This window comes from Erinaceus europaeus, chromosome 1 (genome assembly GCF_950295315.1).
Source record: "Erinaceus europaeus chromosome 1, mEriEur2.1, whole genome shotgun sequence".
Classification (NCBI taxonomy): domain Eukaryota; kingdom Metazoa; phylum Chordata; class Mammalia; order Eulipotyphla; family Erinaceidae; genus Erinaceus; species Erinaceus europaeus.
Window position 1 is genome coordinate 63009989 of NC_080162.1, and position 144179 is coordinate 63154167.

Below are 144179 nucleotides of genomic sequence, written 5' to 3' on the forward strand. Positions count from 1 at the left end.
AGGAAAATGATAACATTGTCTGTGTCTGTCTTATGAGATCCATTTAATGCGTTTGCTGAGTATGAAAGTATCAGTGCTACAAATGAACACCAGAATGAAGGAATAGTCAGTGGATGCTATTAGAAAAAAAAATGCGTCTATGAAAAAGACATTGATTAATTTACTTCAAATAGAAAATTTATTTTATCTGAGTGAGATTATCTTAAAAGTAGGAAGATAAACTCTAATAAATTTAGTAGAAAATGTGGTTCAGAAAATTTTATGAAATCAGAGTGGGAATTTCTCATTCAAGGCATAAACAACACAGCATTTGAATTAAAATATTGACAGATATATCATGTATACAACTTTCAAAAATATTGTATTTATTTTATTTTGATGAGATAGATAGATAGATAGATAGAGAGAGAGAGAGACCAGAGCACTACTCACCTTTGATTTATGATAGTGCCAGGGATTGAACCTGGAATCTCAGAACCTCAGACATGGAAGTCTTTTGCATAACTATTATACTGTCTACTCAGCTTTCACACAGGCTACTTAATGGTAGATTGCAAACTCATCCTGTTCTGGTGTGGCTCTTTTTTATAGTATGATGCTGACATTTAGTTCATCAAAAAAAGTCTCTTACTTTCTATTTGAAACATGGCTGCTCTATTGGGTTGTTTTGAACAATAAAAAGCAGTGTAACTGATGTTGATAACTTTTATCTGAAGCCTCAAAACAGAAAACTTATATCTCCCCACTCTTGGAACTATGTAAGGAAAGCTGAGTTAGCCAAGAGAAACTATGTTAAGGAAAAGTCATGGCTACCAAGTCAAAACTCTCATCAAACTCAACTAATGAGTGAAACAACTTGGAACTAGAGTCTCTCTCTTTCTTTTATTTTAAATTATTTTTATTATTACCTTTATTTATTTGATAGACACACATACACACACACACACACACACATATACATATATATATATATATATATACCGGGAGAGAGAGAGAGAACTGCAGCACTGTTTCACCAGTCATAAAGCTTCCCCCCTGCAGGTTGAGACAAGGATTTGAAATCAGTCCTTGTACACTATAATGTTGCACCCAACCAAGTTTGCCACCACCTGGCCCCAGGACAAGCTATTTTATCTAGTCCCTGCTAGATGGTCACAAACACCAAAGTGAAACCATCCAAAACCATAGGGAGCAGGGATAAGTCTTACTCAAATTGTCAGTCCACAGAACTTTGGCAGATAAATGTTTGTAACTTTATGTTACTGAGTTGTGTGGGTTATTTATATATAGTTAATGCAATAAATTTAAAAGATACATGTTTCTTAAAAAAATAATAGATAAGACACAGCCTGAGATAATATTGAATATAAATTTAAATACCACAGTATTTAAAATACCACAGTATTTAAAATACAGACAGCTAAATGATAAAGCTTAAACACACATCATTAGAAAAGTATATGAGTTAGAAAAATTACATCCTATAAATATATAAAAATATGTCCAATCTTAGCTATAATCTATGAAATTAAAAGACAATGCATGCTAATTTTACAGCAATTAGTTAAGTAAGATGAATTTTGCAAAGAAGAAGAATTAGTAAGAGTATCCTATATGATAGTACAATAAAGCAATCATTTTGGAAATATTCAGCAATAAAGTAAAGTTGACAACGCATGTTTCATGTAGTTTATTGCAGTGAAGCCAAGGACCAAGGACATGGATATAAGAATGGTACATTATTTATAAAAGCAAAAAATAGAAACCTTAATGTACTCGTGAAAGATGAATCTCATAATGAAGTATTATGTAGAATGAAAATGAGTGAACATCGACTAGGTCTAATTACATGGAAAAATATCACAAAATCATAATGTTCAAGGGAAAAGGTGAACTTCAAAACATCAAGATTGAATTTTAGACCTTAAGCATTAAGGTATGGTTTACTGAAATACTTAGCTTGAAATGTGGGTCTATGGCAAAGCCTTCTTACTCCTACCCGAGAGAAGGAAAATTAGAGTTTTACTCTGGCATGTGATGTCAGGGATTGAATTTGGTACTTTATGAGCTCAGTTCAGTGCTGTACGGACTGATTCATCTCTTGGGATGAACGACTGATGATTTGAGACAGCAACTATTCTCCTGACCAAGAAAGCTGTTTAACCTAGCCTTGTTTTCTCTCAGCCACCAGAAATTAGAATCGGTATTGTCCAGTTGAGCTATGACTTGCTATGGGAAAGCCTTCATTTGACAACCGTAATTAAAAGGCCTTAAAGCTTACAGGACTTAATGGGCCACCATTAAGTGAGGACTGAGAGTTTCAACTGTTTCCAAATTTCACTACAAACCACACCCTACTGAAAAAAAAATCCACTTCTTTCCAGCTCAACACTCCTAGCCCAATGGTGGTGGAAGCAACCCTGGTCTAATTCCAGGTCTAGATTACCTGGAAGGCTCTCTCACTATTGAATGTGGACAAAGCTTCTGTCACGACTGCATCCAGTAGAAACAGTCACTCTCACAGAACAGGTTCCCTTAACCCATGTACCAGCTCCTGTGATAAGAGAGGCAATAGAGGAGTAACCTCCACTTGGAGAGAATGGTGGGAACTACCCAGCTCCTGCAGACTATATGAAGCAAGAAGAAGAAACAGCAGAAGAGGCACCTGTGCAAGGAGCACAACTAGGTCCTAAGTCTCATTCGTGGGGAAGATTTCGAGCTGCTGTGTCCACTGTGCATTTGGATCCCTCCTACCTGGACAACTACACGAGGCCTGAGAAGGAGATTGCGTCTCACCACAGGCCAACACTCCACAGTTACATCATCAGTCAATCCCTTATAGCAGCAGGTAGCAGAAGACTAGAGTTTAATCACCATTAAAAGTTAAACAAACAAACAAACAAAACCAGACCTGAGGGATAAAGTGAAAACTGAAGAGACAGATGTTAGTGACCGAGTCTACACAGCTGAATCTCTGTATAAACCAGGAGCAGAAGACCACTCACCCCAAGATATATGAAGAAGAGAATGACATACAACAGAATCTCACTGAAAACATCTGGGTCTTTTCAGAATAGGTTCACATCCTAAGAGTTCTGCTGAGTAGGAGAAAATAGAGTAGAATGCTACCTGAAGTGGAATTGCTTTTAGAAGTTAAAATTTTCTATCATTTGAATATCAGATTATACCAACATTTTTTTTCAGCTTACTTAAGGACAAAGGATTGCGTTCTGCATCCCCAATGTTCTGCTTTGCAGAAAAATTGAGAAGCTAAAAGTAGATATAGTTTTATATTCAAAAACAACACATCTTAATTGGGTTGTCTCTGAAGAGAAATAAAATTGTGTGAGCTTTGCAAGACAGAAACAAAAAAAATCTATTAGCAATCCAGAAAGATTTACAGGTGATGTAGTTGTCCTGGCTTTTCTGTATTTTTGTATAAGCAGACATATCTGGAAACAAGAAATTAGAAAGAAATTGTCATGATCCATTGGAGTCTGCAAAGATTCTCTTTACAGAAAGGTGAAGAGACTCCCTTCAGTTTAGCAGAAATGCTGGAGCACCTAGTTCCAGAGAGTTACATTACTTCAGGAGTTGTTCCAACACATCTTCTGTTAGAAGAGTGCCATTGGTGTTTTCCTAGACCTTGAACTAGGCAAGCTCTCATTTTTACATCAGTGATAATCTTATATCTATACTTTCACTGACATTTTTATTAAACCCTTTAGACCTTAGTTTTACACTGGTCATGATTCTGAAAATCTCAATCTATTCAGGGAAAGACTGTGAATGAAAAACCCCACGATACATTGAAAACTAACCAGTAACATTTTGTGTAGCTTTCGGGATTAGTTAGTGTGAATTTTTTTAGGAGTTGGTATCCAGGGTTAGGGTTAGGGTTAGGCACCTATCTTGACATGCAAATGGTCTAGACACACATTCATTCACACATGTGTGCACATGCAAGAGTACTCTTTTTAAATTTTTTTAGTTATCTTTATTTGTTTGATAGAGACAGCCAGAAATCGAGAGGGTAGGGGAGATAGAGAGGGAGAGAGAAAGAGAGACACCTGCTGCACTGCTTCACTACTTGCAAAGCTTTCCCTCTGCGGGTGGGGACTGGGGGCTCAAACCCGGGTCCTTGAGCACTGTAACATGTGTGCTCAACCAGGTGAGCCACCAGCTGGTCCTTGCAAAAGTACTCTTATGTCTGTCTCTGTTGGTCTCTACTTGAATTAAAATGTTGACATGGAACAGTAGAATCATGCATTCATGAGTCCTTGACAATATAAAAATTAAATAGATGATCTATAATATATATTAACTTATATATAATATAATATTTATTAACTCATTTGACCTTGGTTCAGGTAACCATCTCCCTGAAATTTACTTGTTGTTCTGTAGATATGCATAAGCAGAATAGTTTATAGATGTTCAGAATGATGGACATGGTTAAGAGCAGCAAAAATTGACAGTGTGAAAAACATATCGTACTGGTTTTCCACACTGATTAAAAAAAAAGATAATCAGAAATTTCCACCTGAAAATGTGCAAGAGAGCTCATAAATAAGATGGAGCAGTTGATGTAAACACATGAGATTACCCTTCATGCATTTCAAGCAGTCAGAGAAATAGATTTTCATAAATTGGAGCAGCACTCTGATTAAAAGCAAACATTCTTATTCAGGGCAGCAAAGAGATGCTGAGAGAGAATAGCAGCACAACTGATGGGCAGATGCTGACTTAGCAACTCATGTAACTTGACTATTAATGGAAACAGGACACGGAGGGACTCAGGATTTCAGAATATAGAAGGTACATTTATGTTAGTACTAAATCCTCTTCAACCTACTTTCCCTCAAATCACCTAAGTAAGACAGTATGGGGAACTTTGGGTTGCAAGGGATATTGTTTATACTGTCTTATGTGAGAAAAAACAGTGAATTTATGTTCAAAGATGTGCACTGCAACATTAAGAGTAGCTTAAATGTTTTTTGTTTGAAAATGAATAAGTAAATAACATTCTATTTATACTTTTAGATGTCCCATTAACAAGGAAAGACCTCCTAAACATGTTAACACATAAAATAGGCTGCAGATATTATAATACCCTGAAGTTTCATAAATTCAATAAATTACTGTGTAATGAAACTTACCTTTAGACCACTCTATACTCTATATGTTATTTGAAGCAAATGAAATTTGCTCAAAGTAATTTCAGTTACAACTGCTTTAAATCTCTTTTAAAATGCTTGTCCTTTCTCTACTACTTTCTCACTTGTTCTGAGATTGGATGATATAGGTGGAGGTTAGATAAAAATTTGCTAACATGATGCCAACCAGACTTACCTGGGCAGACAACCCCAACAGTGTGTCCTGGAGCCTGGCTTCCCCAAAGCCCCACCCCACTAGGGAAAGAGAGAGACAGGCTGGGAGTATGGATTGACCTGCCAACACCTGTGTTGAGCAGGGAAGCAATTATAGAAAACAGACCTTCTATTTTCTGCAACCCATAATGACCCTGGATCCATACTCCCAGAGGGATGAAGAATAGGAAAGCTATTAGGGGAGGGGATGGGATACGGAGTTCTGGTGGTGGAAATTGTGTGGAGTTGTACCCCTCTTATCCTATGGTTTTTGTCAGTGTTTTCTTTTTATAAATAAAAATTAAAAAAATAATAAAAGACATTTCTCTTGGTATATAATTCTTTCTGTGGAGCCTTATGAGAAATAATGCTTCATTAAACATATCTGAATTCTTACTCAATAATTATGTAATGTTATCCACATGGACTCATGCAAGAAAATATACAATAGGAATTTTTATCTTAAATTCCCACAGTCTTTCAAACTAAGAAGGAGGGAAGTGGGTAAGAGGAGTAGGTTCCTATTAAAATGTAGACTTGAAGTGACTGTGCTTATTTTGTTTGAGCATGATTAAAGTTTCAGTTAGACATAAAGTGATGTGAGGGTGGACTACAATTGTAGAGACATAGGTTAGTTTTGTCAGTTTATGTAGTTTTGAGAAGTCATTGCAAAGAAGTGAGGAAACAAATTAGAGAAAGATTTTAAGGTTGGGTGGAGTTTTAGCAGAGGTTTGGGATTAATGTGGTTCCGCGAGTTGACTTGGAGAATAAATGACAAAGCACATTTCTTTTATTTTGAGGCAAGCGAGCTGCCATTTTGTATTGTACATAAATTAATCTCTGACTGGAGGCTGCTTCTTGTGGGAGTGATTGGGGGTAAGAAAATGCTCTATTCTAGACAATTCTCATCAAATATGGCTGTTCTCTGAGAAGGAGGCAGCTGTGAGTTTGAACAAACACTCAACATCTGTAGAATTGAGGTAGCCACCAATGAAGAATATTTGAATAAGCTGCCACCAGTGTTCTATATGCTCTGAGAAATCAAAGTTTTTTTCTCTTTACCCTTGAGAATTTCACTTAGGTGGAGAAAACTAAAGACCCACTTCAAAGATTACTAGTTAACTCTCTCTCTCTCTTTTTTTTTTCTCATCACCTGGCCCTACCACAGCAATTTCTATTGAATTTCACCCAGGAAATTACTTTTAAATTCCAGTGCATTTCCTCCTACTAAATAGATTGTAGTATATATGGAAGGTAGAGCTGTGTCTTTCAGGCTTCTTATCTCTTCATATTTAAGCTAAGCTTTTAACTAAAAAGATTTGTTCTACCTTAGAAATAATGGGCCTTAAAAAATGGCACTGAAGTTTTGTGCTTATGTCATTTACTGACCCATAAGACATTTTGAAAAAAAAGGGAATAAGAGAAAGAATGGAGAGGCACCATATTCTGATCCCATTGTTCATGAAGCTTCTCTAAGTGCCATGCATGAGGTTTTCGTATGCTACTGGGGGCTCAAATCTGGATTCTCATACATTAAGTCTTTGCTCTACTGAATGACTGACTTACCTCCTGGTGCATGGTTATAAAACATGTCTTCTGTAATCTGTTCAATAGTAAAACTTTTACTTTCCATTACACATTCTAGTAAAATATTTGATTGATTTTTCAAGAGATTCACATTCTTAACTACTCTCATTAGGCATCAAATTCTATTTTTTGAAAGAATAAAAACCACGAAAAGCTATTTAAAAGGATGATGCCAAGCTTTTTTTTTAATTCTTTAATATTTCTTTATTCCCTTTTGTTGCCCTTGTTGTTTTATTGTTGTAGTTATTATTGATGTCATTGTTGGATAGGAAAGAGAGAAATGGAGAGAGGAGGGGAAGACAGAGAGGGGGAGAGAAAGACAGACAGCTGCAGACCTGCTTCATTGCTTGTGAAGTGACTCCCCTGCAAGTGTGGAGCCGGGGGCTTGATGCACACTTAACCCACTGCATTACTGCCTGACTCCTGATGCCAAGCTTTACAGGGTGAATTTTCTAAAAGTATTTGAGCGATGAAAAATATTTTTTGTCATGTATATAATATTGTCTGAGTGAATTAATTTTTTTCTTTTAATTTTACTAGTGACAATATTGATTTATAAAATTATAAGATAAAGGGTATAATTCTGCACCATTCCCACCACCAGAGTTATATCCCAACCCCCTCAATAGGAAGCTACAGTAGCTGTCCCAAAGTCGCAGATATGGGTTGAGTATTATTTCTTTTTTTTTTCTTTTTTAATTTTTTATTTAAGAAAGGATTAATGAACAAAAACATAAGGTAGGAGGGGTACAACTCCACACAATTGCCACCACCCAATCCCCATAACCCACCCCCTCCCATGATAGCTTTCCCATTCTCTAGCCCTCTGGGAGCATGGACCCAGGGTCATTGTGGGTTGCAGAAGGTAGAAGGTCTGGCTTCTGTAATTGCTTCGCCGCTGAACATAGACGTAGACTGGTCGGTCCATACTCCCAGTCTGCCTCTCTCTTTCCCTAGTAAGGTGTGTCTCTGGGGAAGCTGAGTTCCAGGACACATTGGTGGGGTCTTCAATCCAGGGAAGCCTAGCCAGCATCCTGGTGGTATCTGGAACCTGGTGATTGAAAAGAGAGTTAACATATGAAGCCAAACAATTTGTTGAGCAATCATGGATCCCAAGCTTGGAATAGTGGAGAGGAAGTGTTAGGGAGGTACTCACTGCAAACTCTAGTGTACTTCTGCTTTCAGGTATATATTTTGCAGTAGTTTATGGATACGTGTGCACATAAGCTCTCTCTCACAGAAACTGGTGTATATCTAGGTTATGGGACTTTGTTAGAAAGTGAACTACCTGAGATGAAATTAGAGTGTACTATAAAAGGAAAGGTCTCACCCGAGTAATGAAGCTGAAGGGTTGTTATTCCACATGTGAAGTCTCTGGACACAGTCTGAGGTGAAGCATGTTGAGGTGGCAATCGTTGCGTTGGTTAGGTTGTGATCGGCGGATGCAATATTATTTGGTTTGGATTGGGAGATGCATACGGGAAAGTGGGCCCTATCCAAGGGTTCCAGGACTGGGGGAAGTAGGGGCTCTACAGTGGAGATGTGAGGTTCCTGCTGTCTTAGGGTTCAAAAAGACAATCGACAGTTAATGTTATCATCACATTATTTGTTAATTGGGTTAACTTTGAAAACTCCCTTTGTTATGGTTTGCTGTACAGTATCCAGTATCTTGTATATAGCTGTGCTATTGGATGCTTCTAATCTACTTGGTCTAGGCTTTTGAGAGTACATTGCCTATATATTAAAAAAATTCAGTTTGTGTTTTGAGAAACTTTGAGACATACAATTGATTTTCCCCCTCTCATATTAATTAACTACTGATTTATATGTCTACATTTTGCTAGGAGTGTACATAAACACCATTCCCACCACCAAAGGACTGTGACCCATCCCTCCTGCCCACTCCCACCCCCCACTGGCCCAGGAAGCTGCATGTCTACCCCTCACCACTGGGTTTTTACTTTGGTGCCCTACTTACAATTTGATCAGTTCCTGCTTTTAGTATTATTTCTATAACTATCCATGGTCTGATATGAGACTACAGAATGCACTACCCTGATTATGAGGCAAATGGCAGGACTTGTGGTAAGCAGTTTATAGGTGCTATGAAGTCATTCCTCAGAGCTAAATTGTTATCAGTTAGGAAAGCAATAATGAGGCTACTCATGGAAAAAGAAAATCACCTGAGAATGCAACAAGACAAGACTAGGATTACTTTGGGAACCCACCAAGTCACGGATGAGTGCAAAGCAATTCTGAGGCTACCAATAACATATAAATTCATAAAGTGTTTCTATGAAAAAGATGGCTCTTTAAATAATAAAACAGATTACTATTCAACGGTAAATCTCTGTATTATTGTTAGTTGAAAATATGGTTACAGAATAAATGGAATTAGTTTTATCAATTGACATTTCAGGGATATAGATTAAGTTGAATTTTTTTATTTTTAATCTGAAGTAAAAAAAAAGACTTCATTGTGATTCGATGAGATACTTGATATTGAAATTGCTAAAATTTGTTTTGTGACCTAATGTTATCTTCCTGGAGAAAATTCTGTTATTGAGAATAAAGTTGTCTTCTGTTGCTTTAAGGAGAAAGTTTCTGTATATGTCTTTTAGACTCCCTGATCTAAAGTATAGGTTAAATTTAATTGTTCTTTATTGATTTTGTGTCTGGATAATCTATCTATTGTTTCAAGTGGAATATTGAATCCATCTACTTTTTTGTATTTTCTATCTTTTATATCTATTTGTATTTGCTTAATATACTTGGTTTCTCTGATATTGGATGAATGTATATTCTATAATTACTATGTTATTTTGATAAATTGAACTCTTAATCATTATCAATGATTTTCTCTTGTTACAGTTTCTTTAGTCCATCTTGCTCTCTTTTGGTTTCCATTGTCATTAATATATTTAAATCCTTTCTCCATGAGCTTAAATCTTTAAAGTGAGTCTCCTACAGGTGGATATAGTTAGTTAGGTCTTATTTCTTCATGTATTCTTCTACTCTATGCATTTTTATTTGAGGATCTAATCCATCTGCATTTAAAAAAATGATCATTAGGCAATTACTTAATAATATTTTATTGATTGTTCTATGACAGTTTCGGTCAAATATCAGGCTTTGAACACTAGTTCTTCAGTTCAACTTTTTTTTTTTTATCATGTTCAGTTACAGTATGAGTTTGTTCTAGTTGGTCTCTTAGCTCAACTATTTAAGCTTTCAGTTCTCTAATTACCTCAAGATAGTTGATGTTTTCTTTCAGAATCTCATTTGTTATTTCCCTATTTCTGATAGTCTTGCTCTCAAAAGCTTTCCTTACTCCTATGATTAATGTATCAATTATTGTTTGGATACTTTCCTCATTCTCAGTTGTTTCTAGTTTTTTTTTTTTTTTTCCTGGACTCCTGCCCTGGGTCATTATTGTAGTGTTTTTTTTTTTTTTAATTTGACCATTATATTTGGTTTCTTTCATAATTTATGTCCTATTAATGTTCAGGTATGATGTAAAGTGATCTGGCCTGTTGGTTCCTAGACTCCTGAACCTTGTGACCTGTCTCAGGAGTGGCTGGAACTGTTGTTCGAATGTGACACCACTGCCACTTTGGCAGATAAAGGAAGTGTCTGTTGTGTTCAGAGTGAAGTGGGGAACAGATGACTTAGACAGCTACCAAACAAGCAGACAAACAAATAAAAGTCTTCCAAACCAAACTCCTCCCACAGAACAAAACACAAACACCAGCAAATACAACAACAAAAACTAATACTAAACAAAACAGAGAATAATAATAATAATAATAAGCCAACTGCAGTTAACAGAAGGTATATATACACTGAAGACCGGGGAAAAAATTAACAAACTAACAGAAAATATATACATGCTCACAGTGTGTTGGTTTGATGAAGTTCAGTCTGCTTGCTTCAGTGGTAAGACCTACAAGCCTTACAAATTTCTTGGGACTACCAGTAGTTCAGATGCAAATTGAAGTGGGGAATAGATGTCAGAAATAGCTAGGTAAAACAAAACTAGACAAAACAAAAAAATAAATAAAACAAAGAAAAACAAATGAACAAACAAAATAACCCTAACAAAAAGCCTTCAAATCAAACCAAAAACAAAAAAAAACTCCCCCAGAATAAAACAAAACAAATACAAACAACAAGAAGAAACAGCAACAATAACAAAGAAACAAAAACTAGCATTGGATTCTCAAGCATGAGGTCCCAAGTTCAATCCCCGGCAGCACATGTACCAGAATGATGTCTGGTCCTCTCTCTCCTATTTTTCTCATTAATAAATAAATTAAAATCTTTTAAAAATATAATAAAAAATGGGGGGGAGGCATCCAACCACAACCAGAAAAAAAATTAAAACAAAAGGAGTATACACAGAAAACCAGGGAAGGAATTAACAAATTAACAGAACACATATATGTTCATAATTAGCCTAATTTTTTTTTAAATATAACATCCTGAAAATTTTTTTGAGACACTCTGTAGTTCTGATTCAAAATGAAATGGGTAATAGATTGCTGAAGCAGTTACCAAAAGAAAAAAAAGAAAGAAAAACAACCAAACAAAAAAATATTTCCCAAAAGAAATAATTAAACAAAAACTAAACTAACTATAAAGAAAAAAGAAGGGAAAAGGAAAAAAAGAAAGAAAGAAAGAAAGAAAGAGAAAAAGGACAGCCAGCAGAAGGCATATACATAGAAATCTAGGGAAAGGAATTAGCATATTAACAGAACATATATATGCTCATATATATGACAGACTGTTTTAGGGGGCAAATTTATCAGCTTGTCAGCTTGCTTGGGACTGTCTGTAGCTCAGATCCAGTCAGGCATGGTTACATGGACCCCTCCTGCATTCCCACAAAATGCTCAGCCTTAGAATCTTCCTTGAGGCCTTTGACTCCATGGGGGTGGGGGGGGGGTGTTTCTTCTTCAGTGGCTACTCCTACTTCACAAATAAGCTGCCTCTGGCCTGAGGGATGGGTTTGGGGGATGCAATGGGAAACTCACTGGTCAGCTCTCCTTTGTCCTTTTCAGCACCTTTTTGCCATAGATAGGTTATAATTTTCTATCATGATTTCTCCTTGTCTCCTCCTTCATAGTTTCTTTCCTACTGGGCTGGAAATCTTTCCTCCATTTAGAATTGCCAAGATTTGAAGCAAATTTTTTTTTAAGGAGAGTCAACCTAAGAGCTATCATCACACAGCCATCTTGCCTATGCCTTCCAGGTAAATAACATTGTTATAGGCATGTCTGATCCACTGAGTCTATCAGGTTATAGATATAGCTCTGTAATGCAGACACCTATCATGGTGAGATGGGAAATTGTACCACATGTCTACAACTGTACTATAAAAGTTTAACTTCCCAATAAAAAAATTTTAAACTGTAGTTACTATAGGAAGGGGTTGTGTAAATTGTGTTAATAAGGATAAATTATATGATGGTGGATAGAGATTAAAAATATAATGGTAATTATAATGTAGACATATATCAAATGGTAACAATATACAGTTCAATCCTATATAGTGTTTTAAATCACATATTTATGTATATATGTGCATATATATGACATTAAACAATATTTCTATCTATCTGGCATTAAAAAATATTACACAATTAACAGTAGAATAGAATTTTGAGAATTCAGAAATAAGCCCCCACACCTATGGACACCTAATTTTTAACAAAGGAACCCAAAAAAATGGAGAAAGGAGAGTCTCATGAACAAATGTTATTGGGATAATTGGGCTGAAACATGTAGAAGATTAAAACTGGACCATTACATTTCACTGTGCAAAAAAGCAGACTCCAAATGCATCAAAGATTTGGATTTTAGACCTGAAACCATTAAATATTTAGAATAAAACATTAACAGAACTCTTTTCAATATAATTTGAAAGGCATCTTTGATTACTTAAGTCCAATCACAAGGGAAACAAAAACAAAAATAAATTAATGGGACTACACCAAACTGAAAAAAAAAAATTCTGTGTAACAAAAGGAACCACCATCAAAACAGAGAGAGACTCCTTAAAGAATGAAAGATTTTTTTACATACCATATAATAGACAAAGGACTAGTAATCAAAATAAAGAATTCACCAAATTCAATGACAGAAAAACAAATTACTCTGTCCAAAAATGGGGAGAGGATAAGGCTAGAATCTTCAAAAGAGATGTGATCCAAAAGGCCAACAGACATATAAAAATTTCTCTTAGTCACTGGTTATCAGTAAAAATACAAATAAAGATAATAATATGATTTCATTTCACTTCTGTTAGAATGTCATGTACTAGAAAAGTTGGAGAGGTTGTGGAGGCAAAGGAAACCTTCTACACTGCTGGTGAGAATAGAAATTGATCCAACCACTTTGGAGGAAAGTCTGAAGAATTTAAAGAATGCTAGAAATGGGGGAGTAGGGCGGTAGCACAGCAGGTTAAGCGCACGTGGTGCAAAGTGCAAGGACAGGCATAAGGATCCCGGTTCAAGCCCCCGGCTCCCCACCTGCAGGGGAGTCACTTCACAAGGGGTGAAGCAGGTCTGCAGGTGTCTATCTTTCTCTCCCCCTCTCTGTCTTCCCCTCCTCTCTTCATTCTCTCTGTCCTATTCAACAACAATGACATCAAGAACTACAACAATAAAACAACAAGGGCAACAAAAGGGAATAAATAAAAATAAATTAAAAAAAAAAGAATGCTAGGAATGGACCTACCTTATATCCCGGCAATTACTCTCCTAGGGATATATCCAGAGGAAGCAAATACATCTAATCCAAATAAATCTATGTACACTTTGTTTCAGAGTAGCACAATTTTAACAGCCTAAACAGCAATCCTGGTGTCTAATGACAGGTGATTGACCAAGAAAGTTGTGGTATATATAAACAATGGAATACTACTCAGCTATCAAAAATTTTGATGTTAACACCTTCATTTAATCTTGGATGGATCTTGAAGGAATTATGTTAAGTGAGATAAGGCAAACAGAGAAGGATGAATACTAGATGATTTCACTCATAGGCAGAAATTAAGAAAGGACAGAAAGAGTAAACACAAAGTAAAACCTGAACTTTAGGTTTGTTATGCTGCAAAGGATTCTGGGGAGTGATAGGCAGCCAGCAACATGATTCCATCTGGGCTTTGGAGTCTTGGTGTATGATGGCAGAGGGGTAACTAAACTGAAGGTGAGAGTGTTTTCCAGCCATCAGTTACAAAGAGATGAGAAATTTTACCTTCATGTTACATGTCAACACAGTTGTATTATAAACCATCAAACCCCAATGAAATGACACAAAAGCAGTCTGAGATATTGTTTTGTGTTCAAAACTCTCTCAGTGGGAAAGAATGATTGCCCAGTTATATATAGTTGTATAGTGTTCAATTAAAACGCTTTCCCGATGACTCATAAAGCTATAAATTTGAGTGGGGCCCAGACCATAGAAGACTGCACAGACCCCACTACACTGCAAGCTGTTCTGTTACATGTATTCCATGATACAGCAGATGTGATAGTGCTTCAAAGGTGGCTGCAGACAAGGACAATGTTGGAGATTTCAGCAGGTCTCTGCCAGTGAATTATAACACTGACTCCTGGGATTTAGAAGGAAGCTCTGACATTCACTAGATAATTAATCTCCTTTGTGGAATAACATTTGACAGCTACTGGACTTGAGAAGGGAATGATCTTTAGTGACATCCCTCCGGGGGACTATTTCATATGTGTTGCTCCCACATAGATAAATGCCAGTTGTTTTAAGTTTCTAAACTTTAACTAACTCACAAATACTGTGCACCTATCTGAAACATAGTAGCTGCAATGTCTTTGTGATAAATAGAAACACTAAACCCATTATAGCTTCTATCTCTTATTTTAATCAGACTACTGCTCAGCTCTTATTTGTGATAGTGCTGGGGATTGAACCTTGGACCTTGATGCCTCAGGCCTGAATGTATTTTACATAACTATTATGTTGTCTCTCCAGTACCCATTCCAACTTCTTAAATTTCCTTATCTGATTACTATCCTTCTCAAATGTAGTGACAAATTGGGATAGTTCCCAGGTAAGGTGTTCCTGTGATAAGTGCTTGCTATATATGGAGTGACTAGCAGGGTTTTTAGAATGACTCCAGAACAGCTTTCTGATAGCTCAAAATTTGTTTGCCTAAACATCTACTAAAAGGGCTACAGCCATATATTAACAGCAACACAGTAATAGTAGCGGATTTCAACACCACTTGATTGTTAAGCCAGAAATTATCAAATACTTAGAGGAAAATTTTGGTAGAACTCTTTACAATCTGAATTTCAAATAGTACCTTCAGTGAAAGGAATCCAATTACACACACACACATACACACACACACACACACACACACACACACACACAAGAACAATAAACACAAAATAGAATTTGGACTGGGTTTGGTGCATTGTTACAAAGTAAAGGACTATGTCAGGTCCTGGAACATGATGATAGAGAAGGACCTAGAGGGGGTTGAATTGTTATGTGGAAAACTGTGAAATGTGAACAGGGGTAGATGGCATAATGGTTACACAGAGACTCAGATTCCTGAGGCTTCAAAGTCTCAGGTTCATGGTGAATTCACCATTTTTACCCCTTCTTGGATGTAGTTCGAAGATATCATGTTAAGTGAGGTAATTCAGAAACAAATGGATGAACATGGGATGATCACATTCATAGACAGAAGTTGAAAAACAATACCAAAAGGAAAACTAAGCAGAACTTGGCCTGGAGTTGGTGTTTTGCACCAAAGTAAAAGACTCTGGGTTGGGGGTGGGGAGGTAGGGTTTAGGTCCTGAAACATGATGGCAGAGGAGGACCTAGTGGGGGGTATATTGCTATGTGGAAATGTTATGCATGTACAAACTATTGTATTTTACTGTTCACTATAAACCATCAATTCCCCAATAAATAAATTTAAAAACAAAACAAAAATCAATTGATAAATAAAATATTTTTTAAAAGAAAAAAAAATTTTGCCTATTCCTTATTAACATGTTCCAAGGAGTGCACAGAAATTTATCTTTACCTGTTTCCTATGGAATGCTCTCATTAGGAGCTGCTGAAACATTTCACAAATCTGGAAGCTATTCTGGAATCATTTATCTGTATTTCTTGTATTATTCATATTATATTACAGATACTCTTGTAAAATTTATTTTGAAGCTCATTATAAGTCACCTCAGGACTTGATTGGGCTAATCTCTCCATTTTATTTTATTTTATTTTATTTGTGGTAATTAACAACAAGATTATGGGATAAGAAGAGTACAATTCCACACAATTCCCACCACCAGAGTTGGTCTTCCAGTTCTTTATTGATTCACATGGGTGATAGATTGAGGATAGTTGTCTGAAGAACTCAGCTCCTCTCCATATGAAAATTTCTACAAATTGTTTAAATGTCTCACAATATTGGCACTCCCAAGGATGAAAGAGTTAGGGAAAAAGGCACAGCAGTGCTTTCTGTGTCTAACCTCAGCAGTCAAGCATTCTCATTTTCACCACATTACTTTTCTTAGGAGTTACTAATACTGAGATTTCAAAAAGAGAATCATTACATTAATGCTTCTGAAGGAATTTTGGTAATCAGTGAACATATCATAGAACTATCATGCCCTATAATCCAGTTGATTTCTTCTGTGAATGCCCCATTTTACTTCCATAAGTTTTTATTTTATTTTTATTTATTTATTTTCCCTTTTGTTGCCCTTGTTTTTTTGTTTTGTTTTTTTAATTTATTTTTTTTTATTTTTCTTTTTTTATTATTATTTTTTTTAAATATTTATTTTATTTATTTATTCCCTTTTGTTGCCCTTGTTGTTTTATTGTTGTTGTTGTTGGATAGGACAGAGAGAAATGGAGAGAGGAGGAGAGAAAGATAGACACCTGCAGACCTGCTTCACCACCTGTGAAGCGACTCCCCTGCAGGTGGGGAGCCGGGGTTCGAACCGGGATCCTTATTCTGGTCCTTGTGCTTTGCGCCACCTGCGCTTAACCCGCTGCGCTACAGCCCGACTCCCTTTTTTAATTTATTTTTGGGACTTTGTTAGGAAGTGAACTTCCTGGAATGGAATTAGAGACTACCATGAAAGGAAAAGTCTCACCCTAGTGATGAGGGTGAAGGGTTGACAATCCATGCCTGACGTCTCTGTACACAGTCTGAGGTGAAGCATGCTGACATGGTACTCATTGCACTGATTAGGTTGGAATCAGCAGATGCAATATCATTTGGCCTGACTTGAAAGAAGCATGGAGGGAAATGAGCCCCACCCCAGAGGTTCCAGGATTGGGAGAAACATAGGCTCTATAGAGAAAGCAGGAGAGTCCTGTTGTCTTAGGGTTTAAGAAGACAATAAATAGTTATTGCAATAATCACATTATTTGGCAATTGGGTTAACTTTGAAGAATCCCTTTGTTAGTATTTGCTGTATCATACACACCCTCACCATATTTCATGTCCTTTGACATTGTTTACATATAGCTATGCCACCAGTTGCTTTTGTTCTCCCTAGACTAAGCTTTTTTTAAAATTTTTTTTAAATTTTTTATTTAAGAAAGGATTAATGAACAAAAACATAAGGTAGGAGGGGTACAACTCCACACAATTCCCACCACCCAATCTCCATAACCCACCCCCTCCCATGATAGCTTTCCCATTCTCTAGCCCTCTGGGAGCATGGACCCAGGGTCGTTGAGGGTTGCAGAAGGTGGAAGGTCTGGCTTCTGTAATTGCTTCTGTAATTGAACATGGGCATTGACTGGTCAGTCCATACTCTCAGTCTGCCTCTCTCTTTCCCTAGTAGGGTGTGTCTCTGGGGAAGCTGAGCTCCAGGACACATTGGTGGGGTCTTCAATCCAGGGAAGCCTGGCCAGCATCCTGGTGGCATCTGGAACCTGGTGATTGAAAAGAGAGTTAACATACGAAGCCAAACAATTTGTTGAGCAATCATGGATCCCAAGCTTGGAATAGTGGAGAGGAAGTGTTAGGGAGGTACTCACTGCAAACTCTAGTGTACTTCTGCTTTCAGGTATATATTTTGCAGTAGTTTATGGATACGTGTGCACATAAGCTCTCTCTCACAGAAACTGGTGTATATCTAGGTTATGGGACTTTGTTAGAAAGTGAACTACCTGAGATGAAATCAGTGGTGAGGGGTAGACATGCAGCTTCCTGGGCCAGTGGGGGGTGGGAGTGGGCGGGAGGGATGGGTCACAGTCCTTTGGTGGTGGGAATGGTGTTTATGTACACTCCTAGCAAAATGTAGACATATAAATCAGTAGTTAATTAATATGAGAGGGGGAAAATCAATTGTATGTCTCAAAGTTTCTCAAAACACAAACTGAATCCTTTTAATATATAGGCTGTGTATTTGATATGCGGACTCTCTCAAAAGCCTAGACCAAGTAGATTAGAAGCATCCAATAGCACAGCTATATACAAGATACTGGATACTGTACAGCAAACCATAACAAAAGGACTTTTCAAAGTTAACCCAATTAACAAATAATGTGATGATAACATTAACTATCGATTGTTTTTTTTGAACCCTAAGACAGCAGGAACCTCACATCTCCACTATAGAGCCCCTACTTCCCCCAGTCCTGGAACCCTTGGATAGGTCCCACTTTCCCGTATGCATCTCCCAATCCAAACCAAATAATATTGCATCCGCCGATCACAACCTAACCAACGCAAAGATTGCCACCTCAACATGCTTCACCTCAGACTGTGTCCAGAAACTTCACGTGTGGAATGACAACCCTTCAGCTTCATTACTCGGGTGAGACCTTTCCTTTTATAGTAGACTAAGCTTTTAAGAGAGTTAACATATCAAAAGACTCAGCCTATGTATTAAAAAGACTCAGTCTGTGCTTTAAAAAGTTTTAGATATTCAATCAATCAATTTTCCCCTCTAATATTAATTAAATAGTGATTTATATGACTGCAAATTGATAGGAGTGTACATAAACTCCATTCCCACCACCAAAGACTGTGTCCTGTGTCTCCTCCCACCCCATGAAGCTGAACATTAACCCTCACCCTCCACCCAGGGTTTTTTCTTTGCTGCCCTACTCTAAATTCAGTCAACTCCTGCTTTGAATTTTATTGTTGTTGTAGTTATCATTGTTGTTGTTATTGATGTCATTGTTAGATAGGACAGAAAGAAATAGAAGGAGGAGGGGACGACCGAGAGGGGAAGAGTAAGATAAGACAACTGCAGACCTGCTTCACCAGAAGCTACTCCCCTGCAGGTAGGGAGTCAGGGGCTCCAACCGGGATCCTTACACCAGTCATTGCGCTTTGTACCGTGTGTGCTTAACCCGCTGCGCTACCGCTCGCTCGACTACTCATCCATAAGTTTTATCTCCTCAGACTTACCTTACAAGAAATTGTAGGGTATATACATTATATTAGTATGATTACATTGGGAGTCGGGTGGTAGTACAGCGGGTTAAGCGCAGGTGGCACAAAGCAAAGCGCCAGGACCAGCATAAGAATCCTAGTTGGAGCCCCCAGCTCCCCACCTGCGAGAGAGTTGCTCCACAAGCGGTGAAGCAGGTCTGCAGGAGTCTATCTTTCTGTCCCCCTCTCTGTCTTTCCCTCCTCTCTCCATTTCTCTCTGTTCTATCCGACAAAGACAACATCAATAAGAACAACAAAGAACAACAAGAGCAACAAAAGGGAATAAATAAATAAACATTTAAAAATTATAAAAATTACATCACTCAGTTCCTAAGGATTTTATCCATTACAGGTATTGAGAAAGAAAAGCTCAGTCAATTGCTTTTTTTTTTTTTAATTTTTTTTTTTTAGTCAATTGCTTTTCAGGAATTTATTGTTTGAAGTTTGCACTATGCTTCCTCTGGGTTATTTTAAAAAATAGGCTAGTAGGGGGTGGGGCAGTAGCGTAGCAGGTTAAGTGCACATGGCCCAAAGCACAAGAACCAGTATAAGGATCACGGTTTGAGCACCCCCCACCCCCCCACCCCCGCTACCCACCTGCAGGGGGGTCGCTTCACAAGCAGTGAAGCAGGTCTGCAGGAGTCTATCTTTCTCTCCCCTCTCTATCTTCCCCTCCCCTCTCTATTTCTTTCTGTCTTATCCAACAACAATTACATCAATGACAGCAATCATAATAACCACAACAACAATAAAACAACCAAGGCAACAAAAGGGTAAAAAATGGTCTCCAGGAGCAGTGGATTTGTGGTGCAGGTGCCAAGTTCCAGCAATAACCCTGGAGGCAAAGAAAAAACAAACAAAAAACTAATAATTCCACACCCATTGAGTTAAAAAAAAATTGGTGACTGTCAGAAACCACATTTAAGGGAGTCAGGCTGTAGCGCAGCAGGTTAAGCGCAGGTGGCACAAAGCACAAGGACCGGCGTAAGGATCCCAGTTCGAACCCCGGCTCCCCACCTGCAGGAGAGTCGCTTCACAGGTGGTGAAGCAGGTCTGCAGGTGTCTATCTTTCTCTCCTCCTCTCTGTCTTCCCCTCCTCTCTCCATTTCTCTCTGTCCTATCCAACAACGACGACAACAACAATAATAACTACAACAATAAAACAATAAGGGCAACAAAAGGGAATAAATAAATAAAATAAAATATTAAAAAAAAAAAGAAACCACATTTAATAATGTTGAGGACCACTGACCTTTTTTGGTACAATTTGATCATTGTTACCATGTTGCTACTTTTTTTGACTTATATTTTATAAGTCTAGAAATTTGCTAGGCTTTAGACTGTGGGGCACCAATCCTAGTTTTTAATTCATCAAATCAAAATAAGTAAATAATAAGTTAAATTTGTAAATAAATAATAAATTAAAACATTTATTGTTTTTATAAGTCCTTAGCTTAAATTATATGATATATAATTAAAAGTGGTTTCCTCTTTGTCATTAATCAAGTCAGAGAAAATGTAAAAAGATAATTGGGGGTTTGGGCGGTAGTGCAGCATGTTAAGCACACATGGCTCTAAGTGCATTGACTGGCTAATGATCCTGGTTCGAGCCTGGGGCTCCCCACTTGCTTCCTCTCTTGATTTCTCTCTGCCCTATCCAACAATAATAACAACAAGGACAAAGGGCCAGAGCTGTTTATTCATAATGCAGGCACTGAGCCCCAGCAATAACCCTGGAGTAAAAAAAAAAAAAATAGAATTTTGTATCTCCTAGTATGCTCTCCATAAGTCATTCCACTTAGACACACGTATATGGATTTCTGTAGCCAAATTGTCATTGAGTTATAAATGATAACCATTTCAGCTTAAAACAATAAAAGAAGACATGATGAAATAACAAATTTTTATGAAACTGAATACAAAACAAGAGATCATATGTTCCACAGTTAAGAGAAAATGTTGAGGTTCAGGTCCTGAAACATGATGGCAGAGTAGGACCTACTGGGAGTTGAAGTGCTATGTAGAAAAATGAGAAAAGTTAGGCATGTACAAGCTATTGTATTTTACTGTCGACTATAGACCATTAATTCCTCAATAAAGAAATTTAAATGAGTGAGAGAGAAAATGTGGAAGTATTGCTTTTGCTTTTTTTTCTGTATCTTAGTTATATCATGAAAGGAGAAATTTATTTTTATAAGAAATATTATATTAAGCATTGACATGTGAAGCTATTATAAACAGTGTGGAATTTCAGTTGCAGAGTTTGTGTCCAACTGCCAAGAAAAATATTAACATTGAAACAGATAGTCTGAGAGTATGTAAATAGTAAAATTTCAGATAAATATTCAGCACATAACTCCATGAGATATAAATTCAGGACATTATTTTAGATGTGTGTCTGCATGGACTCAACAACAATATGATGACTATGTCCAGCTTGTGGACAAAATAAAAAAGAAACTTGCTTTATAACAGATGAGCAATAAGTGTCTTCTTCACCAATTATTTTTTAACATAAGACCATCTGATGTTTTTGTGATTTCCAAATGAAAATGCACTCAATTTGAGAGAGCTTGCCAGCTTAGAAATAACATCTGGAAGGGTTTGACATTGAAAGGCTTAACAGTAACAATAATAACAACAACAAAAAGTAGAGTTGCTTACAGATGCCAAAGTTGAAGTGACAACATCTGTCCTAGATCCCTGAAGTAGGTTAGGTTCCTCAGAAGCAATCCCCCTGAGTCAAGAAAGCATAAACCAGCAAATTAAACAGATAGTGTCCCAGTGGGTAGCTTAAAAGGGAGTGGAGGAAGTTTAACTGTAACAAAAGGAAGTCAAGCAAGAATAAAACTCCAAGGAGTGAAGATTACCTAACCCCACAGGAAATCTAGGAGCTATAAATTCTGCCTCAAAATTCTGAATCTGAAGATGACCTGTCAGTCATTGATCAAAAGCTCTATGCATGTGCAAAATTCTCTAATATCCTATAGAAAGAAAGTAAAATAAAAATGGTTTATGAGTAAAAGTGAGATCAATGATAAAAGTTCATGCAGGAGACCCCAGACTTAACCTCTCTGCAATATAAAAAGTAAAAAATGAAGGAAACTCATGTGATTCATATATAGGAGAACTTTTTAAATTATTATTGTTGTTGTTGTTATTGATATCGTCATCGTTATTGGTTAGGACAGAGAGAAATGGAAAGAGGAAGGGGAAAGAGGAAGAGAGAAAGATAGACACCTGCAGACCTGCTTCATCGCTTATGAAGTGACTTCCCTGCAGGTGGGGTGCCGGGGCTCATTCCGGGATCTTACAGTTATCCTTCAGCTTTATGCCATCTGCACCAGACCTGCTATGCTACCGCCCAACTCCCATATTAGAGAACTTAAGGAAAGTTTATATTGATACAAAGATACGGGTATCACATAAAGCTCAAAATGTCAGTTCTGTCACCAATAAGACTGTTTTGAAAATAACTTTTAGTGTGAATTAACATATTTTCTAGTTATTCTATTGAACTCTATTCCACAGGGCAGTTCCAATACAAAAGGAGAATTTGGCCCTTGATGTGGATACATTGACCCCTTCTTCCCATTCTCCTTCCCTCCCCGCTCCTTCCCTCCCTTCTTCTCTCTTCTTCCTCTTTCATTCTTCCTTTTCCTCTCCCCACTTCTTTCTTATTGCTACCAGAGTTATAACTGAGGCTCAGTGCCTGTACTAGGAATTCACTACTCTTTTCTTTTTATGTGATAAGACAGATCAATTGAGAGGAGAGGGAGAGATAAAGAGAGACACCTGGAGTCCTGCTTCATTGCTTGTGAAGTACCCCTACCCCCTAAACTTTAAGTATGGAATAGGGGTTTTAGCCAAGGTCCCTGTGCATAGTAATGGGTGTGATAAACTGGATGCACCACTGCCTGACCCTAGTAAATGCACTTTTTAAATGTTCTGTGTTTTATTAGGAATTTAGTGTTGTAGAGCTCCAGTGGCGCAATCGGTTAGCGCGCGGTACTTATACAGGAATTTAGTGTTGATTTACAAGATTGTAAGATAATAGGGATATAATACCATACAGTTCCCACCACCATAGTTCTATGTGCCATTCCCTCCATTGAAAGCTTCACTACTTGGGAGTTGGGCAGTAGTGCAACAGGTTAAGCATAGGAGGCGCAAAGCACAAGGACTGCATAATGATCCTGGTTCGAGCCCCCAGCTCCCCACCTACAGGGAGTTGCTTCACAAGCGGTGAAGCAGGACTACAGGTGTCTGTCTTTCTCTCCCCCTCTCTGTCTTCTCCTCTCTCCATTTCTCTCTGTCCTATCCAACAACAACAACAATAATAAAACAACAAGGGCAACAAAAGGGAATATATACCAAAAAAAAAAGAGAAAACTTCACTACTGTTCACCCCTCTGGGATTATGAACCATACTTATTTTGGGGTGCAGAAGGTAGAAGGTCTGTCTTCTGTTGCTTCTCTGCTGGACATGAGCATTGACAGGTGGATCTATATCCCCCAGCCTGCTTCTATCTTTCCCTAGTGGAGTATGGTTCTGGAGAGGTGAGGTTCCAAGACACAATGATGAAGTCCTCTGCCCAAGAAGTCAGGATGGAATCAAAGTAGCATCTGCAAAAAGAAGCAACTGATGGTATTTATAAGATATAGCTATATGTAAATAGCATTAAAGGTGGTCCAGGAGGTTGCACAGTAGATAAAGCATTGAACTTTCCAGTGTGAGGTCCTGAGTTCAATCCCCAGATGCACATGTGCCAGAGTGATGTCTGGTATTCTTTCTCTCTCTCTCTCTCTCTCTCTCTCTCTCTCTCTCTCCCTCGCTCTCTCTTCCTATCATTCTTCATGAATAAATAAATGAAGTCTTTTAAAAGTAGCATTAAAGGACATAAATTGTGGTGAGGTTGTATATGCTACAGCAAATCCTAATAGGATTTTCAAAGTTATCCCAATTGTCAGATAATTTGGTTATAGCAATAACTGTCTCTTGCCTTCTTAAACCCTGAGACAACAGAAACCTTCTCATTTCTCTATAAAGCCTGTATTTTTCCCAGTCCTGGAACCTCTAGGGTAGGGCTCACTTTCCTTCATGCTTCTCTCAATACATACCAGCTGATACTACATCTGATGATCCCAAACTAGTCAATGCAACCACCTCGGTATATTTCACTTCAGACTGTGTCCAGAGACATCAGGTGAGGAATGTCAACCCTTCGGCTTCATTACTCTAGTGAGGCCTTTCCTAGCTCATAGGACTCCTTAATTTTGGGTGGTACATTTCTTAACAAAACCTCAGAATCTAAATATAGACCAGGGTCCATGAGGTAGGGCATATGTATATGTATCCATAAATTAGGGCAAACTAGATACCTTAAAGCAAAAGTGCAAAATAGTTTTCAGTGAGTCAATAAATGCAGCAAGCAAGTAGGAAGACCTAAAAAAGACACCATAAAGTACCTAAGCAAATAGTTTCTACTTAGACCTAGATATCCTCCTCACCTATTTCCTATTATACCTCCCTCAATTACTCGAAAACTAACCTGTCAGACAAAGAACTACAAAAGCTGAATAAGGGCAAGAGACCAGCAAACTTTAATGATGACTCTTTAGTCATTATCAGGACACCACATCACCTGTGGATCTAGTCAGGGAGTCCTGGGATTACCATACAGTGATGATGAGCCTAGAACTCTAGCAGATCCCTCATTACTGTCACTGGTCATCTTCATCAAGAACAACATAATGGTTCCCTTTTGGGGCCCCTATAGGATGTTGCCCTCAGTGTGGATCAACAATGGTAGAGACTATTCCATTCTTCAAAGGGAGCCTGGACAACATACTCTACATTTCACCGGAGGAAGATGGGTCCTGAAATTAGTGCAGCCTGGAATGTTCCAAGCCATGACCATAGAATATGAGCTCAAACCTACAGAGATGCTGAGTTACATAGGTTCCTTTGCTGAATATTGGCCCCAGATCAAATAGATGGGGCTTCCAGTCCACAATATTTACACACTTTTCCCATATTTGGGAGCTACTGCCTTCCATGATCCAGCTTTCTAGTCCTTTTTCCAACCACGGCACCATCTCCCCAGACAACAATGTGGGTCCATCTGCATAGCAGATATAAGGCTCAGGAAAAAACTAGTAAAGTCATGGGCCCTTTGGAATACATCTAAAATAGACCTACAAGCATTTTTCAAAATAGAGACCCCAAATCTTTATCTGAAATATTCCAGCCTTTACCTTCATTATTAGTAAACAATTTTTTCTGTTTTATATCTTAACTCTTTTTCAGCCACCAGGTTCCAGATGCTTCTATGATGCCAACCTGACTTCCCTGCACAGATGACCCCACCAATGTGTCCTGGAGCCCCACTTACCAAATCCCTGCCCCAATAAGGAAAGAGAGAAACAGGCTGGTCTAAAATATAGATCTTTGATCCATTTTCATTTGACTTCTGGTGTATGGTGGTGGTCTTATTTCACTTTTCTACATGTGGCTGTTCAGTTTTCTCAACACCATTTCCTGAAGAGACCTTTACTACACTGGGTCATTTTGGCCCCTTTGTCACAAATTCAGTGATTTTACATGTGTGTGGTCAGTTTTGGGTTCTTGATTATATTCCATTGATACAAATGCCCATTTTCATTCTGTCCCATACTGTTTTGATTACTATTGCTTTGTAGTATAAACTGAAGTTGGGGAGTGTGATATTTTTTTTCTCAGAAGTGTTTTAGTTATTTGTGTTTTTTTATGATACTTCACAAATCTTTGGACAAGTTGTTCAATATTTCTTGAAACATGACATCAGGATCTTGTTAGAGATTACACTGAAATTGTTTATTGTTTTTGGTATAAAGACATTTTAATAATGTTCATTTTTTCAATCCAAGAACAAGCAATATTCTTCCATTTCTTTTTGTCCTTAACTTTTTTAAAAAAATAATATCCTATACTTTTTGTTCTAAAGTTCTTTCATCTCTTTGAGATTCACCCCAGGTATTTTATTGGGGGGGGGGTTCAACTGTAAGTAGGATTGAATCTTTTATTTCCCTTTCCTCTGACACCACAGATTTATGTATATTGATTTTATATACTTCTACTTTAATGAACTTATTAAATTTTTCCAGCAGTTTTTTTTTTTCTCTTTTGGTGGAGTCTCTAGGGCTTTATAGGTACATTGTCATGTTGTCAGTAAATAGTGATGATCTGATTTCTTCCTTTTCAAAATGTCTGTATTTGATATCTCTTTCTTGTCTGATTGCAGTGGCGAGAACTTTGAGGACAATGCTGAATAATAGTGAAGGTAGTTTACATGCTAGTCTGGTTCCTGATTATGGACTGGGGTGGGAGGGGAGTTTTCAGCTTTTACTCATTGAGAATGATATTAGCATTGGGTTTATTCTAAATGGTCTGTATTATGTTGAAGACTTGTCCTCCTATTTCCAATTTCTGGAGGTTTTTTTTTTTTTTTTGCCACTACTGTTATTGCTGGGCTTCTATGCTTGCACAACAAATCCATTACTCCAGGTGGCCTTTTTTTTATTGACAGAGATAAATGGATAAGGGAAGGAAGATAGAGAGAGATAGAGAAAGAGATAGAGAGACACAAAGAATTCTACAGATCTTCATGAAGCATCCCCCTTTCAGGTAAGGAGTCATAAGGTCCTTTGCATGCGGTGATATATGCACTTAATCGTGTGTGTCACTGCCTGGCTCCTACTGGGAAACATTTAACTCATTTGTCAATATATTGGGTCACTGTAAATTTTCTGATTTCCTTTTCTTTCCTTTCCTTACCTTTCCTTTCCTTTCCTTTCCTTTCCTTTCCTTTCCTTTCCTTTCCTTTCCTTTCCTTTCCTTTTCTTTTCTTTTCTTTCCTTTTTTATTTTCCACCAAAAGACACATAGAAAGCAAAGAAAAGGTATGAGAGCCATCTTTTGGACATAGATGTTAACAACCATACTGGATCATATAACTCTTCTACTATATGCATTTTTCTTGTACTTCTGCCAAAAGAGCACACAAACATTTTTGCCAAGACTACTTTCCAATATACTTCTACTTCAATGAAGGAAGAACTGTCCATGCTGTTGTACATTTCAGAACCTTTGCAACCATTTCAAGTTCTTACAGTTCTAATTCATACATTTAATTTGTTTCTAGATTCTGTCAATTGCATTTTCAGTTATTCCCTTCTCTAAAGCCTCTAGACAATCTTTTTTTTAAATTTATTTTTATTTATTTAATTTATTTATGAGAAAGACAGGAGAGAAAGAACCAGACATCACTCTGGCACATGTGCTGCCGGGGATCAAACTCAAGACCTCATGCTTGAGAGCCCAAAGCTTTGTCACTGCACCACCTCCCGGACCACATCTAGACAATCTTTTATCATTAACTTTTGATAAATCTTCTCTTTTTCTTTTTTAATTTTACTTATTTATTCTGGATAGAAACAAATAATTTGAGAAGGGAGGGGAATAGAGAGGGAAGGACAGAGAAACACCTGCAGACCTGCTTCACTGCTTGTTAAGCAACTTCCCTGCAGGTGGGGAGCTGGGGGCTCGAACTGCGATCCTTACACCAGTTCTTGTGCTTTGTGCCACTTACACTTTGCGCCACCTGTGCTTAACCCGCTGCTCTACCACCTGACTCCCTTGATAAATCTTCTAATTAATTTAATCCCACCATAGTACTAACTATATGCAATCCAATGCTGTCAAGGACCTTTTTTTTTTCTTCCCCTCCTCTTTTTCCTCTTCCTCTTCTTCCTTCCTTTTCTTTTCCTCCTATTTTCCTTTGCTTACTTCCTTCTTCCATCTTCCCCTCCTCCTTTTTTGATAGATAGAGAGAAATTGAAAGGGAAGGAGAGAGACACTGGCAGTCTTCTCTTACCACTCATGAAGCTTTCTCACTACCTGCTCCCTTGTATTCTTTCAAGCATCAGTTTGATCATGCTTATTCTCTGTCTTAAATTTTCCCATGTAGCCCTATTGTGGAATAGTGATAATAATGCCAAATACATATGCCTACATTTAAATCTCTGTAATCTGTAAACCTTGTGGATGCTATTTTACCTGGAAAAGGGATCTTTGCAGATATAATTGAATTAAGATCATGAGATGAAATGCTGCTCCTGGATAGGTTTTTGGATGATCTCCAAATGATATCACAGTATTTATTAGAAAGAAGTGCAGGAAGGCAATCTCAGGAATAGGAATAGATAGTATAAATAGAGGTGCTTACACCAAAAGTAGGTGCTTACACCAAAAGATTACCAAAAACTACCAGAAGCTATACAAGTAAGAGATTGTTCCAAAAAGCTTCCAGTAGGCTTGTGGCCTTGCCAGTCTTGTTTTTTAGACTTCTATCCTCTATAAGTTAGAGATAACAAATTATTGCTGTTTTAAGCCATTGAGTTATGGTAGTTTGTTATACCAGCCTTAGGAACTGATAAACCTATTGTCCTTAAGATAACTGTTAAACTACTTTTATATCATTTAAGATATTTATGATCTAGGTTTTACTTTCTTTTCCTAACCTAATTTTTCATCATTTTCCCAAGTGAACTCTGCTCTGTAGTGATTTAGAATGTCTGGAAGGTTTTGAATTGGACCATTTCCTGTCTATACTTCCTTTAACTGCATGTACTCTTGCATTCTGTAGATTTCCTAAACTCTTCTCAATATAAAGCACATCATTAAGCATATTAAAATATTCCATGTGATATGTGAGAGGGCATATGTGGATGTGACAATCTGAACTTTTAGCATTGAAACTAATTATATAGAGCAATATGTATAAAATTCACTGACACCCATGTGATATATTGTTACTCATACAACTGGTGATTTATCCTAAATTTAGCTTGTACTTAGATTCATAATTATAGTGCTGAGTTACTCTGTGGGTGATGGTTGATGTTTCAGAAAGAGAACTTTCCTTATTTTAAAGCTATAGTCCTAATATACAAGGGCAATGTGATAAATTATACTGGTATCTATTGATGAACTTCCAGATAAAGAAGTTATACTCAGTGGAATATCAGTCTGCAATTTAAAAAAAAAAAAAGGTATTTTTACCCTTTGAGACAAAATGGATAGAACTGGAGGTGGGCATGTTTAGTGAAGTAATAAGGAGGTGAATGACAACTACCAGATTGTTTTACTCTAATGTGGAATATAGATAACTGAACAAAATAAACTTACTAAAATGTGTAAGTACATTGATAGAACTAGAAGGAATCATGTTGAGTGAGATAAGGCAGAAGGAAAATCATGGATACAAGATTATCTCACTCACCTAAGTCCTCAAAAAAGAAAAAAGAAAAAAAGATGAAAAATGAAGTAAAGGATAATATAGAGTGAATCATCAATGACCTATATATAGTCTGTTGCAGAAGATTCCAGGACTCAGAAGGGGGAAAGGTAAGGGGAGGTTGGTGGCCTAAGTCCTAATGGTGGAAAAACATGATGATTTGGTTGAGCATGGAATGTACTAACACTTATCTTGGAGAAATGTATAAAAATATCCTTGTGACAGCAAAGAATCCTATAAATCAGCACTTCCTTAATATAATGATGTTTGAATTTGAAAAAAAAATAGAGCTAACCAAAATTTCTTTAAGACTATATGAGATTATATAGTTATCAGTGCCAAGGGGGAGTGAGAGCACAGGACTTTAGTCATGGATTCAGTGTGGAACTATACTCCTAGTCTTATAATCTTGTAAACCAATATTAAGCAACTTACAAAAATATATTAATTTAAAAACATTTACACTGCACATAGTAAATGATTCTACAGATTTATTCTTATGTAAACACAGTTTATGATCAGATCTTTAATTCAATTGTGACAGCTATGATTAAAATTACTGTATAATGCAAAAGCATTAAACCTTGTAGACAGCTTGAATGATAGAAACTGGAGAAAATTAAGGTGAAAAGTATAGGAAAAACAGTAGTTTTGATAATATATCTCATAAAGTGAAAGTCAAAGGTCAAAATTGATAGCACAGGAGACAAAAGAATTAGGAAACCCACTCACTGTTACCAGCTAATGACAAGGAACTTTGAAAACAATGATATAATTCTGGGGAAGAGACAGGAAAGAAAGATAGCAATGGGGAACACCGAATGAGCTAAAACTTCATGTTGTTGAGAACAATGACCACTTGCATCAGCAACACTTTCTTATTAGAACAAAAAGTGGCGATAATCTGTGTCAATATAACTTAGCTGTCTATACTACAAAAACAGTATAGTACAGAATAAATAAGACTACTGATATCTCAATAATCTTGACTACAATGAAATTAAAAGCTTCTGGCACAGCAGAAGAAACCACCACTAAAACAGATTCCTTACAGAATTAGAAAATATCTTTGCATGCCATACATCAGACAAAAGGTTAAAAACCAAAATATATAAAGTGTTCACCAAACTCAGCAGCAAAAACTAAATGACTCCATCCAAAATTGGGAAGAAGATATGGACATATTATTCACCAAAGAAAGTATCCAAAACACCAACAGACATATGAAAAAATACTCCAGATCATTGTTAGGGAAATGCAATTAAGACAACAATGAGATGCCTTTTCACTCTTGTGAGAATGTCATACATCAGAAAGGTTAGTAACAACAACAACAACAACAATGACAAAAAGTGCTGGAGAGGTTGTGGGGACAAAGGAACCCTCCTGCATTGCCAGTGGGAATGTAATTTGGTCCAACCCTGTGAACAGCAGTCTGGAGAACCCTCAGAAGGCTAGAAATGGACCTGCCCTATGACCTGGTAATTCCTCTTCTGGGGATATATCCTAATGACCCAAAGGAACCCATTCAAGAAGATCTGTGTATATGTCTGTTCATAGCAGCATAACTTGTAATAGCAAAACCTGGAAACAACCTAAGTGTCCTACAATGTATTAGTGGGTTAGAAAATTGTGGAATATATACACAATGGAATACTACTCAGATATTAAGAATGGTGAATTCTCCTTCCTTACTTCATCTTGGGTAGGGCTTAAAGAAATCATGTTAAGTGAGATATTCCAGAAAAAGAAGGCTGAATGTGGGATGATCTCACTCATGGACATAAGTTGAGAAATAAGAACAGAAATAGGACACACACACACACACACACACACTCCTATTAGTGGCATATGGCATCATAACAAATGAAAGTTACTGGAAATCTCAGACAGCAGCATAGCTCTGTGGTGAAGACAGGGCTCTGGAAAGAGACTTGAGTCCAAACTATTTGGATTCTGCCACTAAACAATTCTGTCATCAACTTCCTGGTTTTTAGTGTTCTACCAAACATATCTAAAAATATTTTTCTGTTATTTTATTGTGAGAAACAATAATTTATAAAGCAGTCAGTATCACATGAATAAAGTCTTTATTTCCTCATTATATGTATCTGCTCATTCCCATCACTAACTGAAGTTGTTACTCCCACTCTCCTCCCTTTTTACAGTCCTTGACTCTGCTGTCATAGACCACAGATAATCTAACATTCACCCTATATTTTCTTTTTTCTTTTAAGTTCTACCTCTAAGTGATTATGAAAGGTGTGGTGTGTGTGTGGGGTTACTTACACACACACACACACACACACACACACTGAAATGCTATTCAATTGTAGTAAATGATGAAACTTTGGAACTTGAAGAAAGCATGTTAAGTGAGAGAAGCTTCAAACAGATTTTTAATCGATGCCTCTGATAGTTGTTGTGAGAGTTAAATATATGTACTTCTGTAAAATTGTTATCAAGGAATGTGACATCCACCCCTTCTGGACTGTTTAGATTCTTGCCAGTACCATAGAAATAATTACTGAACTCAGGAACTGCTAGAATATTATTATAAAATATTATTATGCAGAATATTTATTAAGAATCATAGAGGTAGTTTATTAGGAAAGCAAGTAGAATGAGATCTAGTACATTCTTTGAGAGGTTTTAAGAGTGGGAAGCTTTTCAAGAAGAGTTTGTAGACCTATAGTGGTAACAGTTTCTTGGTTTTTATGTTATTATTAGCTTTCAACCTACCATTTTATGTGACCCATTAACCCTTATCTATGTGGAGTAGTTGAACTACATAGATAAAGGTGACTGACACTTGTGGCTATGTATATTAATCTTTACTTTTCTCTTGAGTAATCTTGTTTTATAATCTTGCATGGGTTCCCAGATGATCTTATGTCAGTTGGGTGAGTAACATCTCAGGCTCTATTTCCTCATGTCTCCTCTTATTAACCTAAAAAAATCCAAATATATTTTCTGCCTTTATATTTGTGGAAGTTTTGGTCAGCCAGACAAGGAGTACTTTGAATAAAACCTCTGATTGGCTACAAAACTATCAGGGACACCTAAATACTTAGAAAAATGAACTCAAGGGAGATGGACACATTCATGAAACTTAGTAGTCTCTATTCCCATCAAGGAGAATTATAGAGAAGACTTAAAGAATCTCTCATTTTTCTATGAACTGCTGCTTGAACCAAATTCTTTCCATCAATTCTCATTTATTTATTAAGTTATTTAGCCAGCCTTGGTTTCATTTCTATGACAATGACTCCATATGTGTAAATCCTCTACGAGAATATATATTATGAAAGCGCAACTAAAAATAGGTGCTTAAAATATCTATGATTGGAAAAAGATAGACACCTGCAGACCTGAAGCTACTCCCCTGCAGGTGGGGAGCTGGGGACTCGAACCGGGATCCTTATGTCCTTGGGCTTTTTGCCAGATGTGCTCAGCCCACTGCTACCGGCTGCCTCCCAATTGGAAAAAGAAGATATGAGTCATATATTCAATATATAATTCTACAATGCATAAAGATGTGATTGTATCATTTGAACAAACTGGATGGAACTTGAGGTGATTCTGTTTAGTGAAGTAAATAAGAAAGTGAAAGACAACTACTGGATAGCTTCACTCATATGTGGAATATAAATAATTGAATTGCATGAACTTGAAAGACAAAAAGTTGTCAAACTTCAAACTGTCTCTAAACTTTTGTGAGAACTGTAATGATTATCCATTTAGAGAGGGGATGGGAATGAGGGAAGGGACACAGAACTGTGGTGATGGGTGTAGTATGAAACTATACCTTTGCAATTTATAACTGTGTAAGCATGATTAAATCACTAATAAAAATAAAAGTAGATAAACAATAAATACTAAATGAGAATGCTGACAAAATTAATGTCTGCCTTCCATAAAACAACATATGGGCCTTAGTGCTTCCTTTTGGGATAGCTCAAGAAAAGACCAGTAGATGGCGATAGTTGACCATAATTGAACTGGTAAACTAGGCTGTAAGAAAATTTTTCCAGGCATAATTTTCAACTACTTTTTGTGTTACTTTATTTTTCTTTTCATTAAGGTCATGTTTGCATCTCAGAGTAAAAATAAGGACAGCTGCAAACATACTTTTAAGAATATATACCATCTTGGTGCTTAAGATCTTTAAAAACATTATTTTTGTTTGTTTTAATTGTAAGCACTTTTTTTAGGACAAGTTTTGAGAGTAAAAAAGTATAATGCCAACTATTTTGGGCAGCTGTCCAGATGTATCCTGCTTGATTAAACTAATTTCATTTATAGAGTTCTTAGAAATTTCTTCCAAGACACATTTATTTTCTCCCTCCTCCTTCTCCTCTTCCTTCTCCTCCCCCTCCTCCTCCCCCTTTTTCTCTGTTCTCTCACATATAATCACTGACCAAAAACTGTGGGCCCAGCTTTTACTGGACCGATTTTATAAGCCAAAAATGTCTCATTCTTCAAAACTTCACAAAGCAGTATGAATTCCAGTGCTGAGTTTTGCTTCAGATTATCTATCTACCATCATCAACTTTGTTCCTGCCTTAGAGATGCCAAGGGGTCGCTCTGTGTCCAGACTTGGTAAGAAGCCTTTGGAATGTTTCATTTCAGCTTTGGACATAAAGCTTCTTTGTGCACAAAATGTAATGCTGTGACACAGTGTTGTCCAAGGGGCATAAAGAAGAACTAAGAGTAACAGACAGGAGGAGAAATACAAGTCAAACATAGAGTTATTTGTGAAGGTCATTGTCAGGATAGGGAAGGTTTGCAAAGTATGTCAATAATGGAAAATAAAAATTTTCCTCCTGCTGATTTGTTAATTCCTTACTTTTGAGATGTTGTTGAAGTAGAAAAATCCTTAGCTACCCTCTGTTCATTTTCAACATATACTGTTCTTCCAGAATCATAACACAATAAAAGAAAGAACATACTAGTATTTCCAAGTCAGCCAGAAAACTTTTCAGAATAGAGACAACAAGGAACAGAGGATATGTGTGTGTGTGTGTGTGTGTGTGTGTGTGTGTGTGTGTGTGTGTGTGTGTGTGTGTGTGTGTGTATTCTGGCACATGCCTGTGTGCTTGTGAAAGTATGTATGCACATGTGTAAAGAATATATTCCTTTCTTTGCCTTATGCTACAGATCCTAGCATGGCTTTTTTTTCTAAAGGGTAACTTCATTCTGAAGACTGTTAAATGAAGACTTTTTATGTTGACACAAAATATCTTGCCAGCTATTCACACCAGTACTCTGCACAGATATTGAAAAGCAAACCACATGGACAAAACACACAGAAACACTTTTTTTAAGTTTCAGAATTAATTTTATTTTGTGGTTGTTTTTCAACTGATGCTTTCATTGGCTCTACTGAACTAATATTTGAATAGTCAACAATGTACTTCTAACATGCGTGTATCTGGAAAAATATAGAGAGGCTGTAGATATAATTATTTTTAATTTATTTATAAAATGAAAAATAAAAAATATTGACAAGACCATAGGATAAGAGGAATACAATTCCACACAATTACCACTACCAGAGTTTCATATCCCATCTTCTTCCTTGAAAGCTTTCCTATTATTCTTTATCCCTCTGGGAGCATGGACCCAGGATTATTATGGGGTGCAGAAGGTGGAAGGTCTGGCATCTGTAGTTGCTTCTCAGCTGAACATGGGTATTGGCCTGTCAATCCACACTCCCAGCCTGTTCCTCTCCTTCCCTACTAGGGCAGGGCTCTGGAGTAGATATGATTATTTAAGCAACTAAAAAACACTAAATAATAAATGTAGGTTGGGGGTAGATAGCATAATGGATATGCAAAGAAACTATCATGCTTTCTTGCCTGAGGCTCTGAAATCCCAAGTTCAGTCCCTCAAACCACCATAAGCCAGAGTTGACCAGTGCTCTGGTAAAAAACAAAAACAAATCAACAAATGAAAACAAAAAACAACAACAACAGGAAAACAATGTAAAAATAGTACTAATGCAACAAATTAAAAAGTATATAAGGTGAATCAAGGGTCTCTTGCATGTGCACTTTTGCCTGCCTGACTTTTTCTCATCCTTTTTATTTGAGAGAGAGAGAGATACCACAGCAACAGAGTATCCACCTGTGCATAGTCGCACTCCCAAATGGTGTCAGAACTTGAAGATACACACACATGATAAGGTTAGCAACCTACTGAGTGATGTAACCCTTGATTCACAAATATTTTTAAAATGTATACATTTAAAATTATTCTTTAGAGCACTGATGCAAAGAGACTCCCATGCCTATGGCTCCAAGGTCCTGGGTTCAATTTTTTTAAAAGTTATTTATTTATTTAACTCTATTTTATTTTATAGAACAAAAAAATTGAAAGGGAGGAAGAGTTATCGAGGGAGAGGGAGGCAGAGAGAGACACCTGCAGTACTGCTTCATCACCTGTGAAGCTTTCCCCCTGCAGGTGGGGACCTAGGCACTGAACTTGATTTCTTGTGTATGGTATTACATGTACTTAACCAGGTTCATCACCACCCTTCTCTCTCCCCCACCCCCCGACTCAGTTCTTGACATGACCATATACCAAAGCTGAACTGGCTGGAAGTAAATTTACCAATATGTAAATTAACTATAGTAGATATACTTCGAATTCATACTTAGCCTCTAAATATTAATGACTGAACTTTTTATTAGACTCAAACATGTATGCACTGTGAAGTCAAATAGTAATTGTTTCCTGTCTCAAATTTATTCCTTTGCAAAATGATATTTCATTTTTATATTTCATTCTGATATTTCAAAGAAACTAACCCCAGACATTTCTTTCTGGCAAAAATTTGGTCTATGATTGCTGGTAGGGGGAACAATTAAAGTCATGCTCAAATCAAAGAGGGCAGGAAAAAACAGCTTAGTAGGAAGGAAACCTTATCTGGCCCTTGGATCCTCTGCTGAGTAACCCCACCATTCATGCAGATAAGAAAGAATGATTTTTTAAAAAATTTTTTATTTAAGAAAGGATTAGTGTACAAAAACATAAGGTAGGAGGGGTACAACTCCACACAATTCCCACCACCCAATCCCCATAACCCACCCCCTCCCATGGTAGCTTTCCCATTCTCTAGCCCTCTGGGAGCATGGACCCAGGGTCGTTGAAGGTAGAAGGTCTGGCTTCTGTAATTGCTTTTCCGCTGAACATGGGCGTTGACTGGTCGGTCCATACCCCCAGTCTGCCTCTCTCTTTCCCTAGTAAGGTGTGTCTCTGGGGAAGCTGAGCTCCAGGACACATTGGTGGGGTCTTCAATCCAGGGAAGCCTAGCCAGCATCCTGGTGGCATCTGGAACCTGGTGATTGAAAAGAGAGTTAACATATGAAGCCAAACAATTTGTTGAGCAATCATGGATCCCAAGCTTGGAATAGTGGAGAGGAAGTGTTAGGGAGGTACTCACTGCAAACTCTAGTGTACTTCTGCTTTCAGGTATATATTTTGCAGTAGTTTATGGATACGTGTGCACATAAGCTCTCTCTCACAGAAACTGGTGTATATCTAGGTTATGGGACTTTGTTAGAAAGTGAACTACCTGAGATGAAATTAGAGTGTACTATGAAAGGAAAGGTCTCACCCGAGTAATGAAGCTGAAGGGTTGTCATTCCACACATGAAGTCTCTGGACACAGTCTGAGGTGAAGCATGTTGAGGTGGCAATCGTTGCGTTGGTTAGGTTGTGATCGGCGGATGCAATATTATTTGGTTTCGATTGGGAGATGCATACGGGAAAGTGGGCCCTATCCAAGGGTTCCAGGACTGGGGGAAGTAGGGGCTCTATAGTGGAGATGTGAGATTCCTGCTGTGTTAGGGTTCAAAAAGACAATCGATAGTTAATGTTATCATCACATTATTTGTTAATTGGGTTAACTTTGAAAAGTCCTTTTGTTATGGTTTGCTGTACAGTATCCAGTATCTTGTATATAGCTGTGCTATTGGATGCTTCTAATCTACTTGGTCTAGGCTTTTGAGAGAGTCCGCATATCAAATACACAGCCTATATATTAAAAAAATTCAGTTTGTGTTTTGAGAAACTTTGAGACATACAATTGATTTTCCCCCTCATATTAATTAGCTACTGATTTATATGTCTACATTTTGCTAGGAGTGTACATAAACACCATTCCCACCACCAAAGGACTGTGACCCATCCCTTCCGCCCACTCCCACCCCCCACTGGCCCAGGAAGCTGCATGTCTACCCCTCACCACTGTGTTTTTCTTTGGTGCCCTACTTACAATTTGATCAGGTCCTGCTTTTAGTTTCCCTTTCAGATCTTCTTAGTCAACTTCTGTTGATGAGTGGGATCATCCCATACTCATCTTTATCTTACTGACTTAGTTCACTTAACAGAATTCCTTCTAGCTCTGTCCAAGATGGGTCAGAGAAGGTGGGTTCATTGTTCTTGACAGCTGCATAGTATTCCATTGTGTATATATACCACAGCTTTCTCAGCCACTCATCTGGTTTTGGACACCTGGGTTGCTTCCAGGTTTTAGCTATTATGAATTGTGCTGCTATGAACATAGGAGTACACACCTCTTTTTGCTTGGGTGTTATGGAGTCCTTGGGGTATAACCCCAGGAGAGGAATTACTGGATCATATGGAAGGTCCATATCTAGCCTTCTGAGAGTTTTCCAGACTGCTCTCCACAGAGGCTGGACCAATTTACATTCCCACCAGCAATGTAAAAGGGTTCCTCTGTCCCCACAACCTCTCCAGCATTTGTTGCTGCTGTCCTTTTGGATGTATGCCATTCTTACAGGAGTGAGGTGGTATCTTAGTGTTGTCTTAATTTGCATTTCTCTGACAATCAGTGACCTAGAGCAGTTTTTCATATGTTTGTTAGCCTTTTGGATCTCCTCTGAGGTGAATGTTTTGTTCATATCCTCTGCCCATTTTTGGATGGGGTCCCTCATTCGGTGCATAGATCTTAATGATTGTTAAGTCTTCTTGGCTGATTGATCCTCTAATCATTATGTAATGTCCTTGCCTATCTTTTATTACTTTATTTAATTTAAAATCTATCATGTCTGAGATGAGAATGGCTGTTCCTGCCCTTTTTTGTGGTCCGTTAGCCTGTATGATACTTTTCCATCCTTTCACTTTAAGTCTGTGTTTATCTTGTTGTGACAGATGGGATTCTTGCAAGCAGCATATGGTTGGGTTATGTTTTCTGATCCATCCCCCCACCCTGTGCCTTTTGATGGGTGAGTTTAAGCCATTGACATTTATTGATATCATGGATTTAATGTATTGTAGTGCCATTGTTCAAAAAAAATTTTTTTTGTTTGCTCTGATATATTGCAAGTATTATAGTGATGTTCTTGATTATAAGAGGTCTTTTAGAACCTCTTTCTGGGCCGGCTTGGTGATGGTTGCCTCCTTTAACTGTTGTTTATCTAAGAAGGTTTTGATCTCTCCATCTAGTTTGAATGAGAGTCTAGCAGGATATATTATCCTTGGTTGAAACCCTTTTTCATTCAGGGCTCGATAGATATCTTGCCACTCCCTTCTGGCTTTTAGAGTTTGAGTGGAGAAGTCTGCAGATAATCTTATGGGTTTTCCATTGTATGTGACTTTTTGTTTCTCTCTTGCAGCCTTTAGGATCCTTTCTTTATCCTTACTTCTTCTCATTGTGACTATGATGTGTCTTGGTGTCTTCAGGTCTGGGTTGATTCTGTTTGATACTCTCTGGGCCTCTTGAACCTTGATATCCTTTCTGTTATTCAGGTCTGGGAAATTTTCTTGTATTATTTCCTCTAGAATGTTTGCTTCCCCTTCCTCTCTTTCCTCCTCTGGCAGGCCAATTATACGAATGTTACTTCTTTTGAGATCATCCCATATGTCTCTGTTGTTGTTTTCAGTGTCTCTCAATCTCTTTTTAAGCTCTTTCACCTCTTTCTTAGTTTTCTCTAACTCATCCTCTGTCTGACTAATTCTGTTTTCTGCTTCTGTTAGTCTGCTTTCCCTTGCCTCAGCTTCTTTCTTCATTACAGCTATTTCAGCTTTCAGTTCTCTAATTGCCTCAAGATAATCAGTATTCTCCTTGGGGGTCTCAACTGTTGTTTCCCTAATACTGCCATTCCTTTCCTCCAATGTTGTTTTCATTTCTGTGATTAATAAGTTTATTATTGCTTGCATACTTTTCTTATCTATGGATCTATGGTTACTTCTGGCTGATTTTTAGTTTCTTCTGGGCTCTTGTCTTCATTTATTGGAGTAGCAATTTTATTTGTTTTTGATCTACCCATTTTTTTTATTTATGTGTTTCTTTTTTTTATGCTCTGTTGTTCCTCAGTTGTTGTGTCTTGAGTACAAGTAACACTGTACTAAATACCTCTTTGACAATTGCACTCACCAGCTTCCGGAATTACAGTAGCAACTGAAGTAAGTATTGAAGTAGTTTAATCGTTACCAATTAGCCAAACAATTTCTCCAGTCCGTGAAAAAATAGTAACCAAATCCCAGTGAAGAAAGAGAAAAGAAAGAGAGGATAGCAAGAATAGACAGTTATGCAAATCTACTATCTACTGTATATTCTAGGGGTAACAAGAGGGGAAAGGGAACTATAGCAGAGATACACACATAGAGAGTCCACTCTGAGTCAGATTTTTTCCCCAAAATAATTCACAAATTCAGAAAGGCAAAGAAGAAGGAAGAAGTGTATGACAAGTTTAAAAAAAAAAAAAGAGAGAGAAAAGGGAGAAGATAAGAAAAAGAGTTGTAATTAAAGAGCAGTGCAAGGAAATTCCCAAATGTGTATCAGTGAATTCAAAAAAGCACCCTGTTTGGTGGTGTGGGGTATCCTGCTAGGAGCTGATCCCCAGGGACTGCTTGGGGGGGGGGGGAAGGAGGCATGCTTGAAAATTAAAAGGAAGGAAAAAGAATTCTTTTCCCCTACTCTAATTCTTAACCCAAATTAAGTTATAGTCACCTCCTTGGTGTCACCGCTATGGCCCCTTATTGGCTGGCCTGCTAAAGGCAGAAAATCCTACTGTTTCCAGGAGATGTGTTCGGAGCTCAGCGGCTAGCAGCTTCTCAGTCCGACATCTTCCGGGAAACCCCCCCTCCAGACTTTTTAAAAGGATTTCTCGAAAATGAAAACTAGCTCCAAGTCCTTTGATCCAATGAGAGCTATACTTAAGAAGTCTTTGGATCCGCCCTCAGGGTCGCAGTGGTCCCTAGAGACTCCCAAGAGAAAGCCCCCGAGCTATAGTGCTCCCTCCAGGTCCTCTGCCAGCCGCCCGGCAGTGCTCTGCAACTGGCAGAGGAGCCGCCTTCCTGGGTGGAGGACAATGCCCGGCACACCTGCCTTGCCCGCCACCACCTGGGAAGTGTGGAGCAGCCCGCCCACTAGTCCGTGCCACCTTTACTCTAATTCTTAACCCAAATTAAATTATAGTCACCTCTTTGGTGTTACCACTAGGACCCCTTATTGACTGGCCTGCTAAAGGCAGAAAATCCTACCATTTCCAGAAGATGTGATCAGAGCACATGCTGCTAGAAGCTTCTCAGTCTGCCATCTTCCTGTGAGTCTCTTTATTTTTCTTTATCATATTTTTTCCAGAGCACTGTTCATTTCTGGCTTATAGTGGTGTTGGGGATTGAACCTGGGACCTCTGGTGCTTCAGTCGTGAAAGGCTTTTTGAATAACCATTATGTTAACTCCCCATCCTTTTTCTAATTTATATTTTATTTTATAAGATCTTAGAAAAAGACACACAAGTCTAATAACTTCTGAAACCTATGTAGCACTTGCCTGAGCCAGAAAAATAATGATGACATATAGCAAAACAATAACAAAACACATGTTAACTCTGTTTAGTTGAATCATACAGTCAGGCATGAGAGTTAATTCTTAAATTATCTGGAGGAAACAATCTTAATTGGAAATGACTGTTTGCATTTAAAGCATTTTATTTTTTTATTATTTTTTAAAAATTTTATTTATTTTCCCTTTTGTTGCCTTTGTTGTCTTTTTTTATTGTTGTTGTAGTTATTATTGTTGTTGTTACTGATGTGGTTATTATTGGATAAGACAGAGAGAAATGGAGAGAGGAGGGGAAGACAGAGGGGGGAGAGAAAGATAGACACCTGCAGACCTGCTTCACCACCTGTGAAGCGACTCCCCAGCAGGTGGGGAGCTGGGGACTGGAACCCGGATCCTTATGCCAGTCCTTGCGCTTTGCGCCACCTGCGCTTAACCCACTGCGCTACCGCCCAACTCCCATTTAAAGTGTTTTAAAGGATTACTTATTGCACTGAAATCTTTTGTTGTTTAAATGAAAATGACTATCTGAAAATGTATATATATATAACATTTATAAATATATTATGAAATATTTATACTTAATGACATTTTGATTTTGTAGATATGCAAATATTATTGCTAGTTAATTTTAGTGACTTATTAATCTATTTTCTTTTTTTAGTGTTTAGTCTTATTATTTATAATTTTATATTTATTTATTTTCCCTTTTGTTGCCTTTTTTTACTGTTGTTGTAGTTATTATTGTTGTTGCTATTGATGTTGTTGTTGTTGGATAGGACAAAGAGAAATGGAGAGAGGAGGGGAAGACAGAGGGGGAAAGAAAGACAGACACCTGTAGACCTGCTTTACGGCCTGCAGATGGGAAGTCAGGGGCTCAAAACCCTTGCACTTTGCCATGTGTCCTTAAACTGCTGCACTACCTCCTGGCCCCCCTTTATTATTTTTCATTGCCACCAGGTTATTTCTAGGGTTCAGTGGCAGAACTATGACTCTACTGCTCCTGGAAGCCATTTTTTTTTCTTTTCTTTCTTTTATACCTGACAGAACAGAGAGAAATTGAGAGGGGAGGGGAGATAGGGATAGAGAAAGATAGACACCTGCAGACCTGCTTCATCACTTGTGAAGTGTCCCCCCCTGCTGGTGGGGAGTGTGGGCTCAAACGGGATCCTTGAGAGGGCCTTTGCACATAGTACTATGTGTGCTTAATCTGGGTGTGCCACCTCCTGGCCTCTTAAATTAATAATTTTATATGGTCCAAAAATGATGTCATAAATATCCATATGCCTCTCGACAAAATAAAGGTGTCCCACCCTTGCGTTAAAGCTATAGGAGTAAGCATCACTCCATGGAGTGTGTTAAGGTGGGGGAGAGGTAATTATCAAAAAACCATGCTGTCTTTGACATTTTTAAATTGTATTTTGTTTTCTGTTATATAAAGTTGCCAAGTGCTGCTCTAAGGGGAAGTCTTCAAGTCAACATAGAGAATCTTTTTTAAATTTAATTTTATTGTAGGTATTCATTATTGGATAGAAATTGAGAAGGGCCATACAACTGGAGACATGACATATTCTGAAATCACTTTTTGTGAGGTAACACAAGTAGAGTGATAGCCTAACATTTGCATAGTTCATAGACTCTGAAAGTAAATCCACAAGCATGTGGTTCAGGGGTGGGGAACTATGAAGATTCAACCTGTCACAATAACTAGAATATTCCTTTATTTTATAGTTGAAACTGTATTTTTATGGAGACTACCTGGGACTGCAAAAAGACAGGACTAGAACGACTTCAAGAACCCACCAAATTACCAGTGAGTGCAAATATGTGTAGCTCCTGGACAGAGAGGAGTCTAGGGAAAGATTAAGTGGCTGGTAACAGTCCAGCAGTTTACCAGTTGACAAACCACCTCCAGTCTGTTTCACGAACAAAAAAATGGCTGAAGGGAGGAGAGGACTCCCCTAAGACTCACCAAATGCAACTGTGAGTCTCCATTGCTACTGCCCTCAGAATCTGGAGCAGATGGGGGGGGGGGGAGAGGCCCTGTTCTGACACCAGGGTACAGAGAACTAACTAGGAAACTCAGGAGAAGATATATACCTTGGTGGTATAGCAGTGGGGCTGTGAGAGCGTCTTTACATAATCAATGGATTATCTCTGTCCCACCCTGCTTTATCTCTTGGTCAGGAGTCAATGATTAAGCTAAGAAGCCTACTTGTAGTTTAAAAGCCCTCAGGCTCCCATAGCATACAGGGAAGAAAAAAAAAAAAAAACTAAAGAGGCTTTTAAGCCACTGTGCTCCAGTTCAGGGATTAAAATAATGTTGAAACAACTGTCAATTTCCACAACTGTGAACCCTTTAATTACCTTACTTAGACACAAGTCAATCCAGGCAAGAGTGATCAGTAATTTGAAAGTACTGAGAGAGGGACCTTTTAATATACTATATAAAATGGTTAAACCAACAAGAAGAAATATTGAAGAAATGAGCCAGGACAAGAGTCCAGCTAAAAGCCCCCAAAGGGTGAAGCACAAAATAATGAGGTCAACATCCAAATACTAGTTAAGGAAATAAGCACAGGAATGAGTAAAGGGTTTGAAAGAATTGTCATCAGAAATGCAGAAACAACAAATGAGACCCTTAAAGAAAACACTAATTATCTCAAGGTTATTAGAGAGCTGAAAGCTGAAATAGTTGATCTAAGAACACAACTAGCTGAACAAGCTAAAACAGTATCAGAATAGAGTAACAAAAGAGATGAACTCCAAAAAACAGTGGAGGGGAGATAGAATAGAATCAATGAGGCTGAAGACAGAATTAGCAAGATCGAGGACTAATTAGAGACAACTAAAAAAGAAGTAAGAGATCTCAAAAAGAGATTAAGAGACTCTGAAAACAACAACAGAGACCTATTGGATAACTTCAAAAGAAACAATATACGCATTATTGGCTTACCAGAGGAAGAAGAGAGGGAGGGGAAGAAAACATTCTTCAGGACATAATAGCTGAGAACTTCTCTGGTCTAGACAACATAAAAGACATAAAGGTTCAAGAAGCCCACAGGTTCCCAAACAGAATTAAGCCAGACTTAAAGACACCAAGGCACATAATATTTAGAATGGAAATGAATAATGATAAAGAAAGGATCCTGAAGGCTGCAAGAGAAAACAAAGGGTCACCTACAGAGGAAAACCCATAAGGTTAGCAGCAGACTTCACACAAACACTACAGGCCAGAAGAGAATGGCAAAGTATCTATCAAGTGCTCAATGAGAAAGTCTTTCAACCAAGACTACTGTATCCTGCTAGACTGTCATTCAGACTAGATGGAGGCATAAAAACCTCAGACAAGCAACAGTTGAAAGAATCACTATCACCAGCCTGCCCTGAAAGAAGTTCTGAAAGGTCTCCTATAAACAATCAGACCACTGTAAATATGCCATCTATCAGAACACTCTAAAAATCTACAAGAATGGTATTAAAAATTCTTCAGTCTTTGATATCAATAAATGTCAATGGCCTGAATTCACCTATTAAAAGGCACAGAGTAAGAAGATGGATCAGAAAACACAACCCAACAATATGCTGTCTACAGGAAACCCACCTAACTCAACAAGACAAACACAGACTCAAAGTGAAAGGATGGAAAACTATCATACAAGCCAATGAACCACAAAAATGGCAGGAACAGCTATTCTCACATCTGACATGATAGAATTTAAAATAAAGTTAAAAAAAGATAGGGATGGACAGTATTTAATGCTCAGAGGATCAGTCAATCAAGAGTACTTAACAATTATTAACATCTATGCACCCAATGAGAAGCCATCTAAATACATGAAACATCTACTGAAAGAGCTACAACAATATATTAACAGCAAAAACAGTCATAGTAAGGAACTTCAACACCCAGCTCTCTCAACTTGACAGATTATCCAGGCAGAAAATCAATAAAGACATGAAGGAGCTTAATGAGGAAATAGATAAACTAGGACTATTGGACATTTTCACAGTCATTCATCCCAAGTAACTGGATTACACATCATACTCAAGTCCACATGGGTCATTCTCAAGGATAGACTATATGTTAGGCCACAAATACAGTATCAGCAAATTCAAGAGCATTGAAATCATCTCAAGCTGTTAATGAAACTAACATTAACAATCAACAAAAGATTAGTAATAGTCCTAAAATATGGAAGCTCAACAGTATACTACTTAACAACTACTGGGTCAAAGAGGAAAGCAAGGAAGAAATCAAAATGTTTTGAGAGTTCAATGAAAATGAAGACACAAGCTATCAAAATATTTGAGACACAGCTAAGGCAGGACTGAGAGGGAAGTTCATAGCTATACAAGCACACATTAGGAAACAAGAAAAAGCACAAATAAACAGCCTGATTGCACATCTTAAAGACCTAGAAAAAGAAGAACAAAGGTACCCTAAAGCAACCAGAAGGACAGAAATCAGTAAAGTTAGGATATAAATCAATAACATTGAAAATAAGAAAACCATACAAAAGATCAATGAAAGTAAATGTTGGTTTTTGAAAAAGTGAAAAAAATTGACAAACCTTAGGCAGACTCACAAAACAAAAAAGGGAGAAGACCCACATAAATAGGATCATCAATGAAAGAGGAAATATCAGGACATCATGAAATTCAAGATATCATGACAGACTTCTATGAACAACTATATGCCACCAAGCTAGAGAACCTGAAAGAAATGGACAATTTCCTAGATATCTATGAACTTCCAAAATTAGATTAAAGAGGAACTAGATAACATGAACAGGACCATCACAGATAATGAATTTGAAAGAGTTATCAAAAATCTTACAAAAATAAAATTTCTAGACCAGATGGATTTACAAATGAATTCTACAAAACCTTCAAAGAAGAACTAATACCTCTGCTTTTACAAGTCTTCCAGAAGATTGAAGACACTGGAATACTCCCTTCCAGCTTCTATGAAGCCAACATAACTTTGCTACCAAAAGCAAACAGGGACACAACCAAAAAAGAAAACTACAAACCAGTATCTGTAATGAACATAGATGCCAAAATATTGAACAAAATTCTGGCTCACTGGATACAGCAGTATATTCAAAAGATTGTTCATCATGACCAATTAGTGTTTATCCCAGGGATGCAAAATTGGTTTAATATATATAAATTAGTCAACATGATCCACCACATCAATAAAAGCAAGGCCAAAAACTACATGTTCATATCAATAGATGCAGAGAGGGCCTTTGACAAAATACAACATCCCTTTATGATCAAAACACTACAAAAAATGGGAATAGATGGAAAATTCCTGAAGATAGTAGAGTTTATATATAGCAAACCTACAGCCAATAAGATACTCAATGGTGAAAAACTGGAAGCATTTCCCCTCAGATCAGGTACTAGACAGGGCTGCCCACTATCACCATTACTATTCATAGTGTTGGAAGTTCTTGCCATAGCAATCCAGCAAGGAATCACAGAGATACAGATTGGAAGAGAAGAAGTCAAACTCTCCCTATTTGCAGATGACATGATAGTATACATAGAAAAACCTAAGGAATCCAGCAAGAAGCTTTTGGAAATCATCAGGCAATACAGTAAGGTGTCAGGCTACAAAATTAACATTTAGAAGTCAGTGTCATTCCTCTATGCAAACACTAAGTTAGAAGAAGTTGAAATCCAGAAATCAATTCCTCTTACTATTTCAACAAAAACAATAAAATATCTAGGAATAAACCTAACTAAGAAGTGAAAGTCTTATATACTAAAAATTATGAGTCTCTACTCAAGGAAATTGAAAAAGACACAAAGAAGTGGAAAGATATTCCATGTTCATGGGTTGGAAAAATTAACATCATCAAAATGAATATACTACTCAGAGCCATCTACAAATTTAATGCTATCCCCATCAAGATCCCAACCACATTTATTAGGAGAATAGAACAAATGCTACAAATGTTTATCTGGAACCAGAAAAGATCTAGAATTGCCCGATCTTGAGAAGAAAGAAGAGAACTGGAGGCATCACACTCCCAGATCTCAAATTGTATTATAGGGTCGTTGTCATCAAAACTGCTTGGTACTGGAACATGAATAGACACACTGACCAGTGGAATAGAATTGAGAGCCTCGAAGTAAGCCCCCAAACCTATGGACATCTAATCTTTGACAAAGGTGCCCAGACTATTTAATGAGGAAAGCAGACAGAGTCTCTTCAACAAGTAGTGTTGGAAAAAAATGGGTTGAGACATGCAGAAAAATGAAACTGAACCACTATATTTCACCAAGTGCAAAAGTAAATTCCAGGGGATCAAGAACTTGGATGTTAGACCAGAAACTATCAGATACTTAGAGGAAAATATTGGCAGAACTCTCTTCCACATAAATTTTAAAGACATCTTCAACGATACAAATCCAATCCAAATAAGACGAAGGCAAGCATAAACCTATGGGACTACATAAAATTAAAAAGCTCTGTACAGCAAAAGAAACCACTACTGAAACCAAGAGACCCCCTCATAGAATGGGAGAAGATCTTTACTTGCCATACATCAGACAAGAGTTTACCAAACTCAACAACAAGAAATCAAATAACCCCATCCACAATGGGGAGAGGACATGGGCAGAATATTCACCACAAAAGAGATCCAAAAGATCAAGAGACACATGAAAAGTGTCTTTGACTGTCAGAGAAATGCAAATAAAGACAACAATGAGATACCACTTTGTGGGATTGTGTGAATGTATGGTAGAGCATAGGGGAACTCCCCCATCCTTGAGATGGGTGTCTGAAAAGAAACCCCACCTGTCAGTTTCTCCCTTTCAGGGATAGAGATTGGCTGGAAAAGCTTTCCTGACTTAATTCCCCTTTGTCAGTCTTCCAGGCTTCACAGAGGCCTGCAACTTCTAACACTTAACTCATTCCTCTGCTGCAAACCAAATGGTTGCCTGCTTGAATACTCCATCACACTGCCTTGCCAGCAACATAACAATGAGACTCCCACACACCTCACTTCCCTGTTCTTTGATCATTATGTCTTACATAAATACTCTGCCATTCTCTGCTTTATCTCACTCAGCTGGTTTAACAACCATGTTTTTCTTAACACCTTTAGATAATTAACATTTCTTGCCTCACTGAAACCGATTGTTTTGACCTTTTTGTATCTCATCAATTCCAGTCACTTCTTAGCCCTCCCCACCACAGGGGTACTGACCTTTTGATTACAGACATATGTGAAAAATGTTCTTTGTTCCAGTTTGCTAAATAAGCTCTCTCCTCTCTGAATAAAATTGGAAGTTCATACCTGAATTTCTCCTGGTGTTTCCATCATGTGCATCCCTTGAACCAGTGATGGGAAAGCCAGCAGCTACCTCAGTTTCAAGGCCACCCACATGAGCACCAGCACCACTTCACTCCTGTGAGAATGTCATACATCAGAAAAGGTAACAAGCAATAAATGCTGGAGAGGTTGTGGGGTCAAAGGAACCGTCTTGCACTGCTGGTGGGAATGTAAATTGGACCATCCTCTGTGGAGAACAGTCTGGAGAACTCTCAGAAGGCTATAAATAGATCTACCCTATGATCCTGCAATTCCTCTCCTTGGAATATATCCTTAGGAACCCAACACACCCATCCAAAAAGATTTGTGTATACATATGTTCTTAGCAGCACAATTTGTCATAGACAAAACCTGCAAGCAACCCAGGTGTCCAATAACAGATGAGTGGCCTAGCAAGTTGTAATATATATATTGGAATACTACTCAGCTATTAAAAGTGGTGGCTTCAGTGTTTTCAGCCGATCTTGGATGGAGCTTGAAAAATTCATATGAAGTGAAATAATTCAGAAACAGAAGGATGAATATGGGATGATCTCACTCTCAGGTAGAAGTTGAAAAATAAGATCAGAAGAGAAAACACAAGTAGAACCTGCACCTAAGTAGAAGACTGTGGGGTGGAGCACCTGGGGTATGTGTGCATGTGTGTGAAAATACAGGTCCAAAAATGATGACAGTGGACTTAGTGGGAGTTATATTGTTATATGGAAAACTGGGAAATGCTATGCATGTACTAACTATTGTATTTACTGTCGAATGTAAAACACTAATTCCTCAATAAAGAAAAAAAATATTTAGCTTTTGGATAGAGACAGAAAGTGATAGTGAAGGGGGAAGTGGAGATGGAGTGAGAGATACCTGCAGCACTGCTTCACCACTGAAAAAGCTTTCTTCCCTGCAGGTGGGGACCAGGAGATAAAACCCTGGTCCTTGCAAGTTGTAACCTCTATGCAGTACTAGGTGCACCACCACTAGGCACACCACCTTAAAATTGTTTTGTTTAATCAAGATGTTGATTATTTCTTTGGTTTGGATATCCTAACTATACTATAAACATGTATTTGTCTGTTAATGAAGGAATTTCAAATTAGAAACTTCTGACTAGCATAATGCTACATTTCTTGGCAATACTCTATTCAGAGAAGGCTTAAAGCTAAAGGACACTCCTTGCCTGGTTGTATTTTAGAAACTACACTCTTCTCTGCATGGTAGATGGAAGCAGAGCACAACTGGACAGACAAGATGTTAGAAGAATATAGAAGAATAAATCCTGTTAGCATATTCTTTTTGGTGTGGGAGGATACAGAGCCCCCATGTGGACACATACAATTTCACTGCTCCCAGACCCCTTTTCTTGCTCAGGTAGAGAGAAAAGCATGTCCAATAGGCTATATCTCTAAACTCCACCATCTTCCTCTTAAATGAGGCTTTCTTTTCATTGTAATTTTGTTAAAAGGGAATTATCTGTATTTGTAGCAAATTCATATTCATTTATAAAAAGAAATATATGCTTTAAAATGTTTCTAGTGATTTACAAGATTGTAAGATAAAAGATATAGTTCCACATCGTAACACTAAACTTCTGTGTCTCCTCCCTGACACAATCATTTCTCAAATTTTTAAAAATGGATTGACTAGGTGTTTTTTCTTTGCAAGTTCATGTATTTCAATTTTTCAGTTCTCTGTATTCCATATATAAGCAAAACCACCTAGTAGTTGTTTTTTTTTACCTACTTAAAGCAAATATCCTAACATATTTCTTTGAATAGAAAGAGTTAAGAATTTTATTGTATTCTGAAATTAAAATGGAAATGGAAACCTCAACTTCAACTATTAAAACATTTTAAGTGTATTATTAAAATATAATTTAAGCCATAAAAAAATGGTGCCCCAGAGGTGGCACTTTAACAACGTTGCCAGACTTGAAAACCTGAGGCCTCAATTTTGATTCCTGGCATCATGCTGTTTCTACTTCTTTCTTAATAAATAAATAACTTTCTTAAAAGAAAAAAAATCACCTGTATTAAGATTTGTAGTAAATTAACTGAGTTTTTCAATACATATCATAACCCACTTAAATTATTGATAATTTTATTTATTTATTTATTTAAATTATTATTAATTTTTATTGCCACCAGGGTTATCACTGGGGCTTGGTGTTGGCACTGAGAATCCACTGCTCCTTGTGGTGATTTGTCCTTTTTTCTTTTTAAAAATTTTATTTATTTATTAATGAGAAAGATAGGAGGAGAGAAAGAACCAGACATCACTCTGGTACATGTTCTGCGGGGGACTGAAGTCAGGACCTCATGCTTAAGAGTCTGATGCCCCATCCACTGTGCCACCTCCCAGACCACTGTCCTTTTTTCTTTATTTCTATTTTAATGGATAGGACAGAGAGAAATTGAGAGAGAGGAGGGGTAGATAGATACAGAGAAAGAGAGAGAGAAATATGGAAACTTTACAAACCTGCTTATCTGCTTGTGAAGCGTCCCCACTGCAGGTGGGGAGCAGGAACTTAACCTGGGCCCTTGTGCAAGATAATATTTTCACTTAACTGGGTGTGCCACTGCCCAGCTCCCCACTTTTAATAATTTTATTGGGATTTAATGGTTTACAGTATAATTGTTGACATATAGCTATAAGTTCTCTTTTATCTCTGTAATAGGTGTCTGCAGGACACTCTCATCTCCAGTTTAATTCTTTTCCTTCCATCATGTACCAGAAACCCAAGCCCTTATCTATTCCCTTACTTCTCCTTCTCCAGAGTTCTCTGCTTCAGTGAAACCTGTCACATGCAGTCCAAATTTCATTTTGTGCTTCCCCTTTCTGTCCTTATTTCTTAAGTTCCACCTATGAGTGAGATCACCTAGTATTTGTCTTTTTTTTTTTTTTGGTTTATGTAACTTAATGTGATTCCTTTACATTTCATACAAAATGATGCAAAGGACATTGGTTCATTCATTTTTGACACTGGATAGTATACCATTGGGTATACGTACCACAGTTTCCTTAGTCATTCACCTGTCACTAGACACATGGGTTGCTTTTTAAGTTTGTACTATTACAAATTGTGCTACTGTGATCATAGGTGTGCACAGATATCTTTGTATAGGTATTTTTTAAATTTCTTTTGGATAAATTCCCAGGGGAGAAATTGCAAACACCCCATTTTGATTCACTCCAATAATATTCATTTTGTCTATTGAGAGTTCATTCCAATCCCATTTGTATTTTCAAATGTATATTATACTGTATTTAAGTTGAATTAATTTGCATTAGCAATATTATATAGCCTTAAGACATAATGTTGGCTGGGTGGTGGGGCACCTGGTTGAGCGCACGTTACAATGCGCAGAACCCGGCTTCCAGCCCCCTGTCCCCACCTATAGGGGAAAGCTTCACAAGTGGTAAAGCATTGGTGCAGGTGTCTCTCTGTCTCTCCCCTTGCCTGTCTCCATTAAAATATAAATAAATAAATAAATAAATAGGACAAATGAGGTTTAGTCTTCAAATAAGTCTTTGTTGTTCAGGCCCTGTAGTATTTCACCTATATTTTCTTATAAGTAAGATCTAGTTCCATGTTGAATATCCTAGTCATTAATCCATTTAGAGTAGGATGATCATTTAAACAATATTTATTCTTTTGATCCATGAGCAAGATTCACTCTTACATTATGCAAAATTTCACCAGTATGGGATGCTTTTATATTCAGAGAGAGTGGAGGAGAGGGAGAAAGAGAGAGAAGAGAGAGAAGACTGAGACACTATAGCCCTGGAGCTTCCTTTGTGTGGTAGCCTCTCAATGTGGTAGCGGGGCTCAAACCTATGCAATTCATGGCAAAGCACATGCCTAATCCTGTGACTTGACTCTAGCTTCTCTGGGATGTACAAGTAGAACAAAGACCTACCATACTTTATGGATAACTTTTGGGGGAAGAATGGCTGATAGCCAATGGGTTTTGTTACAATATATTGTATGATCAGGACCTATCAATTGACCATTTCACCTGAGCTACCCCCAGGATCTAAGCATGTTTACAACTCACTATATCATGAGGTTGAGTATGCACAGGAATACACCATCCTACACAGATTCTGTATCAGTAGTCGTAAAATTTTCTTAAAAATTCATTGACTATAGGGGCTGTGTGGTAGTATGTATGGTAAAGCACAAATGTTGCCATGTGTAAAGACCTGGGTTCAAGTCTCCAGATCCCCACCTGCAAGCACACCAGTGGTGAAACAGTATTGTAGGATTCTCTCACCCCTCCCTACCTCTTCTGTCACCACCAGAGCATCACTGTCCCCCGAATTACTCTTTTCTTTTTCGCAGAAAGAAACAGAAAGGGTCAGATGGTGGCAATGCACCTGGTTGAGTACACATGTTACATGCACAAGGACCCAAGTTCAAGCCCCGGTCCCACCTGCAGGGAGAAAGCTTCGCAAGTGATGAAGCAGTGTTGCCGGTGTCTCTAGGCCCCCCGCCTCAATTTCTAGCTGTCTCTATCCAATATATAAATAAAAATAATTTTAAAAAAATTTAAAAAGAGATGAAGAGTGGAGGGAAGGAAGTGGGGGTGTGAGAAAGATCAGAGCATTGAAGCTTCCTCCAGTGCAGTAGAAAAGCTAGCTGGGTTCAAACCTGGGTTAGACACATGGCAGAATCGCACATTTTTCACATGAACTATTTTTCCCAGGCTCTTTTGATAGTAAGTCTTTGTATTCATTATTTTATGCTTATTTTTTACATATTTATGAATGAGACAGGGAAAGGATTGAGGGAGAGAGAACCAGAGCATCACTCTGGCACACATAATGCCAGGGATCAACTTGGGAATCCCCACATGAGATTCAATACTTTTTCTTATTTTTAATTTTTATTTATAAAAAGGAAATATTCGAGCACGGATAGACAGCATAATGGTTATGCAAACAGACTCTCAAGCCTGAGGCTCCAAAGTCCCAGATTCAATCCTCTGCACCACCATAAGCTAAAGCTGAGCAGTGCTCTGGTTAAAAAAAAAAATAATAATAATAATAAAAGGAAACGCTGACTAAACCATATGATAAGAGGGGTACAACTTCACACAATTCCCACCATCAGAACTCTGTATCCTATCCCATCCCCTGATAGCTTTTCTATTCTTTAACCCTCTGGGAGTATGGACCCCAGGTCATTGTGGGATGCAGAAAGTTGAAGGTCTGGCTTCTGTAACTGCTTCTCCACTGAACATGGGCATTGACTGGTCGATCCATATTCCCAGCCTGTCTCTCTCTTTCCCTAGTGGGAAAGGGGTCTTGGGAAGCTGAGCTCCAGGACACATTGGTGGGGTTGTCTGTCCAGGGTAGTCTGGTTGGCATCGTCCTAACATCTGGAATCTGGGGGTTGAAAAGAGAGTTAACATACAAAGCCAAACAAATTGTTGACCAATCATAGACCTAAAGGCTGGAATAGTGCAGATGAATGGGGAGTCCTCCATTTTGTAGATAGCTAGTAGACATATTTTAGTTAAGTTCCAAAGGGCCTGTGGCAGTACTAGTTTTTTTTTTTCTTCTATTAACCAGTGGCACAGCTATATACAATGTCAAAGGACATAAATAATGTCAAAGGACATAAATCATGGTGATAGTATGTACGATACAGCAAATCCTAACAAAGGGATATTTCAAAGTTAACCCAATTGCCAAATAATGTGATTATAGCAATAACTATCTATTGTCTTCTTAAACCCTAACATAGCAGGAACCTCCCATTTCCTCTACAGAGCCTATATTTCCCCCAGTCCTGGAACTGCTAGGGTGGGCTCACTTTCTTGCAAGTTTCTCTCAATTCATACGAAATGATATTGCATCCGCAGATACCAATCTAATCAATGCAAGGAGTACCACCTCAGCATGCTTCACTTCAGACTGTGTCCAGAGACGTCAGGCGTGGAATGTCAACCCTCATTACTCGGGTGAGACCTTTCCTTTCATAGTATTCTCTAATTCCATTCCAGAAGCTTCACTTCCTAACAAAGTCCCCAAACCTAGATATAGACCAGGTCCCGTAAGATATAGCATATGTTCAGTACTTTTTCTAATGCATCACTTCCAGGGTCACACTCCTTTTTTCTCTTTCTCTGCCTTTATTTCTCTCTGCTTCCCAGTTTTATTAAATGGATAAGTAAATAAATAAATATTGTCCTTAGAAATACATAGACATGCACCAGTAATAACCTTGGTGACAATTTTTTTTTAATTGACCAGAAGTACAGGGATCAAACCCATTTTTTTTAACTTTTAAAAATTATTTATTTATTTATTTATTTTTTATTGTTGTAGTTATTATTGTTGTTGTCGTTGTTGGATAGGACAGAGAGAAATGGAGAGAGGAGGGGAAGACAGAGAGGAGGAGAGAAAGATAGACACCTGCAGACCTGATTCACAGCCTGTGAAGCGACTCCCCTGCAGTTGGGGAGCCGGGGTTCGAACCGGGATCTTTATGCTAGTCCTTGTGCTTTGCGCCACCTGCGCTAACCCGCTGCGCTACAGCCCAACTCCCAAAACCCATTTTTCATTGTGATTTTGATATTCCCATTGAACAGAGAGTTGTTCTAGTTCCTGAGGTGAACCTCAGGTAGAATGATATAAGGAACTGGAGACTGGTGAACTTCTGTGTACTTACTCCCTTTCTCTTCCCAATTTGATGTTAGGACAGTTATTTGTACCACCCAAACCTGTGCAAAAACCAAAGTGACCTTGTATAAGTCTTGTTTTATGTTAGTTCCTCATCAGTATCTAAAATGTTAACATATAGCTTCCCAACAAAATATTTGATGCCAAGAGGTTATTATTTCAAAGACTTCCCTTCCAACAGTGGATTAGTTGAAAACTACATCACACTTGTTTTTGTATATGAAAATAAATGCTAAGGATTACCATTGTTGCATGCAGGGAATTAGAGTAAATAGAAGTAACAGTAATACTTTCAGGGGCTTAAATAAGAATGACAGTGTCAACATGAGAACATAAAAACTGATAATCCACCTGTGAATTGTTGAAAGTTGACTATCTGCATTACCTAAAATGTTAAGCAACTGGATTTTGATCAAAGAGGTTTCTCTTGCTTGATTGAATATGTGGGATAAAATTGTCTGAATAATAGATTTTTTTTTGAAGTGAGGTAGAAACTTTGCCCTGAGATATTCATTTCTCTTGTTAATGAGAGAATCAGCAGAATTAGTAACCACCTTTATATTGCCACAGTCTGATGAGAACCTAAAAACACTTTCTTTACACTGTGAAATACTTTCCTTGAAATTTCTAGGATTAATTAACATTGAAGGGCAATTTTTGAATGCTTGTGTCTTTATTGATTGGAAATAATGTGGTTTAGTGTTGACAAAACACTTTGCCTAGGACTTCATTTATCCCTTTGCTGTTCTACAATCATTCAGAAGACAGCTCGGCCCTGGAGGTTTGTGTGTAAGCCACATCATATTTAGAAAGGGGTAAAGGAAAAGTAATAGAACATTGTGCACATAGCCTGTGGACTGGGTACTCTAAGGGAAAAGAAGTCTAGATATTTAATAGGAATGCAAAGAATATTGCTGTCTTGAGAGTAAGGAAAGAGGGAAGGCAGGTAGATTGTGATACTAGGTGTCTATAGCAGCATTTTATCTCTAAGAAAACCTGATTGATGATGCATGTATATTAATATTTTCAGATCAAAAACTACTTTGAGTTTTCAGTTTTTCCATCATTTTTAGTATGTATCTCAGGCACCCCAACCTACATATAACTTCTGTCTACTTCAAGGTACTATTTATTAACTTTTGTGACCATAGAACTTCAAGGGTACTAATTTTTGTACTCCCTATTTTATTAATTTTGCCTATACTCTTAAAAGGGGATCATCCGTTAAATGTTCTGCTCTGATGTGGGGCATTAGTGGTAGATCCATGATTATAACTGAAGGATTCTTAAACTAAACTATTCAGCTTCAGGCAATACTGCCTACAAAATGATTGGTTATCAGGGTTATAAGGAAACTGAAACCGCTGGAATTTTACAATGGCCCCAAATTTAGTCTCTGAAATAGCTGTTTTTCTTTTTTTCTCTGAATACTTAGGCCAATGATGTCTAAAGCCTGTGGTTTCAGGAATATTGTAAGAATGTAGCGACATATTTTTTAGTCAGTTTCAAGACTCCCTGAAGATTTGCTAATAAATGATAGTACATGATGCAGAGGAGATTTAAGCTCAGAGACAAAAAAATAAAATAAAACAAAATAAAATTTAAAAATTAACAGAAAGCCCTCTTTTACTCACAAGGAAATTAGGATCAGAAGACAGACATGGAACTAATAAATAAGAGGAGTCTCCATGCTGCCCTGGTGGGGACACACAAGATGGACTGAAGTCATTTATTATGTGAAGGCCAGGCCAGATCGTAGATAGCATAATGGTTATGCAAGCATTCTCTTATGCCTGAGGGTCCAAAGTTGCAGTTTCAGTCCCAACCTATTGCAAAGACTCCCTTGCTGAGTCTTTAGGCACGTGCCTATTGGCACTAAATATGTGAACATGTACATCTTTATGGCTGACTTAAATTCCATCCTATTACACCACTGTGAGTGTTTTTATCATGATAGTTTTCTTTGGCAACAATTCTTAATCTCACTCAGCTTCTTGTGTTAATGGTACTGGATTCTTGTTTGGCCAGCCAAGTAACCACATTCAGCAAAGTAAAGAGATAAACGGGTATTTAGAAATGTTTGGAAAGGCATCAGTATCTCCTATTACTTATAGATTCTTATGTTTCTAATTTTAGATATCCTCCCTTCTCTGTGGTCCCTCCCATATATTGAAACTATTTCATCACTCTTGAAGCTTCTGTAACTGGTTCTTTCTTTCTACCATGATACTTCTGATTTTCCATTATCTATAAGGAGAGACTGTTGTTTTCTTATGTTATCAGTAATCTCTACATCATATCTGAGTCTCTTCTATTAGTGAAAGACTAATATAACATAGTCACAGGATTCAGGTTGAACAGTATTAAACTCTAGCATATCAGTTTCTAACTAGAATTATATCTCAATTTTCCCATTTTCTGCCATATATAGGTTTGTTTTTTTTTCTGTATGCTCCAAGACTTCTAAGGGTTCAACTACATTTCTTTTCTTTTTTACAGTCTTTCTGCAGCCCACCTCTCCCCAATTAAACATGTTGGCTTCATTTGCTTTTTTTTTTTTTTTGCTTTCTTTTGTTTTAATTTATTTTTTATTTAAGAAAGGAGACATTAACAAAACCATAGGATAGGAGGGGTACAACTTCACACAATCCCTGACACCCAATCTCCATATCCCACCCCCTCCCCTGATAGCTTTCCCATTCTCTATCCCTCTGGGAGCATGGACCCAGGGTCGTTGTGAGTTGCAGAAGGTGGAAGTTCTGGCTTCTGTAATTGCTTCCCCGCTGAACATGGATGTTGACTGGTCTGTCCATACTACCAGTCTGCGTCTCTCTTTCCCTAGTAGGGTGGGTTTCTGGGGAAACAGAGCTCCAGGACACGTTGGTGGGGTCTTCAGTCCAGGGAAACCTGGCCAGCATCCTGATGGCATCTGGAACCTGGTGGCTAAAAAGAGAGTTAACATACAAAGCCAAACAAATTGTTGAGAAATCATGGACCCAAAGGTTGGAATAGTGGGGAGGAAGTGTTGGGGGGGGGTACTCACTGCAAACTCTAGTGTACTTCTGCTTTCAGGTATATATTTTGCACTAGTTTATGGATACGTGTGAACATATGCTCTCTCTCACAGAACCTGGTCTATCTTACAATTGACATCAACCCAGTAATCTATTTAATTTTCCTTAAAAGTAATTTCATTCAACTCGGTCATCTCCTGTTATGACAAATTATGTTTGACAATCTCTAGTAAGTTTTCATTTTAATTAATTAATTTTTTACACAACTCCAGTTTACATGCTTCCTCAATTATCCACAGACTCTAAGCTGTGAACAATTTCCTCATTGTCCTGTACCTTTTGTTCTTCAGTGATGCCACTTGCTATAAATTAGCTTGTTTCTCCCATACTGATAAAACAAAATATATTAGTTCATTAGTCCATTAGTCCATTAGTTTATTCTTTCAGTTTAATGGAAAGAGCAACTCAAACCATCATCAGTCTCTCTTTTTTTTTCCCTTTCCTTTTTTCTTCTCTTCTTCTTCTTTTTTTTTCTTTCTTTGCTCCCAGGGTTATCACTGGTGCTTGGTGTCTATATGACAAATCCACTACTCACCTGCTCCACCATTTATGAGGTGTGCACATGGCAAACAAGGGTTAGAACCTCGGTCTTTGGGCATCATGATATGTGTGCTTAACCAGGTGCATGTAGCCTGGCCTCCATCAGCCTCTAATTTGTATTGTGGATGCAGTTATCTCCCCATACTACTTCCATTTCCTTGCTTTGGCCCTTGTATCTTAATCTTTTTATCTCCTTATTCTTTCTCAATCTACAAATCTATTAATTTTCTCAGTTTCTCCATAATCTACATTTTCTCATAATCTACATAATTTATATTTGTTCTTTTTAAAATAATAAACTAGATAATCTTCCCATCTTTTTCACTTTTCTACTATTCTATCTTTCTTGTCCTTTAAAGAAAATATTCTTTATTATTATTATTATATTTTATTTAAGAAAGGAGACATTAACAAAACCATAGAATAAGAGGGGTACAGTTCCACACAATTCCCATAACCCAATCTCTATATCCCATCCCCTCCCCTGATAGCCTTCACATTCTCTATCTCTCTGGGAGCATGGACCCAGGGTCACTGTGGGTTGCAGAGGGTGGAAGGTCTGGCTTCTGTAATTGCTTCCCCGCTGAACATGGGTGTTGACTGGTCGATCCGTAATTCCAGTCTGCCTCTCTCTGGGGAAGCAGAACTCCAGTACACATTGGTGGGGTCATCTGTCCAAGGAAGTCTGGTTGGCATCGTGCTGGCATCCGGAGCCTGGTGGCTGAAAAGAGAGTTAACATACAAAGCCAAACAAATTGTTGAACAATCATGGACCTAAAGATTGGAATAGTGCAGATGAGGTGTTGGGGGGTATTCCCTGCATGTTCTTGTGTACTTTTGCTTTCAGGTATATATTTTGCCTTGGTTTATGGGCACGTGTGAACCTATGCTCTATCTCAAAGGACCTGGACTATATCTAGGTTTTGGGACTTTATTGGGGAGTGGACCACCTGGAATGGAATTAGAGAATACTATGAAAGGAAAGGTCTCACCCGAGTGATGAAGCTGAAGGGTTGTCATGCCACACCTGAAGTCTGAAATGAAGCATGTTGTGGTGGCACTTGTTGCATTGGTTAGGTTGCGATCCGTGGATGCATAAAGAAAATATTCTATAAAATTGACCTGTGAGCAAGTCAATCACACCCAAAGAAATTAAAACAGTTATTAAAAACCTTTCCAACAATATTCTATTTTAAAAAATTATTATTGTTATTTATTGGATAAAAACATCCAGAAATCAAAAGGGGAGGGGTGGTAGAGAGGGAGAGAGACAGAGAGACACCTACAGCACTGTTTCACCACTGCAAAGCTTTCACCCTGAAGGTGGGGACGGGGAGCTCTAACCCAGTTCCTCGCACACTGTAATACATGTGCTCAACCAGGTGCGCCACCACCTGGCCCCCATCCCAACAGTATTCTATGTTTCATATTCAAATATAAGTGTGTAGTGGTGCACCAGGTTAAGTGCACATAGTATGAAGTGCAAGGACTTGTGCAAGGATATTGGTTTAAGCCCCAGGCTCCCCACTTGCAAGGGCGTTATTTCATAGGTGGTGAAGCACGTATCTATCTTACTATCCCTTTTCAATTTCTCTCTGTCCTATACAATAAAATAGAAAAAGAGAATGGGGGAAGTTGGGCAGTAGTGCAGTGGGTTAAGTGCAGGTGGCGCAAAGCACATGGACCGGTGTAAGGATCCCGGTTTGAGACCCCGGCTCCTCACCTGCAGGGAAGTCCCTTCACAAGCAGTGAAGCAGGTCTGCAGTTGTCTACCTTTCTCTCCTCCTCTCTGTCTTCCCCTTCCCTCTCCATTTCTCTCTGTCCTATCCAACAACGATGACGACAACAAGAATAACTACAACAAGGTAAACAAAAGCGAATAAACAAACAAATAAATAAATAAAAAGGAGAATGGCCATCGGGGACAGTGGATTCGTAGTGCAGGTACCAAGCCTCAGCAATAACCCTAGAGGCAAAACAAAACAAAACAAAGCAAACAGACAAACAATAAGCATTTCCTTCCCTCCTCCAAAAAGGCTAGAGTCAAGTGAGTATCATTACAACTTTAGGCTATACATTTTATAACCTAATTTATATTTCTGCCCATTCCTGCTTCCATCTATTTTGTTTTGTTATCGGTACTTATGTTCTCACCTAAACCCAATTTATTGCCTTCCTAAATCTCTTCTCTTTTCAATATCTTATCATTTTCCAAACTATTCACTTGCTATCTCTTCTCTTTTAATTTTCAGTCTTCTTCATGGGTCGTCACATAAGCTTGGTTAAAACTTTCCTGATTTAACAGCAAAACAATGTGAAACTAAACCTAAGAATTTTTCTCTGTTTTGTTTCCATTTCCTCACCACAACTCACATTTCATCATGCAGTCTCAATTTCAGTTTCACTGCTACAAGCAAGTAGATCTCACAAAAGTCACGATGACTTACTAGACTCACCGGACCCAGTAGATAACGTTTTGTTCCTATCGTAGCTAAGTTGTTAATGACACTTGGCTCTCTTGAGTTTCTTACCTCAGCTTCATGAAAAATCTTTTCTGGATTTTCTTTCTGTCCCCAGAACCAATTCTCTACTGTCTTGTATCTGATCTCCTTCTCTACATAATCATTAAATGTTAGCGTTCATATTTCTCCATTCTAGCCCCTCTTCCTTTCTCAGTATTACCTCTCTAAATGTTGATTTTATTTCCTACCACCATGGCTAATGATATGATACTTATCCTTATTTTCACATTTCAGGCAAGAAAATGCATTTCAGACCTGAGACTCTGAGGTCCCTGGTTCAATACCCAGCACTACCATCAGCCAAAGCTGAACAGTTTTCTATCTTGGTCTACCTCTATCTCTGTCTCTCTCTTTGTATCTCCCTCATTAAAAATAAATGAATTTTAAATGATAAAATACAAACATTTTTTACTAATCTAAGTAAAGGCAGATTATGATTTTTAGCTTCTTCAGTTAAAGTAGATTTAATTTGCAGAAGTATATATTACAGAAAATGGGTTGACATCAGCTATAGAAGTGTGGTTTATTGGGTAAGACTTGTCACTTGTTTGACTTACAAGTATGTTCAGTTGAGCTCTTGCCAACTGGCTGTCTTTCAAAAGAGGGGCAGTGTTGCTCACTGGATGGACTTCAAAAACCTGTTCTCTGAGCATATTATCATCAGTTGATTAAACTGATTTAGAAGTTGTTGAAGTGGGAATTTGTAACCATGGCCACAAAACAGTAAGTCTTCCATAGAGTATGGGAAATTACTAAATTCATCATTAAGCCATTAAAAAAAATAACTGAAGTTGAGCTATGTCTTATTTGTTGTTCCAACCAAGATAGCTCAGAAACACTTAAATTCAACATTAAATTAAATGTATGTGTTTTTATTTCAAAGGTGATGATTCTCTTGAAATATTAATTCATGCCAATCCATCTATATTGAGTTGGAATTGTTAAAATACTTTTTATTGAATAGGGCGGAGAAACATTAAGGAGGAGAAGATAGAGAGTGAGAATCAAAGACACCTGTAGACATGCTTTGCCACTTGTGAAGTGTTCCCTCCTGCAGGCAAGGAACAGGGCTTGAACCTGGATCCTTGCCTGGATCTTTACACTTGCTACTATGTGCTCTTACCTGGTGTACCACTACCCAGCTCCCTTGGCTAACTTTTTCTATGAAGCATCAGATAATAAATATTTTAGGTTTTGCAAATCATACAGTCTTTGTTAGGAATGTCCTACTGTCCTGTCATCAAAGGAATCATAGACATTATGTAAACAAATAAGCATGGTTGTGCTTCTATAAAACAGTATTTACAAAATCAAACATTTGACAATATTTAGCACATACATGATAATTTGGTCATTAGTGATGCAGATGATCAAACTGATAGCATAGAAATTATTTTGGGATTTGGACAATAGTGCAGTGGGTTAAACGCATGTGGCACAAAGCACAGGGACCAGTGTAAGGATCCTGGTTTGAGCCCCTGGCTCCCCACCACAAGCAGTGAAGCAGGTCTGCCGGTGTCTATCTTTCTATTTCCTCTCTGTCTTTCCCTCCTATCTCCATTTCTTTCTATCCTATTCAACAACAACAACAACAACAATAATAGTAACTACAACAATAAAAAGAAAAACAAGGGCAACAAAAGTGAATAAATAAATAATTATTAACAAAAAAAGAAATTATTTTAACTAGTTCCTTCTCTGTCATGTACCATATTTTATAGAACATATATATATATATATATATATATAATTTTTGCTCCTATTATTGACATCTAATTGATTTGTTTTCTGAGAAGAGCATGACCTCTATTCTGAAAAATATGCCTAGAAGAGTAAAGCCTCCAAACATTAGAACTCTATCCCAAATGTAATGTTCTAGTGATAAAAGTTCGACTTATTAAGGAGTTTTGTTCTGAATTAACTGAATTTAAAAGAAAAAAATTGCTTCCTTGGTTATAAAGGTAGAAATCTTAGATAAGTATACTGGCAAGCTGTTCTTCTTTACACTACTGTTTTAGTCCACATTCTTGGTTTATCTGCTATATTTCAGGCAAGGGGCCCATTATACTGAATAAGGGAGAGAAGTTTCTGGGTATATGTCTCTGGGTTCAGTCAGTGCTATCCTAAGTTTTCCTGAGTTAGAGAGCTAACCTCTTCCCTCTCTCTCTCTCATCACTTCAGAGTTCATTTTATGTAAAACCTAGGAATTATGACTTTCCAAATGTTTTAAATTCAATAATTTTCCTCTCTCTTCACTATATTCCTGTAATAATCTAATTGGTCATATTCTAGAACCACAACTAAATTCCTAATATTCTCTCTTGGTCCTACATACAATTGTTTTATTTATCATTTATTTCTTGCTCCTCCTCCTCCATTCTTCTCCTCCTCCTCCTCCTCCTCCTCCTCCTCCTCCTCCTCCTCTTCCTCCTCCTCCTCCTCCTCCTGCTTCTCCTTCCCCCCACTCCTCCTCCTTCTACTGCTTCTTCTTCTTTTTTTTTTTTTTTCCGTCAGAGCACTGCTAGCTCTAGTTTATGGTGGTATGGGGGACTGGACTGAATGTGTGTCTTCAAGGACTTATTTATGAAAGTCTTTTACATAACCATTATGCTCTCTCTCACCTGGTACTAATAGTTTCTAAAATTGGTGTCACAGTAGCCATATAAAAATTAGAAATAGTAACAGAACGCTTCGGATTTGAAGACCTTGCACTGAGTTCCTGTTGTTCCTTGAGTAAGATCCCTAACTCTCCACATTTTCTTTTTTTTTTTTTAAAGATTTTATTTATTTATTCATGAGAAAGATAGGAGAAAGAACCAGACATCACTCTGGTACATGTGCTGCTGGGGATTGAATTCAGGACCTCATGATTGAGAAGCTAATGCCTTATCCCCTATGCCATCTCCCAGACCACTCTCTCCATATTTTCTATACCAATTTCTCATTCCCTCTGTGCTAACCACTTCTCCCCCTTTTGGTTCTTTTTAAGACATTCGTCTGATAGCATTTGTACATGTTGTTTCTTCCAAAATACTCTTTCTTCAGCCATCTTCATTTTATAGCCATCATACCCATCACTTCAAATCACAATACATTGCCATGTTGTTGAAGAAACACTACTACTATTTATAGATGGGATCCAGCAACACTTTCCTTCACTTTGCCTTTTATACTTTGGCATTCCTTCAGTAATTTTAACGAGTTAGTAATTATATCATTCTTCAATTAATCATTTAGGCTATATTTACTCACCAAGTACTGAAATTCACATATCTCCATACTACTCCATATTGAATGCTCACTCAGAATTTTCTCCCTAAACAATTCCTTCTCCTTCCATGGGTACACTAAATACGCACTAATTATAATAGCATTTTCAGAAGTCTTATTTAAACTTTTTTCTACTCTATGCACTCACTGAAAGCAAGAATTTACCAGTTTTATTAAATGAAAAATACTTCTCCATGATTGAAAGACCGTCACAGATACCTACTTCTTAATCCCTGGATGTATGATTGTTACCTTGTGTAGCAAAGAGGCTTTGCAGACTAAATTAAGGTTATGGCCCAATCTAAGCAATGACTCCTTAAAAGGAGAGAAATTTCTCTTGAGAGATACCTTAGAAGAGGAAGACAGTGGAGTATGAACTAAGTCACAGATCTGAACTTTCCACACAACACCTTGCTAAAGTGTGTTGCATGGAAAGCTTGTGGAAGTGTGTGGGCAGTTTATAAGTGGAGATAAAAGTTTGGCTAGCCTTCAACAAGGAATTGGGGCCCTTCATTCACAATGAACTGGATGCTGCCAACAGCCTGAATGAACTTGGAAGCAGATTTATCCCCAGGGGTCCAGAAAGAAACATAATCTCCCAAGTAACTTAACTTCAGTCTTGTGAAATTTGGAGCAGAGAAACCAGCCCTACAAACCTGAACTTCTGACCAAAAGAACAATGATATAGAAAATGTTATTTTGGGAGTCAGGTTAAGCGCACATGGCGAGAAAATGTTATTTTGAACTGTTAAATTTGTGATAATTTATTATCTTAGAAAGCCTATATACCCTTACATATTCATATACCCTTACATATTCATAGTGTCCAGTAATTATTTAAAAAATAAGTAGTAGGCAATCCCATTTACTTCTAGGAATTCAACTACGGATAAATCAAAACTGACTACTTTTGCACCAAATCTGTCTTCTAGGCTCCAGGCCTGATATGCCCAGTAGTGGAACATAGAGATAAGTTTTCATGCCCTACAGATACCTCAGATTTGACATACTCCAAAATAAATTTACTCCATTCCCTTCTATTCTGACTTTCTAACACCTGCTATCTTTTTTCATTCCCTTAATTTAATCCTTTACTAAGTCTTGTAATTCTGTCTCATTAACCCTCTTGTATTCTTTCTAGTCTCTCTACCATTGCATTTTCTATATTCTAATCAAGTTTTACATATCTAAACACTAAGCAGAACGTGAACTGGAGTTAGTATATTGCACCAAAGTAAAAGACTCTGGGATGGGTGTTGGTTCAGGTGCTGGAACATGATGGCAGAGGAGAACCTAGGGGAGGGTTTTATCATTATATGGAAAACTGGGAAATGCTATGCATGTACAAACTATTATATTTTATTGTCGACTGTAAATAATTAATCCCCAATAAAGTAATTAAAAATATTTGAGATAGTTCAACTATCATGTCTTTTTTTCTCTCTGTTTCTCAGAACATATGTCTTATAAGCCTATCTGAAATATATTGTACTACAATCTCATGCTTCTGCCCTGCCCAGAATTCAAGATTCCCTTTCAAATTACAGCGCAAATGTAATTTTTTTAAAAGATTTTTTAAAATTTATTTATTCATGAAGAGAGAAGGAGAGAGAGAGAGAGAGAGAAAGAACCAGACATTACTCTGGTACATGTGCTGCCAGGGATTGAACTCAGGACCTCATGCTTCAGAGTCTGATGCTTTATCCACTGCGCCACCTCCTGGACCACGCAAATGTAATTTTAACTTTGAACTTTTCATGTCGGCTTCTAACACTATCTGCACATTATTCAGATTAATTTGAGTCTTGTTTCTGATGTACCCCATTCATTTCTGTAAATATTTCTATTTGCACTACTGATAATATGTTATTAAGCTTTTGTGCCTCCCTTACTTCTATGGATTTTAGGTAAGTGGGCATCACAGAGTCTGGCAATGGCTTAGGATATGACTACCTGTAACTAATGCAACAAGTAAGTTCTCTTATTGCCCGGCTCTGTGTCTTAGTCTTGATCAACTCTAGTAGGTGCTAATCAAAAGCTCTGCCAAAAGCAACAACAGCAATAGTATCTGAGAACTGATTGGGAATAAAACTGTTTGGTCTTTTCAGTCTCAATCTTTTGTTAACCAGAATCTTTGAGTGGAGAACCCACAAACTGTGTTTTAATAAACCCAACAAGTGATTTTGAGTTCCTCTAGCTTGAAAGAAAAAAAAAAAAGCTCTAGTATGATTCTCAGATTTCTTTTTATAAAATTCACTAGAATGCTTCAGTTCAGCAAAGAATTTAATTCTACTTATCCAGAAACAGTTGTTAGAGCAAAAAAAAAAGGGGTAGGGGGAGTCAGAGACATGCCAGCTATGAACAAGAGTTGAAGTTGCTGGCCATAACCAAGAATCAAATAGGCCAAAGTTCATATTCAACAAAGGCTTGACAGCAAATTGAGAATCATTTTAATGTTTCAGAAATCATGTTGAGGCAATACATTTTTGTGGCATTGCTTTTATATTTAAACAGTACCACTGGAATTTTGTCCTGCCACAAAGCATAGTAGAATAAAGGAGAAGAGGGTGGAGATCTGTATTAAGAACTCCAGAGAATACACTGAAGTATCTGCATGAGTTTTCGTCTAATGTTAGGTTCTGGCCAGAGAGAAAAATTGGAAAATCCAGAACTAATTTCTCTTTTTCTCAAAATCTAAAATTCCAAGCCAAAAATAGCCTTCCAGACAGACCCTGAACCTGACTTGTGTGGTCCTGCTCTTTTTACAAGAGCAATTTTTCATGAGTCGGTATGATTATCACTGACACACACAAGGATTTCTTCTCCACAGCAGAGGAGAGAGAGAGAGAGAGACAGAGACAGAGAGAGAGAAAGGGAGAGAGAGAAGAGAGAGAGAGACTCTCAACCAACTTCTTCCTAAACTTTGCGTATGACAAAACATCTCTTTTCGCTGTGTATTGGTTCCAGCCAAAAGAATAGCCAGGTATATCTCAGTTACCCTCCCCATACGTCTCTTTTTTAATGAGTTAACACTAAATAAGAAGCGGTTTTTTTTCCTTAAAATGTGCTCCTATATTAAGGTATGGGGTCACCCCAGACATCAGTAAATAACATCATTTAATACTTCACAAATTTAGGTGCCATTCTTACAAAGGAAATTGCTGAACTTTTCTGCGTTGTTCCATGTTTAGTATATATGCTGGTGAAGCTGGTACTACGCTTACCTTTTACTTACAGGTAATGGTACTATGTATGTTTGAGTGTGTATGCAAGCACATGGAAGAGGATTCTTTCTCTAGGACCCTTATGTTAGCATTTGGTTTTTCCTAGACAGTAGTAACAAAGGTTTATACTTTTTTTCCTACCTGTAATTTCATAATCAAGTAACCACAAATAATGAAAATGAATTGTTTCCCAACTATTGATATGTCCTTTCACCTTCCTTATTTGTTTCAAGCAGCATTTATATGATGCTCTTTGAAAATCAGTGCTTGTCACCATACCCAAGAGGATCATTGTAGTTTTCAGCAATTCCAGGAGGCAATGGAAAAGTATCCAACTCTGAATAAGACTGGCTCCATAGAAGTAATTACACTAACTTGGCTCAAGTAAGGCTGCTGTGGAAAGAACACTAGCATTCCTCAGAACAAGGCATGCTATTTTCCATTCTTCGGGATTTAAACATATTCTTCCTTGTCAAAATATGAAATATTAAGAAAAGTCTATTGAGTATTTTTCTCAGTTGCATTTTAAAGCATTTGACTTAGGTCTATGAATCCAAGCATTTGCATATAAAACTAGAAAAAAAGAAGGTAGGTCTAAGAAAATAATTATTTTCCAGTTACTTAAAATAATTCTATAATATTGTTTGTCACTTGAACTTAAAATTTCACCAGTTAACTTCATGGTATTTGTTGATAACTGACCATTGCTTTTAGTTTTCTCTATAAATTAGAAACATCAGTGATTTGCCGAGTCATTAACAATTATGTACATTGCTAATCTTCAGATTTAGAATTATGTTTTGAGTACATACTCCTTTTTCTTTTCCCTGTTATAATTTTAGAGGAGAATATTCAAGGGGAGCAACCAGGGACAGGAAATTCAGATACTGTGGGAAGCAGCTGAGGAAAGAGCTACTGGCAGTTTTCAGGAAGACAAAAATGGAGTTTCTTATTTGTCCAGTCAGTCCCACATATACCTGAATTTTCAGATAAGTTGAAAAATGTAATTTAGAGAGATATTTTCCTTGCGGTATTCCTCACCCATCTAGAGTAGCATAGAGACTCTTTTTATCTTTCTATTTTTTATTATTAGAGATTTAAAGAGATTTAATAATGATCAACAAGATTTTGGGATATGGGGGGGTTCCAGTTCCATAGATTCCCACCACCACATCTCATCCCCTCCATTGAAAGCTTCCCTATTCTTTATCCCTCTGGGAGTATGGACCAAAGATCTTTATGGGGTGCAGAAGGTGGGAGTTCTGGCTTCTGTAATTGCTTATCCGCTGGGTGTGGGCATTGATATTTTGATCAATACTCCCAGCCTGTTTCTATCTTTCCCTAATAGGGAAGGGCTCTGAAGAGGTGGGGATCCAGGACACACTGGTGAGGTATTCTGCACAGGGAAGTCAGGTTGGCATCATGGTAGTATCTGCAACTTGGTGGCTGAAAAGCATTAAGATATAAAGCAGAAGATATTGTGTAATAATCAAGAACTTAAAGGTAAGAACATAGCAGATGAGATTTGTGGTTTTCATGTTGGAAAAAGCTAGGAAGTCTGTGTTAGATATATCCCAGGGGGTCCATGACTTTATTAATTTCACCTGGGCAGGACAACTAACATGCAGGTGAGCTGAAAATATTTTCTGGGAAGATGGTGTTAGAATTGAGAATTATCTTTCTAGCATGCATGCTCTCCTAAAAATGTCATTAAGATATTCCAGGGTTGAAAATACTGGACTTTCATCAAATACTTATAATATTATCACATAACTCACAATAATATCATAAGCTCATAATAAAACCCTTTTGTATTTTTCTTTAAATTATGAAAAGTGGAAGAGTTAATTTAATTTTTCTATTTGTGAATAAACCAGATATATGTGTTACATTTACTCTTTTCTAAAATAAGTGAAAACTTTATGTGGCATGTACTGCTGACAGTCTGTCTTACCATGGAAGAATACCTTTAACAGGGTACATTGGCAAATAAATTTATGTCCAGAAACCTCATTTTTGAGCTATTACAATTCCAGTCATCTTCTTGAACTAATCAGTTGGATTATTATCCTGAAATTACAGCTCTCCTCCCTTGATGTTGGAAAGTTGGAAACATCTTTGCTGGCTTCAGACTCTGTAAAGAAAGAGATACAGTTCTGTCTGACCAAGAATAAACAAGTGACTCCTTAGGAATTTAAAGTGATTGTTTTTTAAAATTTTCTCTTTCTCTAAAGAACTATCAAGAAACAAATATCTTGATAAGGGCAAAAGTTGAAGTTGAGCTGTATCTTTAATTGTTGAGCACTAATTAAAATATTGTGTGTGTAATATAACTGAATCTGTAATTGACAACATAAGATAGCTGTGCTTCTAATAATGTGAGGTTTTTGTTAACTCTTTTGAGATTTTTGAAATAAAAAATGTTTCTTTCATCACCGTGAAATGACTGCTATGTAATAAGATTTATTGATGTGATTTGTATGAAAGTCTGTGAAGTTGGGCACAAAGAATTCATTTGCAGAGATCTTGAGCCAGATATTGAAATAAAGTTTGCTTTTTTTTTTCTAAATTCAAAGTATCCTTCATATTTTCTGTTGTCCACTTTGCAGCCCCTGCTTTTGTAGCATGAAGAGACCAGTGAAATGGCCTGGAAAGACTGTCCAATAGTCTACAGCCCTGTAAAGACTTTTAGTTAGTCAATACATGTCATCAACTAACTTATTTTACCTATCCTGAGTAACTAGTAGTCTCTGGCTTTCAGGCAGTTATCACTTGGACAGGAAAAAAAAAAAAAGATATGTCAACCACAAACTAAAACACAGAGTTACATGTTGTATAAGACTAACACAAATGTAGTAGTAAGGCATAGAGTAGCTTCTAAAGATTAGACTTCTTTAGGGGTCATAGGAGGCTTCACCAACGTTTTCTTCACTATATTTGATGGTTTCTGGTCTAATGTTCACATATTTTATCCATTTGCAGTTGACTTGCAGTTTAATTCTTTTACATGCCTTAACTCAATATTACCAGCACCAATTATTGAAAAAACACTGTTTTCTCTATTTGATGTTTTCGACCACATTGCCAAATGTTAGTTGTCCATAGGTGTGGGAATTGACACATTATTTTTATTTTTTTAGTTCAAATTATGTAGCTTTTACTTTAATAATCAACTTAGAAGTCCTGTTGTAAATGCATATAAGTAGTAAAATAATTTGTGTGCCTTTAAAATTTTCAATGAATTATTCATATGCATTCTTTTTTAATGGCTTTGCTAATGCAGAAGACTTTTGCAAGAAAAAAGAGAAGGTGAGTTTGGTTACCAGAAAAAAAAAGTCATAGGTAAAGCAGAAACATGTATACTGAGTTCTGCCTTCTCTAAAGACCTCTCTAAGATGACAGGCTCATGCAAAAACTAGAAAGTCACGGGCCCGTGAAATATAGCCAAGATAGACCTACTAGCTTTTTCCAAAATGGAGACACCAAATCTTCATCTGCAATATTCCAGTCTTTAGGTTCATGATTAGTCAACAGTTTGTTCTGTTTTATATCTTTTTTTCTTTTCATAGGATTTTAAAAAATATTTATTTATTCCCTTTTCTTGCCCTTGCTGTTTTATTGTTGTAGTTATTGTTATCGTCGTTGTTGGATAGGACAGAGAGAAATGGAGAGAAGAGCGGAACACATAGGGGGAGAGAAAGACACCTGCAGATCTGCTTCACCACTTGTGAAGCGACTCCCCTGCAGGTAGGGAGCGGGGGTGGGGGGGGGAGCTCGAACCAGATCCTTATGCTGGTCTGTTCCTTGTGCTTTGCACCATGTGCGCTTAACCCACTGCACTAAGACCCGATGCCCTGCTTTATATCTTAAGTCTTTTTCAGCCACCAGATTCCAGATGCTAGCATGATGCCAACCTGACTTCCCTGGGCAGACAACCTCACAATGTGTGCTGGAGCTCTGCTTCCCCAGAGCCCTGCCCCACTAGGAAAAGAGAGAGACAGGCTGGGAGTATGGATCAACCTGTCAATGCCCATGTTCAGTGGGGAACTATTACAGAAGCCAGACCTTCTACCTTTTGCAACCCATAAAGACCCTGGGTCCATACTCCCAGAGAGTTAAATAATGGGAAAGCTATCAGAGGAGGGGATGTGATAAGGCGTTCTGGTGATGGGAATTGTATGGAATTGCACCCCTCTTACCCTATGGTATTATTGGTGTTTCTATTTTATAAATAGAAATTATAAAAAGAGAGATAGAGAGAGAAAAACCTTTATCTCAAAGATTTTTTTTCTAATTCCAGGACATATTTTTGAAAAATTTAAAAGGCCCATATCAGGGGTAGTAGATCTCTATTTTCCTAAAATAAAAAGAGTGTGACTAAAGAAAAAATCCACAAGATTTAAAGCTGCCAGAAATGCCATTTCATCTTCTCCTAACGTAAACTTCAAAAATTCAGTTGACCAAGGGAAAAAAGATATAAGAGACAAGATAGACACCGATTTATATAGTCATTTGAGAAGCAAATTTCAGTCAAGAGCTAAAGAGTGGGTAAACATATGAAAAGCATATGGTAGGTGCACAGTCAAGTAAAACAATAGAAAATAAGATTTTACTGGAGCAAGGCAGTCTCCCAAAGGAGCTGTAATTCAGTACTCAAATGCAGTATAGGGAGTTTTCTCTTCATTTCCTTCCCCCTTACAAAAATTTTAAAAATGGTCTAAAAATTCCTGTAATTGCATGGCTAACTGCCTTGACAACCAGTCCTCATCCTTAAAGAGCTAAAGGTCATCTCATTAACATAACAAAAGATGCCACTTGGTTCTCATAGCAGAATTCTAAAGGTTCTAATAACTCTGTGCCAATTATTAAACTGAGTAAGTCAACCTAGAAGATCTCTTACTTCTTTGTCATTGTAGTCTTAACAATGCTGTCTAAATCCTTCCTGCTATACGAAAAACTTGGAGGCTTGAGAAGGGGAGAGTGGTGATTGCAAGATGGCTCATCTGGTGGGGTAATTGCCTTACTATGCATATAACCTGGGTTCAAAGACATCATATGTATTTCTTTTTAAAAAAATATTTATAAAAAGGAAACATTGACAAAACCATAGGAAAAGAGGGGTGCAACTTCGTACAGTTCTCACCACCAGAACTCCATATCATATCCCCTCTCCTGATAGCTTTCTTATTCTTTTTTTTTATATTTATGTATTCCCTTTTTGTTGCTCTTGTTTCATTGCTGTAGTTATTCTTGTTGTCGTCATTGTTGGATAGGACAGAGAGAAATGGAGAGAGGAGGGGAAAACAGAGAGGTGGAGAGAAAGATAGACATTTGCAGACCTGCTTCACCGCTTGTGAAGCGACTCCCCTACAGGTGGGGAACTGGGGGCTCGAACCGGGATCTTTATGCCGACTTTCCTATTCTTTAACTCTCTGGGAGTATGGATCCAAGATCATTGTGGGATGCAGAAGGTTGAAGGTCTGGCTTCTGTAATTGATTTCCTCCTGAACATGGGCATTGACAGGTCGATCCATACTCCCAGCCTGAAAGACATAATATATATTTCTTTTTTTTTTAAATTTTTTATTTAAGAAAGGATTAGTGAACAAAAGCATAAGGTAGGAGGGGTACAACTCCACACAATTCCCAACACCCAATCCCCATAACCCACCCCCTCCCATGGTAGCTTTCCCATTCTCTATCCCTCTGGGAGCATGGACCCAGGGTCGTTGAGGGTTGCAGAAGGTAGAAGGTCTGGCTTCTGGAATTGCTTCCCTGCTGAACATGGGCGTTGACTGGTCGGTCCATACCCCCAGTCTGCCTCTCTCTTTCCCTAGTAGGGTGTGACTCTGGGGAAGCTGAGCTCCAGGACACATTGGTGGGGTCTTCAATCCAGGGAAGCCTAGCCAGCATCCTGGTGGCATCTGGAACCTGGTGATTGAAAAGAGAGTTAACATATGAAGCCAAACAATTTGTTGAGCAATCATGGATCCCAAGCTTGGAATAGTGGAGAGGAAGTGTTAGGGAGGTACTCACTGCAAACTCTAGTGTAGTCCTGCTTTCAGGTATATATTTTGCAGTAGTTTATGGATACGTGTGCACATAAGCTCTCTCTCATAGAAACTGGTGTATATCTAGGTTATGGGACTTTGTTAGAAAGTGAACTACCTGAGATGAAATTAGAGTGTACTATTAAAGGAAAGGTCTCACCTGAGTAATGAAGCTGAAGGGTTGTCATTCCACACGTGAAGTCTCTGGATACATTCTGAGGTGAAGCATGTTGAGGTAGCAATCGTTGCTTATAATATATATTTCTTAGGATTCATAATATCACAGGAACCTTTCAAAGAAGCCACAGGCCCCAGTTCTAACCCCTATAATATTCCTATGATATCTACTGATATGTAAACATAACATCTGTTGAATTAGGAATATTGGCACTGGGAAGGGTAGATAGCATAATGGTTATGCAAACTGTCATGCCTGAGGCTCCGAAGCCCAGGTTCAATCCCCTGCACCACCATAAGCCAGTACTCTGTTTAATTAAAATTGATTGTATGTCTCAAACTTTTTAAAGCAGAGTCTTTTTAATACATAGGCTGAGTCTTTGATATGTTGACTCTCAAAAGCCTAGACCAGGGAGAACAGATTTATTATACAAATATATTATTTTATATTATATTATAATAAATATATTATATTTTATTGTATAATAAATATATTATAAAAATATTATTTTATTATACAAATAATGTCAAAGGACATAAATTATGGTGATGTTGTATAGGATACAGCAAATCCTAACAAAATATTTTTCAAAGTTAACCCAATTACCAAATAATGTGATTATAACAATAACTATCTATTGTCTTCTTAACCCTAAGACAGCAGGAACCTCACATTTCCTCTATAGAGCCTGCATTTCCCCAGTCCTGGAACCTCTAGGGTGGGGTTCACTTTCCTGCATGCTTCTCTCAATTCATACCAAATGATATTGTATCCGCTGATCCCAACCTAAACAATGCAATGAGTATCACCCCAGCATGCTTCACTTCAGACTGTGTCCAGAGACTTCAGGCATGGAATGTCAACCCTTCAGCTTCATTACTCAGGTGAGACCGTTCCTTTCATAGTATTCTCTAATTCCATTCCAGGAGTTTCACTTCCTAACAAAGTCCCAAAACCTAGATACAGACCAGGTCCTATGAAATAGAGCATATGTTCACATGTATCCATAAACTAGGGCAAAATATATACCTGAAAGCAAAAGTACACAATAGTCTGTAGTGAGTCAGTATAAACTTACTAATGAAATAGTATCTAGGGGGTCGGACGGTGGCACAGTGGGTTAAGCGCATGTGGCGCAAAGCGCAGGGACCGGCATAAGGATCCCGGTTTGAGCCCCCAGCTCCCCACCTGCAGGGGAGTCGCTTCACAGGCGGTGAAGCAGGTCTGCAGGTATCTATCTTTCTCTCCCCTCTCTGTCTTCCCCTCCTCTCTCCATTTCTCTCTGTCCTATCCAACAATGAACAACATCAACAATGTCAATAATAATAACCACAACGAGGCTACAACAACAAGGACAGCAAAAAGGGGGAAAAATGGCCTCCAGGAGCAGTGGATTCATGGTACAGGCACCGAGCCCAGCAATAACCCTGGAGGGGAAAAAAAAAAAGAAATATTATCTAATTAGACTTAGGTACCCTACTCACTTACTTCTTATTACAGTTCTCTCACTATAAAGCTAACCTTAGCAAAGCAAGGACTGCAAAAGCTGAATAAGGGCAAGAGACTGGCATACTTTAATGATGACTCTTTAGTCACTGTCAGGCCACCCCATCAGCTGGGGACCTATTCAGGGAGTCCTGAGATTCCCAAACAGACATAATGGAACTAAACCTCAAATAAATCCCTTTCTCCATTGTCACCAGTCATCTCTATCAGGAACAACAAAATAGGCCCTTTTGTGGACCCCCGCATAGGACCTTACCCTCAACTTGGATCAACAATGGTAGAGAATGTTCCATCCTCTGAAGGGAGGATGGACAACATACTCTATGCTATACTTGAGGAAGATGGATTGATATTGGGGCAGCTTTGAATGTTCATACGCATGACCACAGAATGTGAACTCAGATCTACAGGGAGGCAGAGGTCACATAGTCTCCTAAGCTGAATATGGGCCCCAGACTAAATCAAATATATGGGGTTTAAAGTCAACAATATTTATATCCCTTTACCATATTAGGGAGCTACTCTTTTCCCTGATCCAGCTTTCTGTTCCTTTTCCAGCCATGACATCATTTCCCCAGACAATAACTTGGATCCACCTGCATATCAGATTTCAGGCTCATGGGAAAGAAACAAAACAAAACAAAACAAAAAACTAATATAGCCACAGGCCCTTTGGAATATAACTAAAATATGCCTACTAGCTATCTACAAAATGGAGGACCCCAACTCTTCATCTGCACTATTTCAGCCTTTAGGTCCATGATTGAGCAACAATTTATTTGGCTTTATATGTTAACTCTCTTTTCAGCCACCAGGTTCCTGATGCTAGCATGATGCCAACCAGACTTACCTGGGCAAATGATCCCACCAATGTGTTCTGGAGCTCCAACTCCCCAGAGTCTCACCCTACTAGGGAAAGAGAGAGACAGTCTGGGAGTATGAATCAACCTGTCAACACCCATGTCCAGCGGGGAAGCAATTACTGAAGCCAGACCTTCCACCTTCTGCATCCCACAATGACCTTGGGCTCATACTCCCAGAGGGGTAAAGAATAGGAAAGCTATCAGGGGAGAGGATGGGATACAGAGAGCTGGTGGTGGAAATTGTGTGCACCTCTTATCCTATGGTTTTATAAATGTTTCCTTGTTATAAATAAAAAAATTAAATAAAAATGAAATATTACCACTATGTAGAGGACTGAGAAAAATTTATTTTTCATAACGAAGGCTGAGGGATGCCCAGATAAAGCATGGTTAACTGGATAGAGTTCTGACTAGCCACTTGGGGAGTGTATGAGTGTGTGTGTGTGTGTGTGTGTGTGTGTGTGTGTGTGTGTGTGTAGTGGGAGAAAAGAAGAAAGAAATTCAAGTTTTATTCTGTTGGAATGAGCCTATTATTCTCATTAAAGAAAAAAATTACACTTTGCATCTTTTGCATTTTTAGTATAGTCAGACGCAAACACACTTAGAGTTTCAGGAAAGTTTATGTCATGTTGTCACAAAATAATTCAAAGGAAATGAGAAAATTAAATATGAAATATTTAAATAATTTACTCCCCCCCCAAAAAAAACTAGATTTCCTTAGTGTAGAACAATGTGACTCTAGTACTCTTAGTATATATAAATATTAAACCTGGATATATATGAACATCAATCTTAATTGATGAACTGGTAGTAACACACAGTGACTGGATGAGGGTATCTGTTAGAAAAAGTGGAAGTGAGATGCAGAAACAGAGAAGATCTACCTATAGATTCTTAAGATGCTCTTGCAAAAATACTGATGAAAGTCTAAGACAGCTGTGTGCTGAAGTCTACACTCCTGCCTACTTGTTCTGAACCCTTTTTTTCCTCTGACCAGATTATACCCCAGAGCTTTTCATTGCTGGGATATAAAGCTCTCTGTAAGTAGTCTATAAAATGCAATCTTCAGCTTCCAAGTCCCATGATACAGAGAAGAGCACTGAAGAGAAGTAGCAAGATTCTTAGATGACAGCTATCCCACCAAATGTGTGTGTGTGTGTGGGGGGGGTCTAGTTATCCCCCAGCAACATCTATATTCTGCTTTTTTCATTCCCAGTAGAGACTTGACAATGGTGTGTATCTTCTCCATGTTATAAGAATAACTGCAGGGAGGGATCAGGGTTTGGCTGTAAGATTGCTCACCTGATAGGGTTCCTGCCTTCCCATGTCTAGAGAACAGATTCAAGTCCTCTGTATACCACATGAGAGTACCATGGCCCAGGGATAACTGCAATATTATAGGACCTCTCCTTCTATACTTGCCTGAGGGACTTCAAACAAATTAAGAAAATTAGCATATTGATTTCCTAAAGAATCATGCTGTGACTATGAGTTATAAAGGTTGTTGCCCTGATCAACTATAAACCATTAATCCCCTCAATAAAGGAATATATATATATATATATATACACACACACACATATATATGTGTGTGTGTGTGTGTGTGTGTGTGTGTGTGTGTATTATTGCCAAATGACCACTGTATTTATGCTGCAACTTTACTATTGGGTTTCTGTGTGATCCTTATATATACTGTGTTTTTCTCTGCTTCAAGTAAGATCGCCAAGTTCTAAGATGTCAAGAATTATTGACAGGTATCTCTGATTTCTTAATCTCCTCGGGTTGCTCCAGAAACAACTTCAGTGAAACAAATCCATGCAACAACATAAAGAAAAACAAAGTTAAATGTAGTAGAAACTTCTATGCAGAATTTGAGTTAAAGTGTGTGTGTGTGTGCTGTTGATGAATCACAAAGAAACATAAGACAATTTCCTGAAATAGTTTTTTTCTCTTTTTTCACGAATCCCTTACAGTTATAGGCCAAGAGTCAATCTCTCTCTCTCTCTCTCTCTCTCTCTCTCTTTTTCTCTCTCTCTCCTTCTATTTCCTCTAGCAGATCCAACCTTTTTCATTTTATCTGGGTCTTTATTTGGGAATAATGATATCTTGTACTTTTATGAAACCTCTCATCTATAATTTGAAGATTCCAAGTATAAACATGTTAAATGCAGAACGTAAATGCTAGACACAAAGATGCTCTTTTGGCAAATAAATCTCTGGCTCTTAGTGAAGACTAGAGCTAAGACTGACAAAGCACAGTCTTAAATGGGGAGACTATATTAGGACTTAATGGGTAGTACTGACTGTGAACTTGTATAGGCATTGAAAAATAACCTTTGCTTTCATATTCTTAAGCAATTCACTTTCTCTGTGTGTCCTCGGTCCTGTTTGCCAACATGCTTCCTAAAATACTCTCAGTTTTTCACTACCCTAAGGCACAATCTTGGTTCTTAATTGCCTAGTTACAGTGATTCCCAAACATTGTGTGTGTGTGTGTGTGTGTGTGTGTGTGTGTGTGTGTGTGTAGCCAGAGTCTATGTGCATGAACCATTTTATCACTTCTGGACTGTTTTTTAAATTCTGCTAAAGAGAGAGACGTCACTAGAACTTCCTTCTATGCCATGACAACTCCCATGTGTTGCAGAGGCTTGAACTGAGGCATGCTTGTTGCAAAGCACATTTCTTACCTAGTTAACCATCATTCTGGCCCAGTGCTTTCTTTAATTGACTGACTGATTGATTTATTGATTGATTGACTGATGGATTTCATGTCACTTGGGTTTTATAGCCCTGGGATAACTTTTCACAGTAGAGACAGAGGTAGAGAGCCAGAGGGAGAAAGAGAAAGATACTGCAGCACCTAATATTCCACCATGGGAATTTCAGCACAAACCTGATGGAAGATGAGCTCAAACATGTATCATGTGCACAGCAGCAAAACAGATACTTTCACAGGTGAACTATCTTACTGGCTCTCAGGCCTTCTTAAACTTTACTGTGCATTAGAATCACCTGGGGAGTTCTTAAAACACTGGTATAAAGTTTCAGGTTCTGAAAACTCTCTGAATCAGCAGGTAAATGGGCATTTATACTAATAAACTACCCATTTGATTTAAAGTCAGTGGTGGGCCCAGGCAAAGGCACACCTGGATGAACACACACATTACTGTACAATAAGAGACAGGTTCAAGCACCTGATGCCCACCTGCCAGGAGAGAGCTTCAGGAGAGGTGAAACAGTGCTGAAAATCTCTCTCTCTCTCTTTGTGTATATGTGTGTGTGTGTGTGTGTGTGTGTGTGTGTGTGTGTGTGTCTTTTTTTCCCTTTCAACTTTTCTGTCTGTATCCAAAACAAATAAATAAAAAAGTAAATAGATAAAGTGAGTGTTTTAGAGGTAGGTGAAAGAGCTATGGCTCAAAATGCCTATCTTAGTATTTTTTTCAGGATGCATTTTATGTTTTAACTAGGTATGTTCCTAGTTCTAAAAACTACTAAATAGTTTATTTACACACTGCTTTATTTATTTGTTTTCTTTTTTATTACCTGATCACTGCTAAACTTTGATTTCTAGTATTGCTGGGCATTGACTCTGGAATCTTTGAAAACTCAGGCAAGAAGGACATTCTGCATAACCACTATGCTATCTTCCCAGAATCTTTTACCTATTGTTTCTTAACATAAACCCCAGACTAGCAGTATCTATAAGACATTGAAATTAGTGAAAAATGGTGGATTTTTTGACATATCTTCGTACCTAGCAAGAACCAGAATCTGTTTTACTATGATCTCAGTGTATCTGTATACTAAAGTTAGAGAAACATTGCCTTAGAACAAAGCTGCAAGAACTCTCTGCAATCATTGTGCCCATTTTCTTTCTTTTTTTGGGGGGGGGACTTTTTAAAAATATATTTATTTATTCCCTTTTGTTGTGCTGGGCTGGTTTTTCAGGCAGGAGAGAGATGACCCAGGAACCAAGCTCATGGCAGTAGCAATTCAAATCTTTATTCATGTGAGAGCCCCAGAGTCCGGCTGGAGTACAGTGGGTTAAGCCACGTGCAGCCAAAACCTCAATGGCCAGTGTCTGCATCCGGTCTGCATGCATGACCTCTTCTAGGTTGGGAAGTGAAGAAAGAGAGACCAGAAATGGAAGGCTTTTATAATACCATAAGTGGGAGGGGCTTCCTTAGCAACCTTGCCAGGGATTCAGTTGGTGGGAATTAGCAATAGCCTGCTGGGACTTAGGAGGAAGACCTTTAGTCATATGTAAGACAAAGCAGAAGATTGGTTTGTAGATAAAGGGGCGGGCCATACTAGCATGAAAATAGGGTGGTTTGTGGGCTCTGCCAAGCTCGACCACATCTGCACAATTTCCCAACATTGTTGCCCTTGTTGCTTTATTGTTGTAGTTGTTGTTATTGATGTCATTGTTGTTTTGATGTCATTGTTGGATAGGACAGAGAGAAATGGAGAGAGGATGGGAATATAGAGAAGGAGAGAGAAAGACAGACACCTGCAACCTGTTTCACCACCTGTGAAGGGAACCCCCTGCAGGTGGGGAGCCAGGGGCTCGAACTGGGATCCTTATATCGGTCCTTGTGCTTAACCTACTGTGCTACTGCCCGACTCCCAATTGTGCCCATTTTCAACCCTGACTTTTAAAATTGACTACTATTCTTGTTTGGAATAGCCCCCCCACACACATACACACCATTTTTTCTTTACCAAAGTTAGCTTACTATCCCCTCAACTCTGGGAATTTTTCCATAAACAACTCCATCTCATATTGCTCTTTCAGATTTCTAGAAAATTTATAATAGGTAATATCTACTACATATATTTCACAGTGTTTTCACATAATGTGCAAGAGTTCAGCTAAAGCTGAAAAAGTATCAATTGGAATATATATATATATATATGAAAATACAAATAATGCACTAAAGTTATAAAAAGAACCATTGAAAAAGAGTAAACAGTGACATGTCCTTAATAATAACCAGAGAGACTGACAAAGAACTAAAGTATTTATAACTATAAATAAATAATTATTGATTTAAAAAAATGATTGACCCAGCAAAATAACCCACTTGAATAGTGTAGCTACTTTGCCATATGGTTGACCCAGGTTCACTTCTGTCCTCCACAACATTGGAAAAAGCATCAGTGCTGGGATAGCTCCATATCTATCTATCTATCTATCTATCTATCTATCTATCTATCTATCTATCTATCCATTATCATCAATCTATTTATCTTTCTTTCATCTATCATCTATGTATCTCTCTCTCAAAAAAAAAAAAACAGGAGTGGCAAAGTATGAACAACTATCTGAAGTAAAACGGATTGTGGGGTTTTACATTTTTTTAAGTGTATTTCATGAGATAAAATTTATTGTGAGAGAAACAAAGGAGCCAGACCACCATTTTTGGTACATTTTGTATCAAACTGGGTTCTTAATGAATGCTGGTTGTGTACTCTACCAGCTGTGATATTTTTCCCCAGTCTCATAATGTGGGTCTTAAACATTAATCAGTACTGAACAGAGAATAATTAGTCTTAGGAAAGACAAGATGTGATGGAACAGACTGTAATACAGGAAACAAATCAGAGTATAATGGAATAAAAATAAATGGTCAGTCTAGTCTTAGAAGCACAAGTTGAAGAGGATAAACTTTGAAAAGATAATTCTGATCTTATACAAAATGTTAAACCCAATGAAAATGCTTATGTACAAAGGACCCGCATAAGGATCCTGGTTTGAGCCCCCAGCTTTCCACCTGCAGGGGAGTCACTTCACAAGCGGTGAGGCAGGTCTGCAGGTGTCTCTCATTCTCTCTCCCTCTCTGTCTTCCCCTCTCTCTCCATTTCTCTCTGTCCTATCCAACAACAATGGCATCAACAATATGGGAGTCCGGTGATAGCGCAGCAGGTTAAGCGCACGTGGCACAAAGCGCAAGGAACAACAATAATAACTACAACAATGAAATGACCAGGGATCCAAAAGGGAAAAAAAAATTAAGTAACTCTAAAAAAAAGAACTTGTCCACACAAGTTTTTGATATCCACAAAACTTATCCACTATGATTCGGGATATCCACACAATCATTGAAAGCTTGAAAAAAATAACTATTTAAAAAAACCTTAAAAGACAAAGAAGATATGTATCATATATATACATATATATATATATATATATATATATGTATATATAACTTCAATTTCACAAAAAGATCATTCAAGACAAATATAAAGTATCAGGAAAATATCAAGTATTAGGTATTAAGTATATTAAATATTAAGTATTAAATTTAGGAGAGAATAGGAAAGAGAAGGGGATGTACCAAATAGATGTATGCTAATTCAGCAAACAATTAAAAGACCTGAGACATAAAAGATCAAACATTAAGATCTGAACAACAAAATTAGTAATAAAGTCAGTCTTGAGGTTTTATATCTCCATTTATCTGTGTTTACATATCTCTAAAAATTTTGCTAGAAGTGACTTGGGAGGTTCACAACAAATGGAGTGATGGAGTTGGGTTTGTGACATCCCAAGTTCTACCCTAGGCATAGCATATACCACAGTTCATGCTTTTTGCTTTCTCATATATAATTTTTTTAATATATAAATTAGGAAATACAAGGGCCAGCATAATAGCTTACTAGACAGTACACCTACTTTGCAGTGCACACAGTGTAAGTTCCAGCCTAAGCAGAAATGGACTTCTTTAAAAGAATTCCATCAAAATTGTAGCTATTTTTTTTATTATGTACCAAAAAACATTCTTTTAGAAATTATCTCCAGGAGGAAAAAATTCCCATTGCACACTTACAATTATCTGTAAAAATCATCCCCTGAAGGTGAATGTTTGATTTTGTTTTTACTAGATATTAAGTTGAATTTGAGGAATAAAAACTGAAAAATGGGGGAGTCGGGCAGTAGGGCAGCGAGTTAAGCACACGTGGCCCAAAGCGCAAGGGTCAAAGGATCCCAGCTAGAGCCCACGGCTCCCCACCTGCAGTGGAGTCACTTTACAGGTTGTGAAGTAGGTCTGCAGGTGTTTTTCTCTCCCCCTTTCTGTCTTACCCTCCTCTCTCTATCTCTCTCTGTCCTATCCAACAATGGTGACAACAAGAATAACTTCAACAATAAAAAAATAAAACAAGGGCAACAAAAGGGAATAAATAAATAAATATTTAAAAAACTGAAAAATGTTATAGAAAAAAGGTATTGGGTGGGATATTATAGGTCTGTCAGAAAAGTCATGCCCTATTCTGCCTCCCAGGTTATTTCTGGGGCTCAGTGACTGCACTACAAATCCATTGCTCCTGTGGCCATTTTTTTTGATAGGACAGAGAGAAACTGAAAGGGGAAGGAAAGATAGAGAGATTAAAGACACCTGCAAACCTGCTTCATTGCTTATGAGGTGACCCCTTCCCCCAATTGGGATCCTTGAGCAGGTCTTTGTGCTACATATTATGTGCACTTAGCCTGGTGGGACACCCACCACCCAGCCTCCTTTTTCTATGTAAAAATGCATCATGACTTTTCAAACAATCCAGTATAATGTTGCTTGGGCACTAATGGAAGTTACAGACTCTTCATGTATTTTTGTTGTTTATATATTTATTTTTTGTCATTTCCAAAGCTATACCACTATGTTCTTTCTCAGATAGAGTAAGACCCTGCTGGACAGTAGCGTACCAGAAACCTATGTAATTCTGTATCCCTGTCTGAGCTTGCATTCTGTGGTCAGGGCTAGGAACATTCCAGGATGCACTAATTTCTGGACTCATCTTCCTCGGGTGGAAGGTAGAGTATGTTATCCAACCTCCCTTTGGAGAATGGAACATTCCCTACCATTGTTGATCCACATTGAAGGCAATGTCCTATAGGAGCCCACAAAGGAGCCCATTATGTTATTCCTGATAGAGATGACCAGTGACTGTGGAGAGAGGGATCTGTTAGAAGACTAGGCCCATCATGTCTGTGTGGGAATCTCAGAACTCCAAAGTGATGAAATGGCTTGGTAGTGACTATAGAGTCAACATTAAAGTATGCCAGTCTCATGGACTAAATCAGCTTTTGTAGTCCATATTTTATCTGACAAGGTTTGCTTTTGAGTAATTGAGGGAAGTGTAATAGGAGGTAGGTGAGGAGGGTGTCTAGGTCTAAGTACAAACTATTTGATTATTTACTTGATGGTGTCTTTTTAGGTCTTTCTACTTGCTTGCTGAATTTATTGACTCAGTGTAAACTATTGTGCACTTTTGCTTTAAGGTATATGTTTCTCCATAACTTAAGGATACATGTACATATGCCCTACCTATCCTGGTCTATATGTAGGTTTTGAGGTTTCTTAAGATGTACGCCACCTGAAATGGAATTAAGAAGTCCTATGAGCTAGGAAAGGTCTAACCAGAGTAATGAAGCTGAAGGGTTGACATTCTATGCCTGATGTCTCTGGACAGTCTGAAGTGAGATATGCCAAGGTGGTACTGGTTGTATTGATTGAGTTGAGATCAGTAGATGCAGTATCAGTTGGTAGGAACTTAGAGAAGCATGCAGGGATGTGAGTACCATCATGGAGGTTCCAGGACTGGGAGGAATATGGGCTTTACAGAGAAAAGGGAAGGTTCCTGCTGTCTTATGGTTTAAGAAGGCAGTAGATTGTTATTGCTATAACCAAATTATTTGGCAATTGGGTTAATTCTGAAAATTTCATTATTAGCATTTGCTGTAGCATATGAGATCTTACTATAATTTATGTACTTTTATGTTATTTACATATAGCTCTATCTTATAAAGTAACACCACCAGTTGCTTCTGTTCTCCATGGTCTAAGATTTTAGGAAATTTAATATTTCAAAGAACAAGTCAAACAGAGGATCCAGTGGGGATTGTATTGTTATGTCAAAAGCTGGGTAATGTTATGCATGTGCAAACCATTGTATTTACTGTCAACTGTAAATACAATAAAAAATAAAAAAGAGGGAGTTGGGCTGTAGCATAGCGGGTTAAGCGCAGGTGGCGCAAAGCACAAGGACTGGCATAAGGATCCCGGTTCGAACCCGGCTCCCCACCTGCAGGGGGGTCGCTTCACAGGCAGTGAAGCAGGTCTGCAGGTGTCTATCTTTCTCTCCTCCTCTCTGTCTTCCCCTCCTCTCTCCATTTCTCTCTGTCCTATCCAACAACGAAAACAACAATAATAACTACAACAGTAAAACAACAAGGGCAACAAAAGGGAATAAATAAATTAAATAAATAAAATTAAAAAGAACAAGTCATTATTAGAAATGTATTAACAATTTGAGCCCACTGTTAAAATTCAATCTGATTACCAGTTTGCTGTCTTTTTTTTCAATTTTTTATTTATAAAAAGGAAACACTGATAAAATCATAGAAAGAGGGGTACAACTTCGCACAATTCCCACCACCAGACCTCCGTATCCCATCCCCTACCCTGATAGCTTTCCTATTCTTTAACTCTCTGGGAGTATGGACCCAAGGTCGTTGTGGGATATAGAAGGTTGAAGGTCTGGTTTCTTTAATTGCTTCCCTGGTGAACATGGGCATTGACAGGTCAATCCATACTCCCAGCTTGTTTCTCTCTTTCCCTAGTAGGGGAGAGCTCTGGGGAAGTGGAGCTCCAAGGCACACAGGTGGGGTTGTCTGTCCAGGGAAGTCTGGCCGCATCCTGCTAGCATCTGGAACCTGGTGGATGAAAAGAGAGTTAACATACAAAGCCAAATATATTGTTGAACAATCATGAACCTAAAGGCTGGAACAGTGCAGATGAAGTGTTGGGGGGGGTCCTCCATTTTGTCGATAGCTAGTAGGCATATTTTAGTTATATTTCAAAGGGCCTGCCTGTAGCTATACTAGTTTTTTGTTTGTTTGTTTTTGTTTTGTTTTTACCTAAGCCTGAAATCGGATATGCAGGTGGATCCTAATTATTTTCTGGGGAGATGATGTCATGTCTGGGAAAAGGACCAGAAAGTTGGATCAGGGAAGAGAGTAGCTCCCTAATATGGGAAAGAAGTATAAATATTGTTGACTGTAAACCCATCAATTTGATGTGATCTGAGGCCCATAATTAGCTTAGGAGCTTGTGTGACCTCTGCATCCCTTTAGATCTGAACTCACATTCTGTGGTCATGAGTAGGAAGGTTCCAAGCTGCCCTAGTATCGACCCATCTTCCTCAGGTGTAGCATAGAGTATGTTGTCCATTCTCCCTTTGGAGGATGGAACATTCTCTACTGTTGTTGAACCACGTTGAGGGCAAGGTCCTATGGGGGCCCACAAAGGGGTATATTTTATTGTTCCTGATAGAAATGACTGGTAACAATGGAGAGAGGGATTTATTCAAGTTCTAGGCCCATCAGGTCTGTTTGGGAATCTCAGGATTCCCCAATTAGGGCCCCAGCTGGTAGGATGGCCTGATAGTGACTAAAGAGTCATCGTTAAAGTACCATTTTACAGTCTTAAGTGCTTAGATTGAAGGAGCTATGGTCTATGCATCAAAAAGTTTGAGGCCATATATACCCTAAAGGAAACCTGAATACTGATGTTTCTCAGAATTGTTATATTTTCAGTAATTTGATCTGGGAAGAGGTTTTTTTACCCTCAAGTTTGGCAACAGAACAGAAGCTTTCTCTCCACTTCTTAGAAAGAGAGATGTACAGAGAATTAAGGTTCTAGAGTTAAAGGAAGCACCATTAGAACTGTAGTTCTGGAAAGAACAAGTGTTGTTTTCGCCGGGCTATGTTGTTTTCGCCGGGCTGGCTTCAAGGGCGGGTAACAGATGACCAGGAACTCATGGTTGAGCTGTAGGCAGTATCTCTTTATTCATGCAGGATGCAGCACAATCTAAGCCGAGCTAAGCTAAACTAAAGGTACCGTAAAACTCACAATGCTGTCTTTATATATACTTGCCAAGTAGGGTGGAAACAGGATGTGACATTGAGAGGGTGGAGAGAAAAGTGAATGGTGAAAATCAGTGTGAGACAAGGAGAGGGGGCAGAGCAAAAACATATCATGAACCAGTGGGGATTGAACCAATGCCCTGTAGTGGTTATGTAAATAGAATACAGTGGTTATGTAAATAGAATACAGTGGTTATGTAAATAGAATACAGTGGTTATGTAAATAGAATACAGTGGTTATGTAAATAGAATACAGTGGTTATGTAAATAGAATACAGTGTTAATTAAGCAGGGGGTATTAAACCAATGAAACAGAAGGGGTCTCATACATACCAACAATTCCCCCTTTCTTTTCAACTAATGGCCATAGTATTAGGAGTGTGGGGTGAACAGAAACCTATATCATACAGGCATTTTCAAAAGAACTGGCATAAGACATGGAAAACAAAATAGGTGAGCAGCAATAACCAGTGTGATTCGAAGGGGAACGTTTCTTACCTCAAAGGGCAAGGCCTAGCAGGCGAAAGGGCATTTCTTGCCTCTGGGAGCGCTTCATGCCTCTGGGGGCATCTCTTGCCTCAAAGGGCATTTCCTGCCTCTGTGGCATCTCTTGCCTTTTGGGGCACTTCATGCCTCTGTGGGCATAACCTAATAAGGAGGGGGAGTTTTCTGCATCTGGGGTAGAGCCTGCAGGCGAGGGGACATGGTCTATAAAGTTGGTATGCATGAGACCCCTTCTGTTTCATTGGTTTAATACCCCCTGTTTAACACTGTATTCTATTTACATAACCACTGTATTCTATTTACATAACCACTGTATTCTATTTACATAACCACTACAGGGCATTGATTCAATCCCCACTGGTTCATGATATGTTTTTGCTCCGCCCCCTCTCCTTGTGTCACACTGATTTTTACCAGTCACTTTTCTCTCTACCCTCTCTATGTCACATCCTGTTTCCACCCTACTTGGCAAGTATATATAAAGACAGCATTGTGAGTTTTACGGTACCTTTAGTTTAGCTTAGCTCGGCTTAGATTGTGCTGCGTCCTGCATGAATAAAGAGATACTGCCTACAGCTCAACCATGAGTCCCTGGTCATCTGTTACCCGCCCTTGAAGCCAGCCCGGCGAAAACAACATAGCCCAGCGAAAACAACATATGGCGCTACAACGTGGGACTGGACCTGCGCAACTCCCAGATAAGTGAAGACTTTGCCTACCTATGCACTATGGTCTTCTCTTCTACTTATGAAGAGGTTTGCCAAAGCCTCCACTGTTTCATCTTGAGACAGTTTCTCTGTCTCTGGAACATTTTACTCTGGGCTCTCAGCTCCCCCTCTCTCAGATCTCGCCCCCTTCTCTCCCCCCGTGGTCAGGTAGTGGGGACGGCCATTGCCGGCTGGCTTCACGTGGTCTGAACCAACCCCCCCATCCTATAATAAAGATTTGTGTACCCCTTTGCTCTGGACGTCCACTCTCTTCTCTGCGGTGCAGCCTGATAGCAGACCACCACAACAACAAACAAGAAGATATTTAAAGTTTTAGGATTGCAGGACAGGTCCTTACACGGTGATTATTAAAAAATCTAATTGCAGCAGAGAGCAAAGATAGTTTGAACACTTCCCATACCTGGAAGGCACTAGAAGAAAATAATTGACCCACTGACCTATTAAATAAAGATAAGCCACATCAGAACAGAATTTTAACTGAATATACAATGAGTACAATGCCTTTCCCAATGATGGACAATGCCCCTGCTTAAATAATGGAAGGACATTTAGTCCAAAACTTGGATCATCTTCCCACTGGGAAAGCTCTCTAGTCTCATTAATTTAGTCTCCAATAGGGATGGTCTAGGCTAAAGGGACTTAGTGTCAGGATATTTTCTAGGTTTTCTCACTTCCAGTTGGAAAACAGACTGGAACTGTTTTCTCAATATTTTCATGAACCAAGACTATTCCTATTATACAAGACATAACTAAAGTATTGTCTGCTGAAACCCAAGAACCTGCTAGTGAATGGTTATTGACAGGACCTAAAACTTGCCTCATATGTCTTTCAGTAAATTTTATTTTATTTTATGGCTATATGATTCTTCAGCAAACTGACAAAATTTTCTTCTAGATGACTGCATGCACATGCATTATAGCTTGTGAAAGGCCGGTTAGAAGCTTACAGTTTAGAGGACCAGGCAGTGGCACATGGAATTGAGTGCACATATTTCTGTGTTCAAGGACTCAATTTCAAGTCCCCTTTCACCACAGGCAGGTGGAAAACTTAATAAGCGATGTAACTACAGCTATTTTTATCTCCTCCTCCCTTCTCTATATATCTCTCTGTCCATCAAATAAAAGGGAAAGAATGATGGGGGTTAGGGAATGTGCATCAAAAATAGTGGATTCATCAGCTAGGCACTGAGTGACATCAATAACTCTGGTGACAGCACTTAGAAATAAAAAAAGAGAAAAAAAAGAAAGAAAAAAGAGAGGAAGGAAGGAAAGAAGAGAGGAAGAAAGGGAAGGAGGAAGGAAGGAAGGAAAGAAGAAAAAAATTACATTCTGAAGTAGTTCCTTTTGGAGACTATACCTTATATTTTGATGGGACCAGGGATAATTATGCACATAAATTTCACCTCCCAGGAACATTTCACCAACACAGAAAGAGTGAAAATGGTAGAGAGTGTAAGGAGAGAACACTGGAGCACCATTTTTTCTTTTTTCTTTTTGCCATAGTACATTTCATGTGGTACCAGGGCTCAAGCCTAGGTCACATACATGGCACCTTACCTAGTTAGCTATATGGAAAGGATGTTTTTTAACAGTTGGGCAGTAGTAACAGACCCTTACTCCATTTGTCCAGCATTAAGATACCCTAGAGAAAATACCGGTTCATACCCTCTATCAGAGGAAAAGCAAGTAACACAGAAAGGAAATAGAAAAACAAAAACAATTTCCAAACTGTTTCATTCATACGTGTAATAAAGAAAATTGAAAAATAGGAACTTGCAAAACAAACGAACAAAAAAAGTCAGCAAACTTTCTGTAAGACTATTGAGATTATGGTGTGAGGGTAGGGAGTGTCACTGAACTGTGGTGTTGGGTGCGGTATGGAGATATACCCCTGTAATCTTACAATCTTGGAAACAGTTATAATCTTGGAAACACAAGTAGAACCCGAACTGGAATTCCTGTATTGCACCAAAGTAAAAGATTCTAGGGTGTGTGTGTGTGTGTGTGTGTGTGTGTGTGTGAATATAGGTCCAAAAAGGATGACAGAGGACCTAGGGGAGGTTGTATATGGAAAACTGAGAAATGTTATGCATGTACAAACTATTGCATTTACTGTTGAATGTAAAGTATTAATTCCCCAATAAAGAAATAAAAAAAATCACGGAAACTTGTTGGTCTGCTTCTAAATTTTGCTTCTAAGACCCCTTCTGTTGCATTGCTTGATGCTGTGGTCTATTTACATAATCATTGTTTTGAGACCCGCAGTGGTTTAATCCACACTGGTTTTCTCTTTCCTTCTCCCCACACCATATCCTACGTACATCCTCTTCTGACCTGACACTTCCGCCTCAGGAGATATATAGGACAGAATTGTGATTAGAGATTAGATTGTTGAACTGCATCCCTGCTCGTCAATAAAGATTGAACTGCGTTCCCAGCTCAGCCATGAATCCATGGTCATCTCTCTCCTGCCTGCAAACCATCTTGCGCCTGAACTGGCACAGGCAGAAACTGTTATTAAATCAGTAATATTTTTTTTCTTTAAAGAAGACAAGCTGGAAAGGGTGATTTTGATTAGCACTTTGATCATATTATAGGTGAGGCTGCAACACTCTCATCATTGCCATCTCTCATTTTAACTTTAAAATATGAGAAAAATCTGCTTTTTGATGGGATTGGGGTGATGTGAAAATAATTTCTTGAGTGAGGAATCACTGGATGACTTTGGTTCTTTCTAATACTTTGATGTCAAAATGAAATGTGAAAGAAACAAACATGAAGAGAGAAACATGACTAAAGAATTATTTAGCCTATATGGCGCTAGCTATTGAAGATTAGGGTGATATTGGGCAAGAAGATGTCACCACCACCACCCCATAACTAAATCTTGAATATTATCTCTTCATGGGAATATAATGTACTCTGCAAAGGAGAAATGCTGAGCACTAAAATATTTTAGCAATTATCAAACAATTAACGACATAGCGGAGGTTCTAAAAGATGAACATTTAAAATGTGGATAGAGACTAACTTTGACCAAGTTAGGAAGCTTTTATTATGATTTAATGTATGAGTTAAAAAGTCTTCACTTAGCAATTTCTTATATGGCTGTTAAAAGACACACCTAGCTTAAAAGCTTTCTCTAGAACTAATTCATTTTCTTATTCTTGATTTAATAATGGTTGACAAGATTAGAGGATAAGAGGGATACAATTCCATACAATTCTCACTACCAGAGTTCCACATCCCATCCCCTCCATTGGAAAGTTCCTTATTCTTTATTCCCCTATGAGGATGGAACCAGGATCGTTATGGAGTGCAGGTGATGGGAAGTCTGACTTCTGTAATTGCTTCTCTGCTGGGCATGGGCATTAGCAGATCGATCCATACTGCCAGTCCATTTTTATTTTTCCTGGTAATGGCTTCCATGATACAGTAAATCCTAATCATGGAATTTTCAAAGTAAACTAAATTCCCAAATAGCTTGTTTATAACAATAAATATCTATTGCCTTCTTCCTTCCTTCCTTCTTTCTTTTTTTCTTCCTTCCTTCCTTCCTTTCTTTCTTTCTTTCTTTCTTTCTTTCTTTCTTTCTTTCTTTCTAAAAAGGAAACATTGACAAAACCATAGGATAAGAGGGGTACAACTCCACACAATTCCCACTACCAGAACTCTGTATCCCATCCCCTCCCCTGATAGCTTTCCTATTCTTTAACCTTTGGGAGTATGGACCCAAGGTCATTGTGGGATACAGAAGGTTGAAGGTCTGGCTTCTGTAATTACTTCCCCTCTGAACATGGACATTGACAGCTTGATCCATACTCCTAGCCTGCCTCACTCTTTGCCTAGTAGGGTGGGACTCTGGGGAAGCAGAGCTCTAGGACACATTGGTGGGGATGTCTGTCCAGGGAAGTCTGGTCAGCATCATGCTAGCATCTGGAACCTGGTGGCTGAAAAGAGAGTTAACATACAAAACCAAACAAATTGCACAGTTGAAGAGCTGGAGGGGGGGTGTCCATTTTGTAGGTAGCTAGTAGGCATATTTTAGTCATATTCCAATGGGCCTGTGGCTATACTAGTTTGGTTGTTTTTTCCCCTGATCCTGAAATCTGATATGCAGGTGTATCCAAGTTATTGTCTGGGGAGATGATGTCATAGCTGGAAAAAGGACCAGAAAGCTGTATCAGGGAAAAGAGTAGCTCCCTAATATGGGAGAGGGGTATAAATATTGTTGACTGTAAACCCCCTCTTAAACTCTAAGACAGCAAGGAAACTTGTAATACCCATATTTTTCCCAGTTCTGTAACCTCTCAGGCTTGGCTCATGCTTCTCTAGACCTAATTCGAACTGAACAGTGTCTTTTATTTATTCATTTATTCATTCACTCACTCATTCATTCATTCATTCAATAGAGGAAAATCCAGGGTGCAATAGGTAAAGAGACAGAGACACCTTCAGCTCTGCTTCACCTCTTGCAAAGCTTTCTGCCCTGCAGTTAGGAGTTATGAATTTGAATCCAGATTGTTGGACATTTTAACATATACACTCAACCAGGTGCACCATCACTTGACACACAGTAGCTCTTTCTAAGCCCTGGAGTTTTGACCAGAAGTAGAAGTTGAGGCCATAGTAGAACATCAGACACTTCATGTGTCTTTCATTTTCCATATAGTGTCTCAAGGTCTTCTCATATGACCCAGATTATATTAAGGAATGACACTCAATTTAGTGCATTTTTGCCTGAGATGCTGAACTTCCCCACTCCTTTCTTCTCTTTTTATTTTTTTTTATTGTGGGAGTTAATGGTTTATAGAGTATTCATTTGTAGCCCCAACAGCCCTTTGGGACTATTAGCATACAAATGGTATCAGCATGAGTTGGGGACACACAAAGGAATGTATTAAAGCAAGGACTTGGAACAGCTCTCTTTCTTGACTGGATCACCTTTACCACAGCATGCTCCTGTTGGTCTTGGCTCTGGATTTATCTCTATACATGGTGGTCTTGGGTGGCTTGGTTGCAGACTTTGGACTTCTACACACTTTCTTAACTGGATTTCTTCCCTTACAATTACTGTGATTTATAAATAAATCACTCTTTTGATTTAACCTTAAACAGAGCTGCGTGTTGTTTGCTATATTCATTGACACGTGGATACAATTTCTTTATACACCAGGATCCCCAAATTCTCTCCTACTCCTTCTTGCTCCACCTTCCCCAAAGTCTTTTGCTCTCATGCAATATATTTTGTTCAGGACACACTTAATTTTGTTCCCTCCTGCCCTTTCCCCATATATTATATCTCACTTATAAGTGAGATCCTTTCTGTATTTGTCCTCTTTTTCTTAGGTCACCATAGGAAAACTTTACTAAGTTCATGACATGTATTTTTCTTGAGAGTGGAATTCTCCTTTGTTTATCGATTCTCACTTGAATATGTCTTTATACAATGACATCTGGTAGCAGTCATATGTATCCTTGGTTAAAAAGTACTCTTCGTACCAATACTCTCAAGTGACCCTTGACTCCCACATTCTTATCAAATGGTGTATTGAAAAAGCAAATGGCAACATGATTCTGTGACACTTTTAATCCCACAGTTAGGTTAGTTTAAACCCACTCATAAAGATAGAAGAGTATTCTCTGCATGGTTACATGCATTAAAGCCTTTGTGAAAAATAGCATCATATCATTGTGGCTGGCAAACTTGAGCTAAGATATCCAGATTCTCTGTTACAAAGTGAGTTAATTGAGTTAATTGAAGCAAGTGACTTGTCTCAGTGAAACCAGGTCTTCCTACCTGAATGCAGCTGAGGAGAATCCATGGGTTAAGAGAGGCTTTCAAGAGAAAAATCTAAAGAAAATTTGCCTCTTGGTAATGACTAGAAAGTGAAAAGATACAATTTCTGGCAGCAACTAAGGAACTTACAAAGTATTTCTGCCCACTCAAGAAAACTAGCAGTTGGAATAGAATGAAGTTTATTGTCTGGGCAGTGAATGTAAGAAAGCAAGTGAATTGACTTTAAAAAAAAAAAAATCTGGAATTCTCTTTTCCTCCTTCTCTTCCTTCCTCCTCTGCATCACCCTCTTTCTTCCTTTTTCCCTTCTTTTCTTGTCCTTCTATTCCTGTTTTATGCCCCGCAACCCCCCCACACACACTCCTTTTACTTCTCTTCCTCTTTATTCTTTATATGTTTTGATCAGGAAAAATATCCAAGAGTAGAAGACCACTTTTCAGAAATGACAATAGGATTTATAGAATCTGGACATTGCTTTACTCCTAATACCCCTTAAGAAATCTACATAAATAAGGTCCTTTAGGGATATATTCCCATAAGGAACACCCTTTATACATGGAATCGCCTATGGACTGAATTTTCTGTTAAGATTAAATACAGATTTATACTGAAAACGTATACGTGGGGAATGCTGAATATGTTTCCTATTAAGGCATTTTGAACAGAGCTGAGGAAGAAATCCTATTGTTTTTGTTCATCAGAGCAGCCACCAAATGTTGAGGGAATCACAATGGCAACCTAATTCAATCCAAGGAGAACAGACTCATTACAAGTTTCTTTATTTTTCCAACAATAGTAATAACAACAAGATGATCAGGAAGATGGACCAAAGTGTCAGAGTTAAGTTGGAAAGCTGGAACTTGTCTTCTAATATCATCAGAAAGTGGGTCTTTGCCACAGGATCAAAACTAAACATTAAAATAGTATTTGAATCTTCAAGTAGGTCAGAAATAAAAGGAAACTAGGATAGCTTGGATGTTACTCATGTGTAAATCCTCATGAATTTGAAGAACTACCAAAATGCCATCCTTGTGACTTATATTTTCCTTAGCAGAGACAAATACATGCAAACATTCTATTTTCCCCAAAATCCATCAAAATTCATCTTGATACATTTTTTACTGAATATCTTTAGATTATATCTTCGGTGACTACTGAAATCAAATTAAGAAAGAGAGGACTTTATCTTCCTTTACTCCTTGACATTCTTCTTTACTGTTCCATTTTCTTTTGCTCTATTTTCATCCTCTTTCCTTATTCTCCTTGTCTCCATATTTGTAGGATTAAAATTAAGTGTGTTGTCTCCAAAACAAGCATCCCTCTTACAGGGAATTGTAGCCTCAAGCAGAATGACCCTAAAGTTTCAGGTTTCACAACAAACTGTTATCTGTGTTTTCCTCTGGCTCATAAAAGTAGCTTTTGTTTTAAATGGTCCTCAAGCAACTCGGCTTTTTTACTTGTTTGTTGTCATAAAATGGCCAGCTTTTATTTATTTTCTGTAAAATTACCTAGTAATTAGGCAATTACTCTGCACAATTGCCAAGAGACCTATAAAAAGTCAAAAGGAGGAGAAGAATCTTAAGTAGAAGTCATTTAGTTTTAGAAAAGAGAGAAAGAGATTCTTCTTTCCAGAGATCTGAGAGCCTAACCAGTTTTTCTACTCTTACAAACAAAGCTGTCTATCTTTGTGATAAGAAGGAGATGAACCATTTTGAGGACATGTGTCTTTTGGGGACATATGTTGAAATAATTTCTGTGACATGAGAAAGTGACAGGGGATGACAAAATAGAGAAAAGCCATAGAATGACAGCCTTCAGTAAACACAATAGGCTTGAAATCATCCCCAAAATTCAGTGGTAGCATCCACTTAAGAATAAGCCTGAAGTTACTAACAGGCTGATCTCCTGTCAATTGGGAGAAGGTGGGAATCACAATTTCTGGATATGAAGATTCACTTCTAGCCAAGAAGGGATCTGTATTTCCAGGAATTAGGCTGTGATGTATATGGCATAGGGCCACGTTAGTGGTTAAGGTTATGTATGTGTCAAGTGACTGAAGACCAAAAAAGAAGTGAAATCCTGAGACCACAAAACAGACATATGAGAGGACATTTGTGCTCTAGGCCAATGCATTATTCCAGTGTTTACAACTAATTAAAACAACACTTTGATAGAAAATTGTAGCTCAAAGCAATTCTCATCATTGTTGAACCAGTGGTCTTGCTATCTTTTCCAACTTTCATTACAGACTATTGCAGATCATCTAATGTTTCCAAGGGAAGAAAGACTTTAGAAAGTCACGTTACAGGGTTGTTAAGAAAAGTTGGTGGGGAATGGGGTAGACAGGGCCGGAGGGGAGGGAAGAGAATTTTATACTGTTAGGTTGCCAAGTCTTCAAATTCAAAGATTTTTAGTATTCCATTAATCCTGATAACCAGCTCATGAAGTTTTTACACAATATCTCAAAGAATTTTTTTTTTTTTGTAGAAATTTTGCTGTTCTTAACTTGTTGGTACATGGGTCTTGGTTCTAGTACCAGATTATCATCACAGTAGACTTAACTTGGATTTAAAAAATATGTATTTGTTACTAGAGACAGAGAGACATTGAAAGGAATGGGTGGTATAGAGGGAAAGAGACAAAGAGACACCTGCAACCCTGCTTCACCACTTATGGAGCTTTCCCCCTGCAGGTGGGGACTAGGGGTTTGAATCTGGGTTCTTGCACACTGTAGTGTGTGCGCTCAAACAGGTGCACCACTGCCTGGCCCCTCAATTGGACTTTTAAAAACATTTTTTAAAAATATTTATTTATTTATTTTCCCTTTTGTTGCCCTTGTTGTTTTATTGTTGTTGTTGTTATTGATGTCATTGTTGTTGGATAGGACAGAGAGAAGTGGGGAGAGGAGAGGAAGACAAATAGGGAGAGAGAAAGACACCCGCAGACCTGCTTCACCGCTTGTGTAGCGAACCCCTTGCAGGTGGGGATCCAGGGCCTCAGATCGGGATCCTTAACCCGTTCTTGCACCTTGCACCACCTGCACTTAACCCACTAGGCTACTGTCTGACTCCATCAATTGGACTTTTATAGAGAGTGAATTCTACATCTATGGACCTTGACTGGAAATCAATTTAATTTAATTCTTAAAATATATGGTGATAAAATATTAGAAGAATCTCCTATGTCCTATGTCTTGGGGTTAGTAGACTCGGAAAAAAAACTATAGTATTTTGAGTCAAAGCCATGTAAAATATGACTATTTTGATCACTCAATCTAAAGATGTTTGTGCCCTGAATATCCCTTTTTTGAATGAAGGGGATTTATGTTTGCTTTAAATGAAACTCTTCCAAATGTACCATATTTATCATTTTGAGGTGGTGTCTAGACAATGAAAGATAAAGTGGGGGGGGGTGGATGGCTCACCCGGTTAAGTGCACATAATACTAAGTGCAAGGACTCACACAAGGATCTGGGCTCGAGCCCCTGGCTCCCTACCTGCAAGATGAATGCTTCACAAGTTGTGAAGCAGGTCTGCAGGTGTCTCTCTTTCTCTCTCCCTCTCTAGCTTCCCCTCCTTTCTCAATTTCTCCCTGTTCTATCCAATAAAATGGAACAAATGTCCTCCAGGAGCAGTGGATTTGTAGTGCCAGAACTGAGGCCCCCTAGTACCCTGCAGGCAAAAAAAAAAAAAAAGATAAAGTGAAAAAATGTCATTCTGCAATCTTTTGGCAGTTTCAGATAAAAAAAAAAAAATCCTATCCAACACAAGCTGTTAGCACCAGTGAAGTTAATGAACTGGCTGTTGGGTCTAAATGTGGGAGAGATAAATTAAAACGTGCTTTTCCTCATTTACCAAATGAATAGAGTTTTGGATCACTGATAAAAGTTTTTTTTTCTTACTGTATTTTAAGAGACAATTACTTTTTTCCTCTATCCTACCCTGTATCGCCTAACCTTCTTTCTGTCATTTAGATAACATAACATGTCTATTTACATGTGCATTTACATACACACTCAATATTTTACACATATATTTTATCTATGCATGCAGAAATGCTTATTTTGTTATTACACATTTGTATATTACCATATTCTAAGAAAACCTTCAGAATACTTTCAGGTTCCTACCACTGAAGAAGCTTTAGTGCTGTGGTCTCTTTTACTCTCTTTGCTTCTTGCCTTATCTGTTTCTACCTTAGAGAGAGGGAGGATTTTCAGAAGTACTTATAAATAACAAGTGAATCAAAAGCCCTTCTGAAAGAAAATCAAGGGTCTTTATACCTGTAAATTTGCTTTTTTTTTCTGTAGCAAACCTATTTTTTTCTTATATATATTTATTTATTCCCTTTTGTTGCCCTTGTTGTTTTATTGTTGTAGTTATTATTGTTGTTGTTATTGATGTCGTTGTTGGATAGGACAGAGAGAAATGGAGAGAGGAGGGGAGAGAAAGACACTTGCAGACCTGTTTCACCACTTGTGAAGTGACTCCCCTGAAGGTGGGGAGCCAGGGGTTTGAACCAGGATCCTTATGCCGGTCCTTGTGCTTCATGCCAAGTGCACTTAACCTGCTGCACTACCAACCGACTTCCATTTTTTCTTTTTCTAAACTATCTCATTTCAAAGCTTATTCTGTGTAAATGCAATCATATGAATAGTCTTTACATCTGCTCTTTCATTTAGTATATTATCTTTAAGGTTTATCCATACTATAATATATATATTACAGACACACACACATACACACACACATATATATTTGATTTTCAATGTTGAAAAATGTTTCATTTTTGATATACTACATTTCCACCCATTGATAAACATTTATTGGAACTTAGAATGTTAAGAAGTGTTTCATATTTGGGACAGGCAGTGGTACACCTGGTTGAGCACACATATTACACTGCCCAGGGACCTGGGTTCAAACTCCAGTCTCTATCTGCAGAGGAGAAGATTCACTTCACTACCTGTAAAGCAGTGCTGCAGTGCTATTTCTCTCTATCCCCTCTATCTTCACAAGTGGCAAAGCAAATCTGCAAGTGTCTATCTTTCTCTCCCGTCTCTGTCTCTGTCCTCCTTCCTCTCTTGATTTCTCTGTCCTATCCAACAACAACAGCAGCAATAACAACAACAACAAGGGCAACAAAATGTGAAAAATGGCCTCCAGAAGTAGTAGATTTGTTGTGCAGGCACTGAGCCCCAGTGATAACCCTGGAGGCAAAAAAAAAAAAAAAGAAAAAAAGAAAGAAAAAGAAAATGTTCACAAAATATAAATGTTAATATTTCTTTACTCAATTTGAACAAATTTGGCTCTTTTCTGTGTAGTGTCATTGATTAGTTTTTTTTTTTTAATGAAAAGAAAATCCCTCTAATCCTTTAGTGCGACATTACAACTCCATGTATTAAGAAATACATGTCTTGGAGTCGGTTGGTAAGCGCAAGGAGCGACATAAGAATCAACCCCCCCCCACCCCCCCGGCTTCCCACTTGCAGGGGCATCACTTCACAAGTGGTGAAGCAGGTCCGCAGGTGTCTGTTTTTCTCTCCCCTTCTCTGTCTTTCACTCCTCTCTCCATTTCTCTCTGTCATATCTAACGATGACATCAATAACAACAATCATAACTACAACAATAAAACAACAAGGGCAACAAAAGGATAATCAATTATATATAAAGAATTACATGTCCTTTGTCAATTTTGAATCTAGATTGTACTCATAACTTACTTGCTTTGACCAATGGAGTAAAAGTAAGGGAGTATACTTGTTCCAGGTTTTGGCCTTACTAGTCTTTATTGTTTTCTTAGAACTCTGCCACCACAATATTAATAAACAGAGACTAACCAGAGAATAACAGCTCAGATGGAGGAAGTACAACGTGTTCTAGCCAACATTTAATTGACTGAAACATAGGAAAAAATCAGTCTAGGTCAGTAGAACTGTACTCAGCCCACGCTTGACCACAGATAAGTCAATTCAGCCAACACTAGAAGATGTGTTGTGAGAAACCCTGAGAGCTTATCACTTTTAAGTTATTGACTTTGGGGTGTTTTGCTATATGGTAATGACTAACCCATACACATAGAACATTCACTTATGGGAAAGTAGTTCATCACAAATTGCTCACATCTCTTTTTTTGTTCACTAGTGCATGTCTTTATTTTCTTTCCTTTACAATGAGTGACTTTACTTTCTCAAATGAAATCTGATTTACCATATTAATACTCTAGAGCTAGAAAAATAACACACGAATGTTCTCTGTAAGCCAGTTTTAATTTAGATGCCCAATTATATCCAGATTTGAGGTTTTTCTAGTTATTGTTTAGGGAAAAAAAAGTCATTTATGCTACCTAACCCTTCTTTTCTTCTCAGGGAAATAAAGGTTATGGCAATATTAATCCTATAGACCCATTTAATTAGATCAGCTCTATTACTGTGTTCAAATCTTTCAGTACCTGCTTTTCTCATTTATTAAACACTCGTAACAATTGGTCCAAGCCCACAGCATTAATCTGAAGTTAAATGAGAAAAAGCGTGTGAAAAGCAAAGCCTCTTCTGGCAAACAGTAACTTTCAGTTTATTGCTGATAATGGTATATTCTTTCTTTTAACTTCTATATTAAATAAGTGTCCTTGATTTCATTCTACCCTACCCCAGAACATGCTTCTAATTATACTTTTACTCACTTGCTTTGCTTTATTCAACCTGAGGCCTCAAACAATTCTGTCTACACAAAACATTTGTTGTTGCCTTTTCACCATGTCTCTCTTGTTTTTTCTTAAAGTTTTAGTCTTGGTGTGTGAGCTCTCTTATGTACCTTTCCAAAAGACAGGAATTATTCCTAGATTCATTTTTAAGTCAAAGCAATTAAATAAAACAATAGTTGTTAATCAAGCTATATTTTTTACTTATTATGTCATGATTAACACAATAATGCTGGGGAAGACTAATCAAATCGAGTGTAAACATCTGGGTTTAATTTTTAGATTTTTTTCAAAGATAAAATATGAGTAACACACCATACACACAAATTTTGATTATGATAGAAGGCATAAAGAATGAAAAATATAAAATTTTATCTTAATAAGTAGAACAGAGACTTTTATATTAGAAGCAGTTTCAAGAAATTTATCTACAAAAAAACCTACATAGATAAGTGCACATAGGAATTGAAATGCAGTGCACGTTTTTCTATTTTTTTAATATTTTATTTTATTTATTTATTCCCTTTTGTTGCCCTTGTTGTTTTATTGTTGTAGTTATTATTTTTGTTGTCGTCGTTGTTGGATAGGACAGAGAGAAATGGAGAGAGGAGGGGAAGACAGAGAGGAGGAGAGAAAGATAGACACCTGCAGACCTGCTTCACCGCCTGTGAAGCGACTCCCCTGTAGGTGGGGAGCCGGGGTTCGAACTGGGATCCTTATGCCGGTCCTTGTGCTTTGCGCCACCTGTGCTGAACCCGCTGCGCTATAGCCCGACTCCCACGTTTTTCTATTTTAATCTTTATTTATTTATTCCCTTTTGTTGCCCTTGTTGTTTATTGTTGTAGTTATTCTTATTGTTGTTGTTGGATAGGACAGAGAGAAATGGAGAGAGGAGGGGAAGACAGAGAGGGGGTGAGAAAGACACCTGCAGACCTGCTTCATTGCTTTGAAGAGACCACCCCCCCCCCGCACATGCTGTTTTTTAATAAACAATGAGCATAACTATTTTTTAATATAGGGAGCAAACGTGTGACACCCAATATATATATATATCTTTAGAAAAAGCTTGATTTCATGGAAAAGGGCCCCAAGGCAGAATAGAGATTACTTTTGAAAGAGATGTTTCCTTACAAACATCTTCTTTAAAGGATACTCCTGGAGAAGAGCTAATCAACAGAGAAGATAAAACTTTTTTTTTGTGTGTGGCAGATTTGCCCCAGTGGCCTTTCATTTGTATTGCAGAGATCTTCTGCATTAGCTAATTATTTAAAGATGACATCTAAGACCACCAAGTGAGTTCTTTAGCTCTCCTGGATCTCTCACATGTATACAGAGTGTATATATGTTATTAATAAATTTGTATTTTTTCCTGTTCATCTCTCTGACTCTGGTTTGATTATTTTTCTAGCCTATGAAGTAACCAGAAAGTTACAGGATGATTTATCTTGCACCCCTGGTAGTAATAGTTTGTATAGTTTTCTCAGACCCCTTTCTGTTCATTTGACTCACTTTATCTTTTGGAGACTTCACCACATGCTATGTAGTAGAAAAATTAATTTCCACTTTATAGATGAAGGAACTGAAGCAGCGACCAGTGGTATAACTTGCCAAAGACTAGATGATGAGTGGCAAATTCAAGATTCAAAATACAGCATTGATCTTTGATAGATCTGTATTCACAGTATCAAATATACGTGTACGTATAAATATGTGATTTATGTGATGTTCTCTCTAACAAATATATTATGGTTATGCTGTCTACAACCATGTGCCCCATACTTAACCCATATAATGAAAACTAAGGCAATTAAAATTAAATTTGGGGCTATGATATGAGACATAGATAACAGAGAAGAATTTTATGAAGTGGGTAATAACTTCACTTTCCAACAGGAAAATAAGACTTAAAAGTCTTGATTAATTGGCTCTAGGTTGCAAAGCTAATAAGAGGCAGAGCTGAAATTTGGATACTACAATAATTTCAAAAATTGTATACTCTTTGGCCCGAGCCTCCTTAGCCATTAACACAATTCTTTCCAATGTTATGGCACTAGTTCTTGCACTTAAATCCCCTTGCTTTTTGCAGAAGGGTCTGTTCTGACTTTGCTTTTTCTTAGGAAGTTATTTTCACCTTGGCTTTCCTAGTCTGTAAATCCTTTCTAAGTACTTTTTTTCTTGCTGGTTTCAACTTGATTTGTTGGTATTTCTCTCCTTTAGCTAGAGGATGAGTCAGTGGTTTACAAAGAAGTTTTAAAGTACATGCTTTTGCTTTTTCAAGTTTCTGAATGCCTCCAAAATTCACGTCTGAAGATCTGAAGCCCAGAGGGGCAGAGGCCATAAATATTTAGAATGGGAGTATATTGCTTTACTTAAAATTTATGAAGTGATTCATGACTCTAACTCAATTTTCACGGATCGACATCATAAGCTCTGAGTGGGAAATATGCCTTAAAATTACCATGGGGTTCACTGGATGATGTGTTTTTTAGAAATGCCTATGTTTCACTTGTTAGCAAGTTCGTGACTTTAGGTTGAAGCAGATCCAGAAATTAGACAGTCCCTTTCTTGTTTTCATTATCTTTCTGATCTTCCAGTAAGCAGTGCTGATGAAGCTTCATGTATCACCATCTCCACCCTCTAAAGTAAGTACTCAAACTATCCAGGCAAATAAAATTTCATTTTTTTCCTAAGTAAAAAAATTTCATTTCTGCTTTAAAAAATTTCACTTTGTTTTCACAAATCTTTCAAGAAATCTAGGTCTAGGAAAGTATCAGAACTAAATTTAAGGCACAAGCTATTTTATTTCCTTTGTGAACTTGAATGCCTTCTAGGGAGCAATGTCACTAAAGTAATTCATTGGTTGCCATTATTTTGGCTTCACTCAATTTTCTGAATTTGTCCTTAAACTTGGAGGTTTGAGAATTTCATTAAAATATTAAACACTAAAATATCTGACATAACCTCACCAATGTGTCGTGAAAGCCCACCTTTCCAGAGCCCTACCCCATTAAGGAAATATAGAAACAGGCTTGGGCTATGGATCTACCTGCCAATACCCATATCCAGCAGAGAAGTGATTACAGAAGCCATAACTCCTATCTTCTGCCCCCCTAAAAGAATTACGGTCCATACTCCCAGGAGAAATGATAGAGGAAAACTAACAGAGGGCTCTGAACTCCAACTCCATCAGGACCCAGAGAGAGAACAGGAAAAGAGAAAGGACATTAAAAAAGTAGTAATTGTGGACACTTTGATGATTCACAGTGGGGACCCCATCAACTATTATGTTGACACTGCTGTGCGCCACGTGCTTCTCAAAGTGTGCTGGGCATCAAAGTGAAGATCGTGTTGCCTTGGGACCCAAATGGTAAGACTGGTCCTAAGAAGCCCCTGCCTGACCAAGTGAGCATTGTGGAACCCAAAGATGAGATATTGCCTACCACTCTAATCTCAGAGCAGAAGGGTGGAAAGCCAGAGCTGCCTGCCATGCCCCAGCCAGTACCCACAGCATAATCAGGTCTGCCCTGGAGTCTGGATGTTGCCCTAAAGGAGGACCTTTAATAAAATTGCTTTCAAAGATTAAAAAAAAAAAAGTAGTAATAGGTGTGAGTATGACTTGAAAAAGGAAGAGAGGGTAGGACCACAGGGAAAAAAGGGAAGGATGTGTATATATATATATATATATATATATATATATATATATATATATATATGGAGAGAGAGAGAGAGAGAGAGAGAGAGAGAGAGAGAAATAATAGAATAATAGTCAACCCATATCTTAACCTTAGGAGAACTATTGTAGCTTCCAGTAGAAGGAATGGGGATACAGAAATCTGGTGGTGGGAATGGGGCAGAATTATACTTCTGTTATCTTATAATTTTGTAAATCAATATTTGCTAATAAAATATCTAACCCAATGATATTTTTAGTGACAACACAACCACTAAGTAGATAAAAGTCTGTAAAGGCAGGGATTATGTATTTTGGGCCATTTTGGCTAATGTATCTGGGTCATAACAGTTACCATATAACTATTTGATTGGCTTGAATTATAAGTTTCTGAGAAGCTCTCAGCATCCAGACTAAAAGAAAAGTATAGATAGAAACAGACTGGGAGTATATATTAATCTGCTGATGTCCATGTTCAGCGAAGAAGAATTACAGAAGACAGACCTTCCACCTTCTGCATCCCATAATGATCCTGGGTCCATATTCCCAGACAGAGAAAGAATAGAAAAGCTTCCAGTGGAGGAGATGGGATATGGAAGTCTGGTGGTGTTAAATGTGTGGAATTTTGCTCCTCATATCCTATGGTTTTGTCTATATTTTCTATTTTTTATTTTATAATTAAATTAAATTAAAATTTTTTAAAAAGTATACTTTTAATTTTTCTGCGGGGGGTCGGTCTTTCTGCAAAGAATCTTTTTATTTTTTTTTATTTTTTTTTCCATGGTGTCTATGATTTTATTTTTTTATTTTATTTTATTTTTTTAAATTTTTTATTTAAGAAAGGATTAGTGAACAAAAGCATAAGGTAGGAGGGGTACAACTCCACACAATTCCCACCACCCAATCCCCATAACCCACCCTCTCCCATGATAGCCTTCCCATTCTCTAGCCCTCTGGGAGCATGGACCCAGAGTCGTTGAGGGTTGCAGAAGGTAGAGGGTCTGGCTTCTGTAATTGCTTCCCCGCTGAACATGGGCGTTGACGAATCTTTTTATTTTTTGTAAATCATCCAACATCTAATTTATATTGTATTATCTTGATAACGATATTATTTACTTTTTAATTAATTTTACTGAGGGAGTTAGTTGTTTACAGTATAGTCTTTAACACTTAGGCAAAACCTCTCATAGCCTCTTGATTGGGACCTCAATATCCCTTCATCCTGTCCCTCTCCTTCTTCCCCAGAGTCCTTTTCTTTGGTGCAATATATCAAACCCAGTCCAAGTGTCACCTTCTATTTTCCTTTATTGTTCTTAAGTTCCACCTATAAGTGAGATCATTTGGCATTGGTCTTTCTCTTCCTGGCTTGTCTCACTCAATATAATGTCATCAAATTCTTACCACAATATTGTAAAGCAGTGGACCTGGTCATTTTTAACAGTTGCATGGTACTAAATTGTATATAAGTGCTACAACTTCCCTAATTATTTATCTGCTGTTGAGCATCTGGGTTTCTACAAGTTTGGTCTATTATAAACTGTACTTCTATGGACATTAATATGCAGAGTAGAACCATTTCTTAAGACAGTCATTATCAATCTTGTAAGCTTTTTTTTTGCCCCCTTAGAGACATTTGATAGTGTTTACAGAAGTGTTGGTAAAAGGGTGCTACTGGCATCGATTGCAATTTAGACAGAAAACAAAAATGCTATTATCCCTTCCTACAATGCACAAAAGCCCCATCCCCATTGCTAGATTTATATGACCCCAAATATTACAGTTTGAATTTGAGAAACTGTTCTAATCTGTCATCTTGAGCTAGACCTAAAATCCATCTGTAATTTCAGAGGTAAGAATATAAGGCATGAATCTTGAGGGCTGAAATGTTACTATTTTAAGAGTTCCAGGGAAAGCAGGCAGAATTTGGCTTATTTAGGAACCCTTAGAGGAAATGTGAATTTTTAAGGCCCTTTACTGAACCCATTAGGAAGAAGTAAAACTTATGTTTATCTCATTCTCTTGGCATATTGCCTCTTCAGACTTGTCCCCCACTCCAAACCACAGGCCCCTCCCCAAACATTCTTTACACACATCACTTGTAAAAGCTAAAAACTACTGGGAGCTCCTTGGGTGATATGAAGATCACATTCCAGAAGTTAAGTGGTTTTGTAACTCACTCATGAAGTGTACAATTAGTCCATACACCCTGTAAATCATCTTAAAACATTTATATTGTGCTTTACCCTTCATTTTCAATTGAAAAGTTATAAGAAAAAAAAAACCTTCTTCCCCAGATCTCCAGCTTGTGCTTAAAGTGGAATTAAGTAGCTGTATGTACATTTCTATTTGCATTTATTGTGAATGCTGTAAACAAATTAAAGGAGGAGGTATAGCATGATCTTGTCAGTCAAAAATCAAATAGAGTGACTGGATTAACTTGCAAGCTATCAAATAGTTCAAACTCTTACTATGGGGGAATATTGGTATGAAATTTAGAATACTTGGACTCGATTTCTGGCTCTTACATTGATTATGTGGCTGTGGGAATATTGTATAATCTCATGGACTTCAGTTTATTCATCTGTAAATAACTCTATTGTATTATAGGGCCAGATAATCTTTGATTCTAATTTTACTCCATGGAGTAATTTCAAGTTGATGGTATGACTAATGGAACAAAATGGCTTATGCTGGTATTCTTAAATCTCTGTAGGGATTGAAATGTGAGCAATTACAATGGATACATGCTATAGACTATAAAAAATAAAAAGGTGGAGGGGGGGACCTTGAATCTAATCTCATCATCATCAGAGTGTAGAGTGTGTTATTGAAGGTTCCTAGAATTTGGGAACACCAATAATATTGAAAATTTTATTATCACCATAGTTAAAGCTAAATGTTGTGAACATAAAATATGATAACAATAGATGTTGTCCAGTGGGTTACTGCCAATTTCTTGGGTCCATAGAAGTTAAATTTATCTGTCTCTTAAAATTGTTCTTAAGGAAATAAGATATCAGCCTGTACTTTCTGAATTGGACTTCTATGCTATAAGACTCAAATTACCACACTTGGTCATCAGGCTATAAGATGTCCATTTACAATTGATATTATCAAGTGAAGGGGAATGTTCTTTTGTCCTATGAATCCTTCTAAGGATGGACACACAAACAAATTAACAGTTTACAAATTAGAAGGCACCAAAGACCGAATTTAATAACACAATGTTATTTAATAGAACATTGCATAGTGGGGCCAGGTGGTGGCGTACGTGGTTGAGTGCACATGTTACAATGCACAAGAACCCAGGTTCAAGCCCTCAGTCCTCACCTGCAGGGGGAAAGCTTCACAAGTGGTAAAGCAGCACTGCAGTTGTCTCTCTGTCTCTCACTCTCTCTATCCCTTCCCTTCTTTCTCAATATCTGTCTCTATCCAATACATGAATAAAGATAATAAAATTTTTTTAAAAAAGAAAATTGCACAGTGTTAAATTCTAAAGTAAGTGGGGGGAAATGGAACAGTCAGGGCAACAACTCAACAGGTGGAACTCTGGACTTGCATGCCTAAGATTTCTGATTTGATCCCCAGTGTGATGTGTGGCAGAGTGGTGTCCACCTCTCTTTCTTTCTCCTCCCACCTCAATAAATAAACCTTAAGGAGAGTGACTTTCAATGTCAAAGCAAGTGGAGGGAATCCTATATAATGAGGAGGAAATTATTTCATATGCCAAAGCATTGTCTCTTGATATTTGCCCTGCCGTAGGATAGTTTTAGATGATTGAAAATATAGTTTATATCTTGAACTATTCTTATATGTAGGTAATATGCATACTTTGATGTTCTTAAAATTTAATTTTAAAAATTATTTTGATAGAAACAAACAGGTAGGGAAGAGAGAAGAGTGCTAAAAGCCACAGATCCAAAGCTCCCTTCAATGTGTTAGGGCCAGACCTGAAACTGGGTCACAAACTCGGGAAAGCAAAACACTATCTAAGTGAGCTTTTGTGCTATCGCTAAGTAATACTTCTTAAAGTCAGTTTCCACTGTAAATTATTAATCTCCCACTTAAAAAAAAAGTCACACTTCAACAGTGGTACACTGGACTTCTGTTGACATCAGTTCCACATTCCTAACTACACATAATTAGAAAAGGCCTGTTCCGAATATCTTGGGAAAAACGTATCTGAACACTTTGGGGAAGACCAATTCAAACCTACAACACAATGAACAGCCTTTATTTGTGTTTATTTGGCATTTGTAAGGGTCTTCTAATAAAGTGGTAAAAACTTTTGTCTATTTTAAATGAGTTGTACATTTATGCATAATTGAACTATGAGAGTATTTTGTGTAATTTTTATTAGTAATAGTCAAAATATGGAAGAAACCTAAATGCCCACTCATATATGACTGGATAAAGAAGTCATAGGATATGTACTCTATAAAATACTTTCCTGCAATTAAAAAAAATGTCCTTTGAACAAAGTAGATGAAACTAGAGGTTATTAGATTTAATGAAGTGAATGAGGAGGTAAAAGGCAACTACTGGATAGTTTCACTCCTATATGGCATACAGAGAATTGAAACACATAAACACGTAAAAAAAATAACAATCTGTGGCTCTTAATAGTTTCTTTCGGGAGTCGGGCTGTAGCGCAGCGGGTTAAGCGCAGGTGGCGCAAAGCACAAGGACCGGCATAAGGATCCCGGTTCAAACCCCGGCTCCCCACCTGCAGGGGAGTCGCTTCACAGGTGGTGAAGCAGGTCTGCAGGTGTCTGTCTTTCTCTCCTCCTCTCTGTCTTCCCCTCCTCTCTCCATTTCTCTCTGTCCTATCCAACAACAACAACAATAATAACTACAACAATAAAACAACAAGGGCAACAAAAGGGAATAAATAAATAAAAAATAAAAAAATATATAATATAAAAAAAAAGTTTCTTTCAATCTAGTTTAAAACAGTGTGAGCAGTATAGTATGCTTTTGTATCTCTTGTTAGACAGTAAAAATATTTCAACTTCCACCATAGTTATAAAAACACGAGGAGTAAAATGGAGAGCAGCTGCCAACTAGTGAGCCATTAGAATTAGTTACTCTATGTGGATACACAATCTTGTGTCAATTTTTTAGATGACTGGATGTTTAACTAACATCTCACTATAACTTTGTGGAAGAAGTCCTGTCTAGAGTTAATAGGATATTTGACTAATCCATCCTTGAATCTCTCATCCAGGCAAGCTACATGAGATAATAAATATTCTACGGTCTTGTTGGCCATTATTAAATCAATGAAAGAGAGAAAGAAGGAAAGAAAGAGAGAAAAAAAGAAGGAAAGAAAGAAAGAAGGAAAGGAAGAAATAAAGAAAGAAGGAAAGAAAGAAAAGAAGGAATGAAGGTAGGAAGAAAACGAGAGACAGAAAAAGTGGCATATCTGGTTGACTCCAGATATGAAATGATTTGATTCATTAATTTTACAACTGCAGGTTGGCATAAGACCTCTGAATTTACATTTATTTTAGTTCTTAGGATCTACAGAGGCATCTTGGCTCAAGAAATAGAATTGGCTCAAGATTGTATAAGCAGAGTCTACTTAAATCCAAGTATGGCACACACTGAGATCTAGAGGAAAGCATTTCAGGACAAAGCATGGCTTTGGGGACAGGGGGTACCAAGTTCTGTAAAAGTCATATGATTCCTTAATCAAATAATATCACTAAAGACAGTCTTCTATGTAAAAATGAAACTTTTAGGTTGAAGTTTATGCTTTGTTGTATATAAAAATGAAACTTTTAGGTTGAAGTTTATGCTTTGTTGTATATAAAAATGAAACTTTTAGGTTGAAGTTTATGCTTTGTTGTATGTCTCTAGGGATGAGTGGAATGGGAACCCTTTGGATCTTTAGAGACAAGACCATTAGATACTGCTTCCCCATGCATGTTTCATCATTTACCACTTGAAATAACTGCATGGGACTTTTTTCCCTTTTTTTACATTACTAGTATATATAAAAGAACAAAGTGAGTAAGCAGTTCTTGACGATATAAATTACTTATGGGTGTGTGACATTGCAGCTGGAAGTCATACAAATAGATTGAGTATGGCAAGCAATATATCTGAAATAATTTTAAAGAATGATTAAAATGTATTAAAATGATTTAATTGAAATCTATTAAAATTATTTAATTTAATTAAATGATTAAAATGTATTTCTGAATTAAACTCACAATCCTGGAAATACAATCATATTTTTATTTATTATTATTTTATTATGATTATTATTTTTTTTACCAGAGAACTCAGCTCTGGCATATGGTGATGCTGAGGATTGAACCTGGGACATCAGGCCCTCAGGCATGAAAGTTATTTGCATAACCATTATGCTGTCTCTCTCAACCCTGACAAGTTATTTTTTTTTACATTCAATTTCAAATTTCCTGGAGCTGGGTGGTAGGTAGTGCACTTGATTGAGCACACATGTTATAATGCACAAGGACCCTGGTTCGAGCCCCTCATCCCTACCTGCAGGGGGAGAGCTTCATCAATGATGAAGCAAGGCTGCAAGTGTCTTTCAGTCTCTCTCCCTCTCTGTGTTCCCCTCCCTTCTCAATTTTGGCTGTCTCTATCCAATAAATAAAGATAATAAAACATTTTTAAAATAAAGTCTTTTTTTAAAAAAGTTACAATTTCAGATTTCCCTATAATTGTCATAGCTAAGTATAAGGGTCAATTTAGCATTTAAAAAAAGACTCTTACTGTCTCTATGAGAACCTTTATTAGAATAATCAAACAAGTAAGTACAGTGAACTTCTAGGTTAAATTAGGTCCCTCTAAAATCCTAGGTGTATTTCTCCCCCAGACCCCAAAAACCAATTTGGATGAAACAAATGACACTCAGCACTTTAACAGCTGGTAGAAAATCTAAGCTTGTCAGATAAAGAAATAATTACAAAAGCTGGATAAGGGCAAGAGACTGGTTCACTTAGTGATGGTCACAACCACGCCACCCCATCATCTGGGGCCAAATTCAGGGAATCCTAGGATTCTCCCGTAGATATGATGAATCTAGATCTCTAACATCTCTCTCCACCATCATTGGTCATCTCCACCAGGAACATCATAATAAACTGTTTTGAAGGCCTCTCCAGGACCTTGCCCTCACTATAAAGTAGCATTGGTAGGGACTGTACCACTCTGTGAAGGAAGGCTAGGTCAGCTTTGCCACTTGAAAAGACTGGTCTTGAAGTAAGTGCAGCCTAGAATGTTCCCAGCAGTGATCATGGATTGTGAACTCAGGCTGACAGGGACTCTTTCATTTTCTTCACTCCTACCAATTAAAGGAAAAACACGGATATATTGATGAGTCTCATTATGGGTTTGTCGGTAAAGCTCTTTCTGAACAGTTTTTGGCACACTGCTATAGGGTGTCAGGGTGGGGTCTGGAATTATGACCCCAATTCTAGGGAAATTGTGATTTGTTTTTCTTCTTCTGAAAACTGGGTTGTTAGTTCTTATTATGAGGTCCAATAGATGAAGCAGCTCTTATTAGAATCTTAGAGGAATCATTCTATTGATGAGACTTTCATGTTGCCCTGATACTTCTGCCTGCACTTTCCCTCACTGCAGCTCTCATTCCACAGTGTACGGTCTCCTGTGGAGACTTGTTTCAGGGTCTAGTGTTAGTCACACAACAATGAGTCATTTCTATAAAAATTACTATCTTTTGAAACTTCTTACAAAGTTAAAATTTACCTGTAGCAGTTACAAGTGACAGGACTAGATATAAACAACAACAAAAAAAAAGCATGAATTTAAAGGCAGTTGAAAGAAGTCTTCATCTATAGCAGAAAGGTATAATAAAGAATTAAACTATACTTATGTGATATATCAAAATATATAGTACATATATAACATCAAACATAATTGATACAATACATATAAATATGTTAATTTATACTATTAGATAAATTTAGATGAATATGTAGAAACATGATTTTTGCAAGATATTAAACATAGTCATGTTACCTAGAGGGATGATGGAAAAATGTAGAATAGAGATTAAAAAAAAAAAAGAATAAAACATTGTATAATAAGAGATGTGACGCAGTGATGATAACATGCCAGGAAATGAAGACTAGGTTCAACTCATTTGTACCACAGATCAAAATCAAAAGAAGGAAGAATGATAGGAAGGGAAAAAAAAAATCGCATACCTGTTACAACATTTTCAGTTAGTTGTCAGGAGAAAAAAAATATATATATATATATTGGGTTGGGTCTGGCTAACAAATCCAAAGCATCTATTAAAGAACCGAGCACAGACTATGCATTATATGATTACTTCTGCATTTTACTTAACTGCAGTACTGAGCATATGGAGGAGACCAGAAGTGGGGAAGACTTAAAAGCCACAAGTTTGATTTTGAAGCAATCAGTCAAGCAGTGAGGGATCTAAGACCTTCAGATCTTACTGCCTTTGGGGTCATGATTTCTCAGGCTTCCTCCTAGAATAAAATTCATAGTTGATCTTAACTACTCTTTTATTGTTTTAAAATTCCAGTGCTAGTAGTAACAGGGTTTGAGTTGTCCCTGATGCTGTCACTTTATTTTTCAAATTAAGTTTTACTTTCAAAAAATGCTGGTAGAATGCTGATGGTAAAATTTAACTCTTCTTTCACAAACTCAAGTTACCTGTTGCCCCTAGAACCATATCAGAATCAGCAGTTCTGTTCTTTAGGGGCCTTTGTTTCACAAACACTGGAACATATTTGCTTTAATATATTTTATGTTTTAATTACTCATTTATTTATGTATTTTTACCAGAGTACTGCTCAGCTCTTACCTGTAGTGGTGCTGGGATTGTACCTGGGACCTTTGGTGCCTCAAGTATAAAAGGCTTTTATTTTCTGTTTGTCTTCTTTTTTTTAAAGATTTTATTTATTTATTAGTGAGAAAGATAGGAGGACAGAGAGGAAGAACCAGACATCACTCTGGTACATGGAGACTGAACTCAATACTTCATGCTTGAGACGCCAATGCTTTATACACTACGCCACCTCCCAGACTATATGAAAGGCTCTTTGTATAACAACTATGCTATCTACAGCTCTGAATTTTTTATTTATTTAATTTTTTATTTATACAATGTAGATATTGACAAGACCATAAGAGGGGTACAATTCCATACAATTCCCACCACCATGACTCTGTATCCCATCCCTTCTCCTGATAGCTTTCCTCTTCTTTATCCCTCTGGGAGCATGGACCCAAATTCTTTATGGGGAGAAGAAGGTGAGAGTTCTGGCTTCTGTAATTGCTTCTCTGCTGGACATGGGTGTTGGCAGGTGGATCCACAGCCCCAGCCTGTCTTGTCTTTCCCTAGTGGGGGAGGGTTCTGGGGAGGGGAGGTTCCAGGACACATTGGTGAGGTCCTCTGCCCAGGGAAGTCAGGATGGCATCTATTGCAACTTTGTTGAAAAATAATTTATGGAGTTTCTAGAATTTTATTTAAAAGTGTTTTTTTATTGCTACACAGTTTGGGTTCTAATATGTTTTTTAAGGAGACAAATCTTAGAAGGCAGGCATGAAGCTTCTGGGAAGACCTATCAGGGACACTATTTAGGAAATTTGCACTTGTTTCAACAGGGATGACATAATTTAATCATTGTTTCTCATATTTAATTTATATTTCATCACATGAAAGAAGTTGATCATTAATTGTCACATAAGATATAAATGTCAGCAAAGAAGGATTTTTTTCATTAATGGATATGTCCGTAATTTACTTAAAGCTGTGATTTTGTGCACACTATTGCTATTCATTTTTTAATTTAATTATTTATTTAAGAAAGGAGACATTAACAAAACCGTAGGATAGGAGAGGTACAACTCCACACAATTCCCACCACACAATCTCCATATTCCATCCCCTCCCCTGATAGCTTTCCCATTCTCTATCCCTCTGGAAGTATGGACCCAGGGTCGTTATGGGTTGCAGAAGGTGGAAGGTCTGGCTTCTGTAATTGCTTCCCCGCTGAACATGGGCATTGACTGGTCGATCCATACTCCCAGTTTGCCTCTCTCTTTCCCTAGTAAGGTGGGTCTCTGGGGAAGCAGAGCTCCAGGACACATTGGTGGAGTCCTCAGTCCAGGGAAGTCTGGTCGGCATCCTGCTGGCCTCTGGAACCTGGTGGCTGAAAAGAGAGTTAACATACAAAGCCAAAAAAATTGTTGAACAATTATGGACCTAAAGGCTGGAATAGTGGATATGAAGTGTTGAGGGGTACTCACTACAAACTCTTGTGTACTTCTGCTTTCAGGTATATATTTTGTTCTAATTTATGGATATGTGTGAACATATGCTCTATCTCCTGGAACCTGGTCTATATCTAGGTTTTGGGACTTTATTAGAAAGTGAACCACCAGGAATGGGATTAGAAAATACTATGAAAGGAAAGGTTTGACCTGAGTAATGAAGCTGAAGGGTTGTCATTCCACACCTGAAGTCTCTGGATACAGTCTGAAGTGAAACATGCTGGGGTGGCACTTGCTGCACTGATTAGGTTGTGATCAGATCAGCGGGTGGCAAACGCTAGAAGAAGAAGAAGATCAGCGGGTGAAATATTATTTGATATGCACTGAGAGAAGTTGCAGGAAAGTGGGCCCCACCCTAGAGTTTCCAGGACTGGGGGAAATATAGGTTCTACAGTGGAAATGTGAGGTTCCTGCTGTCTTAGGGTTCAAGAAGACAATGGATAGTTATTGTTATCATCACATTATTTGGTAATTGGGTTAACTTTGAAAAGTCCCTTTGTTAGGGTTTGCTATATAATACCCAGTATCTTGTATATAGCTGTGCCACCGGTTCCTTCTGTTTCCCTGGTCTAGACTTTTGAGAGAGTCAACATATCAAAGACTCAGCCTATGTATTAAGAAAACTCAAGTCTGTGTTTTAAAAAGTTTGAGACATACGATCAATTTTCCTCTCTGTCTCTATCCAATACTTTTTAAAAATCTATAAAAAATTTTCATCTGTGTCTGAAATAAAATAGGAGTTGTACCTGCTGCTAGCTTTGTTGGAATCAGTTGCTGTGAAGAATGGCATAGTCAATGTACAGAGCCAGTTACCTTGTAAATTAAGACCAATTTAAGGTGCCCAGGAGGTTGTCCAGTGGGAAGAGCATTGGACTTACTATTTGATATCTCAGGTTCTGTCACTGATATTGAATATGCAGGTATAATACTCTTGGTCGGGTTTCCCCTACTCCCCCGCCACCAGTATGTCTTAATAATAAATCTTTTTAAAAAGTCTTTCCTGGGATATATATATATGATTTTTCCATTCCATATTAAGTTCTGGGTATATCTTCTTAAAATATTCAGAAAAGGGACCTGATCACAGTAGAAATTATGCATGATCCCTCATTATAATCCTGGAGGATTCTTTCAGCTACTCTGAAATTATTTTCAATAAGTAAAAAAAAAAATCTTCTACAGATTTCATTCAACTCTTTCCTAGATTTCAGCAGTATATTGCTGGATAAAGCTAATGGCTTCCAAACATGCTTTGATCATTGTAAGATAGTTAGTCAAGTTACCACCAACCTAGAGGGATCTATTCCTGCCTGATGGCTCTTCCAGATGCAGGGGCTCTTTCAATGTATGTAAGTGAACAAAACAGAGCTGTTTGGTGTGGCCATTAGGACAGTTACCATCACACAGAAAGGAAGACAAACAAAACCACAGTCCATAAGACCTTGACCTCCCTGGGTCCTGTTTTTTTTTTTTTTTGTCTGTAAAATGAGAGGGTCAGATTAGATGACATCCAAGGACTTTTCCTGCTTTGGATTTCTATGTTCTCCTTTTCTTTAAAAAAATTAATAGTTAACATAAATAACAATAAATATTTCAAAATGACTTCCCTCTACAAACATTCAAATTTCATAGATGGCCATTTGTTCTCATTCTTCATTATAATGTTTAAATTAAATATCTACCTCCTAAGGGCTTATACTGTATAAGATACTAAAACATTGTAACTTCCTCTAAGCACTCTAATAATATGAAATTTTAGTATTATATGACCAATAAAACATTATTTAGACATCATCTCAGCCTCACTAGAGTTAGAATTTAGAGCTTCCTCAGAATGAAATATACTCTATAAGAGCTTCTCTCACAGAAGTATCCTTTATGGGAAAAGATGACTATTATCTTTTGCACTGTAGAATAAACACGCTTGATCCAGCATTAAACTCTTCCACACAACCAGTGCACCCATCTTCAAGCTACTATGAGTTTTGAAAGCTAAGTGCTTACTCCTGGCCCTTTTCTGAAGGCCTTTGATCCTTCATCAAAAAAAGGGGCCACCTTTCCCAAAAGTTTATTCCCTCAAGGTGGGTCATCCTGTAGCTAATAATCTAACTAACAGTAAGAGCAGCAGGGATTCTTGTCCTCAGGTAAGACAAACTCCAGTGTGATCTATATTTCAGAGCATCCCATAGAGTCAGCAAAGGCTATATTTCAGCTGAACCACATTCTTGCTTAACTATTCCTTCTGCTTCCTGTTTTTTCTCTCTCCATTTCTCCTATGATACCTACCTTAATGAATCACATATACATAGATTCACTTTTGACAACATAGACTCTGTTTCAGCCTGTATAGAATAAAAGAAAAAGAAGCAAAAACCCTAGTGTGCTGATTGTCAAATGCTTTGTGTGAAGTAAACAGAAATATCTGTAAACTAAAGGCTTTTGAACTGGTTAAGAGTCTAGGATTCTGGTGCTGGCTTATAGGGGGCATTTTTCCTAGCTCAAAGAAATGAGTTTATGAGAGAGATTATAAATTAAACAAACAACATTTATGAGTGAGTGAATTCATAACCATTGTAGTAATTTCTTACCAGAGATGTAATCAATAAAGTGGCCTCTGGTTTCACTATAAATGTATTGATACCTTGATTTTTCTAACTAACTATCCTAAATATTATATTTTTTTCATATTTTAAAATTTCTTTATTGGTGGATTAATGGTTTACATTCAGCAGTAAATACAATAGTTTGTACATGCATACCATTTCTCGGTTTTTCACATAACAATTACAATCCCCTAAATATTATGTTTTTAATATGTATATATTTGAATCTTATAAATAGATGGAAGGGGGAGAAAGTACTTCAGTTTCTTAGTGAAAACTCATTATTTGTTCTAAAGAAAACAATAATGCTATTTACTGTCTAGCAAGGAAGTTATTTACTACAAGGAAGTGATAAAAGACTAGACTGGTAAGCAGGATACTGAAAGAGGAAATGGCTTGCAAACCTCTAGAAAATTTGCCTTCTGCACCCCATAATGATCCTGGGCCCATACTACCAGAGGGATAAAGAATAAGGAAGCTTTCAAGGAGGGGAGTTGATACGGAGTTCTGGGGTTGGGAATTGTGTGGAAATGTACCCCTCTTATCCTATAGTCTTGTCAATATTTCCATCTTATAAATAAAAATTAAAAAAAGAATATATATACAGATTGAAATTGATGAAAACATGGGGAAGATGGATTTCCCATGTCACTTCTTTTCCAAAAGCCAAAGCAACTCATTTGACCAGTAGTTACTTATCCCTGCTTTTTCTGCACTTTTAGTGTGATTTTTGCTATTATTGAAATGACAAGTCTAAATACCCTAGCATCTTCAAAACCCTATGTTGCTCAACAACTTATGACTCATGTGAATTTGAATTCTGTGAAGGATAAGAACAACAGAAACTCTTACAAACATACAAGGAAAGAAAATTCCAAGGACTTATTAGAGATTTTACAAGCCAAAACTAGGCTCTTTTTTTATTTTTTTCTTTTTCCTTTTGCATGGTCACAAAATGGTCCAGAGCAGGGAGCAAAATCCAAGTAAGCTTGACACATATATTTATTTAGTTAGCAAGGCATTCCTATTTTTATAGCTAAAAGTTCTTAGCTTTCTTGTTAGCGAATGTTAACAAGCTTTAAAGTGTATAAAATGAGTTGTGGCATGTAAAAAATGTTGGCCTATCCTGGCTCTTTCTTTATTTCCTTTTTTTTTTTTAATACATATGTTCAATGAAAATGCCCTACTGACAGGCAGAATGTCTGGGCAACTTTATAGATAGTGTTCCCACCTCAGGGTCACAAGGTCACAGATTTGTTCCTGATTCTATTTAAAAAATACTCAGCAATGGTAAGTTTGTATGTGCTTTTATGAGAGGGAACTGTTTTATATGATCCAAGTCTTAAAGATACTCTAAGGAATCTCACATATATACTGGGCTGTGAATTGCAGAAGTTGTTGTGGTGCTTACTGAGAAATTGGGAGCTTCATTGAATCATAGGCAGGGATTGACTATAATAATTCTCGCACATTGTGTCTATACAAGATCAAAAACCATTTTGCTTCATAGTGGTAATCAAAGTACTTGAAAGGCATTTCAACCTGCTGTTTCAGCATTTGCATGCCAATGATCATAAAATGAAACAAGGCATAGAAAAAAACAAACATGGAGAATATAAAGCAGACCTACTCTAATCACACACATAGATCTATTTTCGATACTATCAGCCTTTCTCCTTGGGTATGTCTTCTGACATGTTGCTCTCAGAATCCCTAAAGACCCCCTTAGTAAGGAAGTGAAACAAGCCATCAACACTATAATGAGCAAACACAGGGCTCTCCTACCAGAAGAAAATTAGGAAATAGACCAGTTGGGTGCTCACCATGATTTTCTGAAGTATGTTGACAAAACAACAAAACTATCCAGATTTCTAGCTTCAGTTACTGTGTGGTTTGAGACAGTGAATTATTCTTTCTGAATTTCTGTGTTGTCTATTCTAAAATGAGTAAGATAAGTGTAGAGCTATTATAAGTAAAATTATTTGCTCTTCAAATACTTCAAATGGAATGGACACTTTAAAATGTGACAACTAGCCATTATTCCGCACAATGAACATACACATGTTTCTCACCCAAAGTTGCTGCACAGTTTAAGATGTGGGTGATTATCCTGTATATGAATGGAATATCCTAGGTATCATAAATCATGAGTAATAGAGGCTACCAATGGGATGGGGGAAAATGTGATTTGGGTTTGAGATGGATGCAGAACCTGGTTGACTAGTTTCCTAATTTAGAATTTTACTTTTCTCAAAGTTTATTTCTTTTCTTTTTTTTTTTTTCCTCTAAATTATCTTGAAGTTTTGAGATGAGCAGATTATTGTGATCTCTACTTTTCAGATGAGGAAAGACAAGTTGAAATCAGTTGACGTCCCTCGAAATCTCATAGCACTAACATGTCAGGACTGGTATTAAAACATAGAATACTGCCATTATGATTCTGATTTATCAAAGGAATTTAAATTCATATCCCTAGATCATTCATATTTAACAAGAGAAGAAAGTATTAGAAAGACATATATATGAGGAGTTGTTTGAAATACAGTTATCTGCCTCCATCTTCTCAGAAATTAAATAATTAACTTTAGTAAGGACAGGGAAATATTTTAAAAGCATCTGCAGATAATCCTCGTATATTCAGGATTTGACTGAAAAACACTTATAGTCACCTACCACAGAGATATGAGAGACTGTACCCATGTGTTCACAAATGCACTGTGATCCATTACCCCCCTCATAAAAAAACAAAACAAAACATGGAGACAGGTCTTCCGTTCATTTCTAGATCTTGTCTTGTTCAGTATTCACTCTAGTGGTATGCTCACTGTACTTATTATGAGATATGATGAATTTAATTCAAGTCTGGTGATATAAAAAGAAAAATAGACAGACAATGTTAATGTTTATATTAATAAACTTAAAGCTATCTTAGATTTAAACATGGATAATCATTTATAAGATTACACAGTATCTACAGCAACTGACCAAAGAGATGAGCTTACTTTTTACTTTCCTTGATGATGGAGATATTTGTCTGAATAGTTATTTCAAGCCCAAGGGATGAAAATGACTTTCTTGTTTTCTTACTCTTTGAAATATGAAGACAAATCCTCCCACTAAAAGATAAGATCTTTGATCACTTCTTAAATCTGGAAAGGCCATCCTGACTTGCTTTATCCTATAAATTTTACAGGAAATAAGTACTGATTCTGAATCTAAATCTCAAGAATATCTTGAATTTTCACACTTTGACTTTGACTTTGTCCCAATGTCATGTGGCAAGCCAGGCTAGTCAGATGAAGGTTTAGAGCCCATATGGAGTTAAGAAACTCCCCCCTATAACCAGTTTAACCAGCTGAACTCAGTATTCAGAGGGAAGTCAGCCCAAATGCAAAAGGTTAGGATATTTATTTTACCTCTTGACTCAACGTCACATTACAAAAGGGCAACCATCAGGGAGGGATGGAAAAGACATTTTTTTTCACAGCCAATTTATATGCATAAAGCTACTGTGCATATTAAAAAGTTAACCACATGTGAAGTCTGGCACTGAGATAGTGATCATTAGCTATGTACTATTATTGCTTTTTCTAAAATAGACACGATATAAGGAATTAGTGCTACTGATGTTCCATATCCCTAGAAAATTATATTGATAATTCTCACATACATGTGGTTCTATCCACTTGCATAGACAGGCACTCACATGAGATAGATAAAACCAGTTCACCCTTTGAGTATTTATATATGTATATCAATCATAACTATCTTATCTAAATAGAAGCACACTATTCAACATGCTTCCTTTCCCAAAAGCATATGTTTTGACCAAAGCTTGTTGGTAAAGATGATTCATACTGTAAAGAACTGAAAGAATTTTATTTATTGCTTCTCAAGCTATTGTCTTGCTCTCATGAAATTGCTAAATGACACCAAAGAATATAAAACCTACCAAAGAAATAAATACTTGATTATATGTGTCAGAGTTTCTAACTCATCAGGAAAAAACTTTAGACCATCCTGTCTTGTGGAAACTACTCACATCCGGGGCTGTCCCTGTTCCCAGGACTCATAAAGCCTCTATCTTTAGGGCACAGGTGATGCCTTTATATTCTTTAAGGACAGCAATCTGTTAGTTTCCTTCATGACTATAAAGAAACTTTATTAGATGTTAGTATCTAAAGGAAACAGAGCTCTTGATTAAAGAGTAACTTCAGAGAGTCACTGACCCTAGTGGGAGCCTCAAACTTGGGGGAAGTAGCATTGGGAGATGTTTCTAAACTATTTGAGTTTGTGAGTCAAACCCTAATGAAAAAAAAAAAAAGCATTTGTTTATGTGATCAAGGTATGACTCACTGATTGAGCTCTAGATTTGCGTTTTCCAAAGTCTGGTCTTTAAGATTTGAGGCAGACTCCAATAACAAATAATTCTCCTGTGCAAACAGGTAGGAGAAACACTGCATTCTATGTTTTATTTTTGTGTATTTACTTTGGTATATGAAATGTTTTGGAGAAGTCAAGCAATGTATTTAATAATAATCTAGTGATTCTACAGTATATATAGTTAGGAATTCTTTTGCCCTTTCTTTTAGTTATGTAAAACAAAAGTAGTTTAAGAGATAAAAAGTACTTCAAGAGAGTAGTGGATTTGAGTAAAAGCTGACTTTAAATACTTTGTTGGGTGCTGTTGTAGATACTGAACATAATTTATTATCTTTAGAAGATTGTAGGCACAGGTGTTAAGTAACTTTAGTAACTTCAAGCTTTGATCTTTAAAGAAGTTTATAATTTGGTCACAATGGTTAAATTTTCATGATGCTAAAGAATGCATTAGAAATAAATTGAAGTTAAAAACCACCCCAAAATTATCAGTTATAATGATGTACACATATCTAGGATATGGTATTGATATAACCAAAGTTAGGTAAACCGTAACATTGGGGTCACCAGTAATTCTGTACATACCTATAAAGGTAAGAAATTCTTCATTGTGGTCTTCCTTATTCCTTGTTCTGCTTGTTTTATTAGCTGCCTTGCTAGACTATGCTAAGCTAATCATTATCTGAATTTTGCTGAGAGTTTATATAGTCATCCTAGATAGATGCAATATATTTTTTAATTTTTTATTTATAAAAAGGAAACATTAACTAAACCATAGGATAAGAGGGGTACAACTACACACAATTCCCACCACCAGAATTCTGTATCCCATCCCCTCCTCTGATAGCTTTCCTATTCTTTAACACTCTGAGAGTATAGACGCAAGGTCATAGTGGGATGCAGAAGGTGGAAGGTCTGACTGATAGATGCAATATTAATGATCAATGCCTTTGCCATTTGATTCCTCCCACACATTTGATTTGTTTTCTTGGGTTCTCAAGACAAATGATGCTCTTCCTTTTTCCTTTTCTTTCTTTCTCCCTTAATTTCTTTCTATCTTACTTTCTCCTTTGTTATGGAACACTTTATGAACTTGGGTGTTATTCTTGTGCAAGGGCCATGCTAATCTCAGTATCATCCCAATTTTAGTATATTTGCTGCCAAAGAGAGCATCAAATGCTGTTTTTTCTAAGTGAAATCATGTGTTTGTGTATGATGTGATGGAAGATATTTGGATCAAATTGAATAGCTCCTGGCTAGCTTTTTATCATCTCATCTTAGTCTTCATTAATTTTATTTTGGATTGAAATTGAGAGAGGAGGAGGAGATATAAAAGGAAAGAAACCTGCAATACTGTTTCGTGCTTATGAAGTTTCCCTGTTGTAGTTGGTTAATGGGGGTTTGAACTCAGGTCCTTACACACTATAATGTGTGTGCCCAGCCAGGTGCACTACCACCTGGGCTCTATCTCATTGTATTTCAATTATCAATCCCTGTTGGTATTTACATAACTTAAAATCAGAAAAATGGAAAATAACATAATACTTATGCACTAAACTTTCATGACTGAAGTCCAAAGGATTCAGATATAGTTATAATACTACCTTAAACCAGAGCTAAGGAGTGTTCTGGTCTCTTTCTCTCTTTTTTTTCTTTGTCTGTGTGTTTCTCAAGTAAAAATAAATGTTGTGAAATATTAACATGATCTATGTTAACAGCAGGAGTTTAGAAAATTTTAGAGGTTGAAAGGTTAGAGAAACCAATACTAGTTACATCTTTTCCCTTTCATTTCCTTGTTTCTTGTTTTATTTTTCTTCGTTAACTTTCAAATACAGTATATAAAGAACACATTGTTTTTTTTTTCAACTATGTTGACAAATTTATGGTCTTAAAGACACTGCTGACTTAGTAGCCTAGAAGATGATGCAGTGGACAGGACACTCAAGCACGAGGTCCTAAGTTCACTTCCTAGATAGTGCCAGAATGATACTGCTGTTCTCTCTTCCTGCCCTCATTAGTTAATAAATGAATCCTTTATATCTATTGCTATTATTTTTTGCCATCAGTGTTATTGCTGGAGCTTGGTGCCAGCATTACAAATCCATGGCTCTTGCTGGCTTTATTTTCCCTCTTTTTATGTTATTCAATGGGACATAGAGAGATTGGTGATAGAAAAATCCCTGCTACAGTGGGGAGTGGGAGCTTGAACCCAGGTCCTTGTGCAGGTTCTTCTGCATAATACTATGTGCCCTTAACTGGGTGTACCACCTCCCGGCCTTTCACCAGTCCTTTTTAAAAAAAGTACACTTGTCTTAAATTTATTGCACATGACTGATATTTACTTTGTAGAAAAAAAGACTGACTGTGCACCTGTTTGTTTTTATATAGTGATATAAACAGTGAAACCAACTCAATAATTGAAACACATGCCATATGAAGTACACACGTTTATATTTAATAATTTTGAAGAGAGCGCTCTGCTGCATCATAAGTAGTGCTGGGTATCAAACCTCATATTTATAAGCCCTGTTAAACAATCTTTCCAACTGCATAAATGCTCATTTTAACAGTTGGTTATCTAGAATTTTTTTATAGAATATGTTTCTAAACATATTTAATGGAAACATTTTCTCCTCTCAAATTCAGGAATTGATTTTACTTGTTTTTTTCCTCAACCAGTTAGGGTGAATAAGCAAAAATATTATTATCAATCCCAAGGTTTCAGACGAATTGTTTGTTACCAGTTAAGAAGAGTAAGAAGAGATGCTATTATCAATCACAAAGGTGGTTGTTTCACTTTTTATTATGACTTTACCTTCCTTTTACCACTTGATAAATGTTTCCAGTATATGTGAACTCAATAGAATGCTAAATAACTCAGCAATAAACACATTGACTCAGAATTATCTGTCATTTAATGACATCATCTCCCCAGACATCTAGGATCTACCTGTATATCAGATTTCAGGCTCAGGAAAAAAAAAAAAAAAACTAGTATAGCCACTGGTCCTTTGCAATATAACTAAAATATGCCTACTAGCTATCTACAGAATGGAGACCCCCCCCAAAAAAAAAACCCAACTCTTCATCTGCACTATTTCAGCCTTTAGGTTCATGATTAGTCAACAATTTGTTTGGCTTTATATGTTAACTCTCTTTTCAGCCACCAGGTTCCAGATGCTAGCAGGATGCCAACCAGACTTCCCTGGAAAGACAACTCCACCAATGTGTGCTGGAGCTCCGATTCCCCAGAGCCCCATCCTACTAGGGAAAGAGAGAGGCAGGCTGGGAGTATGGATCAAGCTGCCTACACCCATGTTCAGCGGGGAAGCAATTACAGAAGCCAGACCTTTCACCTTCTGCATCCCACAGTGACCTTGGGTCCATACTCCCAGAGGGTTAAAGAATAAGAAAGCTTTCAGGGGAGCAGATGGGATACAGAGTTCGGGTGGTGGGAATTGTGTTAAGTTGTACCCCTCTCATCCTATGGTTTTGTCAGTGTTTCCATTTTATAAATAAATAATAATAATAATAAAGAAAATCTCTTTCATTCCTTACTGAATCTACTACTTGAGAAGATTAGCTTTATAACTGGAGACAAATGTGGGAGTAGAGAAGTTTATTTATCTGCTCATCTTGTTGGAAGATTAATGTCCAATTGTTTGAACTCTTGGTGCAAGTGGTGTGTGTGTGTGTGTGTGTGTGTGTGTGTGTGTGTGTGTATTAATGGGAAAAGAAAGCTTCAGTTTGTGTATTTATTTTTAATGGAGACTTATTAATAAGAGCTATATTTTGAAAATCTATTAACTTATGTGTGCAGGGGGAGGGGGAAAACGGGATGGGACAGTCTTTTGATGATGTTAATGGTATTTTTATACATTCCTATTAACTTGTAGTCATATAAATCACTATTTAATTATTATGAGAGGGAAAAATTGATTGAATGTCTCAAACTTTTTAATGCACTGACCATAGGTTGAGTCTTTGAAATTTTGACTCTCTTAATAGCTTAGACCAGGGAGAATAGAAGCAAACGTTCGTATTACTCTATATGACACATCTATATACAAATAATGTCAAATTGCATAAATTATGGTGATGTTATGTATGATACAGCAAATCCTAACAAAGGGATTTTCAAAGTTAACCCAATTTGAATACAGCAATAACTATCTATTGCCTTCTTAAACCCTAAGACAGCAGGAACCTCCTGCTTCCTATAAAGAGCCTATATTTCTCCCAGTCCTGGAACCTCTAGGGTGGGGCTCACTTTCCTGCTTGCTTCTGTCAGTTCATAACAAATGATACTACATTTGCTGATTCCAACTTATTCAATGCAACCTGTACCACATCAGCATGCTTTACTTCTGAATGTGTCCAGAGATAGCAAGTGTGGAATGTCAACCCTTCAGCCTCATTACTCCAATGAGATCTTTCTTTTCTCATAGGATTCTCTAATTCCATTCCAGGTGGTTCACTTCCTAACAAAGTCCAAAAACCTAGCTATAGACCAGGTCCCATGAGATAGGGCATATGTTCACATGTATCCATAATTTAGAACAAAATATATACCTGTAAGCAAAAGTACACAATAGTCTGCAGTGAGTCAGTATATGCAACAAGCAAGTAGAAAGGCCTAAAATGACACTATAAAGTTCCTAATGAAATAGTGTTTACTTAGACTTAGATACCCTCCTCACCTACTTCCTATTATACTTCCCTCAGTCACTCCAAAGCTAACCTTATAAAAGCAAGGACTGCAAAAGCTGAATAAGGGCAAGACTCTGGCATACTTTAACAATGACTCTTTGGTCACTATCAGGCCACCCCACCAGCTGGGGCACTATCAGGGAGGGAGTCCTTAGATTTCCAAACAGACATGATGAGCCTAGACCTCGAATAAATCCCTCTCTCCATTGTTATCAGTCACTCTATCAGGAACAACACAATAGACCCCTTTGTGGGCCCCCATAGGACCTTGCCCTCAACATGGTTCAACAATAGTAGAAAATGTTCCATCCTTTGAAAGGATGCTGGACAACATAAACTGTATTCCATCTGAGGAAGATGGCTCCTGAAATTGGAGCAACTTGGAACATTCTTACTCATGACCACAAAATGTGAGCTCAGATCTACAGGGATGCAGAGGTCACATAGGCTCCTAAACTGAATATGGGCCCCAGATCAGATCAAATCGATGGGGTTTATAGGCAACAATATTTATACACTTTTCCCATGTTTGGGGGCTACTCTCTTCCCTGATCCAGATATCTGGTCCTTTTTCCAGCTATGACATCATCTCCACGGATAATAACTTGCATCCACCTGCATATTAGGCTCAGAAAAAAAAAAACTGGTATAGTCATGGGCCCTTTGGAATATAACTAAAATAGACCTACTAACTATCTACAAAATAGAGGACCCCCCCCAACTCTTCATCTGAACTATCCCAGCCTTTAGGTTTATTATTAGTTAACAATTTGTTTGGCATTATCTGTTAACTCTTTTTTCAGCCACCACGTCCCAGATGCTATTATGATGCCAACAGGATTTCCCTGGGCAGACCACCCCACCAATGTGTCCTGGAGTCCTGCTTCCTCAGAACCCCTCCTCACTAGGGAAAGAGAGAGACAGGCTGGTGCTGGGCTAGCTTCATGGGCAGGATAGAGACGACCAGGGACTCATGGCTGAGTGGGAAGCAATGCAATGTTTATTGAGAAAAGAAGCTGCATTTATAGTTTCCAAGAAGGAAGTGGTAGGGTGGAAAACAGGGTGTGCTAGGAGAGGAGGCAGAGCGAAAAGAGAGTGTGAACCAGTGGGGATTAAACCAGTGCCCTGCAGACAGGGCTGGTCTCAGACAAAACAATGATTATGTAAATAGACCAACAGGTTGGGATTATGGATCAAGCTGTCTATGCCCATGTTCAGCAGGGAATCAGTTACAGAAGCCAGACCTTCAATTTTCTGCACCCCATAATGACTGTGGGTCTATACTCTCAGAGGGATAAAGAATAGGAAAACTGTCAGGGTAGGGGATGGGATATCGAGTTCTGGTGGTGCATCCCTCTTATCTTATGATTTTTGTCAGTGTTTCTTTATTATTATTATTATCATTATTATTAATTTTCCTTTTTGTTGCCCTTGTTCTATTGCTGTAGTTATTATTGTTGTTGTTGATGTCATCATTGTTGGATAAGACAAAGAGAAATGGAGAGAGGAGGGGAAGACAGAGGAGGAAAGAAAGATAGACACCTGCAGACCTGCTTTATTGCCTGTGAAGCGACTCCTCTGCAGGTAGGGAGCTGGGGGCTAGAGCTCAGATCCTTAAGCTGGTCCTTGTACTTTGTGCTATGTTCACTTAACCTGCTGCACTACTGCCAGATCCCCAGTGTTTCCTTTTTATAAATAAAATTATTTAAAAAACTATGAAAATTTATGAGTGCAATATAGTCTTCTTGAAGTTAAAATTAAGGTCAAGCTTGCAGTTTCCAGTAGCTTATATGATATAAAACATATAGTTTCCAGAATTGCCTGATCACCACAAAACATGTATTTCATTCAAGGAACTTTTGCAAAAGTTGGGTGAAGGTGGAGGTAATGAGATAATGGCAGAGAAAAGAACCTTACCATATTAAAGAGCGTACTTAAGAAAGTGATTCTGATAAGATTTCATTTCTGGCAAAAATTACATTTTGTAATGGTCTTTTCTTAAGGTCTTTTGAAAAAAGTAAGTGCATCTGTAGATACATTTGAAAATTTTTCACATATTAAACATAAATAAATAGTATATTCTATACATATATGAGTAATATGTAACAGTAAAATATTCCCTATGTATATTTAAAATTTTACCTGCATTTATTATATCATTTTCATTGTATTGCATCTTACTTTTTTTTCAGTCAGCTTTAGTTTTTCTCTATCAGTGTTGGATCTTACTCTCTCTGTGTATGTATGTATATATACACATATGCATATATATAATATATAATGTTACATAACATATAATTTTATATACTACTGTATACTGTATTATCTCTATATATGTTTATATGTATATATTATATAGAATGACTAAATTACTGTCTGTATTGATATTTTTCTCATTTGTGAACCTTTATAATGTCCTGATTTTCCCCTATTTCAAGCAGTACTTCAATGGGCTTCATAGATATGTCTTCCTGTGCATGCTTGTGTGTGTGTGTGCACACACACACAATTACAAGGTTACAGGGAAGAAAGCTTTTAATGCATATTATTAAATTTCATCCTAATTGTACTGAATCAAATTGTCTAAGAGTTGGGTTTATGGCATCTGTGTTTTTAAAGCTCCTTGATATATTTGAATGTAACTTTCCAAGAGCCAGTGTTTTGGATCTCATTGTTCTAGACTACATGAATCTATTCTACATGTGGGTGCATAAAATAATGAGACATGAATAGTTGATAATGAGCATAAATTTTAAGTGTCAGTATATTACATTCTGTAGTGGATATCATTGGTGTCTTTTCACATACTTTTTACTGAAGAGCACACATTTGCCAATTTCTGTGTGTTGACTGCTGAAGACTGACAGCTACCCCTTCTCTGGAGACCTACCTTCAACTTGAAGGCTGTGATTCATAGCTCCACCTCGAGGAAAAACTCAGAGTGCGTTTATCCGCCTCAGAAACCAACTTGATGGTTTATGCTGCAAAGCTAACTATAGGACTGGAACCAGGCTCGATCTACTTGCCTGCCTCTCCCTGTGGCCCTTCCTCCCATCTCCTGAGGGTATTGTGTTAATACTCATGTACAGCTAAAACTCTTGTAAACCACATTTCTAGGAAATATAAACCATGACTATACTTTTTGTTTGCCTTTTTATCTTTTCATCTCATGTTTTATTACTTTTATGTACCCTCTTCCTTATATGCTAATTTTTAGCTGATAATTACTTGTTTTATCTCATCTGTAACAAAAGAAAAAAAAACATAGAAATTGAAGTAATGATTTTGTTTTCACTTACCTTTAAGAAATTCAGTAGGGCTAAGGAGATAATCAAGCAGTTGCACACAGGATTTGTATCTGATAATTCCTAAATTTAATCCCACTTATCACAGATAGTAGCAACTGAGAAGTGCTCTGGTAAAACAAAAAGAAAAGAAAAGAAAAGAAAAGAAAAGAGAAAGAAAGCTGGGGGGAGAAGGAAGGCAGGTAGATAGTGAACTCATTCTGGGAAGTGGGCCTGCAGACACATCACCCTTGATCTCCATCCTGTTACCTGTTACCTGTTAGTCCAGTAAATTAATGGAGAAATGAGTCTTTGTCTTAGTTAACAGTAATATTCTTCATTTCCTTGCAACAACCCTCAGTTTTCTGAATCAAAAGTTTGTCCTGTATTCTTAGAATCTGACACTGTAGCATTCATGCTGCCATTTTCTATTATCTATTAACTGAATGCATTGCCTATTGGAAAATGAGGAATTGGCTGTTGCCCCTCAGATGCCTAGAGTTAATTTCCTGTGTGGGACTAAATAGCCCCAACTAGATTTGGAGCACTGTGGCTATGTCCCACAAACTACTTTGCATGTATAACATCTTACTACATCTTCAGGCCAAAGAGTTTGCTGTCAGGACATTAATATATATTTGTCCAACTTGCCCTTATTTAATAGTAATAATAATAATAATCATCATGAGGTCTTAGCACTCTAAGTCAGTATCATTGTGCATACTTTGAAGTCATAGCCAGAAAATAAATCCTGAGGCCTTTACAAACCAGTCCTGTTTGCAAGGGAATGGCAGGACTTGAAAAATGAGCCTTTTCCTCTTGAGTCGGAGCTGGGAGAATCTAGGGTATACTTACAATTCAAATCTTCCCCTGAACAGCAAAAGCTTGTAATTTCCAAAGACATGGGCTGGTAGAGAGAGAAGCCAAGACCTCCTGCAAAAACATAAATCTGATTATGTCCTGAGGAGCTTTTTATCCAACAGGAAATGTGATTCCTGAGCCTCAAACTATTAAGAAGGGAATTATCTGTCTTGCCTGGTAACTCAAATCTAATCCTCCCATGGCTGCATCCCCATAGTCTCAGCCTGAGAAACCACCCTAAAGTGGCAGGCGCAGATGTGCCTCCATAGGTAGGAAGGGATTATTTCAACACCATTGCTTTGCAATATCTTCACTCAAAAATTTCCATCATGTAGAATTTGACAGAGATAAAGTTAGTTGCAATTTTGTCTCTGAATCCAGACCTCCAATAGGGGTTAATCTTTCTGCTGCAGCACCCCCCTGCCCTGCTAGTTCCACAAACAAACAAACAAACAACCTCTTGGAGGTTCCTGCAGGGCAAAAGTAGATGGTTCATCCTCCACAGTAGAATCTAACTGGACTGTGCTTGCAAGAGAAGGTCTCCTGAGTCTCTATGTCCTTTAGTGTGGATTTTAAATGCTGAGTCTATTAATAGCAAAGAAAAATAACCTACAAGTCTATTCTGATAGGCTAAATTTGAGCCCAGTGAATTTGATATTTGCTTTTATGGTCCTGTCAGTCTTGGCTGAAATTTTCCATAACTGAACTCTAAGTTACAAACTTTTATTTTAGACAAAGTTGTAATTTCTTGCTTTGGTGAGGTAATCATCTATTGATGAAGAATTAAGAGCCACATAATAAACCTAGAACTCCTGGGTTCAAGACATTCTTCTGCCCTTGCTTCCTAAGTATCTGAGAGTATGTCCCTATGCTCTACCAAAAATAAACCTTGTAGATCAAACTTGCTTTATACTAGTAATACTCAACATTGTGGATGTGAAATGTGAATTCTTGGCTATTTTTGACTTTGAAATGCAATTGTGTTAATATCTTTATGGTATAAATTTCTGGTTTTACTGATGTGTCACATTCTTTGGTAAAATAGCCATATTTTCCCAACAACCCAAACAAGTTCTCATTCTTCTCATGTGAGTTTTCCTCCCAAACCCTGGTGTCTTGTTCTTACTTCACACACCACTAATACTTTTTACTCAGGCAAACAACATAATCCCCAACTTATAGTGTATTTAAGGCATTGAATTATCTTACCCATAGGCAGTAGTTTTCAAATCCCAGAGCTTACTGTGGAATGGAAGGTATTACTGAGGATTTTTATTAGGAATCAGGAGACTGGTATAGAATACATAAGAAAATGGGGCATTGAGAGCAAGCTTTTCAAACCCTGAAGATGAAATGGATTTATCTGCATACTGATCAGACTGATTTGTGACAACAGAAACAGAAAAGAAATCTCTGATACTGATAGAAATGATGAATGTTAATGCATCCTTTCCCTGTTGTTACTTATTCAGGTCCTTACTAAACACTTAGGATGTGGCTGTGTCATTATTTCACATTAATGAAAATTATCATTTTCCAAATAATAACAGAAGCAATAATAAGTACAATCATAATGGCATTCCAAGATTTTCTTATGTAATCCTTACATGAACCCTTTGAGATACATAAATAAATATTTAATAGTTTCATTTCTGCCATGATAGATTGATGCCCAAAAACCTAAGTCAATGTATAATGGTTTAATAAGAGACCATACTTTGTTAAATAGTACATATATTGGTAAAATCTAGTTATTTATAATTATGATTCTGACTTAATATGAATGGTTTATACATACAATCTACTTTATGAATTTTTTTAGGAGACACTAGTAAACTTTTTTAAGGGAATAATTTGTGGTTCCAGGTCTACTCCAGCAAATATGTTTCCCATTCTATATCATGTAGAATGCCACCAAAAATGATTGGGAATTTTACCAAATACTGTTTTCTAATTAATCAATGAAAGTGGTTCCTCTCAATTCTAAAATACGTTTCACTTCTATTCATAAAAACAGGCATTTTCCACATGCTTATTGGTTGAATTTATTTATGTGTATATATCTAATGTCATTTATTTTTATTTTTATTGTCATTTCTGAGCGTTAAGTGTTGGACCTCTGCAAAGATTGAATAAAGATTTATTGTTTAAGTCATTTTTTTGTAAAACATAATTTAAAAACCTAAGACAATATACTGTAGGTATAAATCCTTAGAATCATCAACTCTCTAGATTCATAGTTCAGTGCTCTCTCTGTTGTACTAGGCTGACTTTGTTAACTAATACTTTAGAATAAAGTTTTCTTTGGGAGACGATTATAAAAACACCCTCTCCCAACAACTCTGTAACATTCCATAAATAGTACTGACGATAAGAAAAGTCTAATCTGAGCTGGCAAAAAATAGTTCTTTTTAATATTGTGCTGCTTTGCTATCTGTGTTACCCAGGTTGGAAAGATCAGTCCTCCACTACACTGAAAACGATTTGGGGGCCAAGTGGTGGTGCACCTGGTTAAGCACACACATTACAGTACGCAAGGACCCAGGTTTAAGCCCCTGGTCCCCACCTGCAGGGGGAAAGTTTCACAAGTGGTGAAGCTGGGCTGTAGGTATCTCTCTGTTTCTCTCCCCCTCTACCTCCCCCTCTCCTCTCAATTTCTCTCTGTCTCTATCCAATAATAAATAAAATAAAAGATTAAAAAATAACAAAAAAGAAAATTAAAAAAAACTATTTAAAAAAATTTGATGCTGTGTCATCTTTCCCTTTCTCTCTGCCTTAATTAAAAAGAGAGAGAGAGAGAGAGAGAGAGAGAGAGAGGGAGAGAGAGAGAGAGAAAGCAAAAACAAGATAAAATAAAAATCTGAATCCATGATTCACTAAGACTTGTTCTGTATCTTTTCCTACTTCACTTAGGGGTCATCCTGCCTGGCATGCCTAATCTTCAAACATATGCTCCTTTTCACCACCACTCCTCAAACTGACAAAAGAAAGGCAGAATGAACACAAGTAAGTTATCTAACTTATAGTTCATCACTGGGGTTCTAGGGGGAAAGAACGGAGTATTTAAAGACACTTATTCTAAATATAGTGATGAAAGGCTCATCAAATATTACTGTATATATATTTTGATTTCCTAATTCTTTCCCAGAACTCTCTGTGCTAACATGCAAATAGATCCACATTTAAGGTACACTGCACAAGCCAATCTGTGCCTGTGAAGGTAGACTTTAATTTTTCCCTGTACTGTCTAGTTCAGCTTCTTAGGATCTATATTTACTATTTAAGTCACATCACTATACCAGAAACAATGCCATGTATATTGTTCTGAGTTTAGTTACGAGTTTCACTTGTCAACCTGATAAAATAGTTTTGTGTTTAGATTTTTCAAGAGTCCTAGTTTCCTACCCATTTTTATCATATTCTGAACATGTATACTTCACCTCTGCTGAGTCTATGTGACTTTGCATTCCTCAAAAAAATAGCATTTTCTTTTATATAATTTTTATATGGAAAAATGGTGTTTTCTATTCTTGAAATACTCAGAAATGGTGGGAAAAGATGTATTTTTTAAATACAGATGCCATTTTAGAAACTATGAACACTCTAATGGAATGGAACAAATATCTGAGCTACTAAGTAGGCAGAAGCTCCAGAAAAGCAAATTAAGCAGCTGGCACTGCATGGCATACCTCAGGGCAAAGGGTCAGAAAATGTGATTATTTGACTAAAGCAGCAGCAGGAGAAACATTTGCCAAAAGTGAACTTTAGATACATTGCTTGAACATGAGCTTGAGGAAGTGAAAATACTTTAAATGGGCTGACTAGTTTCCTGCTGGCAAATGAAGCCAGGGTGTTCCCATTGAAGGAATACATCAGAGAGCTGTGAACCATTCACGAAACTATATTGTTGATGAAAAGATGGCAGATATGACAGAATGAAGAGTTTCTCTTCAATTAAAAAATTAAGCCACTCCTCATAACATTGGGTGACCAAACTGGTAACTTTGGCAAAGAGATTTAGTTATTTATTGTTACATAATAAACTGATTCCAGATTGGCAACTGAAAACAGTGTTTATTATCTTGCAGTTTAAATAAGTCAGAAATCCAGGTATCTTCCTGGAAAGGTAGGTATCTTTCTGGCTCAGAGTCACTCACAGAGATCACTGAAGGAGCATTCTGAGACTGTTTTTACCTCCAGACTCAACTTGGGAATTAGATACTTTCCAGTTAGATGATTATTGGTTGACAATGACCTTACTAGCTGTTACTCGAGCTACTAATGATGAGGTGGAGAGAGAGAGAGAGAGAGGAGAGAGAGAGAAGATAGAAGAGATTGAGAGATTGATTCACATTGAGTGTGTGTGTGTGTGTGTGTGTGTGTGTGTGTGTGTGTGTGTGTGTGTGTGTGTGTTAACAAGAGTACTGCTTAGCAATGGCTTATAGTGGTACCAGAGATTAAACATGGGACCTTTTTTGTCTCAGACATTTAATTCATTTATTTTTTATTTTTGTATAACTATTATGCTATCTCCTCAACCCATATCCTTCCTGGAGTTAATTCTCTTCAAATATCATCAGGAAGATAATATATTTGGAAAATGATTAGCTTTCATCCCAAATTCATGCCTCAGATCCTCCATTTTATGGATAAGGAAATAGCCCAGAGCTGAGAACAAACAATTAACACTAAGTCATTACTTAGCCTACTATAGAACACTGCCTCTATCAATGTTACAAATTAGAAATAAAAGGGGAGAAATAAATGGCTCTGCTTTGTAATAACATAAAACAGCAGTAGAGGTTAGGCAACTATAGGTCAACTCTCGATAGGATTTATATTCCTTAAAGCAAAAATGCAATAGTTTGCAGTGAGTCAATAAATGAAGCAAGGAAGTAGAAAAACGCCAAGAGACATCCTAATGTACCTAATAAAACAGTTTCTACTTAGACCAAGATACCCTCCTCACCTACCTCCTATTACATAACCCTCAATCACTCCAAAGCTAACCTTGTCAGACAAAGTAAGGACTACAAAAACTGAATAAGGGCAAAAGACTGGCATACTTTAATGATGACTCTTTAGTCACTATCAGGCCACCCCATCACTTGGGAACCTAGTCAGGGAGTCCTGGGATTCCCACACAGATATGATGGGCGTAGACCTCTAACAGATCCTTCTTACCACAATTACTGGTCATCTCCATCTGGAATAACATAGTGGTCCCTTTGTAGGCCCCTATAGGACCTTGCCCTCAAGTTTGAATCAACAATACTAGGGACTGTCCCATCCTCCGAAGGAAGGTTGAATAACATACTCTACCTTCCACCCGAGGAAGATGGGCCCTGAAATTAGTGAAGCCTGGAATGTTCCTAGCTGTGACCACAGAATGTGAGCTCAGACCTACAGAGATGCAGAGGTTACATAGGCTCCTGTGCTGAATATGGGCACCAGATCAAACCGATGGGGTTACAGTTAACAATATTTATACACTTTTCCCATATTTAGAGCTGCTCTCTTCCCTGATCCAGCTTTCTAGTCCTTTTTCCAACTATGCCACCGTCTCCCCAGACAATAACTTGAGTCCACCTGCATAGTATACGTCAGGCTCAGGCAAATACTAGTAAAGTCATGGGCCCCTTAGAATATAACTAAAATAAACCTACTAGCTTTTTCCACAGTGGAGTCACCAATCTTCATCTATAATATTCCAGCCTTTAGGTTCATTATTAGTCAACAATTTGTTCTACCTTATATCTTAACTCTTTTTCAGCCACCAGATTCCAGACATTACCAACCTGATGCTGACCTGACTTCCCTGGGCAGATGACCTCACCAGTGTATCCTAGAGCCCCACCTCCCCAGAGCCCTGCCTCCTAGGGAAAGAGAAAGACAGGCTGGGAGTATGGATCGACCTGCCAATGCCCTTGTTCAGTGGAGAAGCAATTACAGAAGCCAGACCTTCCACCTTCTGTACCCCACAATGATCCTGGGTCCATACTCCCAGAGGGATAAACAATAGGGAAGCTATCAAGGAAGAGGATTGGATATGGAGTTCTGTGGTTGGGAACTGTATGGAAATGTACCCCTTTTATCCTATAGTCTTGTCAATATTTCCATTTTATAAAGAAAAATTAAATTTTTTTTCTATTTCCAGAAACTAATTCAACATACAAGGTATTTTGAGTAAACAGATGCTCACTTCACTGGTCTATCCTAATGAATTCCACAAGGTAAAACTAACAAAAAAGGTTGTATCTTAGTGGCTCCCAGACACTGGTGAACTTAACTTTCGGTTACTGTCAGTCCAATTTGGAAACCAATTATAGGAATTAGAATCACTTTGTAGTCATATTTGCCCAGTCTCATTCACAGTATGCCAGTGTTCAAATGGTTAGTTGATAAAAGTTGGAGGCGGTATTCCTAAATAGCATGGAAAAATTGATCTGAAAGTAAAGAGATATGTGTTCTGTATTCAACTCTTGGGTAAATTACTAACTCATTTTTATCTGTGAAAATAGAAAATTGTATCCTATAGGTGATTTTCAACCTGTACACCATTTAGGAGGTAGTGTGTACTAGACATACTAGGATGAGGAAAGAAAACACATATGTACAAGTATTGAGTTATCAGAAAAGTCATAACACATTTTTTTTGCATTGAAAAATATATCATGATGGGGAAGGTGCATACACAGTATCATGTGCAAGGACCAGGGTTCAAGCCTCTGATTCCCACCTGCATGAGGGTTCTTCACAATTGGTGAGGCAGGTTTATTGACAACCCAATATTTTTTGTCAAGTCCTATAATTTGCTCATCAGAAGAACCAGCCTTCATAATGGAAGATAAACAAACATGCTGACAGAGTTTCCATAGTAGAAAAATTGCATATAATGATCACTTATTAAAGGAGGCTCAGTTAGAAATACACGTGGAAACTTTGCCTAGTTGATCTTCGTTCTTTCTCATCTTAAAATTTAAAGAATTAGTGAATAGAACAGGACAAGGTCATTCAAGGAAACTGTTCGAACAGAGAAAGTACTGAGGAAAGAATGATCTGGCCTGCAGCTAAGACTGACCTGAAATGCTGTCAGTATTGGACACTGGCAAGCAGAAAAAAAAATTCAAACAAAGAACACTGAGATTAGAGTCTTCTATCTACCTGAGTTCAAAGAATTCTAGATTCTCAACTCCAACCACCTTCTGCAGCAGGTCTACTCTCGTTCACAGGTCCATTTCCAGGACTGAATGTCACTGATTATATTCCAAAGTTTATAGCCCAAAGGACTTTAGTTTTAGAAAATGATCCAACAATGTTTTGGTCTCAAATGTAAAGCCAGGTTGGATTGTTTTTTACTTTAATGTTGGATGCCAAAAACCATCACCACAGTTAATAAGTCTGTCATTTCAATTAATTACAAATGCAACATTACTTTTGAAGAGGAGCAAAATGAAAACCATTTTTAAATGGCTTCTATTTTATTTGGATTTATACTACAATATCATAGATTCTTTAAAATTATGTAAGAAGCTAAAATGAATTTATATATTCTCTTTATGGATTAATCTGTTATTTGTCTAAATGTAAAGGCATAATTTGGGTAGATCTTTGTATCACATTGGAATTTGGAATTGAAAAGGAGATATATAAATAAGGTCTATGTCCATACCTATCTCTGTGCATTAAGATAGATATACATAGAGATATTCAATCTTCCTCTTTAGATTGACTTTATTTCTTTACAATGGTTAATAATTGATGGTTTTGTTTCTGTAGATGGTCCATTAATGAGTAGGAGAGATGAGAAGTTTTGGGGTTTGGAGGTGTCTATATCTAATGTGAATATGTCAACATTTTTTTTCACAACCGCATCTTTAAGAAGTCATAGATTGTTGAATTTTGAGAACAGTTGGAGTCATTTATGTAAAAAGTGAATAGAATGGGATTGGGATGGGCAGATAAAATTTCTTTGGAGCAAAAGGGACATTGTTCAAAGGGAGAAAAGCTCCAGAAATTATCTGTCATAAGATTCCTGTGGCACTGAAGACTATACAGTTAATTTCTGGTAATAATATTAAAATGTTTAAGAGTTAGAAACTCCCTAGAGAGATTAGAGATTTATAGAAAACTTCCATGTAGAGTTACTGCATGTCCAGAAATACCTAGCACCAACTCATGATCTTCACTCTTCTTTCATTTCTTCTTTCAGTTGTTGTCACTCCTTGATCTTAACTTCATTGTATGATTTTAAATTACCTACTTAACAATTATCTACTTTCCTCACTCCCAGCCCATGCATTTATTGTATTGTCTGAGTCATCTCTCATTTTTTTTTGTCCTTCATGAATAAATCCTAAGTAACCTCTAAGAAGCAATACACACTACATTTTTTAAAGGAAGCCATGCCTAAATTCTATTACTAAAATACATTTCATTCTGGTCTCCCAGAAAACCCCGAATTTACTTCCATCCACTTACCTAGAACATGATAATAATCTTTGAGCCTTATTTATTTTTCTCTTTGCATTAAACTTTTTTAAGGAGACAGTTTAATTTAGTTTATAATTCTAATGTACAGAATGATGGTTAGAATAGTATTGAGAGTATTTCTGGACCAGTGTAATACAAGGTGCTGGTCTCTCAAGCATGAGGTCCCAATTTTGATCGATGACAACACATGTACCAGGCTGATGTCTGTTTCTTTTCTATCTCCTCCTATCTCAGTAGTAATTAAAAACTTCAAAAAGAAATAATAGTATAAAAGTGCATACTTTAGTAGACTGTTTTACTGTAAAATTATACAAGAAATAAGATAATTATAAAACAATAGAATACAATTCACTTATTTAAATCATTTATCATAAAAGTAGATGAGGGATAAAAGTATCAAATCAAGTATATTTGATGACTGTTTACTTCTGTATTTTTAGTACCACAGAGTATATTTTTCTTTGCCAGACAAATCAATCCTGCATTAGTTGATTGTTAAGGGTAATGGGGCACTGATAGAGAATTATGAAGAGTGCACTGCAGCACTCAGACAAGACTTTATATAGTGACTTGGAACACATTTCCAGTGTGGGAAAATCACTTTTCCCAAAAGATCAAATTTTGAATCCTCTGAGACAGAATACAAGATGCTGTTTTTCATTTCTCCTAGTGCCATTGACTATTTTTAGTCAGTGTATTGTTCAACTAATATCTCATTTTTTGAAAAATTTAGTGTGTTTCAAGGGAGAGAAAATTAATGGACAGGATACCATTGGCTTTCTTTCTTCCTGTTTTCTTAAATAAACTTAAAAATGGTGTTTGATCAAGTCTCCAGTCCCTACCTGCAGGGGAAAAGCTTTGTGAGAGGTAAAGTTGTGCTGTTGGTGTTTCTCTGTCTTTCTCCCTCCCAGTCTCCTCTTTCTTTCTGGAATTGCTCTGTCTCTATTCAATTAACAAATAAAATATTTAAAAAAAAAAAAAAAAAACAAAGACAGCATTGAAGGTTAAGTAATAAAACAGGATTAACATTTTTATGAGAATTGCTATACAGTAGTTACTAGTTTAACAGCATAATAATTTCTAATAGATCGTTTCCTCTTATTTTACATAAGTGGTTGTTTTACAGAGATGAAGAAACTGAAGTGTAGGGTGCTAACAATACATGGTAGGAAATGTCTCAGAAAATGTTACTCAAATATTTAGACCATTGGATACTTCAGATTAGAAAACTGAGACCCACATTATTTGTGGTTGTTGTAGTATTTTAAATTATATAAACAGTAAGTATAAATATATCAAATAAAAGAGAGGAGAATCTCTAGAAATGTCTAAATATACAATCATAACTCTCTTTACATACTTTAACAATAAAGATAAAGCAACTAAATGTATAAGCATGATCTAAATACCATAGTATTATAAGTTATTTCCTGTGTTCTCAGGCCCAAAGATCATTCAAGGTCCTTGTAAGTAATAAAAACCACATGACCTTCTGAAATAAAAATGTACAGATACTTAGGGCATGCTCACCCAAGCATGCAAAACTACTGCTAAAGTGAACTGAATTTTAGGTAAGTTATCATCCTATTTATACTCTATCAAGTTTTGTCTAAGGAGGGAAAAGCCACCGTTTATGTATTATTGTACAGTCCTGATATTTTAATACTTTTAGGCAAAACTTAACTTGTTTAATAAATTTCAAGGAAGAAGTATGTTCTCCTTTGTTTTGATAGTTCTCATGTCAAAACTCCAAAGATTTTGGATTATATCAATCAGTATTGATATAATCATTTTTTTATAATCAATCATTTTTCTTTTCAGCCCTTTACTTCCAGGATGTCAGTACTATTTGAAGGTATTTCTACCAAACAGTACTGCCAGTTTTTCCTCTGTGGTTAACAAATTTGAACTCTCATCTTCTGCCCTAAGACTAGACTTTCCATAGTCTCTATGGAGTCAGTCACTTGATGTGGCTACACTGAACTCCTAGAAAAGCACTTCTTGATTTTAACTTCCCAGAACTTCTATGGGTATATGGGCTTGCTTGCCCATACTCTGCTGTTAGCTTCTCAGGTCTACCATAATGTTTTACAAAGTCTGAGAAGAGTGTTGTTTTTCTTTGACCAGATTCAGTAAATACCTTTTGTGTAATAACACAAAATGATATATCAACCCTGATTGTCTCAAGTAATGGATCTTGCAGTTTCACTTTTATTTCATTGGCGATTTAATAAATTAAAAGTAACAGGGATATAATTCTGCACTGTTTCCACCACCAGAGTTCTAGATCCCCATTCCTTTGCAGATATGAGTTGACTATTATCTCTATAAGTATCTATCTATATTTACATATATTTCCCACTTTCTCCCTATGGCCCTGCAATCTCTTTCCTTCCATGTCATACCCACACCTATTACTACTTCTGAGAGCCCTTTTCTCTCTCCAGGTACTGATGTAATTGGATTTCAGAGATCTCTGATTACCTTCCCTTATCATTTCTCCCCCTCTGGGAGTATGGACCAAAATTCTTTTTGGGGTGCAGAAGGTGGAATCCCTGGCTTCTGTAATTGCTTCTCTGCTGGACACAGGTGTTGGTCATACCTACAGCCTGTTTCTATCATTTCCTAGTGGGATAGGGATCTGGAAAGGTAAGGCTTTGGGACACACTGGTGACTTAGTCTACCCAGGAAAATAAGGATTAACATCTGCAACATGGTGGCCTAGAGTTGCTAATATATAAAGCAGGACAAACTGATTAATGAACAGGAATCAAAAAGTAGGAATAGAGCAGATGAGAATAAGGAAGTTAGGGTCAAAAGAAGTTAGGAAGTCCATTTTAGGTATGTTCTTCTTTCGTGTGTTCTACTCTTTTAGAGAACTCTGATTGAAATTCTTCATGTTTTCTAATTTCTTAGAGAATTTTGTTTGAAGCTCTTTATGTTTCCTCAGTTCTTAGTGAAGTACTCATGAATATGCTTCTCTATACTATGCTGAGATTCTTGGAGAGTCCTCATAATGAGTTTCTGTCATCTTTCTCTCATAGTCCCTCTAAGTCTGTATTTTCTTGGAGTCTTTCTGTTTCGTTTTTGGTGGTTTGTTTCTACTATATTTCTGTTTATGCATTTACTGTACTAGTTATTGCTGGCCAGCAGGTGGTGCTATTGTTGTGGTCGTTGAGCTTTGCTTTGTTTATATGTTACCTGGTGGAGGGGTGAGGGCTTATGTCTTTTGTTGTTGTTGTTTGTTTGTTTCCTTGAGCCGTTTTGTGCTCCATGTGGTGTGTGAATATGGTTTCTCGGTAAGATTTCAATCTGAAACTAAGCCCCAGGAATTTTCTGCTAGGCTGAAGCTGTGTTCATAGATGTAGGGCTCTACCATCTAGCCAATGAAGGTTACCACAAATTACCTTTATATTTGATGATAGAGCAGACTTCTTTTGGTCCCAAATGTTCCTTGCCTTTTTGGTGTGTCCTTGCCAGTAATTCAGTAGGCTAATGCCCCAGAGGTCACAGAGTGAAAGGAAATATCTTCCCTTCACTCACGATGTATTATGTTGATTACTACTGTGTATAGAGAGAAAACACTACTGTGCTTTGCTAAGCTCTAAAGATTTTGTGTTTGGCTTCAGTCCCGTACCCCTTCTCACCTCAACCACAAGTGTGTGAGCACCCACCTGAGGCTGTGGCACTTCTGAAGATGTCTCAGCTATAGTTGGTGAAGTTTGTTAAGTTCAATAGTTGTAGATATTTGTTGTTTTGGTCAAGAGTCTGTTCTAGTGCCTGTTATTCCATGGCCATGCCTCCTAGAAGTCAGATTTTGCTATTTCTCAATAAGTTGCTTCTGTAAAATGAGCTGGAAATATTATCAAAATTACAAGTTATCTGTGTATAAAATAAATTATAACTAAATTTTGTGATAACAATATTTTAAACCTAGAAGGAAACTCAAGATGAATTCGTTTTTGTTTTATTTTTTTCATCTTAAGAATAATTAGTTTGTCTTAGAAAAAAAAAGATTCCTTGGAAGTTGTTCTGTAAATGATTTTTTTTTTTGGTAAAAAATTTTTGACAAAAAATGAAAATAAATAAATGATAGCATATAGATTTAAAAGTTTCCGCTCCACAAAGGAAAACATCAACTCATGAAAGGACAACCTATGGAATAGGAAGAAATATTTTCAGACCACACATTTGTTGAAGTGTTAGTGTGACAAAAAATACAAGAAACTCAATTACAAACAAATAGAACCTCAAAACACAGTTAGAAAATGGGAATAAGACCTAATTATATTTTCCTAGGGAATATAAATGGTCAACAGGCAAATGAAAAAGGGTTAAGGATACTTACTTATCAGGGAAATGGAAACTAAAACTACAATAAGGTATCTTTACACTTAG

At 37.4% G+C, this 144179-nt stretch overlaps 1 non-coding gene across 1 annotated transcript; it reads right to left on the reverse strand.

Annotated features, from left to right (window-relative positions):
- Positions 1-123502: 123502 nt before the first annotated feature.
- On the reverse strand, positions 123503-123606 carry LOC132542808 (U6 spliceosomal RNA). Its single transcript, XR_009553777.1, has one exon. It is a non-coding gene; the product is annotated as a U6 spliceosomal RNA (small nuclear RNA).
- Positions 123607-144179: the final 20573 nt, after the last annotated feature.